The sequence below is a fragment of the Thunnus maccoyii genome, chromosome 8 (assembly GCF_910596095.1).
Source record: "Thunnus maccoyii chromosome 8, fThuMac1.1, whole genome shotgun sequence".
Taxonomy (NCBI): Eukaryota; Metazoa; Chordata; class Actinopteri; order Scombriformes; family Scombridae; genus Thunnus; species Thunnus maccoyii.
In genome coordinates, this window is record NC_056540.1 from 4,046,249 (window position 1) to 4,166,889 (window position 120,641).

Below are 120,641 nucleotides of genomic sequence, written 5' to 3' on the forward strand. Positions count from 1 at the left end.
CTCCTCAAGACTGGACTACTGCAATTAGCTCTTAACAGGGATCACTGGCAGGAGCATCCAGGAGCTCCAGTCCATTCAGAACAGTGCTGCCAGAGTCCTGATAAGAGTGCAAAAACACAAACACATAACATCAACTCTGGTTTCATTGCACTGGCTCTCCTTCAGTATTGACTACAAAGTCCTGCTACTCATACAAATCCATAAACGGACATGCACCTCCCTACCTAAAGGAACTAATCATACCTCAGACCTCCACCTGCACCCTCAGATCTGCCTACAGCTTGATCCTCAAGGCCCCCAGCACTAAGCTCCGCACCATGGGGGATAAAACCTTCTGCTTTGCTGCACCACACTTGTGGAACAGCCTTCCTAACCATCTGAGGGCAGTACAGACCCTAGACTCTTTTAAAGGCCAAAAAACCTTTCTATTCAGGAAGGCTTTTTCATCTTAACTCTTATAACTATTTTCTTTATGTTGTGTTTTCTATGTTATAAATACTGTAGCACTTTGAACTTCACTATGAATGAAAAGTATGGAACAAATTAAATGTATTATTATTTATTACTATATGATATTATGAGGCTTTAGGATGCTTACAACATTTTAACAGGTGGTGAATTAGAGTTTACACTAACAAGCTACAAGGGATGTCTTAAGCCAGTCCTAAGGATCGGTATCAGGGTCGATCCGAGCATGTCTTGGTCAATGGTGTCGGCTAAAATTAACCTGATCAAATACAGGTGCTTTCTTGTACTTTCATGTGTTTTGTTAACCTGAGTCTGACTCTACAGTGCAGCCTTTCTCTGCATACTGTATATGAGTGAAATCTCAGTTTGCAAACTTGGCCGTTGTCGAGTTTGTGTGCTCTCTGCAAGCTGTTGTACTCAGCCAAAGATGATTGGTGAGGAAAGAACCACCTCTCTGTAACATCTCTGTTCAGTATTTATGTTGTTCCAACAACTTCAACAGAGTGACACATCTTCTCTAGTAAAATGCTCTACTTGATCAAGACATGGCAGTCAAGTCAATTTCAGGAGTCGCATTTTCCCAGTTAGTGTCATTCATATCAGATCAATGCAAGATGATCAACTTCATACTTTTGAACCAGGACCTTCAGTTTTTGGACCGAGTAGGTTGTAAAAAATAAGGTGTACCAAAGTAAGTAGTTTACAGCTATTACATAAATGTGTCAGATACATATTTAATCAGTATTTAGGTAAATATCAGTATTGGATCAGATTTGTATCAGCAGATACCATATAAAGAACTTGGCATTGCAATCAGGGCCAAAAAACATGATTGGTCCACCCAGTTGTTGTAAAGGGACAGACAGCTTAAATCATTAATGACTTACATTTACAGAAACCAGGAGATCCACTAATACTCAACACATAAGAGTGAGGTGGCTCCAAAAATAAATCAATAAAGGCATTGTTCCATCCTAAGCTTTCAGTTTTACTTTAACCATCGTCAGGAGCAGTTTGGTGTGTGAGGAAACAGCAGCTAATAAACAGCAGGTGGTCCTGGTTCCTGTTGTTTCCTGGCACCAAACTGCACATGATGATCCTTTAAGTAACACTATGTGGATTTGCTGACAAAGGCAGAAAAGAAAACACAGCAGCAGGGAAGTTGACAGTGTCGGCTCTCAGCGGTCACTTGGCCAATTTCATGGGAAACACTCGCTCAGAGGCTCAAAGCTTAGACACCGCTTCCACAAATATGTCGGAAAATAGTTTTATCCTCTTTTGAAAATGGGAAAAAGTCAGTTTATATTAAAAACCAATTCAACTTTATGGTAAGAGTGCATGATTAGGCGGTCTTGTTCATATCCAGCTAACACGCTGCTGTCTGCACTTAGTGACACACGCTGTTCCCTACATGCATGTTTGTACAGTGTGTGACTTGCTATGTCCAGCAGGTACAATGTTCCCAGTTAATGTTTTAATCTGCTGTGACACAGTGTTAGCGGTCCGTTGGATACTCATGTGACTGTGCTGCTGCAGGCTGGCGTACATGTGACAGAGTGAGACAAGGTTTGTTTATTACAGCGAGACAACTTTCAATTGCAGACATCAGGGGGGGAAAAAAGCTTTAGGAAACTTTTAAGTTCAACGACTGTGATGTTTACAGATGCTATGCTACATTTTCCGGGTAATGAAGTTTCTCCAGCATTCAGAAATGTAATATTCATATCTTTAACTGCAACTGTTCTCTGGCTGTGTGCAAAGCTGCCTTCTGCAGCTTCAAACTCTGGGGTATTACAAAAACCACATCTAGTTCTCAAAATTGAGGATTAGGAATTTGAAAATTAAATATTCTGTCCACAAATATTCAATACTGTGTCCCTAAATGCACTATTGAAGGCTGTCTTTTATGTCTGCCTGTGCAGTTAATTCACTTATTGCCTGTCTGGAGATTTAGTAAATGACGGAAATGTGTGTGTCTGTGTGTGCGTATGTGTGTGTGTCAATCAAAGAACGATGCCTATCAGAATATATTGAGACTATAATCTTCTATTCCGTATAAGAGAGTTAAATGATTTGCCCAAGTCTAACATGTTTTTATTCGGTAAAGTACAGACGAAACCTAATTAAACTCCATTTACTGGTTTAGTGCCTTAAGACAATCTAATTAAGATTTAAATAAGAGCTGAATGACTTCATTTCATGTTCAAATACACGGACACAAAACAAACAGATAAGGGTAAAGAAAGGCAATACTTGAATATGGGTAATGGCACATACACACACAATATGGATGCAATTTATCTTAATTACGGCACAAGGATGACAGGAATGTTATTACCAGCTCTACATAGCATGTGCTGTGTGAGGGGGGGGGAAGGGGAGGGAAGTAAAGAGGAGAGCAGAGAAATGGAGGTTGAGTCTGGCAGGGAAAGAAAAATATCTTTCCACATCATTTCTGCTTGCAGTTTGTGTTTTGTCACAGATATTTATATGCATGCACATTTTCTAGATTGTTGGAAAGTTGAGTCACATTAATAATAGAATACACCGGTTGATTCATTCTGCTGTAGCTCTAAATTTAGAGGTCAATATTTCAGGGTAGAAATGTGGGCTTGAAAACAGTAACGGTAGTAAATGGAGCAGTGCTAAATGTTTGTGTTGGTGTATTGTTTCTATATTAGTGCGCAACACACACACACACACACACACACACACACACACACACACACATCTCTCTTGTCTACAATCAAAAAGTCAAACTGCAATTTCTATCTCTCAAGGACTCACAACACTGTTACATGCTCCCCTTAAAATATTGATTAATATTGATGAATTATATTCAATTCCAAACTGGCTCCTTGTCAATTGGCCTAAATATAAGACAATATGGGGAATTTAGGAATTATGGTTACATATTTACAAAAACTCCCTTCAAGCCTGCTGCTTTAAGGGAGTGTTGAATTATGGGTTGTTTGCAGCCTTAACGTCGCTAAGGCCAGCATGTTTCAGTCTGTCCCTCTGCAGTCTGTCTGCTAAAGCTAAACACAAGTGTCTTCAAGTGTCCAGATAACCCAGTCGTTGGGTCATCTGATGCCTTACGGTTTACAACCACAGAAAAGAAATTCTTAAAAAGGGCACACAACAGGTAAGCATCTCTCAACGTCTTTACCACAGAAATCATTTATCAAAGACAGGCAATGACAGGTCTGAAAGAAAGAAAGAACAATGCTAACAATCAGAGAAAATCTATCTGTGATTTGACAACTGCCTGGAGAGTTTGTAAATGTATGAATGAAAAACAGAATAAAAGAAGACCAATGACTGTAATGGAGCTGTTATACAGCTGCAAGCGCTGGAAATCACCAGACCAGTGGACAGAGCTGACAGTATTTGAGAAGGTAATACAGAATTTGAAAGACTTACATATGTCATATCATATTATATATATATTTTTTTTTACTAAATTTAACTGCATTTTACTTGCTATTGCTTTTTGATGTGACCATACAAATATGATATTTTGGCCTATTTTTTGTTGTTGTTGTTTTCTTATCTTCAGAAAGTCTTTCTAACTAAAACGTGCAATGAATGACCTCCAGGCAGGAAACTACATTCCAGCAGTGTCCCTTTACCCACTGCATGCAGCCGCATCACATACAAGTCTCTCCTCGGCTTGTCTTACATAGATATCTTTACATTTTCATTAGGTACAAACTCTGTGAAGTGTTCTGCATTGTTTCACTTAACTTATTTTGTAGCCATGCTACTCTGTGCCAAATAGAAATAGAAAGTTTGGTTGCAAAACTAAAACTGTGAAGTTGGGATGCATCAACATAGATACAGTAATTAGTAGGAGATTATGTTTAAAGGTAGAGCTAGCTGAATCTCTGTAATTTGCTCAAAAAAAGAATTATATGTGGATGTAAGCATTAAATGCATCTTGCTGTTTTTATATAAAGATCTTTTCTAAACTGGATATTTTTTTCTCTTATTTCATCATTCTGTTGCTCTGTAGTATTTTACACTATCTCAGGTGTGTGCTTGTCACACACGCACACTTTAAAGTGCTTTTAAACCTGAACATGGCACTAACAAACCGGAGGAGTGAATAATATGGGAACATACTTCAGCTTTCATGGAAAAAAAACAAAGAGAAAACATCTCTAAAGTGCGTGCACATTCAACTTCGGGGACACACGCCGAGGCACAGCAGGGACATGCAAACAAAAAAAGAATGAAAAACAACACAAACTTGCATCACATGAACCAAAAAAAAGCACTTTAAAGAAATTGAGGAAGGCATGGAAACACACTCACAAAGCTGCTGGTTTTAATGATCAATTTCCTGCTGTCAGTGTGGCATTTATCATACCTACCAATTATGGGTGTAGATGACAGTTTTTATCAGAAAAGTGACCCTGATGATGTTAGCTAGTTGCTCGTACTAGCTAATTATTTACTACAGAAATCTCTCAACACAGTAAGTAAGCATCTAATAAAGTTACAGCAGTTCAAGCTCAACACTTAACAAGGTCAAAGATTATTACAAATGTTACAACCCTTCACCAAATTGACTTAAATATAATGATTAATATTTGCATGTCAGTGACCACAACTGGGAAATAAAACAAACACACGCAAACACAAAGAGCCTGCAGCAGATGTTCACATTAAATGAACGGGCTAAAGCAAAAGCACCAGAATGATCCTTGAACATTGTTAGAAATAAATATATAAACATAAGGTTTAGCAGCACCGGAGGGAGAGTTCTCACAGAGCAGACGGAGGCGATGGAGGCGTACAGAGGCAGGTTTATTTATGGCACACAACAGAAAGAGGAAACTGTTCTTTAACTGCAAATGGAGATAGAGAATTCAGAGAACAGCAGCTGTTGGAGGGAGGGTGGAAGGCTGAAGGAAACTGAACAGACTGAGTGGGGAGGGTGGGGTTGGAGTGGGGGGGGGGGGGGGTCAGGAGGTAACGGGGGTTATGCGAAATGTGGTCAAACTGTAGGGAAACCAGATAATTAAAAGAAATCATGGGAGTTAGGTAGAAGCTGTGTTTTTTCAGAGCTTGCATTCTGATTGGTTGGCATTGGTCAACTGACTGGTCATTGGTCGGTTCTAAAACATGCCAATATCTCATTGTGGTCTGGTTTTGCTGCACAGCTGTGGTTTTATGATGTGTGCTGCTGGTTTTCTGCTATGTGTGGTCCTCTTGCCAGTTATTTGTGAATTTATTGTTGAACTGTAGTGCAGAGTTAGAAAACTAATTTCCCCACAAGTCCACTGTTGGGCCTCCTGCTTGGTCTTCAAGAACAGAATAGAGACAGGGACTGCACCATGTGTGACATATCATAAACCACAGACTGGGATGACCCATGGTGCCACAGCAGGAACTCACACACAAACACACATACCGACTTTAACTTTAGAGGAGTGGAAGGCTGCCATTCATTGTGAATTGAACACCCCCCCCCACCTACCTGATTCAGAGCTCAAATGTCGTCGCAGCAGGTCGTGTAGAAGTAGAGAGAGGTTGAACTTCAAAAGAAAGCACAGCTGTTCTCTGCTCAACAGCATAAAATGAGTGTTGTGATCAGCAGCTTCCCCATTCAATATAGAAGCAACACAAACCATCTCACTTTAATGAGCTAACTGTGAATGAAGAAATGGTTTCATTATGATTCTATTTATTACACAAGCAATGGATGTGTGTCGGATTTTGGCATCAATAAGTTATTGTTTTTACTAAATGGTGTCTGCTTTTTATGCTTGTTTTTATGTATATATGTTGTGTGTGTGAGTATGTACATGTTCATATTATATTTGAATTTTCATGAGAAAAAGAGCGACCAGGACTTGAATAAGAAAAACAGGAAATGAACTACTTCTTGTTTGTGTTGTATCAGCTCTCAAATGTACATCGCTTTGGATAAAAGTGTCTGCTAAATCAAATTGTAAATTGTAAACTTCTTTGTGCGCCAGTACAGAGAACTGAAGTGAAACCAGAACTTCCGAGTTCTGTTCCACAAGTAAGAAAACCTCCCACTGACATTTGTAATAATGTAAATAACTAAAATCCAGCCTTTTCTCAACAGAATGATCTGTTGTTCAATCCATTAGTTTAGACAATGACAGTGAATAAAAAAGAAAAAACACTGATTTTATGAATATGCTTGAAACCAGTACCCTAAATTTCAATGGGAACTGTAGTTTTTTGTATGTTAAAAATAAATTATATAATTTCCTTAAACCACAAAGGTTTTAACTTCTCATTGCAGCTGTTGCAATGGAACAGAGCTGTCTATATGGGAGGTTAAACCCCAGGAACATGCTTCATTCTGTCCCATAAAAGAAATGCTGAATGAGAGATTGCATTGAGTTACAGAAACATGACTTCATGACTATGACTTTCTATACTGGCAACAAGAGACAATAAATGTCCAACAAGAGTCCAACAAGCTTCAGGACTCTGTATGTGTGAACAAGGGATGCATTTACTCATTACTGATGTAATATCAGTAATTAAGTGAAATAAATATAATGACTTCTCATCTATGGGCTTTGATTTTCAGAGCTTGCAAATGATCAGCCATAGAAGGTATTTGATTAATCCCTTTTTAACATAATCAAAAGGAAAATGAATAATGAAGTCAAGAGTCAACGAGCATTCAAACATGCTGTACAGAAGAAAGCCGAGACGTCTCAGCTGCCACTCACAGCCTTTTCAGGAGTCACGCTTTATTCATCATACTCGGATCCCTATGAAACTAAAAGTCTGGGTTTTCTATTTGTACTCTGTTTCCTCCCACTCATGTGCACCTCTGTAATTTAGATCCTGAGTCACTCTTAGTGGTTGGTCTTTACTGGAGCCTTTCTGATGCTGCTTTGCATCAGATCACAAATAAACATGTAGTTACAGGCAACTACACCAGCAGGAAGAGATGCGACAATGAAAACTTACCTTCTAATGGACAGACTAGCACTACTAGATCACTACTTTCACTACTGATCCATACATTGTAGACCTTTCTCATCTGTTAAAACACAGTCTATAAACTTAATCTTACTTTAATAATTGACTCCTCAGTTACTTTGTGGAGCTGAAACCAACAGTCTTCTTCTTTGATTTCTTGTTTTAGGTCCAGTCAGGTCAGGAGTTTTTTTTATCTGCGGTTGTGTGTGAGTAAAAGTTTTGATAGCTGACTTATGTTAATATACTATCATGCAGTTTTCAGCATTTAATGTTGATTTCTCTAATGCAATGTGGCTTAAGTGAAGGCAGGATAGATGACACAACAAAGTGCTGTAATTTAGAAAAATGCCTTTGGAGAGAGAGAGAGAGAGAGAGAGAGAGAGAGAGAGAGAGAGAGAGAGACACACTCACAAAAAATTCCTTTGAACACATGACAACTTTCATTCTGTTACACTGAAAATAAAGTCTAGTATTTCATTGCTATCTGGTTATAGTGCGGTAGAAATGCAGTCCACTGAACATGCCCTCTGTAGACTCATGTCATTCCTGCTTATATGTGTATTAAAGCAATAGTTCCACATTTTGGGAAATAAGTTTGAGAGAGTTAGAGGAGAAGATTGATACCACTCTCATGTCAGTACGGTAAATATGAAGCTGGAGTCAGCAGATGGTTAATTTAGCTGAGCATGCAGACTGGAAACCAAAATCCGCCTACCAGCTCTTCCAAAGCTCACTAATTAACACATCATATTTTTTTTTGTGTATAAAAACTGAAGTGTAAGATTGACAGTTCACCATTTTACAGGGTGTTATGTGCTAGACTGTTTCTTGTCCTTTACTGCTCAGAAGTCCTAAGTTATAAAGGTCCAGTATAAGATAAATAAGGCCCTTCAGCTTTAAATGAGTGTAATCTCTGATGTTTATTGGCAGGACTGCATTGAAATTTTCTCCTGTCATGCTTGGTACATTAGAATATTTCTTTGATTAGACCCCTTTCTGTGCAACTTGCCACATCAGCAGTCAGTATTAAAGGACAACTTATTCTCAAAACAACTGTGCTCCAGGTACTTGTCAGATGCACTCCTTTAAGGTTTGGTTAAATTTAGGCACCAAAATGTCTTGGTGAAGGTTAGAGGAACATTGTGATTTGGGTTAGAAAGACCAACAATACTACAAATACTAAAAAAAACACTATGTTTATTTGTGGTTGGAAACAAGAAGTGAACAGTGATCTCCTGCGTTAAAATCAAACATTTTGTTGAACCATCCATCAACCCCGATCTCCTCCATCTGCTGACTTTTTCGCCGTGTACTCACCTGATTTCCTCCTTTGCTCCTGGCAGTCAAGACACATAAATCCTACGGCCACTAGAGGGTTCTGCTACTTGAATGTAAACTCATGTTTGGGGGTATTTTGTGGAAACTAATGCTTTCATTTTTCTTAAGAGGACTATCTCTATAGAAGGCAACAGCACTGCAGGACCTAAATAAGCATGTTTTCTTTGTCTGCATATGTCTGTAGAATATGTGCTATGTAGCTCTGTGTGTGTGTGTGTGTGTGTGTGTATTCAAGTAGGATTTAATCAATGAAGCCTTGGGGAATCTGTATGATGATGGGATTTCTCTCTGCCTCTCTCAACGTCACTCTACATTAAGGTCCCTTGTCAGTCTCTCTCTCTCACACACACACACACACACACGCAGAGAGAGAGTCACAACCTGCTGCAGATTATTATTTTCCAGTTTGTATTCCAGTGAGGCTGTCAAAAGTGTCAGCCTGATTACATGCTGACAGGGCGACAGAGTGTGTGTGTGTGTGTGTGTGTGTGTGTGTGTGTGTGTGTGTGTGTGTATTCAGGTTGGATTTAGGTGTTTTCAAGATGGCCAATAGGTAGTTTATTATCTCACAGTTCAGAAACTAGTGGCTCTAAAGAGTAAAAAGACGACATCATACACTCTCATGACATTCTCCTTGGATACTATTAAAGAAACAAGACAAATGAAATCATGATAATAATAATCTATACAGAGTCAGCTCACAGGCCAAACCACACCACATATTATATTTAGATCAAAAGGTGACAAGGGATGCTCTTTATTTTTGGAATCTGTCACAATGACAGCTGTCTTGACACAACTGCCATGGAATTTTTGGCAATTTTACGGCACCGCATGCACCTAGATGCCCCTATATTAATAGATGATAGTACAAACACATTGCTGAACAAGTTTAAAGGCTGTTTCAATAATTTCAGGATGAAGTCAGAAACACTTTGTGACCACCACAGTCACCAGATTGAAGCATCTGTGAAGCCTTTCATCTTTCACACAACTGTCTGTTTCCCGTGTGTGTGTGTGTGTGTGTGTGTGTTGGTACAGTTCCTTATTAGTTTCTTAATATACAATACATTCAGCATATAAACAGCTTTACAGTCTGTTGAAATTTTCATACAAAATTGAAGTTATAGGTTTTTAGAGGCTCTTTTATCCAGTTAGTCACATAGTTTAAGTGACCAGTAGAAACCTCTATAGGAAGTACTTTAATTCAGTGGAATGGAACAGTCCTCTGTGTGTTGAGGCTGTATTGTTGGTGCTGCATTGGATCGGGTTGGACTGGGACTAAAAAAAAGGTGTTTCTGATATTTTGTCCAACCTGTTTTACTTGAAAGGGGGTGGATTTGAACCATATTGGACCTAATTAGTCTAAAATTGTGTATGTGTGATGCCTATTTTTTTTCAGCATGATAATGTGTTTGGCAAAAAGTCTGACTGGAGCAGAGGATGTCATGTGACCTTCAGACCTCGTTTTGGTCACTACAGCCAAATAGCCACACAGCCCCCAGCTCCTGGGAGGAGGATCCAACAGGAGGTCAGTTGGCTCAATAAAAGGAAGTCTCTATTGCACATGCTGTCATCTGGCTCGGCCAGAGAAAAGTGTGAATGTTCTATGGCCCAAAAAACACAGGAGCCTAAGAAAACCTGCAATAAATGTTCAGCATAATATGTGAATGTAAGCAAACTTTTTGGCACAAGACTTTAAGTAGTTAATGTATTGTTGTTTGTCGGCTAATAGGCAAGGACCAACAGCTAGCTAAATATTGTGTGTTGTAGTGTCTTTGGTGTGAGAGCAATACTGTCCTAAATATACAAGGTTAAACAGCTTATAAAATGCAGGCGATGTTAGACAAGGTGACAAATATTAATCCAGGACAAAAGACAAAAAAAAAAAGCATCATAGATTAAAATACATGTATATCTTCTACCACTTTACTCAAACATGTTTCAGTATAGTGAGTTGTGGGAATTTGATCATTTTAAAGAGGAATTATGAATTATTATTGTGCATGACTTAAATATGAAATGATTCATCAAGTGACATGACTCATATTAAAGTATGTATAATAACAGGGAAATAGTCGTTCTTGTTGGACACACAAGAAAGGTCAATTGGAAATATAATTGTTATTAATCTTAATTATGATTTTGCAAGGGTATAAGGTCTTTTAAGGTTAAGTGACTGAGATGCAAGCACAGAGAAGATCACTTTTAGTTACATACACATTTATGATTCACACTACAAGTTCTTAACACTACAACAGATTACAAACAAGACACACAGAGAAAGGAAAAACTGGCACACAAGACTATAGCTGATTGAAATGAATGATGCAGAGTTATCTATTGTGTAGTTGGTATAAGAGACCTGATAAAACAGATGAGATGACTGTTACCTGAGAAGCAGCGAGTCAAATCAGCAGTACAACAGTTTAGTTCTGAATTGTCAAATGAAGTTACCAATTATGAAAGCACCAGGGTTTAAGGAAGTTAGTGGAGATTTTTTAGAAACACTTTCTCGCTCCCTGGAGCAGCTTCTAGTGGAGAGTGGAGTTAGATGTGCTGTAGTGAGAAGGCTGAAGTCTGCGTGGATCTTGAAAACTATGAATAAGTTGGCCAGTCTGGATCAGGAAAAGTTCCCATTGGAAGAGAGCTACTGATTTAGACTCTCCTAGTTTCCATTCTTAACTCATAACTTCAGATTATAGGGTTTCGACTCCTATTGTTCCATCTTGCCTTTTCGCTGTGTTTGTCCGCTACAATGGCGTCTACCAAAGAGTAACTTACACACATACAAGATAATACATCTGTGTTGTGGTTGTTCCACAGAAACTGTTATAAATGGACTTTTATTCAGTTTTAAGCCACATTTTCATGATAAATTTAGGTCGCCTTTAACTATATCTTTTAGCCAGAAGAAAGATTTTAGTCATTGGACGTCTGGATCTTAAGTTATCAGAGAAATAAATTTGGCAAACGTTAGCAGCAGCTCGGCTAACTGCCCCTCCAGGAAGTCCGGTGGTCGCCGAACATCGTCGGAAAATATTGATTTTTAGGTGAAACAGCTTTAATTAGTATTTTTAACGATTTTAATCTGCATGTACATTTGTTTTTGAAGAGGAGGAGACCTCTGCGGATGATTCGGCTCCCAGGAGAAACCGGCCGAACGTCTGGATCTAAAGTTATAAGAGAAATAAACCGAACAAGTGTTAGCATCAGCTCAGCTAACAGCCCGTACCGGACGTCCGGTCGTCGCCGTACATCGTCGGAGAAACACTGATTTTTTAGGTAAAACAGCTTTAATTAGTATTTTAACGATTATAATCTGCGTGTACGTTTGTTTTTGGAGAGGAGAAGACCTCTGTGGATAATTCGGCTCCCGGGAGAAACCGGCCGAACGTCTGGATCTAAAGTTATAAGAGAAATAAACCGAACAAGTGTTAGCAGCAGCTCGGCTAACAGCCCGTACCGGACGTCCGGTGGTCACCGTACATCGTCGGAGAAACACTGTTTTTTTTAGGTGAAACAGCTTTATTTAGTGTTTTTACCTGTAATCGCCGGGTCCGTTTGTTCTGGAGAGGAGGAGACCTCTGCGGGTAATTCGGCTCCCGGTAAAAACATCCTGAACGATTAACACTGGAGTAATCCTATCTCGGTGAAGCTGGTTATTTAACAACGAAGACAACAACTCCCATGATCCCTTGCTACTTCACACCGTCATCACACTCCGTCTTTTGTTATTGTTTTGAATGAGAGACCCCTAGCGGCTGAAATTACATATTGTGCGTTTAACATTAAAACTGAATTAAAACCTTTGTCATTCCCACCTCTCTCTCTCTCTCTCTCTCTCTCTCTCTCTCTCTCTCTCTCTCTCTCTCTCTCTCTCTCTCTCTCTCTCTCTATTTCCTGCCATCTCTCTACTGCTAGCTGTTCTATAAAAGCATAAAATGTATTTTAAAAAATACAAAAATAAGCAATCTTTATAACTCCTTTTGCTGTGGATGAGAAGAATTTCACCTTAAACCTGACCAATATAAACAACATTAAGTTATGCCTGAACTTATACTTTCACACCTAACTATAATGCTAAAATTGATTACTTATAGTTACAAAAGTCTGTAAAAGGTAAAATATTATTGCCTTATGCCTTACTGTAACATCCTGTGGTAAAGGGAAGTACATATCATTTCATGGGGCCTTTAAACTGCAGAAGGCAGCTTTCCATAATAGTCAACTTACAGGAAGATGAAAAAAATAAAGAAAAAATCCTGTAATGTGACATCAGTAAACCTGCACACAATACACTCATCTTTACCACCCCTGCCTGTTTATGATGTTTTACAGCAGAGGATGTTAAAGGGGAGAGACAGGTGATTGTAGCAGCTTTTACATTCAGTATCTTTCTGGAACAACTGCTGCTTATTGATATTTACGGGAGGACGGTTTGCATTTTGTTATCAAGTTTTGATTTGTCACCTCCTGTTGGCATCGGAATTGAATTTGGGCAAACAGGGTGAATGTACGGGTTCTTGCTGAGTGGAGATAGGTCACATTTTTTTGTTGCAGTCCCACACTGTGCTGCAGCCTCAAATGAAAGTCACTATTAACATTATAATATTATTGACCGATACTGTTGTTTGAGTTATTTTGTGTACAGTGGTGCCTCCTGTAGCACCTTCAACCACTTCCCCATGTCCATTTCTTACCAATCCTAAATTCCCCACAGTGGCAAAATTCCCCCGCATTTTTCACAGTAAATAAATCAGAATTTACTCACATTTCTGATGTAATTTATTACAAATCTTTTGTATTAAACTTGTCAAATGTTCATAAGGATATACTGTAAAAGTTATGTGTACAGTAACTGTATGCAGTAATGCTGTCAGTAGCCAGCTGTAATTTGATGTAGAACACATTGCAGCCTTTTCTTTAATTTCATGGGATTAAACAACTCTTCTTTAATTTCAAATATGCCTCACCTCTGGAACCCTAAACTGACCTCTTTGCCAAGTGGGGGTCTGACAAACATAACACTGACCAAAGTTAAACTCTGTGATGGAGATAGAAAAGACCTCCTGAGAGACCATTTCTGACCAATAACTAAATTATGGCCTGAATTAAAAGCATAAATGACCTTTGGGGTCATTTATGAACCACAAGAGAGGACCAATAACTCCATGTACACATGGACGGAAAATCTGTTTCCTTATCTCTCCAGGTATTGGATAGTAGTAACAGTAGTAAAGTCTGTGAATATTTAAGTGATGTATTGAACTATGTTATTCATGTTTAAATATGAGTGACCATGGTGAAACATATAAGAGTTGATTTAAACTTAATTTCAAGAAATCAACTCAGGGAAATCACGTGTTTTGTCTTTTCTTAAGCTACATGCAGTGTTCTAACTTCGGTGAAACAAACTTTATGTTGAAATTCTTTCACACGTATATATATCATGAAGAATAGTTATGTTTGGCTGGCAAGTTTATTTTTGGATTTATTTAGTAAGAAAGTCAGTATAGTCAGTCAGGACACTTCAAAGTAAAATGACCTGCTCTCCACGGATCAAGACATCTTCAACATTGTGATACCAGAGACGTGTCAGATCACTTTGTCTCCTTCATCTAAAGGTTAAACCCTGTGGTGATTCAGCAAATCACCTGAAGAAACTGTTAAAACAACGCTTTGTCTTAAGGCTCCTGCAACACTCCCAAGTGGAAAACATCCGCTGGGACACCAGAGCTGAAACAGCAAGTTTCTCATCAGCCTGACACAGCAGGCAGACCGCTGAGTCATCACTTCATTTGAGGACACCACTACAAAATGTAGGATAACCAAACCTCTCCTGATCTCCACCTGCTTCTGTGATTAAGAGTTGGTGTCGTTTGAACTGAACTCTCCAGTTAAAGTTGATTAGTTAGATAACCTCAGCCTCAACTTATTCTCCGGTAACATTTCACCATCAGTCATTCATAACTTATAATTCACCATTTAGAACATATTACACTCATTCTGGTTGATTACTCTCATCTATTCATTTGTTAACCATTTTAGTTAAATAAATATGCATTTAACAGTATGTCAATGTCTGTGGCTTCCATTCAAAGCAGAGAATTAGATCCTTGTATCGTAACACACTACTTCAGACATGAGACTGATAAAAGTGTTTCTGTGTCTCTTCCTGGCACCGTTGAAAAATGAGGGAAGTGGTGCTCTGATCAAAAGAGGAATTTATTCTAATAAATGTGGATGTTCCTACAATTATGAAATAAGAGTTATGTTGAGTTTATATTTGAAAGTATGTTTCTGAAAGTTTATCTATCTATCACCGAAATGTTATATTCACATGTGTAAACTTAGGCGTGAAAACATTTAAAACACACCCAAAACTCTGCCTGTCTTACCCAAACAGCTGGTCTCCAGGAACACATGAGCTCAGATACAATTCCTCTATTAAGACATCTCTTTTCTTTTTCGACCAAGTCCAATCCTGAATCTTCAACTCAAACTAGCAGCAATGTCTGAACTGGATCTCAGCTTACTTGCTGACAGCAGTGCGGCCACACTGAGAGTTAAGCCAACAGGAAGACTCTTCCACAGCTCAGCCTGAAGCGAGTCTTAACCCTGATTCACCGGTGGGTCAACACCGCTGCATCCACAAAGACTTGCCTACAGCCCACGGCTCCATCCAGGCTGTGCAGCTACCAAACCTCGCTGTGGACTCTACACCACAGCTAATTGCAGCTCAACCAACACAAAACCCAGACTTAATAATAAGACAATCATAATAATGATTATTATAAGAATCATTTAGGCCTCAAGACCCTTTCTAAACAAAGTTACAAGATGCTTCCCAATAAGCAAATTGTAGATTAGATTTAGATTATAGAAATTAGTGATTTCATGGTCATGCCTGTAATATAGAATTATTTTATTAAATCTTATACAATAGTTTTGTCTTTTTGGAGAAAGAGAGAGGACCCCATTGAGCACATGACCTACTGCCGTACTTCCATTTTAATCTCAGATGGCATCTAAACCCAAGAGGCACTATTCCATGGGGGTTTGCCACTACATGTGTTTGGTCTACCGACGCTGGGAATAGCCCAGCCCCTAGGTAAAAGACATGGCATGACCTTTATAATAAGGTATAGCTATTTGTATATGTCAGTACCAACAATTAATGCCATATATTCTGGTGAATTTTAATTTTGGTTTGTTACAGATAGGAAAGTGTCCACTCCAACATCAGGGACAGATGTTTGTTTGGTGGAGCACAGGGCTGCATGTGTGGATTTCACACTTGGAAGGTCAAGTTAATTGGGATACTTAAAGGATAGAAATAGACTAAAGATGCAACCATAATATATGTTGACTTGTATTCATGGGTGTGGGTATCTTTGTTATTTTATCAGACACCTCATGAGCAGACAGCCACATCTGCTGCTGCAGCTGGCCCAGCTCCTTCAACAGCTGCTGGCTCTACTGCAGTTTCTACCAGTGGTGCTGTACCCTCTGCTGGTCAAGTGTGACCGAAACTAAACCTTGAAATGGTACTTAGCACTACTAAAATCAAATCAAAAGCAAAACCTTCAAACTGTAGCAACACAATGACAAAGTTCCAAAACACTTTTTAAGTACATGTATATTGCTTAGACCTGTACACCTCTGTGATCATTTAATTTGTGACATTTCATACTCTCCCAGTTTGTCAAACCATGGTTTGGTGGCTCACGTAGCTCAGCACTGAAGCCTAACCTTAGTCTCGCCACACAGAGCCTGAGGCCTCCTCTGCTTCCACACGACCTGCGGCCTTCTCCGGCTCCACATAGCCTGCAGCCTTCTCTGTGTCCACCCAGCCTGCTGCCCTTTCTGTTAAACCCGCTGGCACCACTCCTGCATGAAGGACAGCTGGTAAGGGGGCTTGAACAAGAGCTGGAAAAGAAAACACCCAAAGGGTAATGATCCCATAGTATTGTTTACATAACATAAGTGATGCCATTACTTGTTTGTTGTCTTTTTTCAGGTTGTGGATGAGCCCAACAGTCCTGGGGTCCGTTTCACAAAGCAGGTTTAGTGAAAACTCAGGGTCTGTTAACCCTGAAATGAGGGAAACTCTGAGTTTTCCGTTTCAAAAAGGGAGGTAACTCAAACCAGAGAAAGAGGGATAACTCTAGCCTGTTTCACAGAGAGGGGTAACTTAAGCTCTCGGTCAGTTACCGTAGTAACAGACTCTATGAACCTAACCTGGTCGGGACCAGGTTTTTCTCAATGAACCTCGAGTTTCTCTCAGTCTCCGCCCTCTTTCAGAGCCACACACTCCATTTGATTTCCTCATTCATTCAGTCAGCAGGCGAGTTTTGGCGTAGCCTGGTTCTGCCGTCTGTCATTTAAAAAAATCATTTAAAAAAATCAGAGTCAGTATATTAGAAGTCCATTAGGCACAGTAGGTGGCGACTTTTTCACTAACATGGCATGTCCTTTTGATAACGATCCCGTGGATGAAGGTGCAGCATTACTGCGCAGAGAATTAAATATTCGTTGAGAGATGGTTATCAGACCACGCATAGATGTTCTAGCATTTCCAGACAATTATCTTTTTGAGCGGTACCGTTTCACGTCACAGTCCATCATCTACATACACAACCTAATCCGTCCTTACATTTGCAACATTACTAATCGTAATCATGCTCTCACATCCCAGCAGATATTGTATGTTGCGCTGCGTTTCTTTGCAAACGGAAGTTTTTTGTACAGTGTCGGGGCCAGCCACTGGCCTTCCTAAATTCTGGCTTAGGGCCAGCTCCTCTGCCTCCGTTAGAGGTGGCGGTGCTGGACCACCACCCGTTTTACGGACATCTGCCTTCTTTCTGTTGGCCGAGTAGAAGTCTGTGTTAATTTAAATAGGATTAATTATTTAACAGAACATGATGTAGATGAGAAGACATTTATGTGTGTGAAACCAGCATTATGTTGGGGATAAAACAACTGCACAGTCAAACAGCCACTTAATATTTACTTTACAATGTAAAACATGATCAAAGTGAGGTACCCCCATGAGATTATGCCGAGGTCTCACCTGTTTGAACAATGTTTTTATATTTTATCCTAAACTGCTGCCAAGTGCGCTTCTCCCTCGCGGGATTGGACCTAAATAAAATAAATTAATAGGCGACCAATCAAGCAGTTTTCCTCTGTAATATTATTGTGATTGCAAAGTACTACATTTAAACTTAGGCATTGACCCGAGCAGCGATGTTCTCCCACGCCGTCTCCCTCTCTTTTGCAGCTGCAGCGGTGTTGCACTTCTTTTTGAAAACATGTTCAAACTCGCCGTATTATCGCATTAAGATTTCTAATTCTGGTGGGGCGAAAAACGCAGCCCTCCTCTTCCCCGTTGCCATGGTGACTCGTTGAATCGGGGCTCCATTGATGCTGGCTTTTTATAGTTGTGGTGCACGCGCTTAACTCCAGGTGAAACTACTCCGAGTTGAATAAACTGACTCAAATCAGCTGTTCTGGAACCGGAAACTCAGAGTTTCTTATCTCAGAGTAGATCAACTCAGAGTTCAGGATTAGACTCAGAGTTTGTTGAACCTGCTTTGTGAAACGGACCCCTGTACAGCTTAACCTGCCCCCTAGCACTGCAGGATTGGCAAGGACAAAGTGGCGGGCTGAAGCTGTCACTGCTGCCCTACAGGCTATCAAGCCAAAGCCATCAACCCAGAAGCAGCTTTTTCCACAGCCTCCTGCTTCTGGTCCTGTTTGTCTTCCCCCAAGCAACCTCTGCCTGTCCTCAAGCCCCAACCACTTTCACTTCGATTGCTGTTCTGTATACCATGATGCATACCATTTATACTTTTTCACATTTTACACATTTTGTAGAATGTATGAGTTTGTTGTCTTGTTGTTGAGGCTCTCTCTTTCCTAACTGGTGTCAAACAATAAACTTTAATACAAAGTTTTGTTCTAAAACATGCAGTCAGTCATTTCTTTGAGTCTATGAAAATATTACTTGAATATGACGTAAACTAGTTGTACACTAGTGAAATCAGGGTGTCTGTGGGTCTGAAAAGTAATTGTCTTAAATTCAATTTTACAGATGTTGAGCCTTAAAAGTCATTAAATATGCCAGTTGTTTATGAATGAATGAGGTCTTGATTTCAGTGTCGTCCAAAATAGTCAAGTCTACATATAAAACCCTGAACTGCTGAGTCTAATACCTGCCTTTATACTTCCCTGTTAATGACCCTTCACACTTAACTGTAGTGAAGAGAGAAAAATCTAAGAGAATACTTGGTTTTACCCGTCAGACACTCTGTTTAAAAAAGAGAGAAATTATATTGCATTATCACCTTGATATGTGACCTTAACGAAACTGATGTTCATACACTCACCTAGTTAACAGGCAACTGAATACATACCAAACTACTTTTAATAGTGACCAAATATAGTAGGATACATTTATACTTACCTGCAGTGCAAATTTAAATAAGAAACTTTACTTTGGATGATTTGTCCAAAAGTCAATCTCAAATTTATTTAGAATTTGTTTCACAAGCATCTTAAAAATATCAAAATAAACCAAAACAACATTGTTAGGTACACAGTAGTGGACAGTATTTCTTTCTAAGGTGTAAAGACAACTCACTAAGCTCACCAGTAAGCTTCAGATCCACTGCGTTAGGTGGGAATTGAACCAGCAACCTTTGGATACGCATCAATCTTCCCATATCTAACAGAAACTGCACAATTTCAGCTATTAAATCAAAATTCCACTAAGTAGCAACTATGAAACTGTTAAACAACTGGGGTATTTCAGCCTCTCTCTCATCTTTTCTTTTTTCCTCATTTTCTCCTCATTTTTCCTCTTTCCCCTTCTCCCCCCACTTCTATTCAGAAGGTCAGTGGTTCCATTCCCGCCTCCTCCGGTCCACATGACGCCCAAATTGCTGCGAGTGTGTGTGTGAATGAGTATTAGAAACTCCTCCTGATGAGTGGATTGGCACCTTGCATGGCAGCCTCTGTCATCAGTGTATGAATGTGTGTGTGTGTGAATGGGTGAATGTTGTCTTGTTGTGTTGTAAAGTGCTTTGAGTGGTCGGTAGACTAGAAAAGCGCTATATAAAAGCAGTCCATTTAATAACTGTCTTTCAAGTCGACAGACTGTAAAACCATTCAAATGAAAAGCTTTGTAACGCTGACAGAAATAAGAAGTGACACCACACAAACACGCCACACAAACACACAGCAGATGGCAAAGTACACATTTCACAAGGCACTTTGTAATAATGCATGTGTTTTTGTTTTCTCTTTCCTCTCTGCACTCTGAAATTGTCAGTATGTGTTGCTGAAGCAGCGTGTGAATGGTACATAGCAAAGACAATAATACTGTAATATTGGATGTGCAAAAAGCTGTGTCTCAAGTATCTGTTATGGAGGTTGGACAGGAAGCAATCTTTACGTCAAGTCCTCTGCACCTTTTCACCTCATATCAACAGTATATCTACAGTGTTTCTGTACCCGCCTCACTCAACTTTTCTACCCTTTCTTTCCTGCTTGGTTTCCCTTCCTATTAAGTTGCTTATTTCTTTGGAAACTGTACAAGCCAGAGGCGCACACACACACACACACACACACACACACACACACACACACACACACAGAAGCTGGAGCAAAGCCAGATGAGTAAAGTAAGGGTTCGTCAGGGCATGTGCTGGAGGGATGGATAATAATCGACCCACACAACTCCTGATGCTACATCCTGTTCAGCTATGCGCTATAAACAAACAGGCTGTTTGCAGTGTGTGTGTGTGCATGTGTGTGTGCATGTGTGTGTACTTGCATTACAGTTTGTTTGCATTTGGTTACACCACTTTCTAATTACGGTTGTAGCCCGGTGTGAAAATAGGGGTTAAAATAAGTTAGCTCCAAATAAAGTTAAAGGAAAACTTAGTAAAACCAGTAAACTAAAAGTAATTTAGTTTTAATAAAGGAAAAATAGTTAACTAAGATTTAAATAATTTATTCCTAAATTTGGGCGGGGCCAGCGGGGGAAACACTACTGCGCATATTCAGTGGGCCGCACAACGCGGAAGCAAACCCGGAAGCTAGAAACTTTTTTTGGCGTATGCGCCAGGCGAGCAATTCCTATAGGGCTGAGTGGGCGCCATTTTTAGTCCGGTATCCAGCTCTTCTAATACATCCATGGTACCACCTGTGTTAATTGGTCGTAGGTAGGGAAGAGAACCACGAATGGCGGGATTTGGGAAAAAAAACAACGAGAGAGAGAGAGATACGAAAACAGAGAGAAACAGACGAAGCAGGAGAAATGCGGAGAGACGATAACTGAGATATTTTGGTGTATGTTTAGCTAAACAGAAGAAAAGTGTAGCTGTAGTCAACTACGCACATTTTTGCTTAATCACAGTTGATTAGCGAGACAGTTTGTGCGAGTGTGTGGCTGTGCTAAGCTAAAGTCTGTGAGCTCTGGAGCAGAGGACGCCATTGCTGACCGGGAAGGGCTGTCTGTGCTTTCTGACGGAGAGTTCACGTCCGCTGCCGTCTGGTTTCATCTTTCGGACCACGAAGTATTGGTCCGGGACTGGCATCGAGCTGTTTTCGTCTTCGCTGTCGTCTGGTTTCCTACTGCTGACCAAGAACTGTTGTTCCAGGACTGACGTCGAACTGTTTTCATCTTCGCTGCTGTCTGGTTTCATGTTTTGGACCACGGATTGTTTCCCCGTGTCTGACATCGAACTGTAAGTTTGATTTTCTGTGTCTTTGAGGTTAAGTCGGCCGCACCGCGACACACAGGCCTGCAGCTTTGTTTATTTTGTGTTATATTAGTAAATATACTGTGAAGTTTGACATTTCATTTGTTTATAAGAGTATTGTTGCACACAAAACAGGTAAACCTTCGTGGTATCTACTTTATGAAACCAAACCCAAGCACCCCAACATTTCAGTCTAAAGTTAGTGAGAGCAACATGGGCACAGTATAGAGTCTCCCAGTGCTGTTTTTTATATCAAGGTATGCTACTTTATTGCTTTATCAAGTGGTATAAATGTAAAACGATAATAGCCAAACAATCAAAAACTGTATGCATAAAAAATAAATAAGCACCATAAACCAGATGTGAACACTATGTATGTAACATTTAAGTATCATAGGCACAAAAATATGTTAGTTGTCAATAACTGACAATTTGTGATTATGGATAAGACAGGATATTAATCAGCTATTTTACAGTTCTGAATTTTAAGGGCCCAATTTTAACGATCTAAAGCGCATGGTCTGAAGTTCATGGTGCAAGTGCATTTAGGGTGTGTCTATATCCACTTTCACTACTTTAATGGCAGAAAAAAACGGTCGGAGCGCCAGACACATGGTTCAAAGGGGCTCTTCATAGTCTCCTAATTAATCATGGATGCCTTTTTGGCGTAACATGCAATAAATCAGTCAGAGTGTCATCTCCCATTCCCTTTAAAAGCCAGGTGTGCTGGCACCTTGACGGATTGCTATTATGATGGCGCATTTGCCAAGTAGTAAGAAGGAGCGCTTCTCTGCAGAGGAAACGGATCTGCTCATATGCAAAATGAAAGCACATGATCCATAACGAGCACACTGGCCCCTGCTGCTCCTGGACCCTCCCGTGGTCACCCCCAGACCACCACTTTAAGATCCTCTTCATTAATTTGTTACAAAGTTATTTTCGTTTGGTTTTTGAAAAGGTTTATTAATGGTTTTGTTCATTCATGGAATAACAGGTCAAATCAGCAGGGTTTTAACTGCTGAAAGTATGGAAACCTGATCGCTGTACTCTCAAAAATGTTAAAGAATATTGATTAAATATTGTTAGAAAATTAAATCATTAATTTTAATCATGTAAAGAATCACCAACACAGTTATAAGGACTTGATCAGATCTCCAAGGTTCTGATCCTGCTGCTGGCAGCAGCTAGAAGCTGTGCAGATTTATTTCCTTCTTTAGTTGAATCATTGTTTTCACCTCATTCATCTCCTCATATGTTCCTCATGTCATCATGTATTGATGCAGCAGGAAAGTTGATCTGCGTCTGATCTGTCGTTGTCCGTCTGTTTAAATACCTATGTGTATTGCCAGGATTTGGTCAAATAATTAAACAATTTAATCCGTCATTACTGCGATTAGTTAATTCTGATAAATATTATGACTAAGCATTATGACATGTATTTTTTAAAATATGTTAATGTACACAATAATAGTCTTTCACATTGTAATCCTTTTATTTATCATCATTTGAATGCCTGTGCACTGCTGCGCGTCCTGTGTGTGTAACAAGCAGGGTTTATGTTGTGCACCCGCCTATGTAGGTTAGTATTACTGTCTTGATAATGCTTCTTAAAATAACAGTGAAACACTGCGCCATTGACTTCAGATCAGGTTTTTGTAGGTCAATAGTGCAATCGCTCTCTGCTGCCTCAAGATAGCAATACGCTAACAATGCACCTGACCACACTTCATTTTAAGACCAACACACCAATGGGTGCTCAGATGGGCGCAAGTGCATTTGCTATTTAAACAATGTGGGTGCTGGACGGGAAAATGACAACTGTGTCGGTCTTAAACTAACAAAGATACTTGCATCACGCCTGGCACTGCGTTGCGTCGGGCGTAAGATAGAGCCCTAAAATGACTTTATCAGAAGGGCCCCTTGAGAATGCTTCACCCCCTCTGTGCTGAGAGTCTAGCTCCGGCCCTGCTGTCAACCCTGCTTTTACTCTATTATTTCATTAAAACAACATAAAGTCAAGCAACCACTACTGATTACCATTGTAGCTGTAGATGTACTGGTATGATTTGTAGCAATGCTAGCTGCATGGATCTGGATGGTAATGTTGGTCTGTTGGTTGCTCCACCACTCTGGTGGAATATGAAATATTCCATTAAAATATTTTAACTATTGGAGAGATTAACATGACTTTTTCCCTTCTGAATCCGACTGACTTTGGTCATTGTTTGACTTTTCGGGTTGGTGCAAAACCACATTTTTGGTTTTCAGTGAAATATATGGACAACTAATGGATGGATCCCCATGAAATTTGAATGTCCTTTTAAAAAAAGAAAAATAAATGAATAAATTAGCCAAAATTTCAATTTGTACAATACTTTGGTTTATGACCAAATACCTACAAAAGTAATGATATTCCCATCAGCCTGTACTCTGCAGTACTAGCACATGGTAACATGCTAACACGATAAACTAAGATCGTGAACATGGTGAACATTATACCTGCTACATTACGAGTATGTTTCTCGTTATTTTATTATTCTATTATTGTTGCTCTCTTCTTTTGTTTCACTTTCATTGAACAAACTGAAGAGGAGAAACATGTCAGGATGAAACAGTTGTAAGGATCTCAAGTACAGTATATGTCCAGGTAAAAACCAAATGAACCGCAGCACTGCCGTAGCAGTAACTCTTATGTTCCCTTGTAGATTTATGTCAGAGAATCATAAAGTTTGAACTTGGTCCAAACATGGCAGCGAGTAAGGCCTGGGAGCAGAGCAGCAGTGTATGTGCACAAAGGTCCTATCAGCACAGTGTGTATGTGCAGCGTGTAGTAATATCCTCTGATGGATTGCTGCCACATAAACTGTTAATTGGACTGTACAACACAGAGTGCCCTTAATTTCATTCCTGGATGACCTCAGTGGAAGGACTGTGCCAGGTGAAATTTGCAGTTTGTAGCTGTGTAAGAAAATTACCTCCCACTTTAATATACACATCTTAACCCCACTGAGGAAATATCCACATGGAGGTGTGTGTCTTTTTTTACTATTTACATGAGAGATGGGAAGTGTCATTGTTGTTAATAAGAACATGATTAAAGTTAATCATAATTTCTCTTTATGGGCTTTTTTAAAAAAATATAATGCGTAGTGTTCTATTGCATTTCTAAAATCAAATCTGCAGTGAGAGTAGTGGACGTGTATCAAAGTGTCAGTGTGGATATGATTAATTGAAACTGTTGGCTGCCATTCATTTGTTTGTGCCACTCTGTGGTCGACTTGCTCGTAACACTGTGTGTTGGAAAACAGTTCCAGTGTTTTAACTGAGCACAGCGGGCTGCTTTTGATAGTTGGCACACACAGAGTACAAACACAGGATGGATCAGCTTTGTACTCATATCAGTCAAATCTAAAATGCTTTGAATAGTCCAGATTCCGACTGTATTACAGACCTGGAATTAATGTAATTGCATCTGAGTGTTTTAAATAAATCAACACATAAATGAGAAAAAAAAATCAAACTCGCATGACAGAATGTTTGATTTATTCATGCAACATAAGACTGTTGCTTTTGGGAGGGAACATTTACTAGAATAAGTAGATTAAGACTTACTGTAAGTGAAGTGTTGTGGTGATTCTGATGATGCAAGACCAACCTCTGTGCATAGCCACGTTAGCGAATTCAGCTATTAAGTTTTCAAAAAAAAGTGATGGCAGTATTTAAAAATGCACATAATGATAAAAATGTGAATTTGAAAATGACACTTGCATATGCAACCAGTGAACCATGATGAATGAAAAGCCTATCAAGTCAGGTTTCTCTGCGTTACATGTATACCTACTGACTGATCTGACTAGCCTCGTGAAATCGAAAAATAAAAAAGACCAAAATTTGAAGGTGCACTTTTCTCCCTTCATGGCTTAAACTACAGAATTGGCATTATTAATTTTTTTTTCCCATTTCACCTTTCATATAATTCCTCATACCTGGATTTCAAACCTGCTTGTTTTGCTCTGGCTAGGAAGTCATCCAAGAAAGCCCTCAAAATGAAGGCACTTTGGCTCAGTTACTGTCCCTTAATTAGAAGCAAATATTGTTGTAGACCTGATTACCATACACTCCATACACCCCAGAGCCAAGAAAACCAAAGCTACTATCATTTATTTCACAGGAATGCAGCATTAGAATTCAGCTGCACAACTTCACCAATACAGACAGTAAAAATGTTTTGCAACATATTTAATTGCTTCAATTTTGTGGTTAAAACTCTCAAAGCAGCTACAAGTCTGTATGCTGTAGAAGAACAGTGAGTTATTCCTTTATATGCAATAAAGAAACCAGCAAAATACAACTATATCTAAATCAGTGGCCTGCATCATAAATGCTGTATGGAGACTGCCAGGAGTTACAGTGGTTGTTTTGTTTGGACATGGAAAATAAAAGTTACAAATGAATGAAAATCACTTTTAATATTGTACTTTTCAAATCCAAGAAGTACAAGTAGCTAAAAAAACAGATCAGGTTAAGGAAGCCCCAATATGATGTTAGATGAGATTTGAAAAACTTTTTCTGATCCATTCCCAGAGTGAGACTGTTCCATAACCTGGGAGGAAAACCTCGGTCACCACAAGCCTTGATCTTTGAATTGGACACCAACCGAAGCCCTTACTATAATGACCGAAGAGGCCTGGTAGACCTGTATGGGAGCAGCCACTGATTGAATTCAATGCTAAACTGGGAATCAAAAAATGGCTCAGAGCTAGATGCAAACACTGAGTTAGATGGATTTTACATGCTGTCAAAATTTTCAAAAGTCTGATTGGGGGCAAAGACAAGAACTTCAGTTTGGTTGGTATTTAACTGCAGAAAACTATGAGACACAGGTCTCTTCAGGACAATTAGCATGTGCAAAGTAGCCAAAGTTCCCCTGATTTCACAAGGACATAAAGCTGAACATCAGCATAGCAATGATAACAGATACAGCTAAACTACTAGATAAGGTGCACTGAAGAGAGCATGTAGAAGGAGATTAAGTAGTTCCAGGACTGACCTCAGTAGAACTCCACAGGTCAGAAGAGAACATTCAGACACTTTGTCAGCAATGAATACAAAGAACTTGTGATTGGATAAATGTGTAGAAAACCATCTAATTGCTGCACCAGCTATCGCAACCTTCTTCCTTGGACAATTTAACAAAATAGTACGATCTACAGCAGGGATCTGCGATTAGGTTCAACCATGGGCCAGTATTGTTCCGCATTACTCATTGGGGGGGGGCAACATTTCATAGGCTTGATGAAAATGCAGGGCTGCATTTTTTCTATACACTTAATTGAAGGATAAAATTGATTTATAAAACATTTCTTTCCATTGGTGAGGGCTAAGAGAGTTACAGCCGCTTAAAGTTACAAGGAATTTTTAACTGGTTGAATGAATCAGTCTCATGATGCCTCTGATGCCTCTATATGACCTACATATGCAAACGAGACCATCAGTGAGAAAATGTTTGTTGGCTGTTTATATATAATTATTCTAAATGCCTGCCACCGAAACAATTTACAGCACATAGACCAGAAGAGACGACGTTTACATTACATGTAGCATTGTAGCATGAGGGAGTACAAAGATGTTACTAGGACAAGGACATTTCTCTTCATTTCATAACATTAGATGTTAAGTTAGACTTGTTATATGGTGGTGAATGCAGCCTTACATGTAACCTGACCAGGTGTATGAACAGTACTAAAACAAAGTTTACTTTGCTTCACAATCACCAAATTACTATTATTAATCTTACATAGCCACAAATAGATACATTCCCTCATCACTATGCATCCTGCAAACAGCTGTGTCGAAAAAAAGAAAAATAGTATTCAAAATAAGTAGAGTCTTTCTTTCACTTCCAAAACAAATACAAACGCTAGCCAAGATTTTTATGACACGAGGCAGTGGTGCTCATGGGAAATGCAGTCTTCATTCAGGGAAAACACTACCGCTTTTGTCCACAGGGGACACTAAAATCAACACAAAATGAAAGTTCCTTGTAGTAACTTTGAGTTGATACTCATTTCGACAAAAATGCTTCACATACACAAATGTAAATTCTGTTTCGCACTATGAGACTGGAGATATAATTGATAAATAGTAGCCTGCTTCATTAATGATGAAAGGATATTAACAATACTGTTGTTGCCTTAAAAAAATGTCCTCAGCAAAATGCCACCTATTTGTGGAACAAGAAATATATAGGCAAAAACCATGGAGTTAAAACAGTTTGAATTCATGAGGTACATGTTTAGTTTAAATGAAATGGATATCATTTATCTGAGTTATTCATCTGGCACATTCACCAGACCTTATTTCAGCACCATGCACTGTTCAAATAGTCTGGTGCAGAAGTTGCGGTTTGCCTGCCTCATTTCACGCAGTGTCATTGATTATATGTTATAAGGTCATTTAGGAGATCCGGTGCCCTCCCTCCTTTTCTTCTGCTAATGCCTTTGAAAGCCTAAAGAAGGTCTGGGCTTAATAAATGGTAGCCTTTAACCTCAAGAATATGGATGTATATTCAACTTTGGTTTGGAATTTCCTTCAAAGGTAAACTGAGAGTACTTTCTCAATGTTAAAGTGTCAGTCTGCCTCTTCACAGAACAATCCCCCTTTCATTCTGGCTCCAGAGACTCCCAGGCTGTGTCAGGAAGTGGGATTTATGACACAGACTAAAAAGCAGTTAAATTCTTTCATGAACTCCTCAAGTCTCAGAAAACACTGGATTAAAAGACTTGGGACTGTGTTACCACAATTTAACCTCAGCTTATTTTTGATGAGTTGGGACAATCCTGTCACTAGGTTTCTATCTATCTAAAAATGTTCCTTCTCTCCCCTCTAACTCCATGCTCACACACACACCAACACACTTACTCTCCCTTTTGGTTTTTCACTCTGGTGTGACTTCAGATAAGAACATTTACCAGATGCAAGTTGTAAATTAAAGGAAAGGCTTTGCTTGAGTCTTCTGTGTGTCTTAGCCCATAGTTTGATTCAATGTTTATTAAGGATATAATCATCTTGCAACCTATTTATTATTGGTTACAAAGTAATGCCAGTCAAAATGGTCAAAGTCTGTATTTCCTATGATAGCTGCGTAATCATGGATAGATTAAATTGCCACACATTGCATGTACCAACATAGCCCTCCAGTGGTCACTTTAGTAAAGTTTTGAACACTGACGAGAGACCTCATGTAAGAATGTATGTTATTCACTAAAGTGTTGTTTACATGACTTGTAGTAGGAATTTGATTTGTATATGAAGGATTATTTAGAGGTGTAGTCTGATTGGGTGACAACCATGAAAAGTGTGGTGACTACTGGAGAGTCAGTGACAGCTTGGAGAGATGGCAAGCGGGGCAGAACAGGCTAGCAACCCAATCTGTGTCCTCTGTGAAGAGAATCCCCACAAAAGCTACAATGAATCTAATGGAAAGATACCCCCAGGGTGCCCGGGGGGGGGGGGGTGAGCACCCCAGTCTGATGGACACAACTGCATCAGAGCCAGGCAACAAACAAATGACAATGAGTAAGCAGTGAGCATGTGGCAAAATCTGCAAGAACAATTACGGCTTGAAGATCCACCAAGCAAGGATGAAGTGTCTGGTGGGAACAGGTACAGGCACAGATGTCCAACCTGGTGAGACACAGGAGGTGCCAGGCCCGGAGTCACCCTATAGTGCCTGGAAGTCTCCAAGTAATCCCAAACTAATCCCTCTAACATCAAGTCTGAGAGGAGGCGGATCAAAGGGCCTGCAGCTAATATGACTTCACTGTGGAATCAGCTTGTCGAAGATGTCAGACAAATTCTGGAGGTAATGGTAAAGGGAAATGCCAATAGGAAACTACAAGCCATGACAACAATCATTGTCAGCATCGCAGCTGAATAGTTCAGAGAAGAGGAGAAGAAAGGCTCCAGAACACCTTACTCGGAGAACCAAAGAGCGGTGAGGATCCACAACATCAGGCAGGAGACGAAAACACTGCAGTCCCAGTACAAGGAGGTAGGAGAAGAGGAACGTATTGGCCTGATCCAGCTCATGTGCATCCTATTAAAGAGGATCAGGGTCCTCCGCTGGGCAGAGTGGCATCAGAGGTGGTGTCGTGAAAGGGCCTGAAACCCCTTCAAGTTCACCAAAGAGTTGCTGGGGAGAAGTGCAGTGGGAGACTGGCCTGCTCACAGGATGACAGACTTACATCTGAAGCAGACATGCAGTGACCCTGAAAAAGAGCAGGAGTTGGGAGATTGCAACATCCTTATAGACCCCCTGAACTGGATGTGCAGTTCGACATGTCAGCTGCAGCTGAAGGAAGTCAGAGAGGTTGTCTGCAAAGCAAGGGCAAACTCTACTCCAGGACCAAGCAGCACCTCGTATTAAGTGTACAAGAACTGTCCCAAACTCCTGTTGCATCTGTGGAAGATCCTGTGAGTCTTCTGGAAAAGGGGAGATCCCAGAACAGTGGAAAGTGGCTGAAGGGTTGTGGATCCTGGAGGAGGAAAACTCCACCCAGATAGACCAGTTTCACATCATGTCCCTGCTGTGTGTCAAGGTGAACATCTTCTTCAGTGCTGTTTCCAATCAGCTACGCACCTACCTACACCTACACCTACATTGACACATCAGTCCAGAAGGGTGGCATTTCAGGGATGCCAGGCTGTCTGGAGCACACTTGTGTGGTGACACAGCTCATCAGGGAGGCCAGAGAGAACAAGGGTAACCTGGCAGTATTGTGGTTTGACCTGGCAAATGCATATGGCTCCATCCCACACAAGCTGGTGCAGCTTACACTGACCAAACATCACATCCCAAGTAGAAATAAAGACCTCATTGCTTAGTACTACAGCAACTTATGGATGGTCTCTTCAGGAGCAATTACATCAAGCTGGCACAAGGTGGAGATTGGCATCATCACAGGATGCACTATTTCCGTGATGCTGTTCTACCTAGCCATGAACATGCTCACAGAGTCTGTTGAACTGGAGTACAGAGGGCCCAGGACGAATTACGCTCAATGACAACCACCCATCAGGGCATTCAAGGATGACTTAACAGTCACCACAGAATCAGTCCCATGCTGCCGATGGATTCTGCAGGGGCTGAAAAGTTGGTGGAGTGGGCTCTGATGCATTTCAAACCAGCCAAATCAAGATTCGTGGTGCTGAGGAAAGGAAAGATGGAGGACATACTCTGGTTCAATAGCGCAGGCACAGCCATCTCAACCATTACAGAGAAGCCAGAAGAGCTTAGGCAAGATTTTTGAAAGTTCTCCAAGGGACACAGCATCCACCCAGTCGACCTGCACTGAGTTGGATGGCTGACTGAAATCCCTGGACAAGTCTGACCTACCTGAGAAGTTCAAAGCATTAGTGTATCAGCTTGCCATTCTTCCTAGAATCCTGTGGCCCTTCCTCGGCTATGCAGTTCCAATGTCAATAGTTGAGACCTTAGAGAGGAGATGGCTGGGGCTGCTAAAGAGCCTGAGCAGTATCGCACTCTGCGGACACTACGATAAACTGCAACTGCCCTTCAAATCCTTGGAGGAGGAAATCGAGGTTATAAGAGCCGGGATAAAGCAGGGATCCAAGTGAAGACAGGCAGGAAGTGGAGGCAGAGGAAGCTGTTCAGGAAGCAGAGGCAAGGCTGTGTCACGGGAGGCTGGTGGGTAGTCACACAACACTGAGCTGGGCTAGGATCCTTTCCAACTCCCCAAATGAGCACCATCAGAGAGAAGTAAAGTTGCCACCTAGTTCAGGAGGAAGTGAGAGCTGCAGTGGAGGAGATGAGAACCTGCAAGTCGGTGGGAATGAAGCAACAGGGAGCTTGGACAAGATAGGAGAATGCAAAGAGGACCACGCAATGAGAAGTAGGATAAACAGACCTCTCCCGCTCTTCATTTGTTTCTGTGATTAGTGTCATTTAAATTAAACGCTCCAGTTAAATTCTTAGAGAAGTTGGTTAGTCAAATTATTTTAGCTTCAATTATAATTTTCAATAGTTACATTATCATTCCTACAAATTTTCACTATCGTCCATTCATAACATCTAATTTGCCATTTACAACCTATCACACTCGTCCTGGTTGATAATTTATTTATCCCTCATTTATTCACTAGTTCACCAATTTAGTTAAATGAATATGCATTTATCAGTATGTCGTTGTCTGTGGCTTCAATTTAAAGTAGAAATTTAGATCTCTGTATCGTTACACACTACTTCAGGCGTGAAATTGATAAAAATAGTTTTCTGTGTCTCCTCTCAGCACAGGTGGAAAATAAAAGGGGGGGGGGGGGGTGTCTATTACAGAACGGAGTTTTAATGTTTTTCATTTAACTATGGAACAGAACCTATTTATGTCAAAATAAGTCAAATTAGAATCAAGGGGAACTACAATGCCGATGTGTACATGGTACAAGTATTCCAGTGCCATAAAGCAGCAAAGAAGTGACAACTCAGGGGTTGATTTTCTTCTTTCCTTGCATGTGACACATTCAGCTAGATTAGGTATTCATCCATTACAACCCTAAAAATAACAATCATACACCAGCTACACACATTACACACAAACACACTACCAGCACTCCCTTCTGCTGGGCTCCCACAAACTGGAATTTACAAATATTTGCTCTTTTCTTGATTTGGATTCTGGATGCATCATTGCTTATCCTCTTTACAACCTGCATTTTAAACACACACACACACACACACTAACACACACACACAGTAGCTATTTGCACGACTCTCCCTCTCTGTGTTGCTCACAATAAGCTGAATGTAACACCTCATGGTTGAGCAGGCAGGAATCAAATTTTCTTTTTAGAGTAAGCCTAATATACCGCCGGCTATGACAACTGAATCAAGTCAAAAGTTGCAAGATCCACAAATGTATTCTGACAATGAATGTGTGCGTTTTCGCTCACAGTGTGTGTGCGCACGCAGCGCCACAGATTTTGGCCAACAGGGTCAAATCCTCACAGTGCGGTCAAATTGAGTCTAGTAAAAACAAGTAAACGGTGCATGTGTTTGTGTCTCTGTGAGTGTTAGCCCCCTAAAGATAATATTTTTTCAAAGGAATAAAATGTCATGAAAGTACAAGGCCAGATCTGGTTCACTGGAAACACTAAAATAAGAGCTCCTGTCTCTGAACACGTAGATGTGTTTCTGCAAAATGTTCCATTTTGTCAAGAAGCATGTGTAGTGTACACAAACACATCTCAGCAATGATTATCTCTTCACATAAACTTATTGTTAAGGCCCCATGAAATGAAAAATACATTTCACCAGTTTTAATCCTGTGTCCCTGTGTTAATTGTTCATTTATCTCTTGTTATATGTCAAATATATGTTAAAAAAAATCTGTATCAGAGTGTTTTTACATCAAAATCCCAGTCTTTTCTCTTCCTGTAAAACAGCTTGATGACTCATCCTGCACTCAGGGCGATTCACAAAAGTTCATCCAATCAAATGTGACTTTGGGCGAGTAGCTAGCCACACTGGCCATATAAAACCACACTTCACCATTTGGGTCATAGTAGCTAACAGAGCAATATGGAGAGAGATAGAAAGAGATGTGTGTGTGTGTGTGTGCACTAAAATCTAAGCCCCACCCACTTTTGTAACTATAAACTATAAATCTCTCTTGTTGAAATATTCTGTCTCGCTGGGAAATACGTCTCCGTACAGAAGCTAAAGATGCTCTAACTTCCGTTTCATGGAGCCTTTAACAATGCAAGCAACATCCCTGCAGCTTTGTCACGACAACATCAGTCCGCACCACGTGTTCTCGTCCGTCAGACTCCATGATTACATGCAGAAATAAATAAATCAGTTCATGTGCAGGCAACTGTGATAAATAAAGGGTGCGCACGTATTTTAAAGGTCTTCAGATGTCATAGAGTCGCATGCTAAATGTTTCCTGGCAACTATGTTGAGTATGCCTGATGTATTTTGCTGGTGTGATTTTGATGCCCTGAACCCCCCCCTGGTAGGAAACTCAAATGCCAAAAAACAAAACACAAAGGCACAGTGAGTGATCGTGTTCTTCCCTGTGGTGAAGCAGTTCTCATACACTAATGGGGGTGGAATCTTAGAAAATGAGAATGCCTCCATCCATTTGGCACGAACATTTACTGAATAATTGGACGGGTATGAAAAGGATCTGGAGGTCTAATGTACGGTAAAGTGCATCTAAGTTGTACTGCGGTGCCTTATTTAGAAACTCTTTCAACATTTTGGCAGTTACCTGTGTGTCTGATTAGAGATTTGCATTACAAATTCAGCATGTGCAAGAATAAATAGACAAACAGAGTTCAGTGAGTGGATAAATATTCATTCTAAGCTCAGCCTTCTGCACTTTGGAGGTTTGTGTTAACTTATTCATATACTGTAGGCTCTGCAGCTGTAATGCAACTTCTCTAGAATGGACTATTAAAGGAGATAGAGTTCAGAAAGTCATGATGAGAAGGTACTAGATGTAAGGAAAATAAAAGGAATGCTATACAGTTAGATACTTAAGCAGATATTTATGTTAAACATAGTCAAAGTTCCAAAACCTGAGGTGCACATATGTAAAAATACTCCCTGAAAGTCAAAAGTCATTTGCAATGTTAGCTCTACTTCATCCCCGTGATGACGTCAGATTGTTCTCACGTGCCCATAAACGGCCGTCCATTCCACAGCCTTGGTTGCTAAGGTTGTTGCTAAGGTTTTTTCCACAGGTTGTTCATCTTGTCCACTCGTATATCTCTGTCTTAAAGGCTGTTCAGGCTCATTTCTGGCTCAAACATGTACAGATGTTTTTGAGAAGTTGACATTTTGAGTAAAGAACGAGAAAAAGAAGTGAAGTCTTGCTACTGTTGTTTGTTTACCATCGGAAGTCTGAAGCTAACCAATCAGAACAGAGTGGGCTCATCAGTAGGGGGAGATTAAAACAGCCTGTTTCAGACAGAGGTTGAACTGAGGGGCTGCATAGAGGGCCAGTATAAGATAAATAATAGGGATAAGCGAGTACAACATTATCCGTATCTGTATCTGTTCAACCAACTAAAGTATCTGTATCCATATCTGTACGGCGTGGCTTAAACCGGAAGTGGACAAGGTTTAACCAGAAGTTGGTATTTTAAGTCTGAAATGGATATGGTTGATCATAGTTTGCTATATAAATTGGTTATCAGCAAACTCTACAGAACAGCCTCAGAGTTGAGCCTCAGATCAATGTTTTTGATCACAAGAGTAAGAGAACTATAGAACAAGTTTTTATAATGAATAAACTTCAGTGAATCAATGAACACAACACATACAGTATTAAGAAGCGTAGCGGGTTTGACACTTTTAAGTGAGAGGGATGCTGGCCAGAGTTACGTCTGACAAGTGATAATTATAAAGTAGAAAGAAAATAGCTCTGTTAAACCACACGCAACAATAAAGCCAATAGCAACGAAATATACGTCACCAAAAACCAGCACTGCATTAACAAACAGACCACAACTCAATTCACTTTTCAATAAGTGTGTTAAATCAAGGAAGAATAGCAATATTGGTGTGTGTGTGTGTGTGTGTGTGTGTGTGTGTGTGTGTGTGTGTGTGTGTGTGTGTGTGTGTGTGTGTGTGTGTGTGTGTGTACGTATGTAATTCGTCCCACAGTCTCTGGGTTAAATCCACTCGGTAAAGAGTTAGTTGAGGTCAATAAGTGTAAACGGCGTCCACTTAAAGAATATTAGGAGACGAGAGAAAAGGGAGAAAAAACGGAGACAAATAAAAGATCTGGATGTTTTTGGTAAGATTTGAGAGAAATTAAGGGCAACACACACCGGCAGTGTCTTGAGACATGCCACTGGGGGTCAACTGTTGAAACAGCAGCACTTTTATTACATTCACACATCTCTGCTACTGGACCACGACTACTTCTTCTGTCTGTATGATGTGTTCAGTGTGTGCCAGGGGGCATCTTTTCATGTACATAAAACCCCCCCAAACATACAGAGGCAGTCCACAGTATGTTGCTGTACACCGGCTGTATTTAGTGAACAAACATGGACTCAAACAGTGGAGCCGTCAGAATAAAGTAAGATGACAGGTAGCTTTGTGTTCAGTTGAAACACATGTAGAAGTCAGGCTGTCAAAGTTGTAATATTGGCAAATATATGATAAATGTCCTCACTTAGAATCAGCTCTCTACACTGTCAACATCGAATGCTCATATTCCTCTATAAGATAATAAGGAAGTGTGTGTGTGTGTGTGTGTGTGTGTGTGTAACTGAGTAGTGGGGTTAAGGGAAAGGGAGGGGGACAAGAGGGCAGAAATTGCAGTTTGGAGAGAAACTCCTAATCATGATGTGCTTGCACATTCAGCATGCATCACAGTTTTATCCTTTTGAGTTTTAATTAATTGAAAGGAGGAAAATTGGATTCAATCAGAGGGAAAGAAAAGATAAAACATCCCCACATGTGTCTCTCTCTCTCTCTCTCTCACCTGCTGCGTTCCTGTGTCCCTCATCCTCTCTCTCTCTCTCTCTCTCCTCCGCCCTCCTCCCACAGCGCTTCTGTAACAAAGCAGAAGGATCCTGTTATTAAAACTCATTACAGAAAGATATTTGCATTGCAGCTTGTTCTAATGCACCTCATGGAGTTGTGAGCTTTGAGGAGGTGGGGGAGCTCTGCCTCTGTACGCTGGCTGTAAGGTAATGACAGTGTGACATCTAATTTCATCTCGACAGACGTGCAGATTTACAGCGAAGAAGGCCAACTTTTCAGCTCTCAGCTCGTTGCGCTACAGCAAGGCCTTGATGCATGGGAGTTTCCTGGAGGAGTTAAGTCGTTTGAAATTCAAGTTGTGATCGCTCCTTTAATCCGACTGCGATGTGGTTATTGATTAAGAGAAATGATTTTACTTTTTTTTTTTTGAAGTACTTCAAATGCTGTAGCCAGTGAAATACTAATGTATAGATCATAGAAAATATAATATTGAATCTGATTGAACTTCGGCTCTACAGTAATTATAAATTACATTCAGTTTCACATCACTGGGTGTGTGTACAGTGTACAGTGTGGGTTTGCTTTTATTTCCAAATCACTTGGATTGTAATCTGTTTACTTTGACATATATTGCATGAACATGACTAATAAATAACAGCAGACAAAACATCTTGTTGATTTTTCACTGATTAATGAAGTAATAAAGTAAAAGTAATTGATTGAAAGAGCCCATTTCTGTCTGGGATTAACATGTGATCTGGATCTCGAATCAAATTAGGTTGGCTGGACAATCAACATATAGACATTTGATGCTCTAGTGAGTATTTCTGGCAGCAATAAAGTATTACTACATTATTTGTTTTCATGGTAATGAAGGAACATGTCACCCAGTGCAACAGTAATGCTCACTGATGTGTCGTAAATCATTTTTGGATGACAATAGAGGTCTACGGCACAGAGGAATATGATATAGGCTATCAGAGTTTGATACACAAACACACATAATACTTGAAAGTAGATACATTCATTGTTAGTTTGGTCTTTTCATGGGATTTGTCAATAATAATGAATGTAGACAAACTAAACAGATGACATTCCCTGGCTGGGGTTCAGCCAACATGTGGTCTGGTTGATCCAATCACATTCCCATCACAATGCACTCAAACTCCCACGCCTCTAGTAGAGGACCCATTTTTTGTATTTTGTTATATAATCCAACAGTGTAGATATTCCAGCTGTTTCTCAATCATACTCCAGTAGTCCAGATCAAATAATTCTTCTTTAATTTAATTTCCAGCAGACTAGATTTTAATTGGTTGGTTCTTATTGGGTTTGAACATATTCTTTAGCGTGATAGTCCAAAGAAAGCCCCACTACTCCCTCTTTAGTTATCATAACTTTCTTTATTTCAGATTCCAGTGAGAGTACATAGTCCTCCTTCTTCATCTATAAAACACTTTGTATTGGAGTAAACCAACCGTCCATCAGTCACCACCACTACTGCTTGCTTCCAGGCAGCAGGAAGGGTTCCTTCTTTCCAAACAGTGTTTCATGTAACACTGAATCATCTTATCTCTTAAATATCTCATCACTAAGACCTTTTCTTCCCCCCATTCTATAGCACTTCTCAGTTCCTCCACTGACAAACGCAGGTTAACGGCATCAGAAATATCTTCAAGTTCAAACTTGTGTTACCTTGGTGTTTCATTCCTTCTCCTGACACCCTTTACCCCTTTGTTAACCCCACTGTGAACAACTTCATATTTGCTTCTTTCAAATCACTTGTGACAACCGTCCCTCTTCCTCTAACACTAGCATCTCTGTTTTCCTTAACACACCTGACAAACAGTAAACTGCTACCCACTTGCAAACTTAACTTCCCTTGCCTTAGGTCTCAACTATTTTTATCTATTTTCCATCGACCACTTTCTCGATGTCCTGATTCCTGTCTAACAGCTTTATCACATTCTTTATTCCACCAAGGTACACTGAGTCTCCTTTTATCAGTTTTCTTTAAAAGGAAGGCATTGTGCTAAAGCCTAGCACATATACTCAATTCATCTATTCTTCCTCCCACATTTACCCTCTTGAGGTCCCTTCCACAAATCTCAGAGAATCCCCTCCAGTTTGCCTTACTTTGCAGAAATATGTTGGTCTTTTTCACTCCTCAGTCAATAATTATTTCCCAGATCTCAATAATAATGCAAAGTGATCACTTTGTGTTGTGTATCTTTCCATAAAATCCTATTCTCCTACTCTTGAAACCACATTGGATGCTAAAGCCAAAACTATAAATGAAACCTATTTCAAAACCTATCCGGTATTATTATCAGTCAAGCCAACTAATCCATATTTATACATAAATTCCTCTACATTGTTTCAGTTATTGTTGTTCAAATGACTGGTGTCTCTGTCTGTTCCATAACCTCCTTGAAATACCTGATGCTAATTATTCAACCATTTGTGCTTTTCCCATAACCTGACTACCACACACTCTAGCGAAGATTCAAGTTCCACCCTCTATTACTGCACATCTGAGGTCAGATGCATAAATGATGCGTACACACAAAACCATGCATACGCCATTTCCCGCACATAAACTGTTATTTATAAAGACAGAATGTGCACCTCATGCATTCTTCAGACTGTAACATGTTTTTCTAAAGGGATCAGAGGGTGGTGTGATGAGGTGGAGATGAAATATAAGGTGAGAGACACAAACAAACATTGTTTGTTTTGGTTGATAATAGGGGTGTGCCCGAATACAAATATGTTATTCGGCAAAGCAGAAATAGTGTTTTTTTTTTTTGTTTTTTTTTACAAATATTTGTTTCATACAAATATTTAAAAAAATTATTTGTTTTCAGGAAGAAAAATAAACCATGTCAAATACCTGAGTGCAGGTCAGTGACATGGCTATCTCAGTCTCTCTCCTCTGCTCCGCTGTTATATCTATCAGCAGGTCTCAGTGAGGTGAGTCACATCCACCTGCTACAAGACGCATATTTCCTAATTTTGACATCACTCCCAGAGTTGGGGGTGTTCCCCAGAGATAAGGCTGAGCTACTGACACGCTTCATGAACAAGCTTCATGAACAAGCTTCATGAACAAGCTTCATGAACAAGCTTCATGAACACTTATTGTAACACTTTAATTAAAAGCGTAATAAAAACAAAAACAGGATTTTTAAGCCTCTTTCCACTTTAATTCGAATACAAATACAAATAATTTTGCTGCCTCAACAAATACAGATACAAATACAAATCCTGGGCCCTCTGCTCATCCCTAGTTGATAACCAGCAGCACTGATTGTGTGATTTTTTTTTTTGTTTGTTTACACAGAGATTTGTAAAATGCCATCCAAAGACAGATTTACAGACATAATATTGATTAATCTTATTAATTAATTAATTATTGTATGATTCATTTTATCATTCTTTTAATTAACAGGGAGTCAACATTTGCTGTTAATACTCTTTTAATTTATCCTTAATTAATTATGTCACACCTTGTAAAGTTGGTTTAGATATGAGAGCTACAAACTAATCATTGATGACATTTCTGAGATACCACTGCCGACGATGGTTTACATGTCCATGTGATGAATTAATTATATGGACAGAATAAAGATATGCACAGCCGTGTGTAATGGTCGTGTGTAATGGTCGTGTGTAATGACAGCTGTTCTGGCTGATGGAGAACCTCACTCGTGCAACACAATCTGTGAAACGACACGTCTTCTTTCTTGTCTGTTTCATTGGCAGGTGTGAAGTCTGGTGGAGCAGGTGGAAAATTGACATAAAAACCAGCTGGTTAAGGACGTGTCTTCATCCATTTATGGATAATTGTGGGAGTGAAAATGAGGCTCGTGCACATGCGCCCTGTTCCACAATGACTGAGATTCATGAGACAGAACCAATGCCTTATGCACGACTGTACAAATCTGACAAAAACAATGCATATGCATATTTCTGGCTTTGTGTTTGCACACAGTTTTAGTCATGAATCTACAGATTTTTATGCATCTGGCAACAGATTTTACAAATATTGCACACACACCCCTGACTCTCTCTCACTCAGTTCAGTCCTCTCTGATACTGTCAAATCCTGCTACTGCAAAGTCCGCATGTTACCCCAGCCACTTCTGGCTTCTCTTAATACATCCACAAGCTCCTATCAGTTTGTCACTAAACTCCATTCATTGCATCTCCTTTCCCTTGCCTTCCCTCTCTCATGCATGTACTTCTTATGTTATATAATTGTGCAGTTCCTCTGGGCCTTGTTGCACCTTCTCAAGAAGTCTTTCAGCAGCATCCACCACAACATTAATAATATCTGATCTTCTGGTTTGGTTTCTAGATACCCACAGAACATCTTCAATAAATGTAAGAAATGAATGCACTCCATGACCCGTCTTGTTGTATGTTTGGCAACAGACGGTGAAGAGAGAGTACTAACTAGCATGAGCCTAGTAGATTCCACTCCTCCCCTTACTTTCCTAAACGTGTCTGCAAGACACTTTCCCCACCAGCTCTCACTTTTTCAACTTGTACTTCTTTTACATGATACTCACCTCCCTTGGAAGATACCATATGATTACTGGTACTCCAGGCTTACTCTCAATGGCATTGTGTTGTATTTGAATGTTAGCAATACAGTTGTTCCAGTCTCTTTTAATGTACAATAAGTCTCAGTTTCAGCTCACTTTAAGCTTGTTACTATGGAACTTAAATTTATCTCCACTTCATTAGGTACACCTGTGCAATCTAATGCAATCCAATACAACAGCTCTGCCATGAATTCTACTTTTAAGAAGCCTCTACATTTTCAGTTTTTGTTGACATTGTCAGAAAGGTGATAATTCTGCTTTATGTTTATTATTGAGTTCGTAGTGGGTGGTGTACTGGAGTGCATTATATTGAAAAGTATTCCTAATATTTTGCCCCCTCATGTATGTAAATGGAGTGGACAAAATATTAGGAACACTTTTCAAGATACGCACCCCAGTACACCACCATCACTGACACCATCCTGCCTTAGGTTAGACTGTTGTTGTTGGTTTTTAGGTGTAAAATCTGAATTTGTGGCCTACATTAGAATCTTATAAATATATATATTTTTTTATACTAGGAGGTGCGGACGTGGCAGTTATATGGCATGCGTCTTATCCGATGGGCTACCAGGGCACACCAGAATGTTTAACATCAAGTAAGCATTTGAATTCTGTAGCCTCTGTATCTAAACAGGACAGAGCACCTCTGAGATCAGTTTACCTTGAAGATTTCAAGATGGCAAATGGGAGGTATAACCTGAGACCAGGTGTTGATGTCTGTGCTTGATAAGTTTATCAGATAATTTGAACACCGCTCTGACTCAGCTTATCCTTCACATTAGTTATAGCTGGCTCTTCAGTTAGTATAAGGCAGAATATATCATTGCCAATTAAAACTCTCCAAAACAGTGAAATTGTTTTTCTCTCAGCAAAATGTTACCACATATCCAGATGCACAACTTGAGACATATCCTTAGGATAAATTCTCTGTCTTCTGAATCACATATAACCAGTTAGAGGAAAAAAGCTGTAAAGTAGTGACAGTGGCAGACAGATATAATTGCATGTCTGGTGCTTGTCCATGACTTCATCATCAGTGTAGATATTTCACAGTTTAACTTCAGGTCCAGTCTAGACACGGTGTGATTTAAATATTACTAAATCCCAACAGTTTGCTGAAACGACATTAGGCGTAAGTATACTAAAAATGAGAGTTGATTTTATTCCTGTCTCATTCCTGATGCATATGTCACTCCAGTTTGCATAATCTCCCTGGAATCCTATTTCCATTTGCACAGGAAAGGCAAACATCCATATGTGGTAATAATCTCAGATATGGTGACATCACACACATTCACACAGGGGAGTGGGTGATGGATATGCACATCGGATGATATGCATGCATTAAAGCCAAGCATGCAATACATCACATATAGCGCAAGCCTTCTGTCTGATGGAGTCAGAGGGTGGATGGATCTGCTCTGTCTTTGATGTGTTATGTAAAACCTGAAAGTGAGTTTTGGAGAAAAGGGAGCTTTCAAACTTAAATGAAGTGAGGAAACCTTTAAACTGAGTAGTTTGAATCCAATTTATGATTTTCAGACTAACTTTGACCCAGTAATATGATGCAATAAAGTGCAAAACATTTCTTTAAATTGCACTATTATAGTTAAATACTAAGATGGCCCTGAAACTGAAAGGACCACAACTGCACTTATCAATATTTTCATATTAATAATGGATCAAATGACTGATATGTAATGAAAGGCATTGTACTTCAGAACCCACAGCTTGTGAAAGCGTTTCAGCATCTTTCAGCTCATTGTTTTGGCCAGCACTTTTTTTTTTTCAATGTTTTGGTTGACTCTCTCAGCTCTCATCAGCCTTGTTTCCAGATGCAGCAAGCAGCTGTTTTCTGTGATAAGGCTTAGAAACAGCAGATATACTGTACAGTAATGAATGGAAGCTAACGGCTACCTGGGAGGCTAGAGCAATCAGTCACCTCCTCAAACATTTCAAACATCTAAAACACAACAAATGAGTAGAAAAATGTAAAGTATGTGACTTCTAATACTAAAACTTGCAAAACAGCTATAATCCTTTGGAGCTTTTTTTTTTTTTTTTGCTGGAAAGAGCTGCCTGCTGGGAAGGAGGTTGATTAAAGCTGAGCTGCAGGTTGGAAAACCAAAGCCTGCTGAAAAATAGACTCAAAGGTTCAATAGAACTGAGGGCTGCTGATTTGCTGATAATTCTCTATGGGTTCATCACTACCAGCAACACATTTCTCATTATACATACTATAGTCATTTGACACATTGTTAATATAAAAAATATTGATAAGTGCAGCTTTTAATCTGCACTTTTGCAATACAATTATAAACACTGGTCCAAAAGGACAGCATACATTAAGAATAAATACATAACCACAAGCCATGTCATTGTATACCAAATAAGCAGTGAAAGGTCAGTGAGTTCATTTCTCTGTTTGAAATACTTTCTCATTAATTTTTAGGATACATGTGTTTTCACCCTCCGTGAGTTTGTCAATTCTCCACTTCTCGTGAAAATTTCCCTCAGGTGACCTGAGAGACACCAGCATTAGTACATATTTATTGCATCCTGGTTCGTGAGAGGAAATGTTCCCTCTCAGCTGCAACCCCACTTTGTGATTTAGCTTGATAAAAGGGTGTATTTTTATATCAAGACCCTGCCGGCTGCAGCTTTAATCCCCAGTGAGCAGCAACTAAAGGCTGCAGCTGCACAGTGAAACTCCCAGGTGTGCATGTGTGTGAAACAAGATGATTGTCAAGTCCTGGCTATGAGCACTGAATAAAACTTTTCAAATGATTGTTCTTAGCCAAGGGTGTATATTTCATGTAATACAGCGATGTCAGGAATAAAACCGACTCCCTGCTGAGTCCCCAGTTACCATGGTAACCACTTGCTGAGCAGTCCCCGTGAGTCGAAGCAGTCGTTGTCATTATTTTGGAGCGTGTAAAAAAAAAAAAAAGAAGCCATTTACACCTCAAGCTACAATGAATTCTAATTTAACTTGACAGTCAATCAAGCCATGCTCAACTTTTTTTTTTTTTCCTCCAGACCTGTCAATCTTCCTCCACTTTGTTGCCCTCGTGCTAATAGCGACTCTGGTAAGCAGCTAATGGCTGACTAACAAGTCACACACACATACTTCCTGCTCTCATCCAGTTATCTCAGGTGGTAGTGTGTGATAGCACAGCAACAATTGTGCGACAGTGGGCAAACTCTCATTAACTTTGTATCCTCGTGCTTCTTCTTCCCTTCTTCTAACGTCCTCTCTCTCACTCACACACATGTTCACACGCATACACAGTCCTTCACAGTCTGCTGCTCAGATGGTCCTTATCACAGTTCTAGTCTGCTGTGTCAGTGACATTCTGGGTATGTACAGCCTCTCATTAGCCCCCCCCCCCCCCCCCCCCCTCCTCCTCCCCCCCTCCTCCCCCCTTTGCTGCTCTCTCTCCTTTGTCACTCTTTCTGGATTCTCTCTGTTCCTTCTTCCCTCATTAGTCCCTCTCTTTCAGCTTCTCTTTCTGTGTGTGTGTGTGTGTGTGTGTGTGTGTGTGTGTGTGCGTATGTATGTGCGTCTGTGTGTATGGTATCTATGCCTCTCTTTGTTTGTTCTTTGAGCTTAATGGCTTGTGTAATGTGAAACCAGCTATACCCGTGGCATAGGCAGAGAGAGAGAGAGAACTGTGTGTTCACTGTGGTTGTTTCAGTTGCTGCTGTTCTTATGAAAAAAAAGTCTTCAAAAAACACAGAAAACAGAATGATACTGAATATTTACTGATATATACTGAACCCTCCCAAGTACGAAGGCAGTATCACACACTCCATATGCATGACACTGGGTATATCTAGAGTGGATTTATGCTCAATGAGTGTAAGAAATCAATTCACTAACAGTCATATAGTTTTGATCATGAATGCTAGAAAGCTGGATCACCTATAGGATATATTGTAACCTAACCAGGTTCATTTTTGTCATAATAAGTTGTCTTCTTACGTTACATGAGTGGATCAGAAATGGTAGGCTTAAAAAAAAAAATCCCTCTAGTTTGGCTTCATCCAGGAAAAGGAACCAAATGAGCATGACAGATCAAAGCTTTTCTAATAGAGAGAACTGACTGATCCTGAATTTAGAAGGCAGAGAGGAGGCTGTTGTCAAATTTGGGAATGTATGAGAGAAGTGATATGACCACTACTGTGGCCAAGTTTGCTCACAAGAAGAGATAAGTGAAGTCGTTCAGAAATGAGTATCAAACAAGGAAATCATCTATGGCTTAAACTAATATCACAACTAAGTGAATTTTAGATTTCAGATTACACATAAAGACGATGCAAAGACGTGAGAGAGTGCGAAGTTGTAACAAGTCCTCCAAATTAAATGACCACATACTACATTTGACCATGTGACTCCAGAACCACACATAGGAGCGTTTTCTAATCTGGCGCCCATATTGGCAGTAATGAGCAGGACGCTGTACTTAAGGTCAAGTTAGGTTTAGGCAAAAAAAAACCACTTAGTATGGTTTAGGGGAAAGATCATGGTTTGGGTTAAAATGATCACTTTAAGGTTAGAGAAACATGTTAGGCAAACGTCGTCGTCTTGGCTACAAAAATAACCATGTGGTCATTGGTTACGATTTTTAAAAATCTGTCCCAACTCACAATTGTAAATGTATCCACTGTTGGGTCATACCATCCACCCAACCCACCACCTCCAAATGATTTTGTCAACATATACAGTATATATGTCACCTGAACTGCCACTACTCCGGGTCATAATTACTACGGCCACTAGATGGCATCTGTCACTATACAAACACAAACTATATGTTGTTTTTGGGCAACTGACAATACAACCTATTGTGTCGTGGAGAGTCTCTGAATTTGCCCTGCGCAGTTCAAATTTAGTTAAAGATGTATTCGCACACACATTTGCACAACAAAAATGTCCTTATCCCGAGGATTTCTGATTTATGTAAAGTACCAGGATGCTGGAAGTTGATCAGAAATGGGCGGACTGAGAGAAAGTCATTCTGTATAATGGTTTTTACATCTGTAATCCCTGGTCTCTGCCACCATATTGAAGCTGTCCTCTGGCTCCAGCTACAGATTGTGATCATTTCAACGTCTTAACCAATAGTCAAAGGAGTTTATTGCACATATGTAATCAAGGAAATAGATTGGATCAACAGTGTGAAGGCCATGTGCTCGTCTATTCATTCCATACATCTTGCTTTTCAGGAAAATCAATATCAAGGTATTGCCATAAATCTTAAGGAAGGGGGTGCAGAAAGATAGTTCATTAATTGCAGTACATCTGGCTCCTACATCTACCAGCTGGCCTAGTACAAAAGCTCCTGAAAAGACCGCCAACCGCTGCTGTGATCTTGACCTCTGACCTCCTCCTCCTTTATCATCTCCTATCATTAACATTTTGCACACAGCAGACTAAATGCCGGTTAAAGTGCCAGAAAAAATGATGATGTTAAAGGGAAAAAATCATGCAAAGAAAGCTATTCAGCATATATTGATTAGAACAGCGCTTTTTGCTGCCTGTTGGTCATGTATTTAAGTATTATTAGGGATAAGCTATTCTCAAAGGAGCACCACAATGCAGATTTGGGGAGAAAAAAAACTGCAAAGCCTCTACTGAACACCGCTTATGTTATCTCTCCTCGCTGTATTTCACAGTTCAAATTTAACCGTGGCCCACCTTTTCTACTACATGACCATACAAAGAGATAAGCGGAGGAAGAAGGCAGTAGATGAGGTTTTCTTTACATTAGAGGTCTGACATTGTTTGAAGGGAGCAGGAGACTGATTGAAAGAAGACTCAGACACAGAGAAAAGTGTCAAACAATAATAAGTAGGATCTCATTCTAAGAGAGAGAGAGAGTCAGAGATAGAGTAATGCTGTAGTTTATATTCTGAAGTCAACACCCATAAAAAGGAGTGCGAATGAGAAGCCGAGCGCACACAAGCAGCGAGAGAGAAAGCACGACTGAAAGTGTATTTATTGTAAGAGCCAGGATAAGAGCTGGAATGAGTTAGTAATAAGTAGGTTCCTGTTGCAACCTGCAAACGCACACGCCTTGTTACAGACTTCAGTTCACTTCAAAGTAGCTTGACAATTAAAGAAAAAAGAAAACATATTACTAATGAACAACAGCCGCTGAATAGTCATATTTAAACCATGAAGTTATAATTAGTGGGTTGCTTAGATGTGAAAGACAACAGAAAACTTCGGAATGATTGAATTCCAAATGTGATGGTGGACTGAAAGAACCAGTCGATACCAGTACATAATTATAGCACATCATTATATTTTTTCAAACTGTTGTTTTTGTCATGAGTACTTTTCACACAGAAGGTGAATATTACACTGCAAGAAAGCAACTTTTTTTCTTTTTTTTTTTTTAACCTCAGAAAAGCTCAGAAAAATCTACCTTAATAGTTTGCATGCCGGCTCCACGAGAAGAAATCTACAGTGTTTGTATTTATAAATACATAATGATGATACATGATTGTATGTTTGAATACATATAGTTAAACACAGCGGTCCGACCTATCTGATGTTTCTGCTGGCTTTATTTTAAGTGCTGTGTTGCTTTGCTAGCATTGTTGGTTTGTTTTGTTTTGTGGGATCAGCAGTAAAACCCAGAGCAGACTTTTGAGTTGTGTTTCTTTTATGTTTGTGAAACTGGGTTGAACTGATTTGGGGTCGTGGAGAAAACAAAACGGAGCCTTTACTGAGTGCATTGAACTCTGAGACAGTGGGACGAGTTACACACACACTGAAAAAGCCAAACCTTTCTCCACTCTTTATTGACACGGTGCTACTAGCTTAAAAATGTCTGTGAAATTCATGGTCATAGTAGTTAAATCTGTCCATGGAAAAAAAAAAGATATCTTAGTTACAACAAGACTGAGCTAGCAAAGCAGTTTTGTGTTTATATGTGATGTATTTACTCAGTTTGGGGAATCCCACAGTCTCTAGAAAGCATTAGCTGAAGTTGGCTAGCTGACTCAACAGGGACTAGAAATCGTCTCTGTTGCTAGGTCGTTGCTAAGGGTGGGTCTACTTGCTGGAGTAGTTAAGTTAAGTTGTGGCTGGCTCTGTGTCAGTGTGGAGGAGACAATGAAGAACGGGTTCAACAACAAAACAATCAAACAAATGTGTTTCTGAAATAATTTTTTTGAAGTAAATCTTGGTGTTTGACACATTCTTTTTAAGCTAAGTAGCAAAGGTCATATTGACTATGTTTTTACTCTTTACAGTCATTGTATGTACTGTATTAAAGGTGCAATATATGACATTCAGCCTCACTAAATGACACACTACAGCACCAGAATCTAGGTCTAAAACAACCGCGTGTCGTTTATGGAATAAAGTTGGAAAACTTTATACAACTCATGAAACTCCAACATGCACCAACATACAGGCGCAGCCAGACTGGCTATCAAAACAAAGAACAGAGAAGCTGGGATAACCACACACACAGAGGAGTGTGACTTCAGTCTCTGGTCAGGTCGCCATTACTCCATTATATCTTTACATGGCAAACAGTTGTTTGCTGCTATATTAATCTTCAAAATGTCATATTTTGGACCTTTTATACAGCACGCATGCAACAGACATGATATTATAAAGTCTAGCCAAAGTATGCAGATGCTGTGATTTCCTTCTCACAGCATCACTGAATTCACCAGTAACTATTCACCTGAACAGTTTATGATGATATAGTATAGTGTATCATTGTAACATAGGGATAGACATCACCTTTTCTCTGTTATCATGTTTGCTTCAGGAGATATAATGCAAAATACATAATTCAGTTATGGCGGAAAGTAAATTGGCCACCTCTAGGCGTTATTGCGATGACTCCGTTTCTGAAAATGTTCAGGACCCCAAACTGTACAAGTGTGCCAAGTTTCATGCTTTTATGAAAAAGTGAACATATCACTTTAAATTTGGCACATATCACCTGGACTACCAAGCACAAAATAGAGCTTGTTCCAGGGTCACATAACAATAACAGGCCTGCGATTTCATCAGTTCAAAATGACAACGATGACCGCTAACAAGCTCACTCATGTAACCCCCATAGAAAGTGTCTTGAAACTGAATTGAAAAGTGAGTCATAGACAGACAGACAGACAGCGAAAGTGGCCTCAGCAGTTTTCATAGTTATTCATAGAGTGAACAAGAGCCACAGAGCAAGTGAGATACAGTAATAAGTGGTTTCCAGTTCTAAAGTGAACATTCTGAGTAACCCACCAGTCAGAATCCATTATCTCTCCACCTCCTGTGTCCCTGCTTATTGATAGAATCCACCACAGAAGAATGCAGATGTTTAGTTTTAGGTTTGGAGCAAAGCAGAAACAGCACAATAACAAAAGTGAATTGTAACAGGTTTGCACCATGACTGATAGCGTGGGATCAAATATAACTTTTGGGTGAGATTATGATGAACTACTCACCCCACTCAGAGCTCATGACTCCCTGAAAACAAAGCACCACCTACTCACGAGCCCTTATTGTGGGCATAACTATGCAGCGTGCTGACCTTTGTTACCACACATGGTTTTAATTTTCTCTTTCAGAGTAATACACATTATTAGTAATTAGATATAATTATTGCCATAACATTTGGTGCTGACATCCTTTAACCCTTCATCCCTTCAAACTTTTCCCAATACTTTGGTTTATGACCAAATAAATGACTCAGCTTTGTGTTGAGTGCCATTAAGCAAATGTTAGCATGCTAAGTTGCTGAGCTCAGAATGTGGTAAATATTATACTATATAAGCACGTTAGCTCAATGCACCACTGTTCCTTTACCATTAGATACCTTTTTAGATGTGGCACACTATCCAACTCAGTTTGTTTCAAGTCCCAAAATCTGACCCTGCAGGGTGACAACCGGTGCCTGTTGAGCTGAGTTGAGGTGTAAATGTGCTACACACTGTTTAGCTCTAATAACTTTCTCCGCTATGGCCTCACTATGTCACTGTGAGAATACTAAACCAAGGATTACAGCTTTCTCCACACTGCCAGGTGAATCTATTAAGGACATTCCCACCTAACTCTATCCACTGCAGAGGATGAGAAAGCTTTTCTTTACTTCTGTGACAATACAAATAGACCAAGAAGAGGATTTGGAGAGGTGATGAAGAGGAAACTTTAGTTTGTCGTTCCCTCATATTAGTTCCAGTCTGTTTGAGGACTCCTACGGCAGGTGCTGCCTTTTTGCATGAAACACATCAAATTAGTGAGATTATCCAATAAAGGAGCCAAAGAACACAGCCAAGTTACACTACCATATTGACTCTGCTTGTAAGACAACCCCCCACTTTTTCAAGACTCATTTTCGGAAAAAGACTTACAACTTGTATTAAATGACTCTTATTTGCTTTTTACTCGCAAAACTTTTATTGCTCTATAGTAACGTAACAAGTGTAGTTAGTTATCAACTCAAGTACTTCACAGGGTTCACTGTGTCTGCTCTGCTCTGTGGAGCACACACACACTGCTTAGCCCCATTTGAGGTAAAACAGAAGGAGAGACTCAGTGCGTCCGTAAATGACAATAAAATGCAGTAAAGACTATGTTTAGTTATTTACCACTTTTATTTGCACTGCATTTTACTGTCAGTTATGGTCACACTGAGCTTCTCTCCTCTCCTCTATTTCACTGTGGGTGGAGCTGCCCCTCCACATATATACGGAGCTCAGCGCAGCAGAGGAGAGACAGTGAAGTAGTCAAGATGACGTTACGTTACTGCTACTTAGCTGTTGGTTAACGTACGTTTGAGCCACTTTGTTGGAGACGATCAGTATGTCTCTCCATCTCTCAGGCCCCCTGGCACTGTAGGCTAGTTGTGAGGGACGGTGGCTCGCTCCAGTCAGGAGGGGAACACTCGTTTTACAGATTTTTGGCACCATCCGTTGTTGTGAAATGTATATTGGCATTTAAAAGTCAAGACCCCAAATAGAAGATGACCCCACTTTTTCAGATGTATTTCTTGGAAGAGTAAGGAATAATTAAAATCTTTTTCTCTCTCGTTTCTCTCGTTTATCAATTAAGTGGTCCTTTAGTTGTATTATAACATTTCGACTCTCTTTATGTTTATCTTTTTAAATACATTTTGATACAATTGCTTTTGAAGCCATGTCTCTGTCTAATCTTCTTTACACTTATGTGTGTGTTGACCTGTATAGAGCAGGTTAAGCTGTGGTTAGTAGTGCCTTACCCTCCAGATGGGCAGGTAACACATGTATTTCATTAATATGTAAATAACGTCTGTATGCATACATTTTTAGCTAGTTAGCATGCTAAATAATCATGCTAACATACAATGCGATCGAGAGTGGTGGAATGACAGTTTAACCCAACATAGCAACACAGCTAGAGCTACAAATCTATATATAGTAGCTGAGTGGATGGAATAAATTATAGAATTGCAGACACTAGTGTATTTGGCCAGTGTGCAACCTAATCTAGAGGGATCTAAAGGCTAATCTTATATGTATGAACTATCAGTCAGTTCTTCTCAGGATAAGTGTTTTGCATATATTAGCACAGGTTTTCAAAACAGGAAATTTCCATAGGTCAATTGACAGAGGAGACTGTCAGTGTTTTCAAGGGATAGAAGAAGCATATTAATTGGACATGCTATACATTATTACAGTGAAAAAGTTCTGTTTTTTGTGTCATTCATTTGGTGTGAATATTTTGAGGGTTTTTTGCCAATACCAATACACTGAAATAGGTCTTTCTTGCCATAATCATTCTTCCTGTTTATACCCCAGATAGCATATAGAAGTGGGCCACTTCAGGCAATCATGCAGCACTACTGGCCTTCTTCCTGGCCCGGACAAAATGGATGTGAGCCTGAAATGGTCCACATGTAAAATAGCAAACATGGTCCAAATATCCCAATCAAATGTTGGCCTTTTTTGGTAAAGATGTGGTGCTCTTAGGTATGCGTATTCTAGATGTGGATCAGTTCTGGTTTATCTGGTTTGTTCTTGGTTGATACACGGCTTGCTTGTGGCCCAGATCTGGGAAACAGGAGCGGAGATGAAAGTGCCAAAAGTTTCAGGTGTGGGCCGGATCACAGTCCTCCTCCTGTGCAAAATAGCGTTTAAAAGTTTATCTGACACTAATATGAAGCTTCAGTGTCCAATTGAGTCAAATCAAGTAGATATCTTTAAATGTTAGTGTTTTTAGTGCCAGGGTTCCTCTTTTTGTTACTATTCTTCCACCGCAGCTCAACAGGGAAATACAAAGAGGGAATTTGATGCTAAAAAGACTGTACATGTGGCAGATATCCACTTGCTATGACTTACTCAGACTGCTGAAGCCTCATATAAGCTTCACATCAACTTTTAAATTCATTTTTACACAAAATGACTGTGGACACACTGTCGATTTTGGCCTCCATCACTTAGATTGAGAGAGCTGAGCTAAGAAACTAGTGTTTCTAAGGTAAATGGATGTAACTATATAGTAAAACACACAATTTTCTTCTCATTCACACACACCATCACAGGTGACAGCAAGCTGCCATGCAAGATACATGCCTGACCATCAGGAGCAGTTCTGGGGTTCAGCGTCTTTCCCATGGACACTTGGTTGACAGGAGGAGCTGGGGATTGAACTGCAGACCCTGCAATTAGTGGACAACTGGCTCTACCTCCTGAGCCACAGCCTCCCTGCAGGTACAGAACAAAGGTAAAGAGTCACTTGCCAGGTGATCAGGTGCACCTGGATAAAACTAATGCAGTATAAACAGCCCTGCAGTGAATCCTCCTTTCATGAAAGTTAAAAGGTCCCGTTTTTATTTAATCATTTTTGAACCATATTGAGTCATACTGAGAAGGTTTTCTACAATTTTGTCCAATCCATTATATGAATTAGAATAGACTAATTACAAACAACAGTAAATGAACACATCAACAACACTGATTCTGATTCTTCAGCTCAGCAGTATGTTCAGTCTGTTGCTGGTTCAAGCTGTTGCATTCAGTTCAGAACAAAACTAGATCTTTACAAGAACTGTTTATATGGTTAACAGCTCATAAGCCAACTATTTCAGCAGAGTCATCGCATTATGATTATGTCTGTGGGTTTTCATCATCTTTAAATAAGTTTTTAATGAGGAAGTAACATACTGTGAATCAGGGCTAATCTGACAAGGGCGCTCTCAGTCATCAATGAGGAGCTCCACCACTCAAAGCTACTGATTTGTTTAGTGACAGTGGTGATTCAGTGAGCTCAGTTCTTGGTGTCAAAGATTCCTTTTGTACATGTACTGACCACCTCTAGAAACATACAAAGATATACATTCAGAATATGACTGACTGTGTCATGGCTTCATATAATTCATCTGCTTCTGTGTATTCCTGTTGCTGTGTTTTACCAATCTTTCCTGCTATTCCTCACCTGCCCACTAGCTGTACTCATGGCGCTGTCAGATCAGATTTTGCTTCCCAGTAATCTATTTTTTTTATTTTTTTCGGTTTCCTTTTTTGTTCACAGTTTTTTATTACAAAAGACTTGACCGAGTGAAGATACAAATATGAAATACTTTGTGCAGCCTCTACCCACAGGATACAAAGAGGATAGTTATTGTCAAAGCATGGCTATAAGAAAAGACAATCTGTAGTTTTGGTCAATACTTACCTTGTGGGAGGCACACAGTGTAAACTGAGCTATATGAGAACCTCACTTGGATGTCAAGTGTGTATTGAATTAGGAATCATTTGTCTGTAATGCAGCAGGCCTGACACTCAAATTGAAATGTACTGTTTGGTTCTATTATCAAAACTCTGCAGAAGTATGCAAAGTGCAAGCATACAGCTATAAACTAAATATATCAGAGATAAAACTCCGTGTAATTTACAACTCTGTGGACTGTCAGTTTGTTTACAACCCTACTCATGCTGTTGTCCTATTTCACACTATTGTCACACCACATGGGTAAATTTCTAGGGTGGATCTTGGTCTCACTGCAGCTTCATTGTTTCCTACCTATCATATGACCAGTCAGTCTGTGTCTAATTAGTCTCAGCCCAAGTATATATACTCCTCCAGCCAGTATTATCTAGCATGGCTGTATAGTTGTTTCTTTTTTCCCTGTGTGTTTGACCTCCTCTCTGCTTTTGAGACCTGCCTTTGCCCTTTAGATTTGTCTTCCTGCCTCTTCCTTCTCAGTAACCGCTGATATTTTTATCTTTGACCACGTTAAGGCAGTTTTTGCCTTTCAATCTCTGCGTCGAGATTCTGCATTTGAGTCCTCATTCCAGTGCCTGTTGCCCGAACCCTCACAACAGGTTGAAAATATGAATGTAATTACCTGTGGTATTTTCACTAAGTTGGTGAAATGGCTACAAATCAAGAGAAAATCAATGGCAAAAGGTGTTACTGTTTTTTTTTCATGCTTAAATTGATATTTAGCCTAAATGTTGTTATCTGTCACACAGAATGATGAACGGTGCAGCAAGAAAAGGTAAAATGTCAAATAAGTTACCGTGAAGGTTGGTTACAATGGAGGACTGCATCTAGGCTTACTGAATTTGCATTAAAAATATTGAAATATGAATAAAGACTGGAGTATTAACCATGAAGCTATGAATATGTGCATATTAATCCATCGAGATGGGCATTGGTGTACTCACATACTGTAAATTGTCATACCAACATACTGCTGACCCTGACGTCTGACCTCCCTTTGGAAAAAGGTAGGAAAAAGATTAGTTCTCTTAAGAAATGAGTAAATTATTTAAATTGTTTTATTGAAAAATATTGATTGTGGTTTACAGTTTACTATTTTTTGCTTATCAAAATGTGTTTCCTGCCCACAGTGAACAATAATCAGGTCATTTTAAATGGAACTCTGAGACTTGTATTGTGAAAATGTTCTTGGCATTATCGCCAGTAACCACAGGTGTTCCAAATTCAACCAAGACTGAAATTTTAAGGTTTACATCTTTAAGATTTCACAAAACCAGGAGCCTGAGGCAAGTTACACTTGATCTGGCTCTCTTTGGGTAACCTTACTTCACTGAGCTTCATAATTTACTGAGCTAATTAAGTGTGTGCACAATTAATATGCTACTATGATCAACATTCACTCTCTTGTTTGATGGTTTCCACTCTGGGAGACATGGGGTGCTTCTCACTAGTCTGAAATGTCTCCTCACTTGCATTGTAGAGATGCAAGGAAATTATGTCAGGGAAGAGGAATCAGGGAAACTCATTTTTAGAGAAATAAGATATCCCTTCATAGCATGTGTCATTTGGAGATTCAATTTGTGATGATGGCAGCACACAAATATATTTTATACTATATACATATATAGATTATACTATACTACAATGTGTCTGTTCCACCCTACTAACCCTGAAAGCATGTTGTTTTATACAAATCCTATCAAACTGGCATCAATGTCCAAAGTAATGACAAAGTAGCAAATTGTATCAAAACAACTGGTTTCCAATCAGGCCACTAACCAAGAGGGTATTTAAGTAACAGAACATGTGCATCCATGCAACAACAAACATGGACAGACAAACCAGAATTTCTAGTGCCCTTATAATCTGGAACCAGCTCCAGGATGAACTACAGCATTCTATGTGCAGGAAAGCGTGTCTACATCGTGCAATCCTGCTCCTCCATGAGCTAATCATCATTTATGCTCCAAAGTTATTTAGAGAAAATGATGCTCATGACGCCACATGCATCATTGCAGGGGTGACATGCATCCATGGTTGGATTTTGGTTCCCAATTCACATAACATATGGCACTGTGTCATTCATGCAAAAGCACAGAGCATATTAACTTAGATGGAATAATTTCACATGGATAATCAGAGACAAACACAACACACACATATCAATACTATAATTCTCAATGTGATCACAAAATATCACACACTTACAGTGCTTTTTAGAAATGTGCCCACAAGTGTATATTATGTTCAGAACTTGATATACACTTGTGAGCTTTTGCAGGCTGGAATCTCAGTAAGACTTTTGCTTTTTCACATATATTGAAATCAGCCCGTGCCTGTCCTGGAAGTGTACTTCAGCCAACAAACAAACCTCATTCCAGACTGAGCCAGACCTCAATAGAGGATTTAATGAGGTTTTTGCCACCACCTGAGCAATGAGGCTGGGGACACCAAATTAATGCAGTGTATTGGCTTGCCCATGGCCAGTCCTACACAGTGGTGTCCCAGGCCTTTCAGGTCCCCAGGGTCACTGTGTGCAGAATGGGTTAGGGTTACACACTGGAGTCCAGAAGATTGCATCCCTTCGCCAGGAGGTTGTCATATTGCCCACCGCTGGAGCACCAGGGAGGGCTATTGAGGCCTTTACACAGCTAGCCAACACGAGTGTTCTCCAAGTGTGTGGATGCCATAGACAGCTGCCATGTCCATATAAATATCCCCCCATGGACCAAGCAGCCAGGATTACCTTAACAGGAAGCTCTTCCCATCAATACAGTTGCTTGCAGAATGTGATGGGAAGGGCCTCTTCATAAACGTCTTTGTGGGTTGTCCTGGCTCCATCAATGACACCAGAGTGTTGAAGAACAGCATCGAAGAGGCTCTGTATCCTCCTCCAGGTATAGCCAAGAGTCTGTTACCATCAAATAACTTATCAACATCCATATAATGCTGTAGTCACTGCAATATCAACCTTGTCCATGTTGTCCCATCTTACCTGCAGGGTCACTCATTGTGGGTGATGGTGGCTACCCCTGCATTGAACATCCTGTGGTTATCATCACCCCATGTAGGGAATCACCACAGGAGAGGATGCAAAGCCTTTTCAGCCAGCACCATACAAAGCACTGTGCCAGGTTGAAGACTCATTTAGGGGGGGCATGAAGCAGACATGGACAGCATGACTGTCTTTAGGGCTGCTCTATGTTCCGCCAATGTACCCTGCACAGCTTCAAAACCACAACTACTTGTAGTAATTTATTCTTGATAGTCTAGTTTATTCTTGTTGTTTTAGTTAATCCATCTGAGTTCAATGGCATCTTATACTTATCCTGCAAGCTTTTTACTTTTGATGAGAATTCTATTAAAAAACAAAGCCTTTGTTCACAAGCAGATAATCCCTGCTTGAATCCATGGTGGCATTCATCTTTGTACCACTTATCAAATAAAGATGCAAAGCACAAATCTGATATATGAAATTCAAGCCACATGATTCAAAACTATGCCATCACACTGGTGGAAACAAGGTTTTGATCATGACCTTTTGACTTTTTGTTAAACTACTCTGTATGCATTGTGCTTTCTCAAAATACACCACTGCCTATGGTCCTGTAATACATAAATTTTGTACAATTAAAATCTTGGATTTGTTTCCTCAAGGGCTTAAAATCCTGTGTCTGAAGCAGTTGTCTTCTTGCAACTTTATGCTGTCTAATTCGACTCACACAAAGAGTCCAATTTTTTATGCCCTGTGGCATCACAATGTAATATTCAAACAATGTCCAACAAATTCAAAACAAAACTGTATAAAACAAAGTTATAATACAAAAACTAAAAGTAAAAGTCATGGCATAAACAGCATCTCAAACATTAGCTCTTGACAAGTTCTCTTAAAACGTATCAAAAAATCTTTTCCTGGCCAGCCTTGAACTGCAGCTTCTTCTTGTAAGAGAGTCCTCAGTGAAGCTTTTAAAGTTCTCACTTTTTTGCTGGCTGGGGGACAGGCTGAAGTGGGCAGCTCTTGAGCAGAGTTACTTATGCCTGGTTGTGTGGCCTCTTCAGCCACACATAGCCATTGTGCCTTTTGATTTTAGTATCTAATAACAATATTCAGTTTCCTCGTACTGTGGATTTTAAACAGACCTGCACTGGGGGGAAAGATTGAAGACTAACTGGCAAAATAACTGACAAAATAAAAGATAAGTATAATGTCCGATAGTGCTCTGCCTATTTTCCAGCATGCAGTGGAAGGACTAAGTTCATTTACTGTCAAAGTCAAATTGGCTATATATATATATATATATATATATATATATATATATATATATATATATATATAATGGTTTGTCTTCCGGAGAAAGTCATTATAGATTATATAACACAGGCTGAATAGACTATTTATAAGGATTTGTCTGACAGTTAAAGTCACACAGACTATACATAACTCCAGCTGATGTATGGCTGCCATTAGCCAGATGCTTTTAAACAGCTGTTAGGATGAATGCCTCTGGCAGTCTTTTCCTTTTCCTCCAGACTGGTGTCTTTTGTTATTTACAATGGAGAGGACATGTTTAGGAGAACAGCATGCACCTCGGGATCTGTGAGTTATAGTGCACACAGCAAGTTTGAGCCACTATAGAAGTCCCATGTCAGACATCTATTGTGCATTAGTACAGCAGCGGGAGTTGGAGCAGCCTCTGCATTTAGTCACAGATCATCAAGTGCTTCATTAGAGCTTCAGGAATATATTGGGTTCCATTTTCAAATCCAACACTTATGACTCTAGGGGTTAATAAGATGGTTTTGACAATAAAATCAAGTTTGTTATCTATTGTATATAAATATGGATGAATTGAAAGATAACATTTTACTCAAGTTGATGACAACTATGCTCGTTACTGTAAGTGCAACAAAACTGTTGTGAGTAAAAAGCCAAGTGCTTGATCAAACCATCTGTTCAACAAGCATAAACATGCAGAAAAATCATATTTTCAACTGCTTTGCCTGCAGTGTCCAGTCCACCACCAGTATGTTTTACACAACCACAGTACACTGGTAAAGATACGACAAGACATATCCCACACCGAAACTGAGAAATACCCATTTGATTTGTATCACTTTGAAATGAGGAGATTAACTGGAGAAAGGGTTAAAAATACGGAGACTCCCATGAAAATTGGGAGTGTTGGCAGGTCGGGAGGAGTTTGTTGTGTTGGAGTACAGAAAGCGTAGCTTAGCGTTATCCAAAAGATTTTCAATGTTATGGCTGAATATTTAGCTGATTTTCACAACAATTCAGTTCTCACGAGTTTTCAGATCGAGATTCTCCTTGAGCGAGATTTGTTCAGGCATAACAACAAACAGACTGGATCAAGCGAAAGGTAAAGAAAAAGGTTTTATTTCTCTGTATGGTCCTTTCCATAATGTTGTCAGACATTTATAATAACAATCTGAGCCTGTCAGTGGCAAAAACAAGCACTTTATGTGGATTCAGTGATTGATTGATGGGGTGCTCTCACTCAGTACTGGACCAATGTAAAAAAATTGTTGCCCACATTAGTCACTTAGTCACTAGTCACACAAAAAGATGGAAATTAGGGTACAGGTTGAAAAATACCAAAGTTTCCCTTTAAGGCAGTTTGACCTGCTACAGTGATATACTTGACTGAAGTCCATTCGTCATGCTTCTGTTTCTTAATCTATGCTACACAGGTAGCAACAGTGCAGTGACCAATTGTGCATCTATCCCCAAAACACCATTTCCCCCTTTTTAAAGCCACACAGTGACTGTGTGACTGTCTAGTATTTTTCTACATTAAGACCAGGCTTACCAGGCATTAGCCATTTTACTTTCAGGAGTCTGAGTAAGTGTGAAAGCTACTTAAGGGCCCGTAGGGGAGTAATGGCCAAGTGAGTGCCTCTGCTACTTGTCTTTTATTGTCTGCCTTGATAAAATGGGTGGAGGACTGTGTATTGGTTCTGTCTGTCTGTTTCTCTCTCATGCTCAGTATCTCAGATGCTACTGGCTTAAAATTGACAAAACTTGATGGAGTGTTGTGTCATCACTTTCCTGTGTCATATTCAGATTGTGTTGATTGGTTAAAGGAGGTCTTTTTAATAGTTTATACAGTTTAGCTCAAAATCTCACACAGTTGTTTGGCTATTTATGAAACTTAAGGGAATTATGTGTCTCATTTCCTCTGTGGTGTATTAGTTTCTTTGGCTTGAGGGTGTGTAAGTGTGTGTGTGGGGTTTATTTAATTGTTTGTATATCATGCACAATGTGATGTGCACTATTGATCATACTTTGCTGAAAACTGTCAAATGATGAGTGTCATTTCAGTGTTCCTTCATTAAAACTGCACCGATTGGCCTGAGGGGGCAGTCATAATGATTAGTTGTGTACGTGTCACACATAATAACTTTTAATTTAGGCTTTTATTATAGGGCTCCCTGTGCTTCCTGTCCTGCCTACAATGAACAAACACAAGCTAACACACTTATGGTTTATTGTATTTGCAGGGCATGTTATGGCCACCAGTGACATTCAGCAAAAAGGGGTTCAACTCTCAAATTGTTTTTTCTATTATTCTGAACTCTTGGTCTGCAATAATAAGAAACATGTACAGTCAAGGTTAATGTTCATGTGTGTTTGTCATGTAACAACCAAGACCCCCATGTTAGAGCTGTAGTTTTATTCACTAATGTGTGGAAATATATTATTTTTGAGTTAGCTTGTAACAATGTGAAACAATATTTCACTTCTATTATGATTTCCTTTTTTCAGAGCTGTTACCACAGTTTTAGTGAATAATGCAACTGTGGTCAACATAGTATTCACAGTGAACACAGGCTGGAAATATATAAACTATATTCCACATAGCTCTTTGGAACTTTACCAACCATATTATATTATTATCTTGTTTCAGAGCATCAGATACCATGGGCTGGCTCTTTATGGACAGGAAATTACCATCAAATACTTATATTTTTACTTAACTATCAAAGTTCATGTGGACAACCTAAGCTGATAAAGACTTTAAAGCAGCATTAATACATTTTTAGCCACTAGGTGACTAACTTAAACTAAACTTAAACTAAACTTAAAAACAAGCACACAAATACACAGCCTCCATTGTATCCCTGGTTTATAAATGTGGTAAGGCTAATGTGTTAGCAAGAGATGAACTATTTCTAACTAACTGAACTATTTGGAGCTATGTTAGCATTCATTTATAGTTGTGTTTCTGAGCACCTGATGAATTTAATCTTAATTCTGCTTTCAGCTTTTCTCCTGAGAAATATACCTGGATCTTTACCCAATGAATGCTTCACTATGTTCACTAGTTAGTTGATAACATTGTCTGCATGTTTGATACTGGGCAGGTAGGAGTTAGTTGGTTTATCAGAACTTTTTTGCTAACATAGTTAATGAGAGTTTAAACTGATCCGAAACAAAATAGTAAAGTTTCAGGCCATACAATTAAACGAATGAGCTAAAAGAAGCTAAAAGGCTCCGTAGATCTGAGAGGAACTGCAGATTTTGGTTTGTCACTAGGAAATTTCACACCATATTGTCATTTAATTGTTAATATAAAGCTACTAATCCCAGCTGGGTCAAAAACCATGTGCCATGGTTTTGCCTGAGATTTATCTTCTATTTTTCCTGTTCCGTTCTGTAACAAATGGCTAGTATCCAGCACCACAAAACAAACGCTGCAGCAGAAGTTTGGAAAGCACTGAAGACTGTGTCCTGACATGATAGGAACTGTGGGAATACTGTACCTGCTGGCATCTATAGGTTGTATTCTGACCTGTGAAGCTCAGGCAGAGAGCACAAGGCACAGTAGCACAGACAGACAGTAATATAGCAGTCATCAAATCCTGTCTGACATATGTGGGTGTGCATCTCTCATAAACACTATATATATATATCTATTTAAACCCCCTTCTCTCTCTCTCTCACACACACACACACACACACATACACACACTATTGAAGAGCTGTTTCTTAGCAACGGTTTTAGACTGCAGAACGAAAACGGGTTCCTTCTCTCCCTCAAGTGTCTGTCATACTGATACCAATTAGCAGTCGTCATGGTGATACCATTTAGTGTCTGTTACAGTAATACTGGTTACTGTATCTGCCATAGTGAAACCAATTAGATCCTTACTCTTCACTAATTACCATGTAAGCTTTAACACCATTTCACACCAGTCACTGAACAGGTTGTGTGAAAATGGGGAAGGTGTCATGTCTATAGTCAGGAGCAGGTTTCACTTTAAACACCACATGCAAATGTACATGTCTCTGTCTTACATGACATGGAACCTTAATAAGCCTGTTAACATAATTAAGATTTCTTGAGGTTAGGATTAGAGGGGTTTTGCTTTTACTTTCATCACATTCATCCATGTATACATAATGGTTTTATTACCGATAATATGCCGTTTAACCCTAATGTGAAATTCAAATTTTTTTCAGAGGTCAGGGTCAACAACACAAGTAGGAATTACTCACTCACTTTCATACTAGGCAGTATTAGGGCTACACCTTGGGGGGATCTGAGATTTTGAGAATTAAGTCTTAATATTTTGATTAAAAAAGTCATAATATTAGGAGAATAAAGTTGCAATATTTTAAGTAAAAGGTCAAGAATGATGATATTATCAGCTTTAAGAACCAAATGGGCGAGAGGAAGAGTCAGTAGCAGCCTGAGCCTGCTTCTTACGGCAGCCACCATGTGCCTCAGGTGACAAGCCATATACATCAGTCAACAGGTAATGTAGCTTGATCATCTCATCGTGAAACATTTGATTAATACAGTTTCTCTTGCTGAGTGTTATTTGACGCCACTTGTTGAGAAATTCTATCTAACTTTCAAATGCGTTAATGTTTAGGGATGTGAAGGAATGTTAGTCTGCTCATCACTCCACAAAGATCTGATGTATGCCATTATTTATTTGCTAAGTTTGTTTACTTTTGCTTTTATTAATCTCTATCATTATTTCTACTTCAGGTAAGTATAAAAGCTTTTTTGCAATATTTATAGATTTTTTTTCTGCGTTTTTTCATGTGCAAATTAAAAATGTGAATAAAAAGAGGAAGAAGGAAAAATACCAAATGTTACTAATATGCTATACAGGCTTGTGACTTTTTTTGGGAAGGCCTTTATTGCTTTACAGTCACATACACCAGTTGTAAAAGCTTGTCCAGGCATCCAGTGCAACACAATTTTTCTTTCCTATATTAAGTATTTGTTGCATCTAAAAAATACATAAGCCAATGAGAAAAGCAAGCACAGTTTTCCATAGGTACCCAGTTCCTCCTTTTAATATGTCAACAGCACTGTGGCCATCTCATTATCATATAATGAGATGTCCAAATACTCACATTTTTTCATATTAAAATTAATTCTTTGTAATTGATGTATAGTGACTTTGTAATTCTGATACAGAGTGTTTCTGCATATACATTATTCATAGTACTTTCCTGCTTAATCGTATCTGCGACTCCTGAGTTTGCTGAATTGAATCTGTCCTCTTGGTTATTTGGCTCTACAAGTCCATGTGATGGCAGAGAAACTGTCAGGAATTGTGATTTTCTTAAGAGGTCGAAGTGTCTCGGAGGAAACAATTAATTTGACTGAAGAGCAGAAGATGATGTTCTGAATATGAGATGAAGTTAGTCAGTTTCCTTGTGTTACTCTGGACAGGATCTTCAGTTACATTTTCTTAGCCATAGTAACAGAGATATTTCTGAACAGTACGTGACAGTCATTCTCGACCACAGACTGTATAAAAATATGGACGTAGTTACCGTGACGTCACCCGTTGGTTTCTGAAGAGCAGTTTTGAAGCTCAAAGTGAGCCGCTCCGGCCGTCACCATCTTGGCAATACGTGACTCTGCCTAACTCCCAGCCAATCAAAAATGGGCTAAGAGGCGGGTTGAAGTTTTTGGCTTCATTTTTCAACCCCAGAGGTTGCTGCTTGTTCTCGACCTGTTAAATCTACTTAACAACAATGAATGTATGCCAGCTCAGTGTCATGTTTTCACTGTAGTTTAGTACCTCTTTGTTAGAAGTCTGATGATGACCTTGGCTGTTATGGTTCTGTCTTTGAGCCTGATTAAGAACCAGGTGCTTAAAGATCAACAGTTGAGTTCACAATGGATAGAAATTATAAGCAAGATTCACCAGATGAGCCTCATGTCTGCTTTTCAGATGTATTAATTGTTTCTGGAGATATCATCAGTCTTCAGTAATTCAGTAACCAGAGAAAACCCTGCAAGCTCAAGTCATGTAGCAAGAACAATGGTCAATGTCATCAGTGATCCCATTACCTTCTCTGTGGATACTGTTGTGGAAACATTGAGCGATGGTCAGCACCTCAGTGGAGAACATGTACAAGAGCCTTTCATGTCTTAATGCTGAAAATGTTTATTGCACTTGATCAAGGAGAAACTGAAACAGCAAACATTGAAGTGCTCTGCTCTGATGTTGTCTCTTTCTGTTCTGCCCTCTGAGGGTCTGACTCTTAGTCTTTAACCTCAACAGATCAGCCTACAATATGAAACATTAGTCTAATTGGTTCACTAGTTTCTAAACAAGGAACTGCATTTTTATCCGTGTTAGTTCAGGTCATGTTGTATGGAACTTCAGGTCACCGTCAGCACATTCTGCCTACACATTCACCTATCTGTGTGGTCTAGGAAGGCCCCCTCTGACCTTGGTAACCATGGCAATGCTGATTTACACTTTATAAGAGAGGCCTCTGCTTCCCCCAAAGATCACAGAGGGTTCTTGAGTCTCAAGGAGAGGAGAGAATGTCTCCTTTCTACTCAGGAATTACAGTGTGACCCAGGCTTGACCCAATGTAACCCAATTTACAACCCCTAAAGATGGAAAATTCCATAACAGATACACACTATACTATTTTAGAACATGATTCAGAAGCGATAGATGCAGATACCTCTGACCCTGAGATCATTCTTGTGAGCACAGAAAATAGTAAACAATGACACACTGATCTATCAATCTGATAGCGCTCTTCATATTAATCATGAAATACATTTTGTTCTGACTGCGGCTTTGAGCAAAACATTGAAAGTGAAATGTCTTCTTCCTGACAGCTCAGTAATAATTATAATAACAACTTAATATTTACCCCTTGACTTTGTATGACATTGTAAGTTGTAAAGAACTTCAGTACGAAGTCAAGAGGTTCTGATGATGACAAAATAAGCTAGTGAAGCTTTGTAAAGAGAAATGCATGTGCAGCGGTGTCTGCCAGGTTGCACTGTTGCAAAAACAGTCTCATCACAGGGGTACTGCCCTCTACTTCATAGAGGTATGGCATCATATTATTGTTCATCTATTGTGCATTTTTAGTAACATTTTACCACACTAAAAAAATCAGCAACATTCACATTAATTACTATTACTCTTTTCTGATTGGCCAGCAGCTGTTTGTTAAAATTGTTTATTGCACACCTAGTTTGGCTCAAGTTTAATCAACATTCTAAATTCATCTGCTACCTAACCTGTAACCATAGCAACATTAAAGAGCACAGCTGTCAAAGCTTACTCGTTATCAACTGTGGCAAGCACAGCTGAGTTGTCAACTTGATAAACTAATGACCAGGAAGGAAAACACACCAATGACTGATTTTAACATTTCTTTCAATCTATTTAGATAATATAACAATTTTGAAGAATAGGAGGCAGCAGAGGAAAGAGAAATGGAGAAGAAAAGAAAGAAACCAAGTGAAAAATGGCACAGGGAACTGACACCTGAAGAGCTTAAAATGATAGAGGAAGAGAAGGATGAGATTAATACAAAAAAGGCAACAAAACGGGCAGTTAATATACTGAGAGACTTTCTCTACCAAAAACAAAAGAACTCTGATTTGGAGACATACTTTGTGTTCATGCTTAATGACACCTTATGTGAATTTTGTGCCTTGGTTCAGTCCACTAAGGCTGGTGGCAAGTACAGTGTGGCAAGTTTAATGAACAGCATTACAGCTGTTATCAACTGCCATATATCACATTTCAATATGATAAGTGATACGGAGTTCAAGTCAAGCAATGCTGTCTTTAAAGCCATGTTGAAACACTACAGGAAAAGTGGCAAAGATGCCAGGAAATTATTAGAAATTCAGCTATACCATCCCCTGATACACCTGCAGGCCCGGTGAAAAAGGTACAGTTCGACATCCAGCTTTGTATGGAAGGAAAGAGAAGGGAACCGGGAGCTGACAAAATAACTTAAACAGTAAGTGGATTTTAAGATTATTTTTGTCAAACTACTCTTTCCAAGGTCAGGAATTAACTTCCATGCTCAACATCGAAAATGTTTGATTTTGTCATAAAAGTTGAGAGAAAATGGACAACTCAAATAGATTCCTTGCAGGAATTAGTTTAAAACTCTAAAGATCTAAAATTGCTTTTATTTTATAAGGTCTTATCTTAAAAACACTATGCATGAATCTATAGGACATTTCTGTCTTACCACTGCTTTAGATTCTTATAGCCAGGGAAATGATAGATGTGAAGTTTCAAATAATGTTGAAACAAAATGAATCACGGATTTTGATCATTATTTGTAGTTTTATGTATATTTTTATTATTATTTTTTTTTAATTTAGGTTCTCAAATGGAGGATTCGCTGTTTTTTATGTTATCTTGGGTTTCAGACAAAACAAGCAATTTGTAAACATTGTGTTCAGGGAAATTGTGATGAACTTTATATTTGTTATAATTGTTTACATTTCATAAATCAAGCTAATGAAAAGCAATCAACAGAGTGAAAATGAATAATTGTGTCCCTATTTTTGAAGAACAGCGTCTCCTTATGTAGTAGATATGATAACATGAGGGGAATAAATACAGAAAGGAGGTCAGAGGAGGGGGGAAGCAGAGGGATTAGTTTTTTTTAATTCTCCCACCTACAGGCATGTAGAGTAGACATCAGTAGACCCCTGCTGAGTTAGAAGGGGTTACAGTGTGGTCCCTGCTGGTTTGTACAGTAGAGAACAAAACAAGTACCTCAGCATGCTGTCAGGCTCCTTTCTGCAGTGTGGGGTTTGCCACCTGCTGTGTGTGTGTGTGTGTGACTTAGCCTACTTTCAGGGACACATTTCAGACTCAAGAACAATTAATTCGGGATGGCTTGTCCAATTGAGGACAGAAGCCATGTCCCCAATTGGGAAAAAGCTGATTTTTGGGTCAGTGGTTAAGGTTAGGGTAAGGTTTAGGGTCAGGCAAGTAGTGTGTAGAGGACAGTCTGTTCCTTTTCTTTAATTTTCAGGAGAAAGGAAGGTTTTCTTATTTCAGGTACAACCTTTTCCAGAGACATGGGGTGAGTGTCTCACCCCAGGACCTACATGAACTGACCTCCTCACCCAAGTGGGGGTCTGACAGCATGACACTAGCCAGAATCAAACAATGTGTCTAAAGTCTTGGAAAGCCAGATGGCTAAGAAAATAACTAAAAATAATGATTGGACTAAAAGCATTTAAATCACCTTAAATTCTGACACTCAACAAGATCACAAACACTCAGTGAAAGCCTGAATTCAACGCCTGCTCCAACACTCTGAAATAGACAGCAATGCCTCAGCTGGACCGCTGGTTGTCTGTTAAAACTAGACGACCACACTGACTGTTAAGTAACCAGCTGTCGCGCCCACATGCTGAGCAACTCATTACCCAACATTGCTTGGTAGCTCAGTCGAAAGCGAAGGTTATTCACAGCGCCATCTGAAACAAGACTAAGCTGCTGTATCCACCTAAAACTCATCCACAGCACGGCCCAAGGCTGAGCTGCACCAGTTGTCCAAGCCTGCACAACCACAGCTAACTACCACCTCAACCCAACACAATGCCTGACCTGCATGGTTCCCTTTGACCACAGCAGACAGAGGTCAATGTTTTGAAAAGAACTTATGAGTAATTTGAAACTTATCAATTGAACATGTCTCCTCCTAATATTATAAAGGAGGTGGTGCCCTGAGCTGAATTAAAGAATAAAAGTAGAGATTACCCCTACTAATGGTTATGGTTAGGGTTAGGTTAGGTCTCCAGGAAATGAATGTAAGTCTATGTAATGTCCCTAAAAGTAACCGAAGTAAAGTAAAAGTGTGTGTGTGTGTGTCTGAGACCGCACATGACAGTCAAAACTCTGTATGGGACAGAGAGAAGGAGAGGATAGATGTGACTACAGTGACAGTAGAGAGACAAAAGTGGTGAAAAACAATATTTTACTGATTAAAGAGCTCCTGTATTGTCTGAACAGTCACTCATGTCAGCTGAATCTGCAGTTTTTCTTCTCCATGCAGACATGAGGCTTAGATTGCTTAGATTGAGATAGATGAAGGCACTTGGACATGACAGAGGGGGAAAGGAAGGATGGTAGGATTACTCCTTTTCTTAAATATTTTACTTTCCTCTTGTTGTCTTCCATCTCTTTATACTGTGATTGACTGGTGTCAGCTGAAACTGTGAGCAGCCCAACTTTCTCTGTGTTGTGTCGCAGCAGCGCTGTCACCTCCTGTCACCGTTGCGTCATGCTGTCGCCTCGTTGTGACACACCAAACAAGCTCAAAGATTCAGTTTTTGGTGGGGAGTTTTCTACATATTGCATGACACTTGCCTCATGTTGCATCAATGACACAGTTAGAGATAGTGACTTCGCTGTTGTGGTCTCTGAAAAAAAAAATAACGGGACCATGCTGTTTTTAACCATAAATGACACAATATGGAGCTTGCTTCTAACACGAGCATAGACAAGAAACTGCGTACTGTAATTTAATGTTGGTCTGTTTTCTAAGACTAGCCACACTAAGCTACTGGTCATACCAGACCAAGTAAGTCTGTACCAGCAAAAGTATTAAAAAGTGCTGGATTTATTAATGGTATGTTTTATTGTTTGTGAGTACAATTTGTCAGTTGTAAAAAAGAAAAAAAAAACAATAAGAAGACACTGCTACTTCTCAGCAGTCTTCAGTTTAAGTTTAATATTCTAATAGATAAATTGCAGTATCAGACTAGACAATGAGAAGAAAAAGTGGAACAAAAAGATTTGTTCTAAAGTGGAAGGTATGAGTGACATCAGAGAATTCATGGCATTGACAAATGTTCTCGTAATTATTTGGACTATTATCCTAAAACAACAGTCAGGTGCCTGAATGAAAATTGACACATGTTGTTCTTACTGTAATCATTCCTCCTGTTCTTAATGACATTAGACATTAAGGGCCCTATTTTAACAATCTAAGCGCACAGTCTGAAGCGCATGGCGCAACTGAATTTAGGCTGTGTCCAAATCCACTTTTGCTAGTTTAACGGCTGAAAAAATGGTTGCAGAGCCAGGTGCATGGTTCAAAAGGATTGTACTTCGTCTCTTGATTGATCATGGAAGTGTTTCGGGCGTAACATGCCATGAACCAATGAGAATGTCTTCTCCCATTCCCTGTAGCCAGGTGTGCCTATACCTTGGCAGATTGCTAAGTAGTAAAAAGGAATGCTTCTCTGTAGAGGAAATGGTTCTGCTTGTGCACGAAGTGAAAGCATGCAAGCAGAACATCTACAGCAACAGCAGGATTCCACCAAAGCTCCCTGAGGTGAAGCAGGCGTGGGAGGAGGTAGCAGTGAGCAGCATGTCCTCATCTTTTGACGTCACCAGAACAGCCGCACAATGCCAAAAGTGGTACAATTATGTCAGGAGACGAGGAAAACAAAAGCTCACTGCTCACTGAAAACAGCTACTGGAAACAGGAGGAGGACCACCAACAACTACAGAGGATCTGACGTCAGCAGAGGACATCGCTGCCTCTACTCTGCCAAAAGCTTTGAGGGTTTGGGGGGCTAGAGGTCGGCGTCCAAGGAATGCAATGATAACAATAAATCAATGTGTACAAACCATGCAGGTTTCTTGAAAAACTGTTTATTTTACATAAAGACCTGCAACAAAGCCATTCAATAAATTAATGGTAAAAGTAATGCAGCTCCGCTGGCTGAAGATCCTGAGGCCGGACCCAGTAGGCAGGAGTAGGGGATAGTTGTGGAGGGAGAAGGTTCACTCACCTGTGAACCTGAAGAGGAAGACGACTGCCAGTTTACGATCCTGTTCATTAATTTGTTGCAAAGTTGTTTTTTGAAAAGGTTTATTTTTTTAATTACAGCTTTGGTTCTCTTTTAAATTGTTTTGTTCAATCATGGAGTAACAGGTAAAATCAGCAGGATTATAATTGCTGAAAGTATGGAAACCTGATCACTGTAATCTCAAAAATGTTAAAGAATATTTGTTAAATATTGTTCAAAAATGATTTTAATCATGTAAAAAATCATCATACACAGTTATCAGGACTGTGTGCAGTGGCGCTCTCCAAGGTGCTGATCTTGCTGCTGGCAGCAGTGAGGAGCTGTCCAGAGTTCTCTCTTTCTCCCCCACCCACAGTAGTGGAAGGCTCCTGCCAGCGGTAGATTCCAGCCAATGCAACGTGCATTTGCTAGTTAAACAACAAGGGCACTGGTCAGGAAATGACAACTGTGTCAGTCTTAAACCAGCAAAGACACTTGCGACGCTCTTGGCACCGCTTTGCTCCCGGCGTAAGGTAGGGCCCTTAGAGATTCCTTCATAATGCACTTACAATCTAAGGGATAGGAGACAAAATCCACAGTCCTCCTTCAGCACAAAAATGTATTTAAAAGTTTATTTGAAACTAATATGAGGCTTCAGTTGTCCAAATTATTCAAATCAAGAAGATATCCTTCAACAGTAGTCTTTGTTGTGCCAAAGTTCCTCTTTTTGTTATGATCTTTCCACTGCAGCTCAACAGGGAAACAACTGAATAAAACTGATTTTTTTTTACTAAAAAGACTGTAACTCTGGAAGATATCCACTTTATTTGACCACGTCATATTATCTACAGATGAACTTTTTAATGCATTTCCGCTCAAAACAAGGCTTGTGGATTTTGTCCCTATCACTTACATTGTAAGTGCATTATGAAGGGATCTTTTAATGGTCAGTATGAATAGGAGTGATTACATCAACAAAAACGTGTCAATGTTCATTTGGGATCCTGACTGTTGTTTGAAGACAGACTTGATTGAAGATTGTGAACCTACCCTTTCGGTGAGCAACTATACAGCAACTCTCAGCAACTATAACACTTCAGAAATTCAGAGAATTCATATTGAATGGTGAAACTTTTAAGGTTACAATCATCACTGAGGTTAACTATTAACATTATTTTATAATTAAAGGTTATACAACAAAGAGTTGTACAGGATAAGCATGTGGGACTTTAAAAATTATTCTGCTGTAACTCACTGAAGCATGAAGACATATTTAATTGGACTGTTGTGACCCTAAAAATATTCACTCTCATTATGCCACATGTTAAAAGAAGTCACAGAGGAATAAAACAGACTAATTGAGTTGAGATACTGAAATTATTCACACTCTTCCTTACGTAATGTTAATGAGGCAACAGCAGTTTTCCTTCCCTCACTCCTTCAGATTGACTAGATTTAGCTTTTAATTGCCATTTACTTGCTTTTATTCATAGCAAATGTTGGCTACCATAAAGAGCGCTTTTGAACCTGCATGTCACAGTCTGTTATTAAGTTAAACATGTCAGATGTCTATGTAGGATATCTGCAGAATGTAAGAAGTTTAACATTTATGCAGTCGGGGATAAGATTAAAAACAATATACTGAAGCCATTGAATTAAAAGTTTTCTTGGACATCAATATTCAATGCACTCCATGACAGATATTTTTGTGCAATAAGTTTTCCAACCGTATAAGTAACCAATATACAATAAACACTAAAAATGCTCAACATAGGGGAGATGAGAAGGAGTACAAGTCATCCTCACAAGTGTGTGTAGACCTGTAGACTTTGTTTTCTGTTTGTGCAACTTACCATAATTCAAACTTTTACAAATTTAATGAGAGAAGAAAAAACAAATTAAGTGACATGGGGAAGAGCTTGTGAGTTGAAACTTGAGAGCTGCAGGAAATCAACATTTGGACTCGTCTCTAGCAGGGATCTGTTCCAGGACATCTCTTTGGACAGATGTCTTCAGAGATTCCCAAAGCTGTCACTGTGCATCAAGTTGCCATAGTCTTTGAAATCTCAAGAAAAATCATAAAGGTCTCAATGGCGGCTTCTTTGATAGCACCCCTTTGGACAGACTTGACATCAAGTCAGCATTATCTTTGAAATTCCATTTCATTAATTTATTTATAAGGACAATAATATTGTGTAGTTTTATGTAGTGTAATTGTTGTTCTGTGGTTGTTTTTTGTCTACCTGCCCAGGGACAACAGATGTAAATGAGCTACTAGCTAACTCTGGTGCAATTATTTTTAATTGTGCACTGTCCCTGTAAAAATAAACAATAAAAAGAAAGGAAGAAAAAGTAAGAATTCAAAGGAGTGTTACATCATTCTATGGAATTACCTGAGCTACGTAGGTATGAAAGCTATAATTCGTAACTATTCTGCTTAAAATGTCTGAAAACAATTAGACCTATGTTAAATATTTTGTTGTGTACTTACATTATCTCAAATGTTTCCAACAATTTTCAAACCCAGAGAAATCCATAATTTAATCAAGGTAACAGTCCGTTTCATTTGGTCGCCTGTCAGTGACATCATACCTCTTCTATCAAAGAGTTTATGTGCACAAGATGCATGTTTCGGCATTGTGGTTTTCTGCCATATTGGCGTCTACCAAAGAATATATGCCTACAAGATAATACATCAGCGTTGTGGTTGTCATAAATTGACTTTTATTCAGTTTTAAGCCACATCTTATGATAAGCTTTTTTTCACTTGAATCTCCTTTATTCAGTGTTTTTACCCTTTTTAGTCTTCATGTATGTCTTTTTCGAGAGGAGGAGATCTCTGCGGATAATTCAGCCCCCGGTAGAAACCTGCTAAACGTCTGTATCTTGAGTTCTCAGAGAAACAAGCTTGGCAAATGTTAGCAGTAGCTCGGCTAGCAGCCCCTACCAGATGTCCTGTGCCCGCAAAAACAGCATCAGAAAAACACTGATTTTTTTTTTTTACTTGAAACTGCTTTATTCAGTGTTTTTACATGTTTTAATCACTGGGTCTATTTGTTCTGGAGAGGAGGAGACCTCTGCAAATATTTTGGCTCCCAGTAAAAACATCCTGAACAACGAACACTGTAGTAATCCTAACCTGGAGAATATTGTTGTTTAATAATGAAGACATCAACTCCCGTGATCCCACACTACTTCGCAGTGTCATCAAACTCCGTCTTTTGTTATTGTTTTGATTGAGAGACCTCTAGTGGCAGAAATTACATATTGTGCATTGAATAACTAGCTTTAATAACTTCAACTAACAATATTAAAAATATATTTAAAAAAAGTAAATGATGTCTCATCAGCTCAAATAATGTAATAAACCCATCAAAAAGAGACAACATTCACATATTTTACTTTTAAGTTTATAGGGTGAACTTGTTATCAAACCGTTAACACATTTCTGTTCACCTGATGAATGTAAGTCTTGTATTCACTCTTCTTTTGTTCTAGTTTGCGCTATACCAACCCCTGAGGGAAATATATGGCTCTTTAGCTGCTAAATACTCAAAGATCCTCTCCAGAGGTGTAATATGATATATAGAAATACTCTGCTTTCAATAATTTTGTGCCTAATACTGTTTTCTCACAAGAAAATGTTGAATTATCTCATTAAATTCCGTAAAATTACATCTACTCTTCCTCCCTCACTGAAAAATCTAGAATCTATGAACATGCAAATAATGTTCATTCCAAAAGTTGAGCTGCTGGACACAAGATGTCTCCTACTTCACTGTGAAGTCCATTCTTAGTGTGTGTGCGCACTGGAGGCTTCAAGTTTCCACATCACACCTACAGGGCTTACACTTCAGTTGCATACCGGACCACGATCGTGATGTGTAGGTAGAGTTAAGGCGAGCACAGAGAAACTCCCTCCCTCTAGCAGATGAATGTGAAAATAAACTCTGCACATATGTCATCATTCTATTCTACACAGACAAGAGAAAAACATCCAAGTGAAGAGAAACACATTTTTGACTGGAGGGGGACTTTAATTCAAAGTTAGTCAACACATACTGTACCTGTAAGAGGGAGGTTTTTTTTTCTGAGACATTGATTCTATGCACAAAATGGCCTAAGTTGGAATAGTTAGACAGTTTATAACCACTTTACAAATTAGTCTGAAAGTTGGTACCTGCCTTATCATATGATTACATCAAATATAGTAAGGCTAAAGAACAATTCACTTAATGTAGTGCTACTGGGAAGCTGTTAATCAATCAGTAAAGCAGTCTCAGTCAGCATATTGCTTTTAAAATGTGACAGTGAGGAATTGTTCTAATAAATAATACATTATATTAATGACTCGTCTACCAAATAATGTACTTTAGCTCACAGAAATGCCTGGAAAGAGAGACATGTACACTTCAATCATTTTTTCCCCCTGTGAGTCAGATACTAAACTAATTTGGCCAATCACACATGAGAATAAAGGCTAGTTTTAACTGACTCATCCCAAAGAGGAATAGAGTATGTCCACTGTCTAAGGTGTATCCAAAATCACTTTCTGCAACAAATGCAAGCAGTTTTCATTTACATTCGTTGTATTCATATGAAAAGATATTCAGAAAATTGTCAAACTAAAACAATTTCCAGTCAAAAATGTAATGTGTCTTCATGCATTCTGATATGGTAAAAATGAAAGTGGCTTTCACTCAGGGTCTCAGCATCACATATACTCATTTTTCTTTTTCAATGTGTGCATCAAACAGGTTGAAGTTGCACATGGTTCTTTATTTTTAATAAAGTTTTACAACCTGGTAAATAAATACACAATGCTAGGACTATATCTATACTCTATCTGTTAAATTTATGGGAACATTATTACTTGAAAAGCTGACTTCAGCTTTACAGTTGATCAGATATACAAGTGCTGTCTTTATGGTTTGGGCACACATTTTGGGAGAAAGAAATGTTGGATGCAAAGTGGAAAGGACCCCGACAGAGGAGAATTTTAGAGCAGCTCTCCCCCTGCTGTTTTTCAAACGATGGAACTGTCAGCTGCCTTTGGCTCAAGACCAGTGGCGGCTGATGACTCCAAAAATTGGGGAGGAAATCCAACCCATGGCTTCATGTTATTTTACACTAGTTGGCTACTTATTGCTACTTTCTTATGTTCAAGTTATGTAATTTTCTTATGTTTAAATGCAGGACACTAAAAACATTCACAGATCAAAAAGTATTAATGCATGTATCAAATACATGACTTACACACTCTCATCTATATGTACGACACACAAAATATAGTCTACAAAGCTGACATGTTAACACTGTTGTTATTCTAGTTGATTCTAGTATTTAAACAGTCTAAATTCTATTTACCTTAAGCTTATTACTCAATATATGTTGAGTCTATGTTCAGCTAATAAACAAACAATGAAGAAATTCTCATGAGCAAGCAGCCAGACTTCTTGCAAAAACAACCACTCAATTAAATACTGGATAAATTCCAAATGAATCAGGCTCTTTCCATGTGAGTCCAGACAGCTCTCTGTAACTCTTCAACAGCTTCACTGCCCAGTGTTCAGGAGATAAATTCACACAACAGCCACAGAGACATTTAACCATCAGAGAAGAAATTACTGACCAAAGAGACAGAGAGAGAGAAGCTGCATCTGACTCATGTTATCTGATGTCTTCTTTCTTTCATAGAGATGAAGTATTCATGTCATAATGTCCCACTGCATCTGTGGCTGTTGGTCATCTTCTTTGTTTGTCAACAGAACTTTTTTGCTGCTGGTTATCCAGTCTGATATCATTAGCAACAATGATAAATAAGCTAACTCTCCTGGTTGTTTCATTTAAACCATGTTGTTAACTTTCTATTGTTGGGAGGATTTCACTTCAGAGCAGCAGCACATCACCGTAGTCCCGCTGAGGGTCCAGCCTGGACAGTTGAGACAGTGAGGCCCAAGGCTGCGCGAGCAGAGCGGAGCTATCCAGCCGCTCCCCAGCGACATCCTGCTGCTGCTGCACCGCCCAGTCCAAATCCATTCTCCTGTTAGCTTAACAGCAGTCCTTAACAGTCCTTCAGGGCTGCTACAACAAACCAACTGTTGAGTTGCAAGTAGCTATCTGATGTGTTTAAATGTAGTTTGCAATTTGCACTTTATAATTTCTTTTCTAATATGCAGATATATGAATCTATCTATCGCTTTACCAAACTGAAGATGAAATATGGAAATTATGATTGGACCAACGTCATGTCAATATTGGATCTGGTTGTTGATTGGTTAGGGAGGATATCCTCCCTTAGGGCATCATTTTACCTGTTTTGGCCATAACAGATTAGTATGAAAAAATGAAGTACATTAAATTGATATAAGAGATTCCACCCTGAGGAGGACAGCAGGAGCCCTTCCTCCTCTGCCCCCCACTGCCCCCCACCACCACTACACACATTGTCCTTTCTCCTCCTGCCTTGCAGGTGTCACTGTTGAAGCATTTTAATCAGAATTTCAATAATAGATTTTTTCCAAAGAAGAGAGAAAAGTTATTTTATAAATGATACTGAGATTTGGTAATGGTTTATTTTAACCAATTACTCTTTTTTATATTTTGATTATCTCCCTCTTGCCTCTCAAAAATAGAGGAGGAACAACCTCCTCTGCCTCCATGGACCAGCCTTCTCTGCTCAAGACTCAATACACCACAGAGAGCTGGACTCCTGTTTGTTTTCCCCTGTCGAGTTCACTTCAGTTCACTCCTGGTCACTTCAGTTCAGTGTAGAGCAATGCAGTTTATGCCAAGCATGAATGCTGTAGATCCTCATATTAATTGTACTGTTATGTACTGAAATTGTGCAACAAAAGTCACTTAATGTATTGCCGGTCTGCAAGTGCCCCTTCAATGGCAGAATTAGACAACCCACTTATAAAGACCCAGTACCTCCTTCAATTTGTGTTCTTATGTAACATTATTTTATTAACAATATATGTTGTGGGGGGAAATGAAATAACGTTTTTCCTCAGCCTTAGTTATTTCTACAGTACTTCTACTACTTCATTTTAATAGTATTAAAAATTACCCGTGGATACAACTTGGGGACATTGAGATGAATTGTATCAAAGCCACACATAGACTATGCTGGGACTGTTTCTCTACATTCACATCAGAATAATTAGATAAATACTGAAATCAAATATTTTACATATACTGGGCTTTATGTATCACATGGTTAAAGTATGATTAAGTTAAAACTAAAACCAGCTGGTATATACTTTGTGAAAGATCATGCTCATGCCTAAATACAAATGTCAGAGACTACTAGCATGAGGTGGAGCTCATGTACCTGTGCTGAAAATGACACTATGGAGCCAGTGTGTGTTGCCCTTTACAAATACCTCTCCTGCTGTTCAGGAAGTCATTTGACATGTTTGGAAAATATGTGAACATGCTGTTATACACAGTCACCAGATGTTGTTTACATTTCCTGAGTCCTTACCTTAATCCTAAAACACATAGTGACATACTGCATGGAGCTGCTAATGCTCAGGAGCAAGGTTGGAAAATCTTTCATGCATTTTAACTAATAATCTAAATGTCATAATGGCCAATCCACTCCACTTTCATGAGTGCTGACATTTATTATCTATTCATAGCTATTAAGGAATCTGATTATGAATTGTGGTGAATGTCTTGTTTTGAGTGGATAAGGTTTTCAAAATTCAGATAAACATGAAGCCGAACAAACATAAATGTAAATTCTCTCATGTAAAAACTGTAACAAAACTAAAGTTGATAGTCAATTGAGGAGCAATGTTTTTCTCCAGTCACTCAAAATGATGTAACCTGCTGCAACACGACCAACTAATTTCCATTCATTACTTTCCATGACTGAGTGTCTGTGTGTGCGCCATTGTGTGTGTGTGTGTGTGTGTGTGTGTTGCTCTCCTCTTTGAACTAAAGTGTGTTTAGTTCCCCTGTCTTCTCAGTCCAGACCTTTCTGCTGTAGGCGAGAGTTGTTCTTTGTGTGTGTGTGTGTGTGTGTGTGTGTGTTTTTATTATGCTTTTTCGTGTGAGTGTGGCTCATGACAAATTGTCACTATCACTTTGCCTCGACTTCTGTTTACATACACACACAAAGTTTCCATCATGACACATGCATGTTAGATATGATTAATCCCCTGCAGTGCGCAACAGTAAGCATGACATCACTGCCTTAAAATTACATTACACACATAATCAAAAAGTACACTCTGTGCCTAGCAAATTCCATGTATCATCCTGTAAACTCCTGCTGAGCTATCATTACCCTCCCCTTTCTCCCACAGAAAATGTATCATCACCCTAATTCAAATCAAAACCAGCACATCTGAAACATCCTCACACTAATGAGTCTTGTCAAAGACAGCCTAATTATTTCGCTTAGATGAGATGGTCCCTCTCACCATGTTAAGACTCCCGGTCCTCAGCAGAATGTGTAATCAGCTGCAGCTCCTTTCTTCTTTGTATTTGTTGGACTTTATCTCTCAGGCCCTCAGTGTCTTTCATCTGTCTCCTCTCTGGCTGATATCAAGCTTTTATTAAAAATCAGATTTTATGAAGTCATTGTGTTCCATCTCTGATGTGATGGAGGTGCCTCATTGCTCAGTCAATAGGTTTTTCAGTCATTCTGACTTTTTGTTAAATCGAATGCATTCTGGTGTTTTATGGAATACAGTATAAAAAACATCAGTGAAACCTGCCTCACCATGATTAAAGGAGCTACTCAGCCTTCTAACACCATTGATGTGGCACAATTGATGTGACTTTTAATGGAGAATTTCAGTTTTGAAGTGTTTTCAACCCTGACAAACGGAATCTGCTGTTAGAGACACTGATTACTTGAACATTTTGACTTCTGCCATCATAAGCATCCAGAATTTAAAGTAGTACCCACATATTCCTACCATTCAAACGTTAAAGGACTCAGGACTTGGAGGAGTACACATCTACTGTACTCTGCTACATACAGAACTGCGTTGACAGTGTCACTGTCAAGAAACAGATCCAAGTGTACCCCAACCAGAAGCCCTGGATGACAAAGGAGGTCAAAACTCTCCTCAGGGACGGTAAAACTGCCTTCAGGTCCAGCAGCAGAGCCCTATACAACACTGCTAGAGCCAACCTGAAGGTGTCAGGGATGCTAAAGCGACCTACAAGAGGAAGATTGAGGACTTTCCCAACAACAACCCACAGCGGGTGTGGCAGGGCATATAGCACATTACCAACCACAAGACCAGCAACCGCACAACTGTCAATGGTGACACCTTGCTGGCAGAGGAACTTCATTATTTCTGTAAGGTGAAAGCAGCGCAGACAGACACAACAACACCTTCATCAGCCTCCAACAGCCAAACCTCACTGTGCATGATGTGAGGCGTGTGCTCAGAGTGGTGAACCAGAGGAAATCTGCCAACCCTGATGGTGTGATAGGAAGATCTGAAGATCCTCAGAAAAACCAACCTGCAGGAGAAGCTGCTGGTGTCCTTCTACCGCTGCTCCATGGAGAGTGTGCTGGCATACTGTATCTGTGCAGTATGCCAGCTGCTCAGCAGTGGACAGAGGAGCCCTTCAGAGGGTCATCAATACCACCCAGAAGATCATTAGCTGCTCACTGCCCTCTTTTGAAGACTTATTCAGCTCCTGCTGCCTCAGTAGAGCAGCCAACACACTGAAAGACCCATCCCACCCTGGACACCATCTGTTTGACCTGCTGCCCTCTGGTAGACGCCTCAGGTCCATCACACCACAGACAAACAGACTTAAGAACAGCTTCTACCCCAGAGCCAGAAATGAACACTGCCAAACTCTGACACTGACTGTCTGGGACCTGTGTGACTATCAGCACTACAATATTTACAGTTGCATTTATAGAACTGCACAGATGTCTCCATTCCAACTGCATCTTTGTATGTACATATTCCTAACTGCTACTGTAATTCAGCAAATGTGCAATATCTCAGCTGCTAATATATATATTTTTTATTGTATTGTTTTATATCTTATTGTTGTATAGGTTACAGCAAATATATATTTTATTTATATATTAAGCACCTTCAATTAGTTTTGGAAAAAATGATGAATTATGGCATTTCTGTTTGTTTCATGTATTCATTTGAGGGACATTAGTCTCCTCATCGGTTCACACAGATCTGATATTTTGGACTTTTGGCCATTTTGTTATCATTGCACACTTTTCTACCACAACCAGTAAGGAGTAAAAATGTTTTTTGCGATATTTTCACTTTTATTAAGAATGTTTCCACTTTCCATTTATGCATAAATTGAAAATGTGGATGAAAACACACTTACTGAAACATTACCATAATGGTCAGTGAGGATGAAAAAGTTTATGATGTCAATATGTTAGTAATCCTTCATAAAGAATCCCACCTGCACATTTGTATACGTTAAGGTTCAGTGTTAATTTTAATGGTCATTACACAATGAAATTCAGTTGAAATTCAATGAAAAAAAAGTAAACGAGATACTTAATAATCAGTTTACATAGACCATTAGAACCCTGAGTTTTTGTTTGTTTGTCTTACATGGAATTCAACAGTTGCTTAATGTTATACTTTGTCAGGATTCCATTTTCAAGTTTTACAGAGACTGTAGTTCTTGTACTGAAGCACGGTGATCCATCTGTGGCAAGAGCTACTGCCAGGGCAGTGGATAATTCCTAGACAACTGCATCTTGGTGTAGGTTAATACAAGATCATCTCAATTCCCTCCCATCGCAGATGCATGGAAAGACACAAGGAAACCATCTGAGGAGAGATGAAACAAGGAAATATGTTTTTAGAGAAATGAGGCGTCCTTTCCTCTGAAGTGTCACGTGAAGTCTTGTCTGTTTCTGATGACGGTGACAGCTGATCACAGTTGGATCAGTTGTCAGTCGGCTTTAACAGCTGTAGAGACTTCTGATGGAGTTTGTGTCTGCACACACGTGCACTGTGCTAGTACTAATAAAGGTGCACACTTATCACTGCCAAAGCGGCAGGGTTTTCTCTCTGCAGCCTGTTACCTGTTTAACAAACACCTGCATATGAATAAAAACCTGTGTTCTGTATTTATACTGTCTACTGTGTCCTGCTCAGAGGCACATCAACCATTTCTACTGGCAGAATGCGTTTATATTATTTATTATTTTTTATTATTTATTATTTGCATCTGTAGTTATTGATATTCTGATTTGATCAAGGTGTCTTTTGAACACTGGAAATTATCTAAAAACTGAAATGATGTAACTCATATCAAACCTGACGCTCAGGAATTTTCAGCCTCATACGTGACTGAATGGAAATGACAATAAATTATGTAAAATATGAACGTGTTTAAAATGTGTTTTTTGCTGACAGACAGACTCTCCCTGACTTAAATTTTACCCTTAATAAAATAAAAATAATAATAAATAACAAGATCATTAAAAGAAAACTCTTTCTAATAAATGAAGAAAGGTGTTAATGGTTGTTGTTGTTCAGACCGACAATTAATACAAATGCACTATTTTTAACTAGATGGTGAATCAGAAAACAAAATACAAAATTTGGGAGTGATACACTTCAGTTTAATCTGTACTCTGTCTCCATTTAGTGATGTTGTGATGTATCAGATCAGTCCGATCATCTGCAGCATCCAATCAATAACTGATTTCCAATAAGGAGGCATGTCGGCCGGTAAAAGACTTTCACTCATGGCTCCTCAGAGATCCCTCCTTGCTCTTCGCTCCTCGATCCTCGGAGCAGAAATAAGAGCTTTTTGACAGCCTTAAAGATGGTGGACGGGAATGATTTCCGGATCAAGCAAGGAGTGAGGAAAGATCAAATCAGGGAATTGAGATGCACCAAGGGTTTCCGCAATGGACTGACAAATGTAGATGTAAAAGGAACATTCTAGCAGTCTCATATGTGTTTGCCATAAGAGCTAGACATCCAGGGGATAACAAGACATCCTCTAGCTAAAGGACAAAAACTGTCCCACTGCCAAAGCTGTCTTATGCTAAGATGTAGACCTAATTAGACAGTACTGAGCTAATTTGACTTTTTTTTTTTCTCCATTAAAAGTCGCCCATCAAATCAAACATCTTGTACCAAACTGTTTGAGACCCCATGGCCTTTCCTGTAGCAAGACTGACAAGAACCAAGGACTCCCAGACAGTTTAGACTATTTATACTCACTCTGTATTTAATGAGTGTTTTGATCCATAGACAGTACTGTCTAACACTTGCACATTTACAGAAATATTGATGTAAAGGGCTTTATCCTTATGAATATAGAAAATGAAATGAAATTATTAAGTTTATTTTGATTTGGGTCACGTTTAATTTGAGGTCATGTTTAAGCTGAGGCAATAATATTCTGTGTTTATTGTGTCTTGTATTACAGTATGGAAAAATATATTTTCAGTTTGACAAGTGATATGGCCCAGTTTGACTGACTGAGCAGAATTTGCCTATTTAATACCACGTTGCCAACAGTGAAAACTATGACATTTGTGACATAACTGTGGAATATGCGCTGATGGATTAGGGGGAAACAAGTTCTGCCCCTTGCAAATGTCTAATTGACAGGCATGCCCAGAAGCTAAACAGGGTGGTTTGCCATTGACCTGTCCTCGCTGTTTCAGAGATTTAAATGTCATCATTCTTTACTACCCACTGGGCAGGTGAGGATCCTCGTCACTTGAAAAATCCCTATCTAAATCAAGATATATGCGGTGTAGTTTAAACATATACTGATCTATAATAAACCATTAAAACTTGAGCTCTGTGTAACACGCTGTTTTCTGGGCCAACACATTTGACATTTGCCTTGATTGGAAAACAGCAGGAGTAGGCATGCGCCTTCTCAGTAGGGGTCCTTTTAACTTGGCATCAAATACTTCAGACAAATAATAAATGAATAAATAAATAAATAAATAGATGAGTGAAAAGGAAAATAAAATGCAAAACTATTTTTTATTTCTGATTGCACGCAGCCTGAAGCAGAGATAAACTGTAATGTTGCTGTCACATGGTTGTCAGCTCCAAAGAATATGCTTTTCTTCTCATAGTACAGCAAGAGAAGTACCAATTGCTTTTTTGCTTAAAAGGCTTAAGGATGGCAAAGTTGGTCAGTTGGTTGACCAATCAGTCAATTCAGCACTTTGGTTCTGAACAAGAAAACTCAGCAAGTACAGGCCAGATTGCCATAAAGTTTACTGTTGAGAGGCTGTTTGAGGCCTACAGACCTTTGCTATTTTTGCCATTTGGTCAAAATGCCCGTTGACAAACACTTTAGTCATAAAAATGTCTTTCTAAACATTTCCATGACATCTGCTGTGTACACCCATATCCCCAGAGACCAATTTTTCAAATCATCAGGTAAGAATTTCCACTTGTGCATAATAAATATAAAAATCTAATGGAAAGAATGCCATGAACTTTATTAAACAGGTTCAAGCTCCCATGATGATCAACCTGTTTGATTTTACTGGCCCTAGTTCCCTTTGCTCTAGTGCCACCAATAGCAAATGAACCATATATAGGTTTTCTAGCATTTTTGTACTGTGATGTAAATAACGTTTGGAGCCTCTAGCAGCCACAAGTAGGGCATTAGACTATGATGGAAGGGACCACAATTTAAAATGGACTAATTATATTACAGTAACCAATCCTAGTAACTATTTGTTACTTTACCATTTTGAGGGTTTGACTTGTTTGCAGTCTTATTGGAAGTTGGATGGATGAGTTGATATCAATCTCGCCTGTTCAGTCAGTGGAGGTGGGGAAGGCAGCTAGCTTCAACCTACAGAGGGAATATTAGCTGCTAGCTAACCACCAGTTAGCTACATTCAGGAATACCCTGGCTATTGTAGGTACATTGACCCCCCTATTTTGCTGTGAGTACTTCTAGAGTGCTGCATATGGTCACCAGTGCCCAGTTACCTGTTGATGGTCAGTAAATACCTACATATCATAGGCTAGTTGATTATTATACAACAATGTGAAGATAGTTTTATATCTACAGTTTCAGACATACTGCATAATCCAGTTATCCAACAAACATGTATAAGCATTCACTGGAAAGTGCTTACTCACTACAAATCATGTTAGCATAAAGTAAACCTTAATCATATTACACCTTCCAGCACTTTTAGCATGCCTCTGCTTTCATACAGCACATCTGCTTTACATTTGGCTGACCTCAGGGTCTTTCTAATACATGCACTGGCACAGAACATTAAAAGACTATCAGACTAAGACATGTACAGGTCACAATCATTTTAGTTAAGATACTTAAAAGATTGTGTAGTGACTCAGAGTGGGTCACTCAGGTTATGCTTAAGGCCTCAGTGTGTTTCAAATGAAGTGCTTGTTGAATCATGTAACAGCATCCAAAAACCCCTTTTGTGGATTCAGGAGGACCAGCATAATTTTTTAGTACAATTTGAAAATCACAGCCACTTAACACAGGTATTTGCAATGTGTCAAGAGGTGTAGCAAGGGGGGGTTTAACTTCTCTCTCAAAGTCTTGTTTTTCATTCTTTATACAACTACTTTCATCAATTTTCACATGCACAGCCAAGTGCAACACCACAAAAGCCTTGAGCTTCATTTATACTCCGGAGTGGACGCGTAAATGGATAGCTGCGGATAATAGGGATGGGTAGTCGTTCTGTTTATACTACCTTCTGGGGTCCACTTGGAGGACACATTCCTCACATGTGCAGTAGATTGCCATCTACAGGAACGCGGACTGGTGTGGACTGGTATGCGGATGTTCGCACAGACCCTATGCGTACACCCTCTGATGACAAAATTACGTCACACAGACCCTTGCGGACTCACAGAAAGTATGATTTCAGCTTTCAGGGTGCAGTTTTATCCCCAATCATATTTTTTGATGAATTTATTGAAATACAGAGAAACAAAAGGACAGTTCTTGGAGAGAAACTGGTGAGGCAGTGTCTGTGCCTTTAAATGTGGTTGGATGACTCGTAGTTTGAACAAGATAGTTTGAAGCGTGCCGAACCCTTTAGTCAGATTTTAATGTTATTGGGCCTTTGAGGGATTTACATTTTTTAACAGCTATACATGTTTTATTTAAGTGTATTAACATCTAATGTGGTATCAGGACACCCGATTAAAACATGGAGAGACACTTTCAGTCTGAGCGCTGAAGACACTCTGAAATGTACTGCTATGGAGCTCCCTTGATTATACAGTAACAGAATCCACCGAGAATAGCACACACATCAATGTAACAGGACTGTGTATTTATGTTATGGGATTAGCAGCTTTGAAGTGCATGGAGAATTAACACTGCAGGATTTTCCACTTAGCTGGATGTAAAGCAGGATATATTTAAAAGGTGATTCCAACTGAAAATAGATTTTAAAATTGTATTCCTGAATGTCAATACACCAGATTGAGACAAAAATGGGAATTAGATACACAGTCTCATTTGATGCATGTGACAAGGCTAGTTATAATTGAAATAACATAAAAACTGTAAGCGTACTCTGTCTGAAGTCTTTCATTGCTGAGCTACTCAGGAAAAAAGTCTATGGCAGCCATCTTGTGCTCCAGCCTATGTGTCATATGAAGCAGCCAAATAACAGCTCATGTGTGGGTCTGAATACACATTCCCTTTTTATCTTGTTTGCATTTGGAAGAGACGGCAATGTAGTGAAGACAGTAGAAAGGAGAACACATCTGACAACATTATACTGTAGTTATTATACACTCACTGCAAAAATGTCTGCCTTAGCAAATTAATTAGCCTGGTTTCCAGTCTTAAATGTAGTAGTGTGAGGCAATTATACTTGTTTTAAGACAGTTTTGGTTAAAAATTCATTAGTCTAGAAATATTACATGTCCAATGCCAAACTCATCATATATGTAAGGTTTGTCAAAGCTTAACAGGGTTTTTATTTAGAGGCATTTTTTAGCAGCAGGAGTGCTTAATGTAGTGTTTATGATATATTAATGTTAGCTTAACATCATTTGGGGAAAAAAGGCAAAGTGGAACACCTGACATGACTTTTGGTGTAGATGGAATTAGTGCTGCTGAATTGGAAATTATACTGAATCTATCAAGACATATTCCATATCGACCCAAATATAAGGCAACCCTGATTATAAGACCAGAGACAAATAATTCTGACTGCTTCAAAGAGCCAGAGGAGAGTGTGCAAGTAGGTATGGTGGCCCCTAAGGACAAAGCATACAGAGTGAAAGCATGAAAACAAAAAACATACACTCCAAAACACAAAACGCTACAAATATCAAAAACTCACGCAACAAGAAAAATGGTACAAAGCTAATCGCTGCACTGGAGTTGCTCCAGGCTGATATAGGTGGAGTGATGGGCTTGAACTGACTAGCAGCTACACAGATAGACCGTAATCATAGATATATACTGTATCTATGGGCAGTAACAACAAATAAAAACATGTCAACAAGTCACACCGCTACACTGAGTAACGTGTTCATTTGAATCAAGAGTGTGATCACCGTAGTTTGTTTAGAAATGGCTCCAAAGACTGATGGCGATCACCTTTTCCATCTCTCTTCATAGCTTTGCTAGCTTGTTGTGTTACATATCATAACCTCTTGACTCTCAAATAACGTCTGTACAAAGTCAAGAGGTTGTGATACGTAGCACAAGAACCTAGTGAAGCTCTGTAAATGTAAAATGTGGCTGAGCTGGCTGTTTATGGTACAATACAGTACAAATGTATACATGTTTTTAGTGGTGATGCTTGATGTCTAATAATCATTTATTCAATGTCAAAATGTTGAATGGGGTGTTATAGTGGATGATCTTTACGCTGTAAGTAATTTACCATTGGGCTATTGCAGTTTTTTCAGTTTATCGTGTTAGTTAAGGAGAGGCGCACAGCAGTGAGGAGAGGTGGATTTACTGTATGGAAGTACTAATGTAGGGAGGAGGGTGAGGTAGGGACAGCAGAGCAAGACAGCGAGTTTATCTCCCACCAGATAAGTTCATCTTTCCCATGTCGACTGAAGCCTTTATGACACATCCAACCTTTGGCAGACATTTGGAAGGTCAATGATAATAATGTAATCTCTTTAAATGTCTCACTCTCAGTTTTGGACTGTGTGCCTCTCTAAGCACTTCCTCCTCTCTTTCATTTTCCTTCAGCCTGACTCCCAAAATCAAGACTCACCGGTAGTGGACATTCATTGGGAGAAGTTGCTTTTTACCCCCACAGCGGAGCTGTTTCATTATGGGTTATGAAGAAAATTACACTCAATTATCTCATTCTTGAGGACAGAAAGTGGACTTTTTTTTAGTCCTTCTCTTTCTGGTAAATCCAGCTGTCTCCACTATTCATTGGCCAATATCCCAGAAACTTGACCTGACCTGAATGTGTGCACAAGTGTGTACAAAGAAAATGCTGACAAAGGAAAATAAAGAGAGAAACTGGCCAATGGAGAAACAGAAACACATTTACAAACCATTATGAGCTCCACATCGGGGCTCCAAATGTCAAGCAGAAACAATAATCTTTTCAGGTGAGCGAAATCCGAGATCCAGGCAGAGCATTTATCATCGTAGTATTTCTTTTTCCAAATGTCACTCTGATTTCAGTCTGCCTAGCCCTGGCTATGGGCTTTATCAATATTCATAGTGACAATGAGAATAATAAAAACGGCATACTCATACTGCTGACAGATGTTGAATAGGCTGAGAGAGAGATGGATTTTGAAGCAGTAACAGGAAATGAGCCATTCATGCACTGACTCAATGCTGCTGAAAAGAAACGAGCAGCAGGATAAAGTTGTGAAGTTCTCATTGTATAAGCACAAGGACAAGGTATTGCTGTATCATTAAGCCCGTAAAGATGTTCTAGGTGGTATTTTTTTCAGAGTATGAGGTCTTGATTCAATTCCAGTTTGTCATAAAAGATACTGCTAGGCGACTAGGGACAGCATCAAGTTGGAGATAATTTATCAAGCAGGTCCAAGGCTAGTCTGTTACTTCAAAACGTGTGTTGTTCAAGCAGGCATATTGCCCAGTACAGGCAAACAGCTTAGTGATATTAGGCTCATAGACAAACAGAATTTGCTGGCAAACGTCAGGGACAGGGTGGCTATTGGAGCTCAATCAACCTGTTGAACTCTTCATTTAAGTGAAAAAAAAAACACCGTAAAGAACAGCTTCAGTGCTCTTTCTCAGTCAAGCCACATCATTCACATAATTTTCATATTCATCAAACTGTTCAAAGAGCCTTCCTCTTTTGTATGGAAGCATCTGCATTTGCCATGTTTCTCCACTGAATTATTGAACTTTTCCCCTCCTTTTCTTCATTAAATTCGTCACTTGTCGTGTGTCTGATTGGTCAGGTAAATCATACGAGGAGTCTCACATTAACCTCCTATCTGTATCTGTTCTGTATTCTGATTTACATTGGATGTTGTCAAATGGTCTTAACTACCTAATTTTTTTGAATAAAAATTGTTTGCCATTTTAAACTCCTCATGTGCATGAGTTTAGCTGCCCACAATGTTCAAAATTCCATAATGTTGTTCCTCAATTCAAAACTCAATTCATAAATCATCTATATTTGAACCCCCCTTTCAAACAATGAACTTTGATACTAAAAAAAAAGTATGATTTGAATCTGTACAGGGTGGATTATCTACTAATATCAAAGTAATGTGTTTGTATTTGGTTACTTCCCATCATCCTTTCACACTAAAGCACAGTAAAGTTGACAAAAGTGAAGTTTCCATTTAAATATTATGTACATCTTAACTGAAACTAAGTCTGTTTCAAGTGTACTTTGTCACATTTTCTTTTTATTGATACACCAACTTTTACACCTCAGTCTTTGAAAATAAAATTACTAATATCCGTAAATAATTTTACCAATCAAAAACCTGCTAGTGCTTCTCAGAGAAATCTAAATTCCTTTTGTAAAATTAGTGAAGGGGAACTCTGGAAAATAATTACGCAGCTGAAATCCTCAACTTGCTCCCTCAGTGCCATTCCCACTTTCGTTTTTAAGAAGGTTTTAGATAGTTTTATCTACGATGTACTTACATTGTAAACTGCTTTCTAGAGACAGGCATCTTCCCAGATACACTCAAAACAGCTCTAGTCAAACCTTTACTCAAAAAGCATACTCTTGACCCTTCTGTTTTGAGTAATTTTAGGCTCATATCAAACGAGATCCATGAAAAAGTTCAGTCTGGTTTTAGAAGAGGACATAGTATCGAGACAGTTCTTATAAAAGTAATAAATGATCGTACATTGAGTGCAGATGTTCTTGATCTAAGTGCTGTGTTCGATACAGTCAACCATGAGATACTCCTAGACAGACTTGAAAGTTGGATTAGACTCTCTGGAACCGCGCTGAACTGGTTTAATACTGACCTCACTGGCAGAAGCTATTTTGTTAGCATGATTTTCTCTTTGGTGTTCCTCATGGTTCAATTCTTGGTCCGTTACTGTTTTCCCTGTATATGTTTCAGACGGGAAAAACTGTTCACAACCGTGGTGTAAATTTTCATTGTTAAGCAGATGACACCCAGTTATTCTTATTATTAAATGGTCCACAAATAAAATGCAAAAAGTATGGTGAGGCAGCTTTTTGTAGCTACGCACCAAAGATTTGAAACAAACAGCTCAAAACTTATTTTGATGGTCTTGCTTTTAATTAACTCAACCTTTCATTTGATATTTCTTTTATATTGTTTTGTGGTTTTTATATCTTAAAATCGGCTTTTGCTGTTATTAGCTATTTTTACTACCAGTACTATATTTCTCATCTCCTCATGATTTTACCTCTTTTTATCTTCTTGCCTGTTTTTATCGTCTTATATTGTTTTTTGTTGTTTTAATGTTTCCTATTTTTAAACATCTTTTTTTTTTGTTTTTAATACTTTTTCTTGTAAAACACTTTGAGCTGCATTTTATATTATGAAAGGTGCTATATAAATGAAATTTATCATTATTATTATTATTATTATAATAAAAGTGAAAACTTATTTCTGCTTTCTTTTTTAATTCAGTTGTTTCCACACAGGTGGTAACTGGTACAAAACCTCTAATGTGCTGTCAAAAAACTGCAGCCATGAAACTTGAGTGCAAAACATAACCTACAAGTGAACATAAGCAAAGATGCTTCTAGCTATACAAAACTGATTTCACACATGATTTGTGCTGTCATTTGTACTTAAATTTCTGTCAGTCTCTCGCTGTATTGCCCTCTTGAGGACTTGTAGTTTTACTTTCACAGATACATTAAAACTTAAAATATATAGTACAGCCGTGCCATGATTTTCAATACATAAGCATTTGTGTCATAAATGCTTATACACATAAGTATGTTTGTGTTATTATATTAACTTGAATTCTGAAATAGTGGCTTTTTTTTTACCTCAACTGTAGAGAGAACCAGGCTTTTATCTGAGACAACAGCTTTACTCCTAATGTCCCCCATTCCCTGATAAATACAGACACCTTCCTTGTGTTGACCTGTTATCTCACCTTCTCTACCATCAATGAAACTTCCTGCAAAGATGCTTCACATTAAATGTTTTCCAGAGCATAATCCAACCCTTTCTTAGTAGGCATTTATTGTGAAATACCAGCAGAACTTGTTAAGTTTTATTGACAGTAGCTTATATATTCTTCTACTCAGTTATGTACTGTGATACACAACATATAAAGATATTTTTATTTTCATTTTGAAATTTGACTGATTATATAAAAAAAAAAACAACCAGTAAATCAGCGTTGTGTTTTGTCATGTCAACAGTATATTTTGAGGCATGTTACAGTACAAAAAAATAACAAAACTCTGACTTAACCATACATGTCGCATTCTAAATTATTACTTAAAAATTTAATAATGTTGACAAAATCCTCTGTGAATTGCAAACAATGTATTATTAATGTGAATAAAACAAGAACACTGACTGCCTTTATCCAATATGGAAATAAGAGTTATGGTGCTTAACTCAGTCAAATTGCACTACGTATTTATGTCTGTATCCATATTCAACATGTCAGACTTCAAGCTGAAAAGATGAAAGGATTTTTGTTTCTTTTCTGGCTTTAGTTTGCATCAAAAGATCTCAACTACATAAACAATGCAAGAAGCTTCTTTTCTCTGTGTTGGAAACTATCTTAACTAGATCTCAGCTCTGCACTGAAACAAAGCCTTACCCCTCTGATGCAAACGCACAGACACTGGCATCTCACAGGAACCCCCTTGCATTGTACAACAGACACACACTGTCTACAGCTCTGCTTCTCCCGAGCCTCCTCCCCAAGCATTACTATGTTAGCAGCCTGTGTCATCTTTATCTCACTAGAACACCTCTGTGCTGTGAGGTGCTGTGTGAGTGTGTGATCAGAGCACTAATATTAATATACTTTTCATTATTATGCTTCAAACATAACATATAATGGGGTAAAAATAATTATTAAGCACTTTTTGCACAATTCAATGTGCTGGTGCAGTGTGCTTGGACATTTCTCAAATTGTTAAACTATCTTATTTGTGTGTTAATTACAGAGCTTGTATGTTGTAAGCCTAGCTTGGCATAAAGACTGGGGAAGCAAACTCGCTAATTAACCATTCCACATTGATTGATTTGCAGCTTTTAATAGTGCAAACAGACCAAAGTATCGACACTACTGTGTCTTCATCAGAGTCAAAGAGGCAAACACATATACTGTATTTGATTAATTTTGATTTTCACCTTATATTTTCCTGCGACCGACCAGCACCTGTCTGAAAATACTGGCTGTGCATGGGGAGTTCTGTCCCTACATATACTGTATAGTCAAGCTAAGACAGGTGTACGTTTGTCATTGGGTAGAAGGTGGAACAAGAATTCAGCCTATTGGATAATAGATACAAGGATGGCTATTGCCAGAGCCAACGTCCAGGTGCCACACCCAGACATTAAAAACATAATATATTATATTATTATATTATATCTTTGAGTTACATGGATTCAAGCACAAAAGGTGCATATTCTGCCACCATAAATTATGAGTTAGAGGAAGTATGACAAATTTAGGTGGAATTTGAGGTTTTTTTAATATTCCCCAGAACTTTAATGAGCATATTCCATATTTTGAGTCCATATAGCAGTGTTGTGTTCAGAAAAACAAATCTTCATCTTTGTTTGGCCAGTATGCATCAAACCACAAGGACAGAACGTTTTTATGTTTCTTGACAGATAACAGTTTTACCCACCCTTTCGGAAATTTTATGCAGTGTCTTTGGCTGAAGTGCAGGTTGTCAGATATGGTCCTTGAGCACAGGTTTTGTTATAATATGTCTCTGTACAACAGAGATGAGCAATTAGGTTCAAGCACAGATCTGTTTTTCATGGTTTTTCACTGGGAGGTCATTAAGCAACACAGTGGAAACACAGGCCTGTATTTATTTCTTTTAATTCATTTATGAATAAAATATGATTTCTAACAGTGTATCTGAGGGCAGATGTCATGTTTCCCATAAGTAAGTGAAGGCTAACAGTGTTAAAGCTTTTTTTTAATACTCATTTGTCTAAAAATGACTGAATATATGCTTTGTGCTGTACTTCGAGACTAGAGATTTTCTTCATTGGTTATCCACCAATATATCCTGCTCCTACTTCATTTATAGTTGAGTGAAAGTCTGTGGTTGAATAAATGGCTTCAACACACCATTTTTGTTAGTCTGCCACCCATTTGTGTTTGTGAAGAACAAATCAGTTCTGGTCCAACAGGCTAAAGTTGTGGAATGAAAACTGTGTCAGAATTCATACATTAAATTGTCATTTCTGGTGGGTTTATAAGACTAATTTCAGCATCTGCGTGGTGTTACCATGGTGCAAGTATGTAAGGACAAGGTATTAGATGTGACAAGGTTAGATTAATTGGGACTTACACAAGCCTTGTATTTTAGTTTTTCCACAGTAGATTTGTGAAAAATTATGTGCACATTGAAGTCAAAAAAAGGTTTCATCAAGAAGCCAAATAAATTTGCTGGAGTGCCAGATTTGGCCTACGGGCAACTATTAACCTACCACTGCTGTGTAGGCAGAGTGGCAATGTTTATTAAGTATAGCCTATACTATCTCCTATCTACTGAATAATCAGTGTAGTCAGAGCCATATTTCATTCAGGGGTGTGTGTCTCTCATGCCTAAACAGCTAAATCACAATCTTGTATCAGAAACACCATCAGTACAAACAAGCCTTTAATATTCATCTCCAAATGTCATGAAAACTAATCATTACAAATACTAATCAGCATAACACTGAACCCAATGATCCCCCCACCACACTTGATTTACCCCATTGATGATGTCACCCAGGGACTGAAATCAGGAAGTGTTCATTTGCCTCAACAAAAAATGAATTGAAACAATACTTAATGTGTGTTTGACCAGGAAATGTCGATGTAACAAAAACAACTCTAAACACAAACAGACCCATGATATTAAGTGTTTGCAATGCTCCGGATTAAATATGGAACATTGGCTCAAACAAACAATTAATAAGCATGGTTAGAAATTTGTGAAGGTTCAAATGGAACATCTACTTATCACACCAGGACAGCTGTTCCTCCTGTTACAACTCTTTATGCTAATCTAGGCTAATTAGTACTGTTTCCACCTTCTGATTTAATGACTAGACATGATCTTTTAATCTCACTGTTGGAAAGAAAGCAAATGAATGCATTTCCCAAAATATTGAAGTATTCATGTAACACCCAAGAAACCACCTGGTAATGCCCAACAGCAACCATGCCCATTTCTCTAGCAACCACCCAGCTGCAGACTGTATACAACCTGACAACCACTTAGCAACCACATGGTAAACACTCTATAAACTAAGTAGAAACATGTCCATAAAAACTCAAGTTCATGTAAGTTTTGTTCTGGGAGCAAGCACAAAAATTTTCTGTGAAATATTGAAACTTTTCCAGTGACACGCAAACACACACACACACACACACACACACACACACACACACACTCTGGTAGGTCTAACTAAACAGCATGAAGTTGTAGCAAGGCTCTGAGGTGTGAGTTTAAACTTGAGGCTCTGAGCACGGTCACATCATGTCTCATTCTCTATGTTAGCAGCCCCATGGTGTGTGCAAATGTCAGTCTCTCTCACTCTCCTGTCCTTAGTGTGTATAATGTGTTTGTGTGTGTGTCATTCCATCTCCCTCCACCTCCCCCCTTCTCTCTCTCTCTGAGGTTTAAATTATTTTGTTGAGCAATGAAATGTCAAAGCAGATTAGCAATGTTTAGACAGGAGGCAAGGGGAGTATGGAGGAGAAACTAGAGAGAGAAATAACAGTACAGCAAAAGAGGAGGGAGAGGGAAGATGTTTTTGAAAAGCATACATTGAGGTTTTTGCAGTATTGTCATGTTGTTCAACTTCTCCAACAAGTGATAAGAATATAGATGCCAAATTCATCCATATCCTATAAGCTGAGCTCAGGCACGTAGCCAATCAGAAGGCTTCCTTTTTCACTAGATCATCCACCGAATAGCAGTCACTGAAGACTGTTTCAATTATCTGACTACCAATAAAAATAAAACAGTTCTTGTTTCTTGCTTCTTGTTTCATATGATGATGATGATAGGTCAGATTTTTTTTTAAGTGGCAGTGCATTTTGCAAATGCCAGATTGTAAGCAGCTCCTCCTCTCTCACTCAGTGTACAGCCCATGCATTGCACACAGGAAAAGAAGCCTACTGTCTGCTAGCTAGCTGCATTCTTGCCTCAGTCAAACACCTTTGGTGAAGAGGGATTAATATAGCCCACCAGCACACACTTCTCCATCGCTGTGGAAGATGCAGAACATGAAGTGTTTTTACAGCAGCTGAAGAAAAAGGTCACAGTGGACAGGGCCTTTCCATCACTTGTTGAGGTGCTTGACGCATGCACCCTTGACATATTTCCCAAAATGAATCGTCTCCTAGGGGCACTCGCCACCCTACCCATAACAAGCTGTACTGTTGAAAGACTCTTTTTAACTGTCAGTTGGATAAAAACTGGCATCAGGGCATCAGTGATGACATACAGACTGAACTCTTTGTCCCCTAAAAGAACTGACTGAAGTGTTGGACTATAATGAAATAATTTCAGTGTTCAACACCAAGCCCTGTTGTCTCCTGCTGTGATCATCAAAAGTAAGCTAATTTACAATTTCTGACTGTAGTAGCCTATTGCCTATTTCAGTATTACTGTTTATGGGATATAGGTTTTGTTGGGTGTACAATTGGATTTCATGCTGATGTTGCTGTGTATGGCATCTGTGTGTGTATGTGTGTGGTTATTGTGGCCACCATGCCAGGCTATGTTCAGGTGTCATTTTTAACGTTACTGAGGATGTTGGTGCTAGTGTACCTCTACTCATACTTTTGATTAATGATGCTGTTGCGTCTGTCCGCTGTGTGTGTGTGAATATGTGGCCACTGTTCCAGGCTATGTGATGCTGTTGATGTTCGTCTTGGTGCCTGTAACATTACCTCTGATGATGTATAAGGCTTGTATGATTAAACTGCTGAGCATTCAGGCAAGTGTAGTTATAATAGCCTATTTTGGTTAACATACGTGTTTCAGAACCTTTTCACTATGATTGGTTTTGGACGGGCTAGGCCCACCTGATTTTCTCTGTGCCCATACACACTGTGATTTCTGTCTACACTACTGGCTGAGCTGCTTGCTTCAGCAGTTTTTGAGCATGCATTGCTCCCTTCAGTTCCTGCCAGAGCTGCCACGCAAGACTTCAAATTTGTTAATTTAAAGGGATTGTGGTGCAGAACTGCTTGTGTCTTTTGCATTATTGGGCCTCATGCAAGAGGCACTCATACAACATATTTCCTCTTAAAGTAAACTGGTATGTTTGAACCTGGCATATTTCTCATAAATGTGGCCATTGCGACTGGGGAAAGTTGCACAAACTTCTTACAGCTTACGTTTTTTCAACAACAGTGGATTTTCATTGTGTAGTTATGGAGTCCGCCAACCCCACACAAGATTAAAATCCACACATGCATGACCGATTCACAGGAAACAATGCAGCATTTAATCCAGCATTGCTGATGTTAATGTTATGCCATTAAGAGATCCCTTTATAATGCACATTCATTGGAAGTGATGGGGGACCAAATCCACTGTCCTTCCATGCAAAAATATGTTTAAAAGTTTACTTCTATCCATTGAAACACAAAGAGGAATTTTTTTTTTTACTAAAAAGACTGTAACTGTGGAAGATATGTTTTATTTGACTAACTCAGATGGCTGAAGCTTCATATTATCTTCACATAAGCTTTTAAATCTATTTTTTCTCAAAATGAGGGCTGGATTTTGTCCCCCATCATTTCCATTGTAAGTGCATTATGAAGGGATCTTCTAATGGTCAGGATAAACAGGAGGAATGATTACAGCAAGAAAAACCTGTTTCAATGTTCATATGGGCATCTGATGGTTGTTTTAAGATTAAAAGAAAAAATGTGAACCTCTCTCAACATTGAGAGCATTTAGCTGGTGAAACACAGGGTGGTTGTTATTGTGAAGTGATGCCAGTTATTGACTGACTCCTTTAATAAAACATGAGTTTGTTTGGCTGCACTGTAAACTGATACACCAGTTGCTCCTCTGGTGTGTTTCTGACAAAGGAGCTACTCAAGGAGTGTTGGCTGTTGTATTAAACCACACTTTCTGTTACCACCAGTAACCACAGGTGTCACCAGATCTACCAGGACTGAAATCATAAGGATTACAACATTCACCAATTTTCTCTTAGGCATAAACAAATTCACGCATGGTCCAGACTTGTCGTATGAGTCAAACTAATAGTCTGCCTTTCCCTAAAAGAGAGAAAAACACTAGTTTGACTTAAGAATTATGACTCATTAATCTGACTGAATTTAGACATTAAATGTTATTGAAATCAGCTAAAGTAGGAGAATTATGATTTACCAGTTTATTGAGAGGTTAACAATGGCTTCAGTATGACAACTTACAGTCCACATTGCTAGAAAAATTCTCACACTCCACCAGCTGCCTCAGGGTCTCAAAGCAAGTCGCTTTCCAGGAGAATATCCTCCGTTAATAACACCTTACAGTGTAACATCAGCTGTAATAGAATGATTTTCTTAATGAGTGTCACGTCCACTTAACTGCCACCCGTATAAGTCATGGATCATTCTGCTTTAGCAAGATGCCTTTTGGCATTCAACTTTAAGTGAACTCAGTCCTTCTTTCTGTCCTACTGTCATGGCAGCCTATGTGACGACACAGCATTGACAGCTTTAGTGATCATTTCAAGTTTTTTCATGTCCCTTAATATGAATACTGAAACTTCTCTATTCATTGTCTCCATCTGCTGATGCAAATTTTACTTTTTACCCTTAAATGACATTTTTGTGAATAAAACTCTCCCACAAATGAAAGGAACATGTAACCTATATGACAATTTGGGGCCATTGATTGTGCACCTACTCATGAACGGTTGGCATTCATTAAATTCATATGTTAAATTATGAATTTACAAAATGTTTGTGCAGTTAAGAGAGTTTCTGAATTTCGGAACACTCATATGAGCAAACCTCACAGAAAAAGATTTAGGATAAAAACAAGGAAATGCAGGAGTCCCACTGTCTGTTTGCACAACCCAACTGAGCTTTAGATTCAGATAGTTCAGACAGATGGCACACAGTTCTCATTAAAAAATCTGTGATATGGAGCAAAAATTAGATTTTTGTCAGTGATGCAGACTGAATGAGAATAAGGCTGAAACACTGGGTATATTTACAAATACTTAAATTTCTTGGCCACCACGCTTGTTCCTGAACAGTGACATTACCTATGCAGTACAGAAGCTTAAAGTGAAAAAGCTGGTTTTAATGTGTACACTTTAAACGAGATCAGTTGAATCTAAATTCATTTTAGGCCTCAAAAGCCAGAGAAATTAAAAGAATGTGTGGAGTTTAGATATCCACTCATGCCAGGATAATCAATCAGGCCACAATCACCCAAGAGCATGTTGTATCACCAAAACGATCAAATCAGAAAGACATGCAGATCATGCACCAATTTGGCACAGTGAGTTGAAAGCTGCCAAACAGCACAGGACAGAAAATAAAACCTCTTTGCGCCTGTTACAGTCACACATATGCAAATTATATCTACATTTCATTATTTGGCTGATAAAATATGTATTTGTAGCCTCATCCGTGCAAAGCAAGATCACAGCTAATTCAGTGACACTTAGCCACAACAACTCTACTACTGCTATGATGTTTGTAATTTGCAGGCATCGTGGCCAGCAAGTCTGATTAGATTAGAGAATGCTCCAGTTATAAAAGGGTTTATGCCGGCCTTGGTGGATTAGTCTTAAAGGGGACATATTGTAGAAAGAGAGATTTCAGTTTCTCTTTTGATTATAAAGCAGGTCAAGGTGCTGTAGAAATACTGTCAAAGTATCAAAGCGCTCAGTCCACAGAGTAATGTACACAGCATGTATTCAGAAAGTGTGCCTTTAAATGAGCTATTTGGACTTCCTTAAGATTGTGATGTCACAACTATATGCTCAGCGTTTCCCCTATCATTGCTTCGGAGGGGCGTTGGACCCCTCGCCCCCCCGACAGAAACAAAATATGTTTGTTTATGTTATTTTCTTAATTTATGTGCACTTGTTTCATTTCAGCTCAGCTCTTTGCTGTCATATATGGTCATGCTAATTTCTCTCTTCTCTTCAGCTCTCTGTCTGTTACTTGTGGTTGGCCTGGGCATGCATCACTCAGAAAACAGTCAGCCAATCAGAAGAGAGAGACGCTGAGCACTGTTTCAGGCTGTATTCATGGCTTGTACAGCTGTAACTAGGTTCTTTTTGACCATAAAAACATGCAAATGTTTGTAAATAGACCACAAAAATGAAAATATTAAACTGGGAAAGGGGCATAATATGACCTCTTTAAAGCTGAAGCAATTTATGTGTGGCACGCTGTGTGATGAAGGTGCTGTTTGCTGTGCAGATTTTTTTTAAGAGGCATATTTTTCAACACAACTTGATTTGCATAAATTTCATAGAGAATAATACAAAACAACAAAAACTCCATGTTCTTTTGAGCAACCAGGGAGCATAAATGTGCCCTCACAGTGCTACAGCTATGAACCTAGACCTGTGTGGTGCCGGCTGTTGCAAAGGTTTGTCTGTGGGTAAGAACACATACGGATGTAGAGTTAATGATGCAGCCAGCATGGTGACTGACATGTGGTCAGTTCATGGCCATAGATATGATCCTGCAGTGCAGGTGGACACAGGGTCAGGAGGAATTCATCATCAGTAGGTGGAGCGGGTTTAGTCATGACACAATGTGCTGTGACTGTTTGATGGTAGTGGAGTGCAGCGTGGAGTGGATGTGCCACAAAGCCTCTCCCATGAGAAAACAGACGATGTGGATCACTCTGAAATCCATCCAGCAACCTGAGCAACAAAGGCAGATTATAATATGATATTATTTATTCTTGGAGGAAATCATGTGTTGTTCTGGTCCGAGGGGAATATTTGTTCAGAATGGGAAGTGTTTAACCCTTTGCACCTGATCTGTATTCCCTTCATTTACAGGCTTATGGAACAGTCTTAGCTATTCATGTCATATATTTTCATTTTCAGAATAAGGTAGGCTACTCAGAAATGGCATTTTAGTGGTACATATTCTCAGGCAGCTTTTATGAGGTTGTAACACAGCAAATATCTTTGTGTAAATGGATAAGGGACAATGTCAGTGTTCCAGGGATATACAGTAAGAACCACACTGATGGTACATTCTCAGCATTAGTTCAGTCAAAAGATGTATTAATAGAACAAAAGACTTGATTGAGTTTGTAGGTCCTTGTGATTTCTTACTTTCACATGGGATTAGTATGTTTTGGGCCCCAAGGGTTTGCATCAGGCTTTAGTTTGCAATTTATGTACAGATAATCACCTGGATCACTGTTAATGCTGAGGAAAAAGTCTGAAGTTGATACTTGAAATACAATTTACTGAGCTTTAACAATTTTAGATTATTCTCATGCCTAGTTTATAAAATTTTAAATGGTTTGGCCCCTCCTCCACGATGTGACTTTGTGTACACTCACTCAGTAAGTTCTATTAGATCCTCCAGAATCTCTATCCTCTATACAAGATTGTACCAGACCATTTCGCTGCACTGTATTTGGACAGTCAGCTCTCTCTGTAACAGCCACAAATCAATGGAACAGCCTGCCTGACGATGTGAAGAGCTGCAGCTCCATCAGCACTTTCAAAGCCAACTTAAAAAGTCTGTTAAAAGCTGCTCAGCTCTACACTCACTGATTTTGATATTCTATCTTATGGTCTCGATGACTTGCTTTTATTTGACAAGCATACATTTTTGATGTAATATTGTGCATAGTGTGTGTGTGTGTGTGCTGTTTCTTTGCTCTGGCCTGCCAAGGGACTACAGATGTTAATTAGCTTGAAGCTATAATCTGGTACGGTACATCAAACGGTGACATTTATGTTGGAGCTGTACACTGTCCCTTTAAAATAAAATACATTTAAAAAAAATTATGAGAAGTATCTTGTCTATGACTTAAAAGACATAAAGCTGGGCATCGAATTCTACGGACTATCGGGAAGCAGGAAATGTTGATAGAAGTTTTCAGTATCATACTTATGACATTATGACATTATATTGTATCCAAACACTCCAGTATATTATAAAATACAACATATTATACTTTGTAAAGTTCTGGACTTATTTCCAGTGTTGTGCTTGATGTTTCAACTGCCCATCAACCATTTAACAAGATGGAAAAAGATGTTCATCGTCTGATATGAAGAAATGTTCCAAAATAAGCACTAAATGTAGATCACTGAATTTTAAGAACAAACAATATAATATTTTGAGGAAGTACAAAAGGTAACATAGCCTCACATAATATTACATCAAAAAGACAAAATGCAGATATCAGAGAATAAAAGGTTAAAAACACAAAACATATCTAGACACCCTCATTGTATTCAAGAACACTGCCTAGGAGTCATTGTTTGGCCTTTGACTCAAAGCTTTGACTTGTCCTTAATTAAAAGAGAAAACTTACGGCCCCAGAATACAGAAAAGAGTTCACACCCATGTTAGACTTGAATCTATAAATATTTTAATTTGCTACACCGGCGCTGGTGTTATGACGATGAACTTCACCCACTTTCATAAAATAATTTAAAAGTAGCTGGGAGCACTTCTGTGTAATATCTTTAAAACTGAGGCCTGTTACTTGGAAGAGGAATAAAAATAACTATTTGACCTGGATGATGAGCCACTCAGTGATGGCCCTGGCATGTAATCTTCATCATCATCATCATCATCATCATCATCATCATCATCGTCCTCATTTTCACTTTGGAAACGACAGAAGAGGTAAAAGTCAGGATTGAAACATGTACTCAATCACTGGCCTAAAGCTCTGAAATTGTGACTCAAAATATAAAAGTAACAATATATGGACTATAGTGATTTATAGTGAGAGGTAATAATAGTGACCAGAAATTGAAAAAATGTTATTATTGCATGTTATTGTCAGTGACTTGCCTTGTGAATGGCCTAAATTTAGCCTATAAACTTTTGTTGTCATACAATCAAAAAGCAGTAATGCATCCTGAATGGAAATTCTAGTGAAAACCCACAGTTACATGTAATGATGCAGCATAACACAGTGATGGCCACTGTCTCATACACTCTCTCTCTGTAGGCACCATCTTGGCATTGCTAACAGCCTAGCTAACACAAGCAGATTGTTCAGGGAAATTATACATGCACAGTATTCAAGCTGGTAAATTCCCACTGTTCTAAATGTTGGACACCAAATAAATAAGTAATCGATAACAATATCAAGATGAGATATGGATCTCATATCTCATCTTGATACGACGGTGTGGATCTTGGGCGAGCCAATCCACACCGTCGTTGTCCAGGTCAGAATCAGGTCCTCATCATCTGAATCTTAATCTATGGGGATTTTGGCAGTCCCACTTTTCGAAGTTAGTATTTCCAGTATTTCTGGCACAGTGAAAAATCGTTTTCAGCCTGGCATAGTTTTGTCAAAGAACGAACAATGTTTTTGAACATAGCAAGCTGCTATCGCACACTCTATGCTCCGCTCTGCTGCGTCATGATCTCAGCTAACCTGAGCAATACTGTCTTGACGTGCATCAAAATCTCTAACCCACTGGTTGATTTGGACGGTTCACCCCTCTGTTGAAAGGTCATGACCTCTAGAAAGTAGTGTCAAATCTGTGTCAATACTATGATTCAACCACCAGATGGAGATGTAGCCCGTGTGTTGGCATGGAAAGCTAGGAGGTAGGCTTACTGCAATACCCCATGCCATGCGAATGAATAATGGCTGGAACTGACTCAAAATGACCCAGAGACATTGGAGTATCTGGGACCAGACACAACTTTTGATTACAAAAACAGCAAAGATAAGACACAGTTTGTAGTTGTAACTGCACAAAGGTGTTTTTTTCTGTTGTTTTTTTTAGTGAGTTTAGGTCAGACAGTGATAGCAGTTATACTGGTGGAATCTGTGGAATCTCAGTATTCATTCGAGGTGTTGTTTGTGTGGACAGCATCAGATATCGGGTGTGCTGTGATTGTGGACTCAGCGCTCAGACAGAGAATGCTTTTTGCTACATGCTCAGTCAGCTGTTTGATGTTTGACTGGTGCTTCGTTTAGATAGAAATGGTTACGTTAGCCTACTAGCCGAGCTTCTTCTGGTCAAAACGGTGTGTCACGTGACTATACTCACGTCTTTAACTGCCCTGTGACACCTTTGACTAAGATATACTCACACACCTCTGCCCTCCCCTCCCCTCCCCGCCCCACCTCCCTCCTCTCCAACGCCCCCATCTTACAGTCTCTCATCCTTTCAAAGTAATATCCCTCAATCAATCACTGCCCTCTCCCTCTTTTCAATCAGTTTTCCGTCATGCATCTCCTGGCTTTTAGCTTGTCTCTCACCAGATGTCAATCAATCATCAGTTCCCATTCTCTTTCTCACTCCTTCATTCTCTCTGGCTCCATCCTTTTCACTCTGGCTTATGTATTATCAATCACTCCTGTTCTCCCTTACCCCCCTCACACTGCCCCCGACCCCTCTCTCCACAGCCTGTTATTGATTAATCAATCAGTCTATAGTTTGGCCTCATTGACACCCAAAAGATGGGAAAGCATTTTCATATACCTGCCATATACTTTATACATATCATGTATATGCAAAACATACACACGCCTCATGTCAGCATATTTTCAAAGATGTATTTTAAATGAAGGTTTTTTGCCCGTGTGGTTTGAGGTAAAAACAATATCTATGTTAAAAGAAGAAGAAGAAGAATTTCATTGTAAAATCACTGCACAGAGAGCACAAGCAAACCACATTGAGGAGAACATCAGCAAAGGCCTCCTATTGTTAACTGTAATTCACTGAAATGCTCAGCTCTGAGTGGGATGGTCTGGGGGGCGGTGCAACATCAAGTGAACAACTGTTCATCCAAATATGAATATAATCATGGAAAATAATGAATCACAAGCATAGATATGCAGCAAATCAGCCTTACATGAGCAACTCATTAAATCAAAACCAAAACTTTTTTTGTTTTGTTTCATTGTTAGCCAATCCAGCGGCGGGGTTCTAGGGCTGTGGGCCAGTCGTCCACTTATGACACCTATTAGATGGACTGTCATTAAATTTGGCATTGATATTCAAGGTCCTGAGATGATTATTTAAGTTATTCCAAATGACTTTGGTGACCCTGACTTTTCATCTATCTCAGCATCGACTACATGGATTTGAACACAAACTTCATTCATGGTTTTTTCTGTATCCTAATCACATTATCTCCATATCACAAACAGCAAATGAGATTCTCAGTGATTTCCAAGGCTTAAATAAAGGTTTTTCAATAAATTTGTGATCCTTTACCTTTTATCTAGCGCTATCATCAGATCAAAATTTTAATTTGTTCAATACTTTGGCTTATGACCAAATACATGCAAAACTAATGACGTCTACTAATGACAGCCTCAGCTGTACTTTCAGTACTAATTAGTTAATGGCAGCAGTGAACACTCACAACATATTAATATACATCAATCCAAATATGTTCTTAATTAAATAAACAGGCAACTGATGTATGTTGGTGCTGCAACGGCTTGTAAATATATAATTGTGCAAACAATTAATAAAGACTAATTAATACATTCAAACTGTGGTCCCGCTCCTCGTCTGCATATTGTAGGAATTCATTTTACATTTACATTTTTTAATTTGGCGGAAACTTTTATACAAAACAATGTACAATCCAAGCTACAGCAGGTCCACTTACTGTTTTTTTCGACCTCATCTCAGGGTCTTTTATCAGTGGGCAGCTGGAGCCTTCGAGGCCTTTGTGTCAAAGGCTTCTGCTTGACAAAGGCCTCAATTCCATGTTCCACCTGACACCTGGCACCTAACATAGGCGGTTAGCAAGGTTTTTTATGTTGTTTTTGAGAGAGATAGAGAAAGATCAAGAGAAAGAGCATGTTAGGTGACTAATTACTTTGTCATTTATGTTGTTAAAGTCAAGAACATAACAGAGTCCATATAAAAATGAAAAAAAAGGAAAATAGATAAAAGACATAGATAAATAAAATTGATAAGAGGAAGTAGAACATGTTCCAACATGAATACAATAAAATAAACAACGGCCATGAAATATTCTAATCAAAAGCCAGGCTAAACTTTATAATCAATGTAAGTCTCTGATCAGAAACTTAACACATTCTTTCTGGTTATACAGTAAATCTTACACATATTGGAAAAGCATTTTTCATTGTCTCTCCGAGGGTTTTGGGAAGAATTGGGGACACGATCCTCTCATAGCCATCCTTGGAGCAACAAGCTCCTTATCTTATCTTGGCCAGTAAGTATGAAAAAATGTCTGTGTTGTTTGGAATGGTAATTGCAAAAAAGTTAATCTTGCAAGTGTGGAAAATGGACTCTTTACCCACATATGATTTGTGTTTGAGCAAAATGGCAAACACATCACACCTGGAGAGACTGAGATTTCATAATGAAGTTAGAGGAGGTGTGTTCCCTGTACTGAAATGTTTTCAGGTGAAGGATTAATGTGTTGAGTCCAGTGTAAAGCACTTTGCTTTATTCATTTTTTTACTATGTTAATACACTTTTGTTTTCTTTAAAGAGAAACTGCTTTGTATTTCATTTAAATTATGACTGTGGTTATTATTATCACGGATGTGCTTTTTTGTTTTTTTTTGTTTATTTGTATTCCCTCTATGGTCCTAAAAAATAATAAACATATTTAAGGTCTATGTAAAGCAATAATAACTATGTGTTCTGAGTTTTTCACACCACAGAAAAATGTGTAATTCACCACCAAGCCAAATTTGAATGATTAAAAAAATTGTCAAGTATATAAAATTAGGTTTCAAAATTGTGGAAAAACAAGCAGTATTCTGTCCACTGAACTGCCCCCAACTGAACGGCCTTGGAGCCTCTGAACTTAACAACACTCATGCTGAAGTCCCTTAAAAATATATACAATTTAAAATAGACCTTGTCTGTAGATGTAAGACAAGCCACATGGATGATATTTCAAACATAAGGTAACGTAACGTTTATTTGACATATATTTTGTAGATAAATATGGACTTACTTCAGTAAAAATGTAACTTAAATGACTAGTTAACAAGTGATCCATCACAAAACATTGATATGTTAAATTGTCACTTTTTTCAATGAAGTTCATTATCAATGTTACTCATGTCTTTGCTGAAAAGCGCCAGTGAGGGGCTGGATGTAGCAGCTGCAGGAGTATGTCTGTAGTGATGGTGAAGGCACTGGAGTAGCATCGGCAACACAGCCTGAGGCAGAGAGGGTGAGACTAGACAGAGTGCAGGCAGCCACACGGGTGCAGCTACCGCAGCAGTACTGCACATGCAGCGGGACATGGATATATCATCTGGGTGGACCGGAGCTTTAACACTGATTCTACCTGTCAACGTACGCTTCAGCTGGGTTTGAAATAACTCCTTGAGTGCTACCGTTGACCAAAAATGGTCAAAAACAGCTAATACCATGACACCTGGTGGCTATCAACCCAGCTCAGCTGGCTGGAAGACAGTGTAAGCAAACAGGGAAAGAGAGGAGGGCTAAGGGTTAAGCTAAGGCTAATCCTCATTGGCTATCTCTACCCAGCATTTTCCTCGCCAGTATATGATCTCTGGTGAACAACATGGATGAACTGCAGATCACCACTCTTAACTTCATGATTTTTACAAAAACACAGCTTAACAACCCTGCTAGCACCATTCAGCTACTGGGGTGATACATCCTCAGGGTGGCTACAACAGCTAATGACTCCAGTAAGACCAGAGGAGTGTGGGGGACTGTACATTTATGCTAACAAAGCTTGGTGCACGGACAATGCCATTACTGAGAGACACTGCTCTGCTAACCTAGAATATCTAAATAAAAAGCCCGTCCAAAATATCCTGAACACAGAAACGGTGAAACAGTCTTAACTCTACGATTCATGACTACATGGTTCACAGTCTTTTCACATGTTTTAAGCAATTTTTTTTCTAACATGTATAATTAAAAAGAGATCTCTGATTTCCCTTTACACAGACTTTTACAAAAAAGCCAGACTAAAGAGGTGGAGGTGCAGAAAGTTTTTGAGCAACTGGAACAACTAAAAGATCTGCCTAAAGGCTTGTCCTGGTTCATACATCACCAGCATGTCAGACAAGTAGGCTGCTGCAAGATCACGACGTGCTTTTAAGACAAGTAAAACTATTTTAAAATCAACATCAATTAAAACCGCTACGTGATAAGAGACAGTCTGGTCAAGTTTAGACACTTTGATGTCAAACTAGTGCATTAAGAAAAGGATTAGGTGGTGTTGACTGTAGACAGAAGAATACCAAAGTCATATCTGAGAAGTTAAATGATATTTTTCTACCTATCTTCATAGTATAAGTATGACAGAGACAGAAAACACAGGAAGAGAGAGGAGATGACCTCCAGCAGTGCTGCTGCTGTAGAGAGGAAGGAGAAAAAAACTATCCGGAAAGGTCATGTGTGAAGAGAGTAGTGTGAATGACAAACTGCTGCCTTTTAGCAGATATCTGACACCAGCAAAGATCCATCTTCCATGTATGAAAAGGGCTTAACATTCAAGAGCATGACATGAACACAACAGTGTGCAAACTCAATGTAGATGTCACTCATACATCCTCAAATATACACAGCTGAGCACACAGGCATTCATCAGATTATATCTGCTCATACGCAGTTACATTTGTACACTTGTAATAATAAGGCCATTTCTTATTACAGTGATGTCTTTGTTATGATATATTTCCCCAGCTTGCATTTTGTCATTAAAACATTTTGTCTATTATCAATAAAAGGAAGAACTCACTGTCAGAGAAGTATTCCATAGTCATGACACAACAACAGAACAGTTGTCAAGTGGAGAGTTGGAGCCACAGTGACGCCTTATTTCATTTCATTTCTTCTCGCTTTGACGCATTATGTCTGTTTTCTTTCAGGCATTTAGATGGAATTATCTTTAGTTTGTCAAGATTGTGCTGTGAACCCAAAAATGATGAGACAGATGCTCTGATGGTAATCCTGTGTCTCTTTTTCAGGCGTCTGATAGTATTTATTTTGTGCTAATAAAATCTATAAACTGTATATATTTGCACTTTTGTTTTTGCATGTTTAAATATATGGAAAAGGTCAGTTACATCCCTCTCCTCACAGATATGAATATGTATTAAAAAGTGAAATCATTCCTTTCTGCTGTGGAGCTGATAACTGCCCTCAGCCCTGCTGACATTAACAAACAGCACAACAAGTTGACACTAACAGTGTCCCTGTCTGTTTGTGGATTGTCTCACCAGTACAGCAGGGCTGCAGATACAGGACGTTTGACGTGCTGTCCAAGTGAATATGCATAAATTCTGCGCTCCGGTCTATCTACTGAAATAACCCCACATTTTGGGCCCACAGGGCAGGCGCTGAATGCCGTGGCATCAAGATTTCAGGCAGCAGGATTTCTTAATAGTATCTGTGCTGTAGATGGATGCCACATTCCAATTGTGAAACCGCACTGCAAAAAAAAAAAAAAAAAAAAACCCCAGCAGCATATCATAATAAAAGACAATTCTATTCAGTAATAGTAAGTGGGTTGTGTAACAGCCAAAGGCAGTTGTGTCATGTCAGTGTGGGCGACCCTCACTGGCTAGCTTCCTGCTCGGATGTTTCGGCTGTCACAGGTTGGACTGCTGCTGGAAGGAGATCCTCACCCTCAGTCTCTGGTGCCAGCAGGACTTCACACCGCTGGGAATTCTGCATATTTAATGTCGCTGCGCTTTATAAGACCCTACAGAGATGATGGGAATTCTACTGGAGGCAAAGGCTAATAAGGCTCCAGTGTGTGTTGCTAAGTTATGAGTGGATTTTATTACCCCCAGATGTGGACCTTTTTAAAATGTATTATGTAATGTGTTATATTCAGCGCCGCACCATTTTTTTTTTTTTTTAACTGTTAAGTGTAAAAGATTATTTTAAAACACAAGCATGGATAATCATTCTTTATCTTGAGAATAGTATGTGTGACAAAAAATCTCAACTCAAAAGTTCACTTACTATTTTTTCGACTTCATCTCAGGGTCATTTATCAGTGCACAGCTGGAACATCTGATGCCAAAGATTATTCCTAAACTTTGACAGGATATGATCTCCCTTTATTAACCATATGACCCAAGTGTGGAGTTTTAAGATGGCACTTTGAGAGTTTGTTTGTTGGTTTGTTTGTTGGTTTGTGGAATGCTGTTTGGTCTGAATCCATTGTGGTTGATGGAGATGAAGTAAAATGACTAGTTTATCCCATAATGTACTTTTTTCATTATACAATCTGATGTTACGAAATTTACTATTTTATTAAATTATATTTTGAGTTAAAACCATAACTGTCCTGTAAACTGGAGAAGTGAAAACCAACCAAAATGTCCTCACTTTACTAAAGTTTCCTAACTTCTGAAAAATGCCAGAAAATGAAAATGCCTTCACTTCACAAAAACACCTCCACATGTCATGACTGTGTCCTCATTTCAAAAACGTCTTCCTCAAAATGCTCGCACTTTGTAAAATCTCTTGCCTTTGAAAAGATGACCACACTTATCCAAGATGTCCTCCTGCCATCTCCCCTTTACCAAACTGTCTGGACCTTACAAAGAAGTCCTGCAGACATTTCACAAAATATCCTCACAAAGCAGGTTTAATAGCAACACACACTTACAACCACACACAAACACACACTGATACATCAGTGTCAGCTCCTGGTTGTCAGTATAAATCCCATCCAGGTGACAGCAGTGCATCATTCATCAGCCAGATGCCTTCCTAATTACCTGATGCTGCTCCATAATTACTGCGATACCTGAAAAAATAGCTCCTCATCACAGCAAGACGTTGGCTCAGTCTCTGTGTGTCTTCTCCTCTGTTTACCTCATTCATTACAGTACAAATCTCTCTTAGTCTCTCTCTGTCGATCGGTGTCTTGCCTCCATGTTGCTTAAAGATGTTGTTTGCCTGCCGGACATCATTAGTATTGCTCGAGCTGCTTTCACTTTCTATCGTAAACCTGGAGAGATTGGGAGTTCATCACAGCAAGGCTGTATTTTTCTTTCTTTTGTGATTGCTCTTTATCCTTTTTCTACTCTTTTTCTGTCTTGTTGGTTTGCCTTTCTGTATCAAACCTTTTCTTCATAGAACTCGTTATAGCTTAACACCCTGTAACACACCACATGTAACACACAGCAGTGTGGACAGCAGTGGTGTGCCCGAATACAAATACATTATTCGGCAAAGCACAAATAGTGGGTTTCATACAAATATTTGTTTCATACAAATATTTCAAAAATTATTTGTTGGGGGTGTTCCCCAGAGACAAAGCTCAGCTACTGACGCAAGCAAAGTGCTCCCAAGAGATTCTCCATAACCTGTCGTTCCTCTTCTCCTTTCCACAAAGTTAGGTTGTAAAAATTAGGCAATAAATGAAAAGTTCGAGACCTGGTGTGGGGACCTCCTTTGTACAGTCGTTTATTCATGAACACTTATTGTAACACAAAATAAAAACAGGATTTTTAAGCCTCTTTCCACTTTCATTCAAATACAAATACAAAGAATTTTGCTGCCTCAACAAATACAGAAACAAATACAAATACTGGGATCTCTGCACATCCCTAGTGGACAGTATGCAGTATGAAAGATTGTACGAATGCAACTAAGAGTAACAATAGTAGAGATACTACAGTAGAAGAAATACTGCCTCCACTACTTGTAGTACTGTGTAGTAGTAGTGTAGCTAGTAGTTTATATTGTTGATCAGTTTTAAGAGTTTTTGTGGGAAATTCACAAAACTTGAGGGTTCAAAATGCATTTTTTGGATTTGCGCTAGCCCCGCCTGGCTAGTGCTAGTCACTGTTTCACTGTTTTGTTTACTTCTACCAGCGTGAATCTTGCTAATGGGACAATAAGTTCACAGTTTTTTAAAACGATGTATTTGTATCATTGACTCCTGTCTCATAACTGTCTGCAAACCATCTGTGTTTTGTTGAACAGTTGACAGCTGGTTAAACCAACACAGCACTGTTAAAGACTGCTTGCTTGGTCAATGATGCAGATTTAAAGTTTACTCAATTTGACCTTACAAAAAGATTATGGATTTATTGCTATTTTTTGAACTGCTGGTGTGACCAGGCCTAAAGTCTCCTTCTCTTTCTCCGCATCACTCTATCTTCCTTGTCTTCCTTTCCAGTCTATCCATCTCTCTGTCCCTCTTTGACCATTTATTTCCATCCTCTGTTCCTCTGTTCTTTCACACACACACACACACACACACACACACACACACCAGTTGGAGAGCTCATTTAGAGGATGGAGGTGTCGTGTTGCTCTGTCATGATCAGGATAATGCCTCTGGCATCACTTACCATTAATCACATTCTAGGGGGAATGGATGAGTTACAAACACACACTCTCTCACACACATTCACACAAACTGAAATGTGGATAGATGAGACCAACAGGCTGGAGTACTTCCAAAACCACTAGAGAGATGGACGTATAGCAACGCTTTGTACCCTGCAGAAAGGGCAACAATGACAAATATACTCTTACACACACACACACACACACTTGTACAGCATCATCACAAATTACAATGTCAAAGAGCCACTTTCTTTGTAGCTATTAGGACTCTGTATATAATTTTGGAATCTTGTAACTAAGGCACAGCTGCCTTAGTTAAGTGTATGATGAGGCATATTTTAAACAATGACGTAAAGTCATAATTGAGACATGATGTATCACAATGGAAATGCTGAACATCCACTAATGCTACAAATTATTGTTTGTTGTTTGTCTTTCTTGCTGATTCAAATGAGTAAAACCCTGGAGGTGCAGTATACTCAGAAACAGATACATTTAATATGCAGGATTAACCATTGCACAGGACCCCTGTGCACCATTTTCCATATAATTTATGTTTGAAACCACTGAAGTGAAGTCACAGTAAAGCAAATCTCTTAAAAAGAATTGCTGGTCTGCTGTTATTGGGTCAGATTCAGCAGAAAAATGTAGCTGTGTACAGTACTATTTATAACCTGTAAAAGCAGTTTCATTCACAATGAAATCTACATTGGAGGACATTTTTTCATTATAATTCTCACAAACTTCTATGTGCTTGTCACATTTCTCTATCAACAAACTTTGAATTAGTATAACTGTACCTATACTTGGAAAATATTGTAAAAGAGCTAACTGTAATGAAAAAGAAAGGTATGAAAACGTCTCTTCACTGGTTTGCAAAGGTAACAAAAAGACAGATTCATTTTGGCATTGGAACATCAAGAACAAACAGCACAAATAATAAAAATCTAAATGTAAAGAGTGATAGAAATGTTACAAATTTGAACAACATTGTGTGATTGAGGAAAACTTCTATCCCACTGACAAGGTTTCTTCAGTGATTGATACTGTAATTATACTATTATATGCTACACACCTTGTCTTCATTTTGTATCTGTATTTTCTGAATAGTGCACACTGGCAGAGAGGATAGTGAAACATTCCTTTGTCCTTCACAGACTTCAGCGTTTTGCTATATATACTGTAGGTAATGACAAAATCAGTTACAACAATTGAAAACAATTATAAGGTGTCAATTGTCAGTAAATATGAGATTAATATACATTTAAAAGTCAATTTCCTGCTTCAGAGATGCAAGCTGCTCTAATAGACCCCATAGAACCCATTAAAGGTAATAGAGCAGAGAAAAGGGCAATTGTGAGCATATCCTTTTAAAGAACTGAACGAAACAGCCCATAAATGAAAATAACAGACTGTGAGAGATGTGAGGAAATGTATTTGTCATGCAAGAAACATCAAAATACTTTCCTTGTGTTTTGATGATTGTTGTGTAGATTCTGTGAAACTCCATCTCATAATTGGCCATTGTTTCTTGTCTTGGTATCTCATGCTCACACACTGTGACTCACCTCATCCTATTATTTTCATTCCATGTTAGTGCTCCTCTGTTTTTTTTTTCCTCCATTGTATTTGTATTGATACTAGATTCTCACTGTCTTTCAGCAGCGGCTGTAGCTAAGCTCAGCGTGCGTTGTTTTATAATTGATGTGTAAGCCACTCATTAACAAACAATAGAGGGTTAGTGTGCAAAGCATAGCAAGCGGACATGCTCGCAGTCAGGAGGTGACAACCAGGATGGATGTAGCAGGTCTCCTTTCATTTACAATTCACCTTTTTATGTAGAGTTTTCTGTTGGCGCCGTTCTACCGCTGCCTCTCTTTCCTCTTTCAACCAGCAACCCATAGTGACTGACTGTGACTTGGATTTCTGTATTTAAAAAAAAGAATCCAGCAAATTAAACAAAAGAGTAGTTTATTACATGTTAGTGTAATATGTGATCATTAGACTGGAACAGAGGTCCCTGGGTCTGGATCCAGAGACCCCTGTGGTCCTTGTGGAGATAACAAGATGAGGAATGGTTTTATCTCCCTGTAATTTATTTCAACTGAAACTCTTAGTTGTTAATATAAATGATTTTCCAGTTATATATTATACATAGATTGCTCGTTTTACATAATGTAAAATGTCTATTTCAACACTAAAAAACAAAAAGCCATCGTGACACTGTGCAATAATACACAGGAGTCAGTTAATAATACCAAACAAAACATTGGATCTAATATGTTACTGCTGCTTTTATCCATATCATTACCTGTCCTGTACTCTTACTGGTACTTATTAGTAAAAAAGGAATACATTTAGATAAGGATTGCAACTAATATTTTTAATATAATAATATTGTTTGTAGAGCAGTCACTATATAAACTCAATAACAGCTCAAAAAAAGCTCAATAAAATAACTACTATTCCTGACATCAAAACACTGATTTGAAGTGTGAAAATAGTGAAGAACAATGAAATGAGTCAGTGCCAGTCATTCATCCTGTCCTCCGCCCTCTGCTGCCGACGTGAACAGAGTCACTGCCTGCTGGTAGAGGAGAGGAGAGCTGCAGCCAAAAATTCACCAAGAATCTGACTATTTTTTAAGATACGTAGGAAGTTAGGTTAAACAGGTAGGCTACATACAGTCAGTTTTCATTTTAGCTTCTTCATAACAACTGGCTGTCAGCCTAACACGCACCATGACAAAAACATAACAGTGGTGGATGGGAGACTACAGGCAAAGCTGTTGAGCGTATCGATTTTCTACAAGTTTATGCCTGTTGAGGTGTTTTGACAAAGTACTTATTGGCTTTTTACTCGCAAAGGTTTTATTGTGCTTACAGTTGCAGCATAGAAGTTGTTAACTTAAGTACAATTTTATCTTTCAGCGTCCACTGTCTCCACTGTGGCCTCTCTGCTGTCTGCTCTGTGTGTGTGTGTGTGTGTGTGTGTGTGTGTGTGTGTGTGTGTGCGTTTGTGTGTGCAACCATAAATTACACCAAAACCTTGTTCTCCAATCCCTACATGTGCCAATGGGAGACTAATATTAGTCGTTGTTTTACCACGGCCACTGTGGATTAATTTCTAGTGACTGGACAGCAAACTGGACACCTGTGACACAGGTGTGTTTTTGCAATTTGCTTGAATTAGACTATGCAAGACTACCAAGGAGCTTTTTTTAAAAACAAGGATAAAACGCGTCTAAATGGTAATTGCACAGATTTACAGGTATCTTATGGAGTTTTTGAGTAGGAGCAATATTACAATGTTTTTTTTAAAGTCTGTCTCTGTTTTGTCAGTATTTCACATGTATGCGTGCATGTGGGTGATGTGATATACAGTCCTGCCAATTGTTCATACTATTCCGCTGGTCAACAGGTGGAGGTAATGTTCCAACAAATGTTGCAATGTGCCAACAAAGGTAAGGAAGATAACAGCATGGATGAAAACAATGTGTTTCAAATCCTCCCAAAAATCAGCTTTACAAATATTTCATTTTAGGTCTGGCACAGTCCAAAAGTGTAAAAGGATCTAATTAATACAAGGCAGATCAATGATTAATCGATTATCGATTAATTATTGATTATCTGTTAATCGTTAAACCGATTTGTTTTAGCACCCTCTATTGGTTAATTATAAGGCCTTATGTGTTAGGTGGAACGTAGACTCACAGGTCATTCTCTAAATGCTTCACTCACAGAGGCTGAGGACAATCTCCCAGGTTTCATTGTTAAAACTGGGTGGAAACAATTAGAGAGTTAAAAAAAAAAAAACAACCTGCATTGCAGAATCAATCCAAAGTCTTTAGGGCGGCCCTTCATGTTGGGACGGTGACCTACAGTTCAGTATGGAGGAGAATAGGTGGAGAGCATCATTTCCGGCAAGGCGTGTTCTTGACAAAATGTAAGTGCAGTAGGTTTGTTAGCTTCCGTTCTCGCCAAAGTTCAAGCAAGTACCATGAATTTAGAAATCCCCAGACTTCGGAAGGCAGAGATCTCCGATTGTCTGGTATAGACTAGATTTAATGCCACCCACGGCTGGTATATAATTCAGACTGATTATGTGCTGGTCAGACTTAGAGGCAATACGTTGGTCTGCTTGATTGCTTATGCTCAAAGAATGGATTCACTATATTATTTCATCTGAAGACAGAGTGCCTTAGTTTTTTTCCATGAGCGTCTGCACCACTGAAGGACATTTATCTAGTAATACTTCCTGGATTTTGTGGGGGTTTTTTAAATTTCAGTATTTTTGAATTTCAATAAAATGTAAAATGGTGTGCACATCCAACTCATACGTGGTAAAGGAGCAGGTCAAAACAACTTGCTGAAAGGAGTCAAAGTTTTCTTATGATCCACTCTTTTAGTTTTGTTTTTTGTTCCTCACTAACTGATCTCTTAAACATTTCCAGCGTTTTTGGCAAGAGTTTAAGACTATAAACACACGTTTAAAACAGTAAAAAAAACTTACATGTAGTATATATCAGTTAACAATTTATCTTTTTTTCCAATGGGTTCCTAGCATCTGGAGAGTCCCTCAGAAGCCTGGCTTTTGCTTATCGGCTCAGAGGGAAAACAGTAGCAGACTCAGTTTACATGACTTGCAGAGCAGTCATGAGGTTCATGGTGGAGACCTTCATCCCAAAGCCAACAGAGGAAGAATGGAGAGAGATAGCAGCATAGAAATATGGATGGCAAATATATCATAATATAAACACAAGGAGAAACCAGGAAGCCAGGTTTTTATTTATAAAAAAAAAACATTTTCAATTGTTTTGTTGGCGCTTGTTGATGCAGATTACCGCTTCAGAGTGATTCAGGTTTTGGATTTTGGCCAAACCAGTGATGGTGGGATGTGTGCAAAGTCAGCATTGGGGAACGGGATGGAGACCGGAACACTGCATGTAACAAAAAATGGACCTCTGCCTGGATCAGGCCAACATATAGCCTTTTTCCAATGTACTTTTGGCCGTGCCAAGTCAAACCATGCTGCTTGATTTGCGTTGGTATTACCAGTTTAAACATGCTGAGTCATGCCTGAGATGGACCACATCCAAAGTCAGGTCAAAGAGCACCCGTCCTGCCTCCAAGCAGGTTGCGGTGACATCAGATGGGCTTCATCATCATTCAGGGACGAGCTGGCTAACTTGCTGTTTAGCCCTGTGCCAACCTGAATGGGATAAAATGATTCATAATGGAGCTCTTCTAGACTTTCCAAATATTATCAGACTGAATGGATCAAATTCTGATAGTGAAACAAATCATTTCAATATCAAATATGGGCCAAATTATATATGAAGGTATGTCACTTTGTAAAGAGTAAATAGTTAAATAATAGTCCTAATAATTATATTAAATAATAATTAATAATGATAAGAAGAACTCATAGTTTTGTAAATAGTTCGTAGTAGTTTAATATAAGCCTATAGATAAGTATCTATCTATATATGTGTATATCTATCTATCTATCTATCTATCTATCTATATATCTATATCTATCTATCTATATATATATATATATATATATATATATATATGTACTATATCAATAAAAACATTCTCTTGAACATCTTGTACATTTAACTAACACGAACTTACACTGGCATTAATCTATTTAAATTTATAGTTGAGTAACTGATGTAGCATAATGTAACTTTGACAGTAGTTGTAATAGTAATATTAGCTGTAATATGAACTGTAGCAGTAATATTAACTGTAGCAGTCATAGTAATATTCTCAGCAGAAGTAATAGTTATATTAATAATTATAGTAGTAGCTGTAACTTTGGCAGTAATATTCAAACTCAGTATTATCAGTGGCAGTAGCAGTAACATTGGTAGGAACATTAACAGAAGTAGTAAGTATATGAAACTACTTTTAATTCTCCAATTTCTTTACATTTTAGAGAGTGACCCCCATAACATACTGCCACCTGAATACAATGGTGCCCATCATACATCAGTATCTGGATGACATGGTTGACCTGTGCCCCAACCTGCGTCGTTCTCATCTCTCCATTGCTGCCTTAATAACGGCTGCCCTTGAGTTTGATGTAGCGCATGGCTGGGCTAAGGACATTGAAGTATTTGTCTACTGGCTGGCTCATGCTGCTTCATATAGTGTTGTCTCTACAGCCTTTGACATCACAAGGTTCACTGTCCATGACATTGTGCACCGGAAAAGCAGAGCAGTCATCAGGATCCTGGGGCAAACTATCCACTTCCCAAAAGGTGACCAGCTGGAAGAAGTGGGTGCTGGATTTAGTCACCTTGCTGGATGTCCAGCTTTCAGTGTGGTGGTTGGGGTAATTGATGACTGTGATAGAAGAATAAAGCCACCAGCTGTCAATGCCCAATGTTACTTCAACAGGAAGCTGTTTCCTCCATACAGCTGCAGGCCATTTGTGACCATCTGGGATGGTTTTTGGACATCTTTCTTGTATACCCAGGCTCAGTACATGACACTTGTGTCCTTAAAAACAGCCATGTTTACGTTAGGCAGCTCTACCAGCCAGAGGGGAAGTGTATTTCAGGAGATGTAGGATACCCTTGCCTGGCTGCCCCTATGCATCTGATAACACCTTACCGTGAGCCTGTGCAGAACCCCGTGCAGGCATGGTTCAACCAGAAGCACTCATGGGCACGGAGTATCATTGAACGGGCATTTGGGATGATGAAGAGAAGTGAGTCCCCCATTTGCTGTGGAGGTTGTTGCCTGTTGTGCCATTCTTTACAACATCTGTTTGGACAATGGCGACTTGGTTGATGAGGATATCATGGAGTCTGCTGACAAAGACAATGGAGTACCTGGCTGTGCTGAAATAGCATCAGGGGACACATTAAGGGACACACTGTCAGCAGCTGTTGCAGCTCCGGAGGTTGCAGTACCTGCCCTACAAGAGCATGACTTTATGTAAATATGTGCAAATACCACTGTTGTGAAGACTGTCCTCCCTTCTAGGGGAGGACAGATTTTTTTTCTTGTAAATAGATTGTAAATATGTGATGCAATAGAAAAAAATATAAAATCCTATATGGTGTGTGGTGCATAGTAGTGTAGTATTGTATTGTTCAGTATATTTTAGTACAGTAGCCTATATATGCTAGTCAATATAATATAAATTATATTATTATATATTTGATGGTTTTAATTAGTATCTTTTAATTAGTATAAGTAATTAATACAACAGAAGATATTTCTCTTAACACTAATTAATATTCTTGATTTGCAGTTTAATCAAAAAGGCCATTCAATTAAATTGTGAACAGCTGTAGGCACCACATTACCCTACATGCTACATAATAGCAGTTACTACAGAGGAGGGAACATTAACGTTTATGCTCAAATACAAGACTCACTACATGCCAAATATTGTACCTAATTCGCCTGTAAGTAAAAGTAAAATTGATTAAATACAAGCAATACATTTTTTTTTTACTCAGGTAAGAAGTAAGGTACAAGTAATAAATATATAAGGTAGTAAAGTTCAAGATTATTGGTGAATTTCAAATCCTCTTTAATACATTTCTAAATTAGACAGAATGACAAAAAAGTATAATCAGAACTCTTAAATATCAAACAAAATATCAAATAATACCAAATTATTTTTAATAAATTATCCTTTAATTTAATTATTTTCTATAAATATTTTGAAGTCCCATTAATTTGAGAAAACTCTCTCTTATCTCCTTCTCTCCTCTCTTTCAGTTCTCTCCTTTTCTCTTCCTTCTTCTCTCTCAATTTTCTCCATCCCTCGTGTTTCATCTCTTTCTTCCGCCTCTCCAAAACTCCTCTCTTCTCTCTCTTGTGCCTCTCTTTCTCACTCTTCCTGTCTCTCCTCAACCTCCCTCAAGTACTGGAGGACATCTACTCTCCTTCTCTTCCTAACAGGAGTGTCTTCCTCCTCCTCCTCCTCCTCCTCCCTGCTCTCGGTGTAGGAGAGTGGTGAGGATACAGCAACATCCTAGCTGGATCAGGCAATATGGACAGGAGGTGTTATGGACAGCCTGCCACTTACTGCCTGATCCATGGCATCATACCACTTCCATGATGCTGCTGTAGCCTCACCACCCTCAGTAGTAATCCCTGACTGACTGGGGACATTTCAAGTCCTACAAAACATAAAAGCATAAATATTAACCATTGAAATAAGATTTTCTAGAACTTACTGTTGTGACAACTGTTTGACCAACTTACTTTATACTTTTGCTTCAAATTTTCCCACATCTTTTTCACCCAGGCAGGGCTCAGTACTCCCTGCAGACCAGTTTCTTTCATGAATGTTCTAAAGCAGACACAATTGTATTGACAATTACTATTATAGCAGAGTTTATCAGATGCAAATGGTCAAGGTGTTTAATCAAGAACACAAAATAAAGAGCGGGGTGCCTGCAGGGTCCACCGAGTCAAATTTAAGACTTTTTAAGACATTTTTAGGACCACTTAGACTGCAATTTACTTCATGACTATAAGGGCCAACAGCTTCATGCTCATTACCCAGAAAAAATATCTTTGTCAACCTTTTTGTTCAAGGGGAATAGCCACAGTATTTCAGCTGATTTATAGGACAATTAAGTGAAAAAGAGTACTCATACCATTACTCTTTATTTAAAACAATAAAACCTTGTTAGGCCTGGAATACAGATTATTGAATTTTTAGACTTTTTATGGACCCACAGGAAGAGAATAGCTGCTTCTTTGAAGTTAATCAAAACCTTCAATGGCAGCATTACATTTTCCTTTAAACAGGCTTTTGTTGGCTGCTCGCCAATGGATCAGTTTTTCTGTCAGCTCATCTGTCCCTGGGGAATCAACATGAATTCAAATAAATTTAGCAACACGCAAAGGAAGTGAGGTAACTTCCTAAATTATCTGGGTAAGTTAGGTACATCCCCCTATCCTCTCTCATTTATGTCACATAACTTTACTAATGCTATAGCCTCTTAATTAGCGTTAGCTAGCTCCTTAGTTAACACAGTTAACTACAACGGTGTGTCTACATACAATGATGTGACCAAACAAACTAATTTAAAAAATATATTACACCTTGCAAAGTGAAACCTTATACTTACACTTAAATTGAAGTGTTTATGACATTACACCAGAGTTGCTTTGGTCGCTGTCCACCATCCTCACTACTTATTGCATTGTGGGATATTTATGTCGGCGTGGTGTCCAGTGCTTGCATATTTGTAATATTTCCTCAGAAATAGTATGCACTTCACATACTATTGTTTTTTTACTCAGGTTTCAGACATACTAAAAAATCTCACATACTGTATTAATGTACTAAATAGCATGTTAATATGGAATTTCGGACACAGCATGAGTCTACTGTCTACAGGCTAACAAGCTAACAGGCTAATAAATGCTTTGTGACTCCATGTGTCGAGGGCAGCCAGTCTGTACGAGACGGTCTAAGCACAGCAGCAAGATGAGTGCATGCAGCTACAGTAATACCCGAGGGACAAACAAGTGTCAGCTAGTCACCACCTGCATGGCTTAAAGCATCTAAAACATTACCACACAGAATTCAAGTAAGCTTCTAATACAGTTAAAGGTTGTAATGCTTCCATTTCTATCTCTGGCAGTTAACATATAAAGCAAGTATGTGGGAGAAAGTGAGGGCTTTTGTCAGTGTCTGTCTATGGCTACTTCCTGGATGCAGTATGTAGCCAACCAGTACAGATCCAATACATACTGAACCCACAAATGAATGAGCGTTGGATTTGCTTGATCATTTTATGCTAGTAATAATTTGCTACTAAAAAGGCCTTGAAATGTTGAATGACAGCCTCATATTGGCTTTGGCTGAATTTAGAATGTGTTTTTGCACAGACCAGGGACTCACTCATCTCTTACACTGAAGACACACTTGGAAGGAGTCATGTCATAGCCAGTTTGGAGAGGAGGAATGATGCAGTGAGTTTGGCATGTGAGTACTGGTGTAAGACAGACTTGAAAAGAATCTGCAACCATCCTTGAAACTGCAA

General features: G+C 39.0%; 1 protein-coding gene and 2 long non-coding RNA genes across 3 annotated transcripts; all 3 read left to right on the forward strand.

Moving 5' to 3' along the window:
* Positions 1 to 3,364: 3,364 nt before the first annotated feature.
* Positions 3,365 to 4,444, forward strand: LOC121902373. Its single transcript, XR_006097525.1, has 3 exons — positions 3,365 to 3,613; positions 3,771 to 3,866; positions 4,028 to 4,444. It is a non-coding gene; the product is annotated as an uncharacterized LOC121902373 (long non-coding RNA).
* Positions 4,445 to 9,324: 4,880 nt separating this feature from the next.
* Positions 9,325 to 18,712, forward strand: LOC121902271 (protein TRACHEARY ELEMENT DIFFERENTIATION-RELATED 7A-like). The gene is made up of 4 exons (XM_042419528.1): positions 9,325 to 10,315; positions 16,558 to 16,695; positions 16,808 to 16,828; positions 18,398 to 18,712. Exons 1-4 carry the CDS (start codon positions 10,169 to 10,171, stop codon positions 18,710 to 18,712), a joined length of 621 nt encoding a protein of 206 aa, XP_042275462.1. The 5' UTR covers positions 9,325 to 10,168.
* A 2,211-nt stretch (positions 18,713 to 20,923) lies between these two features.
* LOC121901382 lies at positions 20,924 to 57,714 on the forward strand. Its single transcript, XR_006097269.1, has 3 exons — positions 20,924 to 21,542; positions 52,235 to 56,315; positions 56,420 to 57,714. It is a non-coding gene; the product is annotated as an uncharacterized LOC121901382 (long non-coding RNA).
* Positions 57,715 to 120,641: the final 62,927 nt, after the last annotated feature.

What these genes read in the sequence shown, in the direction of transcription:
- LOC121902271 (XM_042419528.1), top strand. Translation starts at nt 10,169, where the DNA reads ATGCCTATTTTTTTTCAGCATGATAATGTGTTTGGCAAAAAGTCTGAC. An exon ending in GGAGGAGGATCCAACAGGAG is followed by an intron (nt 10,316 to 16,557) that starts GTCAGTTGGCTC and finishes CTCGCCACACAG; the next exon opens with AGCCTGAGGCCTCCTCTGCT. An exon ending in TTGTGGATGAGCCCAACAGT is followed by an intron (nt 16,829 to 18,397) that starts CCTGGGGTCCGT and finishes GTGAAACGGACC; the next exon opens with CCTGTACAGCTTAACCTGCC.